The sequence below is a fragment of the Salmo salar genome, chromosome 19, assembly GCF_965601325.2.
Source record: "Salmo salar chromosome 19, fSalSal1, whole genome shotgun sequence".
NCBI classification, from domain to species: Eukaryota; Metazoa; Chordata; class Actinopteri; order Salmoniformes; family Salmonidae; genus Salmo; species Salmo salar.
In genome coordinates this window covers 76,348,378-76,492,556 of record NC_138309.1, presented here as the reverse complement: position 1 = coordinate 76,492,556, position 144,179 = coordinate 76,348,378, and the positions used below count along the sequence as shown (strand labels likewise).

At 42.3% G+C, this 144,179-nt stretch overlaps 4 protein-coding genes, 1 long non-coding RNA gene and 2 pseudogenes across 10 annotated transcripts; 3 read left to right on the top strand and 4 right to left on the bottom strand.

The window, feature by feature from the left end:
• Positions 1-28,098: 28,098 nt before the first annotated feature.
• On the top strand, positions 28,099-35,025 carry mcur1 (mitochondrial calcium uniporter regulator 1). Of its 2 annotated transcripts, none has more exons than XM_014159592.2 (9): positions 28,099-28,163; positions 29,073-29,183; positions 29,285-29,388; positions 31,939-32,040; positions 32,768-32,809; positions 33,204-33,275; positions 33,447-33,500; positions 33,687-33,801; positions 34,254-35,025. In XM_014159592.2, exons 2-9 carry the CDS (start codon positions 29,114-29,116, stop codon positions 34,307-34,309), a joined length of 615 nt encoding a protein of 204 aa, XP_014015067.1. In that variant the 5' UTR covers positions 28,099-28,163; positions 29,073-29,113; the 3' UTR covers positions 34,310-35,025. The 2 variants fall into 2 exon arrangements, with proteins under 2 accessions (XP_014015067.1, XP_014015066.1); XM_014159591.3 differs by having other exon boundaries at positions 28,105-28,475.
• A 3,803-nt stretch (positions 35,026-38,828) lies between these two features.
• On the top strand, positions 38,829-40,595 carry LOC106579573 (2-(3-amino-3-carboxypropyl)histidine synthase subunit 2 pseudogene; annotated as a pseudogene).
• Positions 40,596-42,106: 1,511 nt separating this feature from the next.
• On the bottom strand, positions 42,107-49,221 carry LOC106579561 (neutrophil cytosol factor 2). 2 transcript variants are annotated; one of them, XM_014159589.3, is made up of 15 exons: positions 48,977-49,221; positions 48,656-48,738; positions 48,164-48,272; positions 47,787-47,921; positions 47,434-47,541; positions 47,136-47,195; positions 46,944-46,987; positions 46,321-46,462; positions 46,100-46,165; positions 45,836-45,908; positions 45,676-45,722; positions 45,379-45,530; positions 45,176-45,287; positions 44,900-45,017; positions 42,107-44,227 (listed from the first exon to the last, which is right to left on the bottom strand). In XM_014159589.3, exons 1-15 carry the CDS (start codon positions 49,148-49,150, stop codon positions 44,136-44,138), a joined length of 1,515 nt encoding a protein of 504 aa, XP_014015064.1. In that variant the 5' UTR covers positions 49,151-49,221; the 3' UTR covers positions 42,107-44,135. The 2 variants fall into 2 exon arrangements, with proteins under 2 accessions (XP_014015064.1, XP_014015065.1); XM_014159590.3 differs by having other exon boundaries at positions 45,676-45,719.
• Positions 49,222-66,006: 16,785 nt separating this feature from the next.
• On the bottom strand, positions 66,007-68,886 carry LOC106579560 (uncharacterized). Its single transcript, XR_001322678.3, has 3 exons — positions 67,788-68,886; positions 67,160-67,282; positions 66,007-66,843 (listed from the first exon to the last, which is right to left on the bottom strand). It is a non-coding gene; the product is annotated as an uncharacterized LOC106579560 (long non-coding RNA).
• Positions 68,887-69,002: 116 nt separating this feature from the next.
• On the top strand, positions 69,003-79,445 carry LOC106579559 (GRB2-associated and regulator of MAPK protein 1). 4 transcript variants are annotated; one of them, XM_045702703.2, is made up of 7 exons: positions 69,003-69,373; positions 70,435-70,575; positions 71,443-71,573; positions 71,763-72,956; positions 73,248-73,408; positions 73,760-74,607; positions 78,460-79,445. In XM_045702703.2, exons 1-7 carry the CDS (start codon positions 69,253-69,255, stop codon positions 78,471-78,473), a joined length of 2,610 nt encoding a protein of 869 aa, XP_045558659.2. In that variant the 5' UTR covers positions 69,003-69,252; the 3' UTR covers positions 78,474-79,445. The 4 variants fall into 4 exon arrangements, with proteins under 4 accessions (XP_045558659.2, XP_014015061.2, XP_014015059.2 ...); XM_014159586.3 differs by having other exon boundaries at positions 73,763-79,445; XM_014159584.3 differs by having other exon boundaries at positions 73,760-79,445.
• Positions 79,446-79,484: 39 nt separating this feature from the next.
• prkdc (protein kinase, DNA-activated, catalytic subunit) lies at positions 79,485-129,695 on the bottom strand. Its single transcript, XM_014159583.3, has 86 exons — positions 129,283-129,695; positions 128,250-128,326; positions 128,026-128,130; positions 127,831-127,905; positions 127,617-127,725; positions 127,240-127,352; positions 125,569-125,668; positions 125,342-125,397; positions 125,186-125,216; positions 124,893-125,050; positions 123,728-123,874; positions 123,362-123,526; positions 122,989-123,157; positions 122,546-122,595; positions 120,071-120,214; positions 119,372-119,521; positions 119,077-119,195; positions 118,669-118,828; positions 118,216-118,281; positions 117,992-118,111; positions 117,669-117,828; positions 117,395-117,501; positions 117,215-117,305; positions 116,593-116,756; positions 116,181-116,333; positions 112,518-112,625; positions 112,066-112,292; positions 111,838-111,932; positions 111,522-111,624; positions 111,263-111,396; positions 109,520-109,750; positions 109,119-109,345; positions 108,563-108,771; positions 108,207-108,339; positions 107,853-108,011; positions 107,328-107,531; positions 106,944-107,132; positions 106,690-106,794; positions 106,165-106,332; positions 105,444-105,571; positions 105,143-105,350; positions 104,580-104,761; positions 104,216-104,384; positions 103,513-103,578; positions 103,353-103,416; positions 103,077-103,225; positions 102,619-102,759; positions 102,195-102,314; positions 101,883-102,026; positions 99,039-99,190; positions 98,778-98,912; positions 98,100-98,211; positions 97,874-98,001; positions 96,043-96,192; positions 95,683-95,856; positions 95,393-95,491; positions 95,099-95,309; positions 94,596-94,779; positions 94,209-94,403; positions 92,426-92,541; positions 91,593-91,724; positions 91,212-91,394; positions 89,117-89,328; positions 88,795-88,933; positions 88,224-88,415; positions 87,667-87,891; positions 87,378-87,486; positions 87,089-87,191; positions 86,819-86,984; positions 86,530-86,704; positions 86,115-86,308; positions 85,840-86,020; positions 85,389-85,549; positions 85,078-85,289; positions 84,651-84,738; positions 84,378-84,521; positions 83,639-83,849; positions 83,446-83,513; positions 83,020-83,240; positions 82,702-82,794; positions 82,506-82,598; positions 82,162-82,233; positions 81,536-81,737; positions 80,979-81,167; positions 80,743-80,882; positions 79,485-80,265 (listed from the first exon to the last, which is right to left on the bottom strand). The coding sequence occupies exons 1-86, from the start codon at positions 129,449-129,451 to the stop codon at positions 80,061-80,063; spliced, it is 12,387 nt and encodes a 4,128-aa protein (XP_014015058.2). The 5' UTR covers positions 129,452-129,695; the 3' UTR covers positions 79,485-80,060.
• Positions 129,696-130,776: 1,081 nt separating this feature from the next.
• On the bottom strand, positions 130,777-140,478 carry LOC106579572 (ankyrin repeat and SAM domain-containing protein 6-like; annotated as a pseudogene).
• Between the last annotated feature and the right edge of the window lie 3,701 nt (positions 140,479-144,179).

The following is a 144,179-nucleotide window of genomic DNA, read 5'->3' as shown; positions in this document are numbered from 1 at the left end:
TGGGCTGAATCCCTGGAAGCTTGATGCGTGGTGCTGGTACTGGACGTGCCAGACTAGGGGTTCGCACCTCAGGGTCAGCACGAGAAGCAGGAACAGGAAACACCGGGCCATGGAGGCGCACAGGCGGTCTTGATCGCACCTTCTGCACAACCCGTCCTGGCTGAATGGAACTAGTAGCCCTGTACGAGCGGAGTGCTGGTACAGGGCGACCTGGGCTGTGCAGGGGCCTGATGGTTGCCGTGCGTAGAGTGGGCGTAGGGTAGCCTGGTCCTAGGAGGCGCACCGGCGACCAGACGCGCTGCGCAGGCATCCTCCTATCAGGCTGGATGCCCACTCTAGCACGGCATCTGCGAGGGGCTGGGATCACTCGCACTGGACTGTGCGTGCGTATGGGCGAGATCGTGCGCACTTCTGCAAAACTCGGCGCCCTCCACTCCATACGATCCTCCATATAAGCACGGGGAGCTGGCTTAAGGCTCACCCTTGGCCCAGCCAAACTACCCGTGTGCCCCCCCAAAAACATTTCATGGGGGTGCCTCTCATGCTTCTCCCTCAGGGCGTACATAGCCTTGTACCGACGCCTCACCGCCTTAGCTGCCTCTATTTCCTCCCGTGGGCGACGGTATTCCCCAGCCTGGTGCCAAGGTCCAGCCCCGTCCAGAATTTCTTCCCATGTCCATATAGAATTCCTCTTGCTCCTTACCCCGCTGCTTGGTCCTTTTTTGGTGGGTAGTTCTGTCACGTTTGTCGTAGTGTAGGGATGACCAAGGCGCAGCGGGTTGCGTGCTCAACATCATATTTATTGAAATAATGAGAACACGGAAAAACAAGAAAACAACGAAGGACAAACCGACAGTTTTACAGGCTATATCACAGCAGTGCAAAATCAACTACCCACAAAACCCCAGGTGAAAACAAGCTCCTTATATATGACTCTCAATCAGGAACAACGAAGTACAGCTGTTCCTGATCGAGAGCCACACAGACAACAAAGAAATACACAAACCAGAAAACCCTAGAAAACCAAAAACCAGAACATACACCCAAACCCCGGAACACATAAATATAACACCCCTCTACACTACACATAACCCCTGGACCACATAAAACAAATACCCTCTGCCACGTCCTAACCAAACTACAATAACAAATACTCCCTCTACTGGTCAGGACGTGACAATAGCCTGGTTCCTCTCTAGGTTTCTTCCTAGGTTTTGGCCTTTCTAGGGAGTTTTTCCTAGCCACCGTGCTTCTACACCTGCATTGCGTGCTGTTTGGGGTTTTAAGCTGGGTTTCGGTACAGCACTTTGATATATCAGCTGATGTAAGAAGGGCTATATAAATACATTTGATTTGATTTGATTTATTTCAGCTTTTATTTATTTCATCACATTCCCAGTGGGTCAGAAGTTTACATACACTCAATTAATATTTGGTAGCATTGCCTTTAAATTGTTAAACTTGGGTCAAACGTTTCGGGTAGCCTTCCACAAGCTTCCCACAATAAGTTGGGTGAATTTTGTCCCATTCATCCTGACAGAGCTGGTGTAACTGAGTCAGGTTTGTAGGCCTCCTTGCTTGCACACGCTTTTTCAGTTCTGCCCACAAACTTCCTATGGGATTGAGGTCAGGGCTTTGTGATGGCCACTCTAATACCTTGACTTTGTTGTCCTTAAGCCATTTTGCCACAACTTTGGAAGTATGCTTGGGGTGATTGTCCATTTGAAAAACCCATTTGTGACCAAGCTTTAACTTCCTGACTGATGTCTTGAGATGTTGCTTCAATATATCCACATAATTTTCCTACCTCATGATGCAATCTATTTTGTGAAGTGCACCTGTCCCTCCTGCAACAAAGCACCCACACAACATGATGCTGCCACCCCCGTGCTTCACAGTTGGGATGGTGTTCTTCGGCTTGCAAGCCTCCCCCTTTTTCCTCCAAACATAACGATGGTCATTATGGCCAAACAGTTCTGTTTTTATTTCATCAGACCAGAGGACATTTCTCCAAAAAGTATGATCTTTGTCCCCATGTGCAGTTGCAAACCATAGTCTGGCTTTTTTATGGCGGTTTTGGAGCAGTGGCTTCTTCCTTGCTGAGCGGCTTTTCATGTTATGTCAATATAAGACTTGTTTTACTGTGGATATAGATACTTTTGTACCTGTTTCCTCCAGCATCTTCACATGGTCCTTTGCTGTTGTTCTGGGATTGATTTGCACTTTTCGCACCAAAGTACGTTCATCTTTAGGAGACAGAATGCGTCTCCTTCCTGAGCGGTATAACGGCTGTGTGGTCCCATGGTGTTTATACTTGCGTACTATTGTTTTTACAGATGAACGTGGTACCTTGAGGCGTTTGGAAATTGCTCCCAAGGATAAATCAGACTTGTGGAGGTCTACAATTTTTTTTCTGAGGTCTGGCTGATTTATTTAGATTTTTCCATGATGTCAAGCAAGGAGGCACTGAGTTTAAATGTAGGCCTTGAAATTCATCCACAGGTACACCTCCAATTGACTCAAATGATGTCAATTAGCCTATCAGAAGCTACTAAAGCCGTGACATAATTTTCTGGAATTTTCCAAGCTGTTTAAAGGCACAGTCAACTTAGTGTATGTAAACTTCTGACCCACTGGAATTGTGATACAGTGAATTATAAGTGAAATAATCTGTCTGTAAGCAATTGTTGGAAAAATTACTTGTGTCATGCACAAAGTAGATGTCCTAACCGACTTGCCAAAACTATAGTTTGTTAACAAGAAATTTGTGGAGTGGTTGAAAAACAAGTTTTAATGACTCCAGCCTAAGTGTATGTAACTTCCGACTTCAACTGTATCTACAGTAGCTTTGATTGGACTGATCATGTCAACATCATACTTTCAAAATCTTAGCTAGCAAGCTAGCAGTCATCATCATGAATCAAGTCGACAATCTACTGGCAAATCCTTTTCAAACCTTGTCATATGAAGAGAAATTAGAGATTAAACATCTTGGTGCTCATCGGCCATTGGACATAAACATTATTCAACAATGAGGGGAAGGAAGCATTTCTGCAACTCCTCTAGTTATTTTCCGTGGTCATGCCAGAGGTGTCACTCCTGCTCCCGCTCTCCCTCTCTGGCGCTCGAGGGCGCCAGGCTGCCATTCATTGTGCATATCTCTCGACATCATTACGCGTAGCTGCACAATACTGGACTCACCTGGACTCCATTACTTTGTTGATTACCCCCACTATATCTGTTTGCTCCTCAGTTTGTTCCCTGTGTCAGCATTGATGCCGTTATTTTTCCCCTGTCCAGACGATGTTCCTGTTCTGTTTCATAGCCGTGTTTCATTAAATGTTCACTCCCTGTAACTGCTTCTCGTCTCCAGCGTCAAGCCTTACAAGAGGTGGATGTTTTGTACAACATAATGCAGAAACAAACCATTGATGCAGCAGAAATCACCGGAGCAATCAACAACTTCAAGGTGAACGTTCAAAACATTTGCGAGCAAACTAATGCACTGGCCAAAGGACATGTTGATGCCACTGAACCAAGGCAGAGAACTTAACACTGCACCCGTGATAAAGGAGACATGCGATACAATTGATGCTCATGTGCAAGAAAGGTTTTATGAAAGTGACCACTTAATTGCAGCAAAGTTGCTGGACAGCTCATTTTCCCCCCAGTAGGTACATTCCTTTCCGACTGCAGAACTCCAGTGTGCTACCAAGCTATGGCCTGTGGGCAACCAGGAGAAGCTGAAAACGGAGCTGTCCACCCGCATTATGAGCTGGACACTGGAAAGACAGCACTTTCTTTATTGAAATCACTCTACGAGAACAACCTGCAGGAGGCCTTGTCTGAGACGGTCTCTCTTCTCAAAATCATCATCACCACTCCGATGACAACCGCTGAGTCCCAGAGAAACTTTTCCACCCTTAAAAGGATAAAAACCTTTACACGCAACTCCATGGGCCAGAAAATGTTAAATGCATTAGCATGCTTTCAATCCAGAATGACTCATCCAGAGAATGCCAGACTTTGATGACAAAGTAGTTGAGACATTTACCCACAAGAAGGACCGCCGCGCCAACTTCCTATTCAAGTGAGCACAACACAACAATGGTGAGTCCATAAATATGTCTGGTATGCTGCTGCATAAGTGATGCAATATGCCAGGGAGATATGTATACTGTAGCTAAGAAAGAAATACTAAGTGTATTTTGCATAGTAAGCAGTTAGTAGCCTGTCTCTCACCCTTAGAATGTGGTCCTTTCCCTCTTAGAACTTACCTTACTGTTCTGACTTGGTATTGGTATTTTTGGTATTTTATTAGGATCCCCATTAGCTGTTGCAAAAGCAGCAGCTACTTTTCCTCGGGTCCACACAAAACATGAAACATGACATAATACAGAACATTAAGAGACAAGAACAGCTCCACTTGGTGATGCATACAGTATGTAGCCTATAGCTTGCTTTAGAGAAATGTCATCATCGAATATTGCAATAGCTTTCATTGCCTGCTTACCTGCCCCCTTTGTAAGAGCTTTCGTTGTCTGCTTATGTTCCCCTGTTAATTTAGCCTACTGTTCGGCCTTGGTGTAAAGGGAGAGTACTGTAAGAACGGCCCATGTTCTGAATTATGTCGCTGTCCATTTCTAAATTGCTGAATGTGTCCAGTTTGTTTTATCCTGTAGTATTTTAGTAATTTGACTTCTAAAACAATAAATCTCAATCCATATCAGATATTTGTCAGGGAAAATATGTTTGAAAAATTAATTCTGAACCTGGTAGTGCACATGTAGCCTAAAGCCTGTTTTAGATAAATGTAATGATTGAATATTGTAAGAGCTTTCATTGTCTGCTTATGTGCCCCTGTTATTTATCTTACAGTTCTGACTTGGTGTACAGGGAGAATACTGTAAGAACGGCCCATGTTCTGAATTATGTCTCTGTCAATTTCAAAAGTGCTTAACAAATAGGCAGCATATAGGCTACATCTGTCTCAGCTCGCTCATGTCTTAATCAAAATTATGGCTTGCCTCTTAACCGCTTATCGTTATATATGCCATTGTCATAGTTTGTACATCTGCATTGTTTTATTGCTCATATAGGTCTATTTCATTATTATCTTGTTAATAATTTTAGGCAATGTTAGAATGATGCATTTATTTGTTTATTTAAGCAAGTCAGCCATAAGCTCCACTCTCAGGACAGCTTGATGTAGACCCTAAACGTGTGTGGGCACCGTTTGTCACAGTTGTAGTGTATTTAATGTCTTGTTTAGAGTTGTGTAGGGGCTTTACTGGCATGCATCTAAAAAAAATTGGTTGTTTGCCCCACCAAGATTGACGTGCTAAAATCGCCAATGGTATTATTAACTGTCATTCATTTATTTTTGTGTTTATTCATGCATCATTTATTGTTTTTCTAGCCTGCTTTATCAAACATTACTTTTGTATTTAATTGGCATACAGCGGTGTGAGGGTATTCTTTTTGCCTTATTGTAATTCTTCATCACACTTAAATTCAACTGTACGATCAGCTTCTTTTGTGGTTGTTTTCCCCAGGCCTTTTACCAACGCATTGCCATGGCATTCAAGGTTCACCGTGCATCAACTATGAATGAATGCCATTATGTGACTTTGTTGTAAAGATTGATCATATCAAATATGCAAGCATGTTCTGCTTCTGCCACTCATCCATCGTTCAGTCTTCTACTTGCTTATTAAAGAAAGCCACTATTGTGCTCAGGGATGAGTGTGTCTGTCACGTCCTGACCATAGTAAGTTGTTCTTTTCTATGGTAGAGTAGGTCAGGGCGTGACAGGGGGTGTTTGTCTGTTTTTTGTATTTCTAAGTTCAGTTTCTAGTTTTGTATTTCTAGGTGGGTTTTTGTTTGGCATGACCTCCAATTAGAGGCAGCCGGTTGTCGTTGTCTCTAATTGGAGTTCATATTTAAGTTGATGTTTGTCCCACCTTTTTTTGTGGGTGACTATATTTTGTGAGTAGTGTTTGTTCCTCCTGCGTCACGGTTTGTTGTTTTTGTCCTTCAGTTTATTTTTTGTATTGCATTTAGTTTCACAGTTTAATAAATATGTGGAACGAAACAGACGCTGCATTTTGGTCCAATCATTCAAACAGCCGTGACAGTGTCAATATAACAGTCAGTCGTTTTCATAAATAATCTCAGTGTTAAACCCTTTTTACAACAGCCCCAATACATTTCATGGACATCATTTTTCATGGCTGGTATGTTTGTGTGAATGTGATGTGACAGTAGTCACTATCCATACATTTTTTTTATTTATTAAATACCCACTGGGCATCAACTGGTTGAATCAATGTTGTTTCCACGTCATTTCAACAAAATAAATGCGATGACGTTGAATCAACATCGGGGAAAAATTATTGGATTTGCAAAAAGTCAATGTAAGGACTTTTTTTTTTTAACCAACTTTGAACCTATATCCAATGACAGGGTAACATTTTTTGTTGATTTCAAGTTTGTTGACAACTCAACCAAATTGAAATCAAAACTAAATATTGAAATGATGTCTGTGCCCAGTGGAGAAACTATCATGACCTTTTGTTCATAATATACGTTATGGTTTATGGTAGGCCTATGCTTCTATCCACATTTTTAACAACAACATTCATTGGTTTTGGTCAAGCTGGTGTGGCTTTCTGCTGTCTTTCATTTTAACTCCGTTTTTGTTAATAGCGTTTACATATTTTGGAACAGATTTCAGAAGTGTGAGAAAATGGTGAACAAAATCATGGTACAGTTAGTATTCTCTATAATAACACCTAAAAGCAAGAGATCGCTATGTGTACAGGTAAGATCAGGGATATTGTCTCTGCATATTGAAACAGGTGTCATGTGGAGCGGAACAGGTGAACCCAAGAGCAGACTCAGACGAGGAGACTGGGATGAGGTAACCAAGGTATTTATTGAAACATGGCAAAGATGAGGTGCAGGCCAGGGGAAGCTCGGGCCTGTTGCGGAGGCTGAGGCTGGAGCGAGGGGAGTTTGGACTGGGTAAGCAGGTCCGGAGAGAAATCCAAGGATGCAGTGGAGTGAGGGGGTCCAGGACAGAGTAGCAGGACTGACGAGACGTGGGACTGGAGACAGGGGCCAAAGTTAGAGCGGGCAGAACTGTAGCGGTGAGGAAAACAACATCAGGCAAGGGAAACCAGGCATAACACGAAAACAGGATCTAAGCAGGAACAAATGGCAAACAAATGCAGACTGACTGAGCAGAGGTTATGATCTGGCAGCGTGGAAGTGGCAGGGCTGAGTACTTGTAGAGGTCTTGATTATGGAAAAGGTTTCAGCTGGTGGGGATCTGCTCTGCCACCAGCACACCTGTCTCCACCCACACAATCACACACACACACAGAGGAAGAGGGAGAGAGCACTGGGGAGTGGCGGCAGGTTAGGAGACACAGGATGAGAAGTAGAGGGCGTGGCAGGAGCAAATGTAACAACAGGTCGGTATTGTGGTGAAATGGAAGAGGAAAGCCTATGTAACTATTGTGACCTCGAAGAAATAGAGAATGAAACTAATTTTATCCTTTCTACCACGATATATTCTTGTTCTTACTCCATAAAGCATACCCACACACCAACTCGTAGCATGCGCCCCAGCAGGTATATCTCACTGGTCACCCCCAAAGCCAATTCCTCCTTTGGCCGCCTTTCCTTCCAGTTATCTGCTGCCAATGACTGGAACGAACTGCAAACATTTCTGAAGCTGGAGACTCATATCTCCCTCACTAGCTTTAAGCACCAGCTGTCAGAGCAGCTCACAGATCACTGCACCTGTACATAGCCCATCTGTAAACAGCCCATCGATCTACCTCATTCCCATACTGTATTTATTCATTTATCTTGCTCCTTTGCACCCCAGTATCTCTACTGGCACATTCATCTTCTGCACATCTACCATTCCAGTGTCTAATTGCTATATTGTAATTACTTTGCCACCATGGCCTATTTATTGCCTTAACTTACCTCATTTGCACTCACTGTATATAGACTTTTTGTTTTCTTTTGTTCTACTGTATTATTGACTGTATGTTTTGTTTATTCCATGTGTAACTCTGTGTTGTTGTATGTGTCGAATTGCTACGCTTTATCTTGGCCAGGTCGCAGTTGCAAATGAGAACTTGTTCTCAACTAGCCTACCTGGTTAAATAAAGGTGAAATAAATTTTAAATAAGTTATACCCTGGCATTATGTGGTTGAGTGATGAGGAGAAAGGGGTCAATCTCTGGATTATTAGTGCTATTGCTAAGGACCAGTATCCTCCTACACCTCATTTAACTTTTCTACACCGGGGGGTTATTAGGTGGATTGGGCAAGGGGTAAGTGTGAGACATTTTTTTTGACACTGCAAAGTTCTGGAAGAAGAATTATGGTGTAGCCTGCATGGCCTGGGATTGTGCCTGTCCCGGATGCATAGTGTTGAATGAGGGGTCTGTCTGGGGAGTGAGTGCAGGGGTGACGTGCGGACTGAAGGACGGGTGAGGTTTGCACACGCCTGCTGTGACGGGGTCGGCAGCTCTCGACCAGCAGCCCTCATGCCACTCATCAACAACAAAGTGGGTGACGATGGCACTACCAGCTCAAAGAACCTGGAAAAGGGGAAGGCTCTTATCGACTCACTCATAAAGGAGAGATGCTCAGGACGGCTGATTGGATCATATTTATTACAGTCATTTATCTCAAGGAATTATTTGGTATAACATATCAAAACATCAGATTTTATAGTCTACTGTTGAGTGATTGTTTTTCTATAAAGTACCTGTGCTCAATAACTCTGTCCTTAACTCTTCCCACAAAGGGATCAGTCTACTTATCTGCTGAGTAAATGGTGATGATAGGCTATACTTATGGAAAATTAATATTCAGAAAAAACTAACGCATATAATATAAATGTTTAAGGGTTTTGTCTGTTGTGCCCATATGAAATAAGTCATAAGTCTGTGTAGCCAACTATTTACTGTTTATATTCAGTATGTAATTGCTTCATACATACATGAATATGCAGAAATCTATTCTCCTAAACTATGACCCTTATCGTTATCAATACCAATATCTTGACTATTTGAATGATGACATGATATATAAATACTTAAAGAATATATGCGTGGATATAAGTGTGTAGTTCCGGTGCCTATTTTACATCTTGTATAAAGATGTCAGGCACTTACAAACAAATGACCAACACAAAAAAAAACTGCTTTCACCCTGTGGGTCAAAAAGCACTTTCCCTGAAAATATGTTTCTTATAGTTCAGCACATTACTAGGTCTATAACAGCAGGTTTAATGCATTACTAGGTCTATAACAGCAGATTTAATGCATTACTAGGTCTATAACAGCAGCTTTAATGCATTATTAGTTCTACTATAAGAGTATCTTTAATGCATTACTAGGTCTATAACAGCAGCTTCAGTGCATTACCTGGTCTACTAAGAGCCGCTTTGTAGGGAAATGGTGCGTGGGAGGGTCAGCAACCAAGATTCCTTTCTTTATAAAATAGATCAAATGATAACATTATTGCAGAATGTTTTATTTCATTCTATTAGATCTGATAATTATTAGGCACTTTCCTTAGGTTGCTAAGACCTTTATGGATAAAGATTGTAGTTTAGCCAAGCAATACTGTATGTTAAGTTATTGTGAGAAAGGTAATATGTTGTCACAACTTCCGCCGGAGTCGGTCCCTCTCCTTGTTCGAGTGGCGCTCGGCGGTCAACGTCACGAAACCCTCTGGTTTCCCCTCATGTTTGTGTGCGTGTTTGTTCTATTGTTCAGGCTGTTACTGACAGCTGGTATTTTGTTGCCGGGTTTTGATATTACGCCCGTTTATTTCGTGGTACTGGTATTTTTCCCGCACCGTAGTATTGTGTTTATACTGGTGTTATCTTGTATTAAATGCCTTGACCACGCATCTCAGCTCTCCTGCACCTGACTCCTTTCACCAGTTACCCACAGCCTTGACATATGTCCTATAACAGTGGTTCCCAAACTCTTTATAGTCCTGTACCCCTTCAAACATTCAACTTCCAGCTGCATACCCCCTCTAGCACCAGGGTCAGCGCACTCTCAGATGTTGTTTTTTGCCATCATTGTAAGCCTGCACAACACACACTATACGATACATTTATTAAACATAAGAATGAGTGTGAGTTTTTGTCACAACCCGGCTCGTGGGAAGTGACAAAGAGCTCTTATAGGACCAGGGCACAAATAATAATATAATAATAATAAATAATTTTGCTCTTTACTTAACCATCTTGCATATAAAACCTTATTTGTTAATTGAAAATTGTGAATAACTCACCACAGGTTAATGGGAAGGGTGTGCTTGAAAGGATACACATAACTCTGCAATGTTGGGTTGTAATGGAGAGAGTCTCAGTCTTAAATAATTTTCCACACACAGTCTGTGCCTGTATTTAGTTTTCAAGCTAGTGAGGGCCGAGAATCCACTCTCACATAGGTATGTGGTTGCAAAGGGCATCAGTGTCTTAACAGCGCGATTTGCCAAGGCAGGATACTCTGAGCACAGCACAATCCAGAAATCTGGCAGTGGCTTCTGATTAAATTACATTTTCACAGAACCGCTTGTGTGTTGTCCTTGTTAATGCAGAAAGAGAAGATCTTCAACTTCTTAATCATAGCCTCAATTTTATCCCGCACATTGAATATAGTTGCAGAGAGTTCCTGTAATCCTAGATTCAGATCATTCAGGCAAGAAAAAACATCACCCAGATAGGCCAGTCGTGTGAAAAACTCGTCATCATTCAAGCGGTCCGGCAAGTGAAAATGATGGTCAGTAAAGAAAACTTTAAGCTTGTCTCTCAATTTAAAAAAAACATGTGAATACTTTGCCCCTTGATAACCAGTGTATTTCTGTATGTTGTATAAGCGTTACATTTACATTTACGTAATTTAGCAGACGCTCTTATCCAGAGCGACTTACAGTAGTGAATGCATACATTTCATTTCATTCATTTTTTTTCCCTTCTGCCCATAGCATTGCATAGCGCAGAAAATACACAAGAGTTCCCAGGCCTTGCTTTAACAAAGTTAACCCTTTTCACTGTAGTGTCCAAAATGTATTTCAAGCTGTCAGGCATTCCCTTGGCAGCAAGAGCATCTCGGTGGATGCTGCAGTGTACCCAAGTGGCATCGGGAGCAACTGCTTGCACGCGTGTTACAACTCCACAATGTCTCCCTGTCATGGCTTTTGCGCCATCAGTACAGATACCAACACATCTTGACCACCAAAGTCCATTTGATGTCACAAAGCTGTCCAGTACTTTAAAAATATCCTCTCGTGTTGTCCTGGTTTCCAGAAGAGGATGTCTTCCTTAATTGATCCCCCATAAACGTAACGGACATACCAGGAGCTGTGCCAGGCCTGCCACCTCTGTTGACTCATCCAGCTGTAACGCATAGAATTCACTGGCTTGTATGCGAAACAGTAATTGTTTCAAACATCTTCTGCCATGTCACTGATGCGTTGTGAAACTGTTGTTTGATGAAGGCATTGTCTGTATAGTTTTTTGGGCCTTTTTGGGGCCTTGCCTGTCCTAGCCACTTGGTAGCTCACCATATAAGATGCTTCTAGCCCATTCTTATTAATGGTATCTGTTGCTATTATATTATATTATCTTACTATTCAAAAGTCATCTTAATTGTCTCTCAAACTCCCGTGGCTTATTTTTCAAATTGGCATGTTTTGTTTCTAAATGTCTGCACAAGAGTGAAGGTTTCATCGAGTTGTGAGATAGTACTTTTGCACATATAACACTGTGGCTGAGGAAAGGCACTTCTCTCAATATAAGTGAACTCCAAATGAATGTAGTTCTTATCATATTTGCGCCTCTTCGATGGTCCAACGTCCCTGTCTGTTGTTCGGTGCTTTCCCGGGTAAGTTTGGGAATACCTGTCCTATACCCTATACTTTAAGGATGGAAAATCTAAAGTTTATTTGGAACTCATTATATTGACCTCAGGATGTTAAGTAATACAGGGATTGCATTAATACCTTGTTATAATGGATACAGACTAACACAAAATACTAACCCAATACACATTTGTTTGTTTACCATATGCTCATTGTTTATTTGGAACATTACAGTAAATCATTTACCATGTTCAGTCTTGCAATGAAACAGTACAAGAATGTAATTTTCACCTAAAGCAGAACATGTGTGTGTAATTGAAGAGTTACAGAGTGCCAGAAATGCACAGTGCGGTAGTAGGTTTACCTTTGCTGCACACCTGCAACTCTCCCATCCACAGCCTGTCAAATGTCCAATCCATCTCTACCTACCTGACTAGACTAGCCCCCTATACAAGGTCCTTAGGTTTATCCAAAAATTGATCTATGGCAATCAGATTATTAGCCATAGCTGTAATACATGATAATCTTCCAGGCTAAACTCCAAAGTCTTATTAATAACCACCCGTATCATGATTTGGATCAATGAAACTGCGTCATACTTTGTTACAATCTGTCTAACCTGGTGTCGGGCTTCGAGTTAGTTAGGAGATTCTGATTCTTTTCAGAGTTACATTAGGTAACTAATAATGACCTCAACGTGTAGTTGTTATTTAAAAAATGTTCAGCTTTGGTTATCGCAAATAGAGAAATTGTTGTTATTTAAAAAATGTTCAGCTTTGGTTATCGCAAATAGAGAAATTGTTGTTATTGTTATTTAAAAAATGTTCAGCTTTGGTTATCGCAAATAGAGAAATTGTTGTTATTGTTATTTAAAAAATGTTCAGCTTTGGTTATCGCAAATAGAGAAATTGTTGTTATTGTTATTTAAAAAATGTTCAGCTTTGGTTATCGCAAATAGAGAAATTGTTGTTATTGTTATTTAAAAAATGTTCAGCTTTGGTTATCGCAAATAGAGAAATTGTTGTTATTGTTATTTAAAAAATGTTCAGCTTTGGTTATCGCAAATAGAGAAATTGTTGGGGGGGGGGGGGTTAGAAGGATTACTTTATCCTATCCTAGGTATTCCTTAAAGAGGTGGGGTTTCAGGTGTCTCCGGAAGATGGTGATTGACTCCGCTGTCCTGGCATCGTGAGGGAGCTTGTTCCACCATTGGGGTGCCAGAGCAGCGAACAGTTTTGACTGGGCTGAGCGGGAACTGTGCTTCCTCAGAGGTAGGGGGGCCAGCAGGCCAGAGGTGGATGAACGCAGTGCCCTTGTTTGGGTGTAGAGCCTGCTCAGAGCCTGAAGGTATGGAGGTGCCGTTCCCTTCACAGCTCCGTAGGCAATCACCATGGTCTTGTAGCGGATGCGAGCTTCAACTGGAAGCCAGTGGAGGAGCGGAGGAGCGGGGTGACGTGAGAGAACTTGGGAAGGTTGAACACCAGACGGGCTGCGGCGTTCTGGATGAGTTGTAGGGGTTTAATGGCACAGGCAGGGAGCCCAGCCAACAGCGAGTTGCAGTAATCCAGACGGGAGATGGACCTGCGCCGCTTCCTGTGTGAGGCAGGGTCGTACTCTGCGAATGTTGTAGAGCATGAACCTACAGGATCGGGTCACCGCCTTGATGTTAGTGGAGAACGACAGGGTGTTGTCCAGGATCACGCCAAGGTTCTTAGCACTCTGGGAGGAGGACACAAGGGAGTTGTCAACCGTGATGGCGAGATCATGGAACGGGCAGTCCTTCCCCGGGAGGAAGAGCAGCTCCGTCTTGCCGAGGTTCAGCTTGAGGTGGTGATCCGTCATCCACACTGATATGTCTGACAGACATGCAGAGATGCGATTCGCCGCCTGGTTATCAGAAGGGGGAAAGGAGAAGATTAATTGTGTGTCGTCTGCATAGCAATTTTCACACGTCTGAGAGGGAGATGAATAGTTGCTGAACCAATGGTTGCTGACATAGTCCTCTAAAATATGCTAATTTACCCGGAACATTGTGTCGAGGACAACTAATGAACTATCATGTTCCAGGCATTACTACTGGCCTAAATGTGCTAGTAGAGCTCAGGGAGAAATCACAGACATGATAGCATACATTCAAATTAGATCATTTATTTAAAGTCACAGTTCAGAATTTGTGTTTGAGATGAACGGTAGCCCAGCCTCTAAAGCTGGGGGATAAGGTTGGATAAATGTGTGGGAGGGAGAGAGAGGGAGTTGGAGAAGTGAATTGTTTACCGGTATTTAATAGTAGTTTCTGGCTAAGCTTTACTGGGCTGGCTACTTTTTTGTTGTTGCAACCAGAGAAGATATACATACAGCTTGTTTCAGGTTCCAAGCTGAAACCCTCATACTTTCACACAATCCATGTTCCCACTGTCACTTGTAATCTCCCCCACACCACAAAAGGTTTGTAAATCCATACATGTAACCTAAGACCATATGCAGACCAGTGGTGTTTACAAAACATAGTTGTGTCAGCAGCAGATCTTAACAAAAACAATAATTCACCCCCATTTCCCCGCTATCTCGTACAGTCCTGGCTACAATAATGTATTGCTCTTATCATCTATTCCTATTCTCGCAAATCTAGACAATACAAAAATATTTTGTCTAATCAGTCAACCCTTTTCACACTACTGAGCCTTGCTGAGCTGTGCTGCACTCACTGGCCTGGTTGCACATCCACCATAGCTGTTGGAACAATGATAAGATGAGATGAAAATAACATAAAAAATCTGAGCCAGCACAGTGCGATTAGGGTTGGCAAAATACTATTTAAATGGTGACCTCTTCTGTAAATGTTTCATGTCCAATAGGTTGTGGCATGTTACCACCAGCTGGCCTCATGTGTGGGTGGGTGCACGGACAACTTGCATTTGCACGCTGAGCTGCGGCCAATGCGGGAGAGGGCCCTGAAGTTAGCGGTGGCCAGCCATCACCACCTCGCAGCAAGGCTACGGGATAACGCACTGCCCCAGGAGGAAAGACAGGAGATGGCTATGGGATAACGCACTGCCCCAGGAGGAAAGAGAGGAGATACTACGGGATAACGCACTGCCCCAGGAGGAAAGAGAGGAGATACTACAGGATAACGCACTGCCCCAGGAGGAAAGACAGGAAATGGCTACGGGATAACACACAGCCCCAGGAGGAAAGACAGGAGATGCTACGGGATAACGCACTGCCCCAGGAGGAAAGACAGGAGATACTACGGGATAACGCACTGCCCCAGGAGGAAAGACAGGAGATGGCTACGGGATAACGCACTGCCCCAAAAGGAGAAACAGGAGATGGCTATGGGATAACACACAGCCCCAGGAGGAGAGACAGGAGATGGCTACGGGATAACACACTGCCCCAGGAGGAGAGACAGGAGATGCTACGGGATAACGCACTGCCCCAGGAGGAGAGACAGGAGATGGCTAAGATGGCTACGGGATAACACACTGCCCCAGGAGGAGAGACAGGAGATGGCTACGGGATAACACACTGCCCCAGGAGGAGAGACAGGAGATGGCTAAGATGGCTACGGGATAACACACTGCCCCAGGAGGAGAGACAGGAGATGGCTACGGGATAAGACACTACCACAGGAGGGGAGACAGGAGATGGCTCAGATGGCTACGGGATAACACACTGCCCCAGGAGGAGAGACAGGAGATAGCTACGGGATGAGATACTACCCCGGGAGGTGAGACAGAAGAGCTACGGGATAAGACACTATCCCAGGAGGTGAGACAGGAGATGGCTAGGGAATAACACACTATCCCAGGAGGAGAGACAGGAGATGGCTATGGGATATGGAGCTTCTTTGGGTGGCCTTCACCTCCAGCCTGGAACTCCTCCATGCAGACATGTGCAAAGTCTTTACCATGGGTTCCAACTTCTCCCTGGTCAATAACAATGCCTTAGTGAAGACTGGCATACAACGTAGGGAAGTGTCACTGTCAGAGGGGCAATTTTTATATTGTTTTCCACACAGGGCCGGCTCCAGGCAGAGCGACATAAGCAGTCGCTTAGGGCCCCTGGCCGCTAGCGAGGCCTCAACTTTTGAGAGTTAGCATAGTAGAATACACATGTACAATTTCTAAATTTGGTTGTGCATCAGCAATTTTTCTCTTATATCAGTCACTGACAGTCACTCAATTAGCCATGTCAGCTAACCATTTTTAGATTGGTAAGTTAGTCTAGCCAGCTATCTAAACTTTTTAGTAATCATGACCGAATAGGCACACAAAGCACATGCACAGGGCCCCTGACCTCCATTGATTTTGTTTGTCACTCTCACTCAGATATCATTAATATGGCATATGCCATGGCAAAATGTGTAGAATTGCAGGAAATTAGCTTAAATAATGCAACAACAAAAAATCTTTGCCCCATGGCAAAATGAGTAGAATTGCATGAAACATGCTTTAAAACTGCAACATTTTCTCATCACCCCATGGCTAAATGTGTGGAATTGCAGGAAATTAACTTTAAACATGACATTTATCTCTCTGCCATCAAGAGGGGGGCCACTAAAATGTCTTGTCCTCAAGGTGGGGGAGGGGCCTCCAACCAAATCTCGCTGAGGGCCCCCAAAAGGCAAGAGCCAGCCCTGTTTCCACACTAGCCAATGCTAAGCTGCAGCTAAGTAAAGAAAAACACAGGTCGATGTTGATTGTCATGAGTCTTGCCCTGGAGGCATAGCTTAGCGGTTTATGCTAGATGGCCAGCTGCAAAGTCAAAATTCATGAAAACAGAAATTAGTTTTTTGGTCTTAATTTAAGATTAGACATTAGGGTTAGCAGTGTGGTTAAGGTTAGAGTTAAAATCAGATTTTACAACTTTGTGGTTGTGCCAGCTTGTGACCACTCTGCAGACCTGCCTGCATCTTTAGCTCTATGGGGTATTCAAACATCACCCCAAGAGGTCCAAAGTAGGCTATTGCTCGTTTTCCAGGTCCCAGGTCTAAATCAGTCCCCGACTAGAGAGGAATAAAGAAAAAATGCAGTGTAACTGGCTATGAGGTCCATACAATGCCTCCTGAAAGTTATTAGACCCCTTGACTTTTTCCACATTTTGTTAGGTTGCAGCCTTATTCTAAAATTGATTAAATTGTATTTTTTTTCCTGATCAATCTACACACAATACCCCATAATGACGAAGCAAAAATGTTGTTTTTTTTTAAATGTTTGCAAAAATATCTTTTTTAAGTGTGTATTCAGACCCTTTAGTCAGTACTTTGTTGAAGCACCTTTGGCAGCGATTTCAGCCTCGAGTCTTCTTTGGTGTGACGCTACAAGCTTGGCACACTTGTATTTGGGGAGTTTCTCCCATTCTTCTCTGCAGATCCTCTCAAGCTTTGACAGGTTGGATGGGGAGCGTTACTGCACAGCTATTTTCATGTCTCTCCAGAGATGTTAGATCGGGTTCAAGTCCGGGCTCTGGCTGGGCCACTCAAGGACATTCAGAGACTTGTCCCGAAGCCACTCCTGCGTTGTCTTGGCTGTGTGCTTAGGGTCGTTGTTTTGTTGGAAGGTGAACCTTGGCCCCTCTTTTTGGTTACTACATGATTCCATATATGTTATTTCATAGTGCTGATGTCTTTACTATACTTCTACAATGTATAAAACTGTAATAATAAAGAAAAACCTTGGAATGAGTAGGTGTGTCCAAACCTTTGAGTCAAAAACACACCTACTCATTCAAAGGTTTTTCTTTATTCATTCTACAATGTAGAAAATAGTAAAAATAAAGACAAATCCTAGAATGAGTAGGTGTGTCATTCAAGGGGTTTTCTTTACGTTTACTATTTTCTACATTGTAGAATAATAATGAAGACATCAAAACTATGAAATTATACATATGAAATCATGTAGTTACCAAAAAAGTGTTAAACAAATCAAAATATATTTTATATTTGAGATTCTTCAAAGTAGCCACCCTTTGCCTTGATGACAGCTTTGCACACTCTTGGCATTCTTTCAATCAGCTTCATGAGGTAGTCACCTGGAATGCATTTCAATTAACAGTTGTGCCTTGTTAAAAGTTAATTTGTGGACTTTCTTTCCTTCTTAATGCGTTGGAGCTAATCAGTTGTGTTGTGACAAGGTAGGGGTGGTATACAGAAGATAGCCCTAAAAGACCAAGTCCATATTATGGCAAGAACAGCTCAAATAGGCAAAGAGAAACAACAGTCCATCATTACTTTAAGACATGAAGGTCAGTCAATCCGGAACACATCAAGAACTTTGAAAGTTTCTTCAAGTGCATCAAGCGCTATGATGAAACTGGCTCTCATGAGGACCGCCACAGGAAAGGAAGACCTAGAGTTACCTCTGCTGAGTTACCTCTGCTGCAGAGGATAAGCACCCCAGATTGCAGCCCAAATAAAGGTTTCACAGAGTTCAAGTAACAGACACATTTCAACATCAGAGGAAACTGCGTGAATCAGGCCTTCATGGTCAAATTGCTGCAAAGAAACCACTACTGAAGGACACCAATAAGAAGAAGAGACTTGTTTGGACCAAGAAACATGAGCAATGGACATTAGACCGGTGGAAATCTGTCCTTTGGTCTGATGAGTCCAAATTTGAGATGTTTGGTTCCAACTGCCGTGTCTTTGTGAGATGCAGAGTAGGTGAACGGATGATCTCCGTATGTGTGGGTCCCACCATGAAGCATGGAGGAGGAGGTGTGATGATGTGTGGGTGCTTTGCTGGTGACACTGTCTGTGATTTAATTTTAATTCAAGGCACGCTTAACCAGCATGTCTACCACAGCATTCTGCAGCAATATGCCATCCAATCTGGTTTGCGCTTAGAGGGACTATCATTTGTTTTTCAACAGAACAATGACTCAACACACCTCCAGGCTGTACAAGGGCTCTTTGACCAAGAAGGAGAGTGATGGAGTGCTGAATCAGTTGACCTGGTCTCCACAATGACCCGACGTCAACCCAATTGAGATGGTTTGAGATGAGTTGGATCGCAGATTGAATGAAAAGCAGCCAACAAGTGCTCAGCATATGTGGGAACTCCTTCAAGACTGTTGGAAAAGCATTCCAGGTGAAGCTGGTTGTGAAAATGCCAAGAGTGTGCAAAGCTGTCATCAAGGGCAAAGGGTGGCTACTTTGAAGAATCTAAAATGTAAAATATATTTTGATTTGTTTAACACTTTTTTTGGTTACTACATGATTCCATGTGTGTTATTTCATTGTTTCGATGTCTTCATTATTATTCTACAATGTAGAAAATAGTAACATTTAGAAAAACCCTTGAATGAGTAGGTGTGTCCAAACTTTTGACTGGTACTTATATATATATATATATATATGTATATATATATATATATATATATATATAAACTCAGCAAAAAAAGAAACGTCCTCTCACTGTCAACTGTGTTTATTTTCAGCAAACTTAACATTTGTATGAACATAACAAGTTTCAACAACTGAGACATAAACTGAACAAGTTCCACAGACATATGACTAACAGAAATGGAATAATGTGTCCCTGAACAAATGGGGGGGGGGGGGGGGGTCAAAATTAAAAGTAACAGTCAGTATCTGGTGTGGCCACCAGCTGCATTAAGTACTGCAGTGCATCTCCTCCTCATGGACTGCACCAGATTTGCCAGTTCTTGCTGTGAGATGTTACCCCACTCTTCCACCAAGGCACCTGCAAGTTCTCAGACATTTCTGAGGGGAATGGCCCTAGCCCTCACCCTACGATCCAACAGGTCCCAGACGTGCTCAATGGGATTGAGATCCGGGCTCTTCGCTGGCCATGGCAGAACACTGACAATCCTGTCTTGCGGGAAATCACGCACAGAATGAGTAGTATGGCTAGTGGCATTGTCATGCTCGAGGGTCATGTCAGGATGAGCCTGCAGGAAAGGTACCACATGAGGGAGGAGGATGTCTTCCCTGTAACGCACAGCGTTAAGATTGCCTGCAATGACAAAAAGCTCAGTCCGATGATGCTGTGACACACCGCCCCAGACCATGACGGACTCTCCACCTCCAAATCGATCCCGCTCCAGAGTACAGGCCTCGATGTAACACTCATTCCTTCGACAATAAACGCGAATCCAACCATCACCCTTGGTGAGACAAAACCGCGACTTTTTGCCAGTCCAGTCTGTTCCAGTGGGTTTGTGCCCATAGGCGACATTGTTGCCGGTGATGTCTGGTGAGGACCTGCCTTACAACAGCCCTACAAGCCCTCAGTCCAGCCTCTCTCAGCCTATTACAGACAGTAATAGACAGCACTGATGGAGGGATTGTGCATTCCTGGTGTAACTCGGGCAGTTGTTGTTGCCATCCTGTACCTGTCCCACAGGTGTGATGTTCAGATGTACCGATCCTGTGCAGGTGTACCGATCCTGTGCAGGTGTTGTTACACGTGGTCTGCCACTGCGAGGACGATCAGCTGTCCATCCTGTCTCCCTGTAGCGCTCTCTTAGGCGTCTCACAGTACGGACATTGCAATTTATTGCCCTGGCCACATCTGCAGTCCTCATACCTTCTTGCAGCATGCCTAAGGCACGTTCACGCAGATGAGCAGGGACCCAGGGCATCTTTCTTTTGGTGTTTTTCAGAGTCAGTAGAAAGGCCTCTTTAGTGTCCAAAGTTTTCATAACTGTGACCTAAATTTCCTACGGTCTGTAAGCTGTTAGTGTCTGAACGACCGTTCCAAAGGTTCATTAATTGTTTATGGTTCATTGAACAAGCATGGGAAACAGTGTTAAAATCCTTTACAATGAAGATCTGTGAAGTTATTTGGATTTTTACGAATTATCTTTGAAAGACAGGGTCCTGAAAAAGGGACTTTTCTTTTTTTGCTGTGTTTATATATATATATATAAACTTGATCCTGTCTATTCACCCAGTCCCTGCTGCTGAAAAAAATCCCCAACAGCTTGATGCTGCCACCACCATGCTTCATCAATGGAAATGGGACGCACCTGACCTCAATTTTGTGTTTCATAGCAAAGGGTCTGAATACCTATGTAAATAAGATATTTCTGTTTTTTATTTTGAAAAACCTGTTTTGACTGTCATTATGGGGTATTGTGTGTAGATTGCTGAGGATTTTTTGTTTAAATACATTTTAGAATAAGGCTGTAATGTAACCAAATGTGGAAAAATACCAGCTGACTGCTTCTTCCCTAAATAGTTCTTGCATAGTTTGGAGCTGTGCTTTAGATCATTGTCTTGTTGTAGGAGGAAATTGGCTCCAATTAAGCGCCGTCCACAAGGTATGGCATGATGTTGCAAAATGGAGTGATAGCCTTCCTTCTTCAAGATCCCTTTTACCCTGTACAAATCTCCCACGTAACCACCACCAAAGCACCCCCAGACCATCACATTGCCTCCACCATGCTGACAGATGGCATCAAGCACTCCTCCTGCATGTTTTCATTTTTTCTGCATCTCACGAATGTTCTTCTTTGTGATCCAAACACCTCAAACTTAGATTTGTCTGCCCATAACACTCTTTTCCAATCTTCCTCTGTCCAGTGTCTGTGTTCTTTTGCCCATCGTAATCTTTTATTTTTATTGGCCAGTCTGAGATATTACTTTTTCTTTGCAACTCTGCTTAGAAGGCCAGCCTCCAGGAGTTGCCTCTTCACTGTTGATGTTGAGATTGGTGTTTTGTGGGTTGTATTTAATGAAGCTGCCAATTGAGGACTTGTGAGGCGTCTGTTTCTCAAACTAGAGACACTGATGTACTTGTCCTCTTGCTCAGTTCTGCACCGGGGTCTCCCACTCCTCTTTCTATTCTGGTTAGAGCCAGTTTGCACTGTTCTATGAAGGGAGTAGTACACAGCGTTGTACGAGATCTTCAATTTCTTGGCAATTTCTCGCATGGAATAGCCTTCATTTCTTAGAACAAGAATAGACTGACGAGTTTCAGAAGAAAGTTCTTTGTTTCTGGCCATTTTTACTATGTAATCGAACCCACAAAGGCTGATGCTCCAGATACTCAACTTTAATCTGGACAACAGTTTTCAGCTGTGCTAACATACAGTGAGGGAAAAAAGTATTTGATCCCCTGCTGATTTTGTACGTTTGCCCACTGACAAAGAAATGATCAGTCTATAATTTTAATGGTAGGTTTATTTGAACCGTGAGAGACAGAATAACAACAAAAACATAAAGAAAAACGCATGTCAAAAATGTTAAAAATTGATTTGCATTTTAATGAGGGAAATAAGTATTTGACCCCTCTGCAAAACATGACTTAGTACTTGGTGGCAAACCCCTTGTTGGCAATCACAGAGGTCAGACGTTTCTTGTAGTTGGCCACCAGGTTTGCACACATCTCAGGAGGGATTTTGTCCCACTCCTCTTTGCAGATCTTCTCCAAGTCATTAAGGTTTTGAGGCTGACGTTTGGCAACTCGAACCTTCAGCTCCCTCCACAGATTTTCTATGGGATTAAGGTCTGGAGACTGGTTAGGCCACTCCAGGACCATAATGTGCTTCTTCTTGAGCCACTCCTTTGTTGCCTTAGCCGTGTGTTTTGGGTCATTGTCATGCTGGAATACCCATCCACGACCCATTTTCAATGCCCTGGCTGAGGGAAGGAAGTTCTCACCCAAGATTTGACGGTACATGGCGCCGTCCATCGTCCCTTTGATGCGGTGAAGTTGTCCTGTCCCCTTAGCAGAAAAACACCCCCAAAGCATAATGTTTCCACCTCCACGTTTGACGGTGGAGATGGTGTTCTTGGGGTCATAGGCAGCATTCCTACTCCTCCAAACACGGCGAGTTGAGTTGATGCCAAAGAGCTCCATTTTGGTCTCATCTGACCACAACACTTTCACCCAGTTGTCCTCTGAATCATTCAGATGTTCATTGGCAAACTTCAGACGGGCATGTATATGTGCTTTCTTGAGCAGGGGGACATTGCGGGCGCTGCAGGATTTCAGTCTTTCACGGCGTAGTGTGTTACCAATTGTTTTCTTGGTGACTATGGTCCCAGCTGCCTTGAGATCATTGACAAGATCCTCCCGTGTAGTTCTGGGCTGATTCCTCACCATTCTCATGATCATTGCAACTCCACTAGATGAGATCTTGCATGGAGCCCCAGGCCGAGGGAGATTGACAGTTCTTTTGTGTTTCTTCCATTTGCGAATAATCGCACAAACTGTTGTCACATTCTCACCAAGCTGCTTGGCGATGGTCTTGTAGCCCATTCCAGCCTTGTGTAGGTCAACAATCTTGTCCCTGACATCCTTGGAGAGCTCTTTGGTCTTGGCCATGGTGGAGAGTTTGGAATCTGATTGATTGATTGCTTCTGTGGACAGGTGTCTTTTATACAGGTAACAAGCTGAGATTAGGAGCACTCCCTTTAAGAGTGTGCTCCTAATCTCAGCTCGTTACCTGTATAAAAGACACCTGTGAGCCAGAAATCTTTCAAATACTTTTTTCCCTCACTGTAATTGCAAAAGAGTTTTCTAATGATCAATTAGCCTTTTAAAATGAAAACTTGGGTTAGCTAACACAATGTGCCATTGGAATACAGGAGTGATGGTTGCTGATAATTGGCCTCTGTACACATATGTAGATATTCCATAAAAAATCTGCCGTTTCCAGCCACAATAGTCATTTACAACATTAACAATGTCTACACGGTATTTCTGATCAATTTGATGTTATTTAAATGGACAGAAAATGTGCTTTTCTTTCAAAAACAAGAACATTTCTAAGTGATCCCAAACTTTTGAACGGTAGTGTATATATAATTTGATGCTCTCATTTTTGTTAGAAAATCAATATCAAATACAGATTGAAAAATAGCTAGAGGCTTTGTGCAATATAGTTTAGCTAATGTTATTACTATGTATTGTAGTGGAATGAAATTGAACCACGTATGTTTTTATTCTGATGCATGCTGACTGTATGTGATAGTAAGGTAAAAAAATGTTTTTATTGAAATGCGTTGCACATAATCTGTCTGTCCCAATTGACAGTGGTAAATGGACAATTGGCCCAGTGTCACCCGGGTTAGGGGAGGGATTGGCATGAGGGGTAGGCCGTCATTGTAAATAAGAATTTGTTCTTAACGGCATGCCTAGTTAAATAAAGGTGAAATAAAAAAAAACGAATAAAAAAAATGCACACTTGTCACATTGACGTCATTCTTGTATTTGACACTGAAGGTGCTTCTCCCACCTGATAACAATGAAGATCTTTGCACAATTAATGTGTGGGAGCATATCAGTTTGCTCACCTCTCATGAATATTACATTCTTATCAAGAATTTCCTGTGAATATTCTCACTATTGTGGTATTTACATTTACATTTAAGTCATTTAGCAGACGCTCTTATCCAGAGCGACTTACAAATTGGTGCATTCACCTTATAATATCCAGTGGAACGACCACTTTACAATAGGGCATCTAAATCTTTTAAGGGGGGGGTTAGAAGGATTACTTTATCCTATCCCAGGTATTCCTTGAAGAGGTGGGGTTTGAGGTGTCTCCGGAAGGTGGTGATTGACTCCGCTGTCCTGGCGTCGTGAGGGAGCTTGTTCCACCATTGGGGTGCCAGAGCAGCGAACAGTTTTGACTGGGCTGAGCGGGAACTGTGCTTCCTCAGAGGTAGGGGGGCGAGCAGGCCAGAGGTGGATGAACGGAGTGCCCTTGTTTGGGTGTAGGGCCTGATCAGAGCCTGAAGGTACGGAGGTGCCGTTCCCCTCACAGCTCCGTAAGCAAGCACCATGGTCTTGTAGCGGATGCGAGCTTCGACTGGAAGCCAGTGGAGAGAGCGGAGGAGCGGGGTGACATGAGAGAACTTGGGAAGGTTGAACACCAGACGGGCTGCGGCGTTCTGGATGAGTTGTAGGGGTTTAATGGCACAGGCAGGGAGCCCAGCCAACAACGAGTTGCAATAATCCAGACGGGAGATGACAAGTGCCTGGATTAGGACCTGTGCCGCTTCCTGTGTGAGGCAGGGTCGTACTCTGCGAATGTTGTAGAGCATGAACCTACAGGATCGGGTCACCGCCTTGATGTTGGTGGAGAACGACAGGGTGTTGTCCAGGGTCACGCCAAGGCTCTTAGCACTCTGGGAAGAGGACACAAGGGAGTTGTCAACCGTGATGGCGAGATCATGGAACGGGCAGTCCTTCCCCGGGAGGAAGAGTAGCTCCGTCTTGCCGAGGTTCAGCTTGAGGTGGTGATCCGTCATCCACACTGATATGTCTGCCAGACATGCAGAGATGCGATTCGCCACCTGGTTGTCAGAAGGGGGAAAGGAGAAGATTAATTGTGTGTCATCTGCATAGCAATGATATGAGAGACCATGTGAGGATATGACAGAGCCAAGTGACTTGGTGTATAGCGAGAATAGGAGTGGGCCAAGAACAGAGCCCTGGGGGACACCAGTGGTGAGAGCACGTGGTGCGGAGACAGATTCTCGCCACGCCACCTGGTTGGAGCGACCTGTCAGGTAGGACGCAATCCAAGCGTGGGCGGCGCCGGAGATGCCCAGCTCGGAGAGGGTGGAGAGGAGGATCTGATGGTTCACGGTATCAAAGGCAGCAGATAGGTCTAGAAGGATGAGAGCAGAGGAGAGAGAGTTAGCTTTAGCAGTGCGGAGAGCCTCCGTGACACAGAGAAGAGCAGTCTCAGTTGAATGCCCAGTCTTGAAACCTGACTGATTAGGATCAAGAAGGTCATTCTGAGAGAGATAGCAAGAGAGCTGGCCAAGGACGGCACGTTCAAGAGTTTTGGAGAGAAAGGAAAGAAGGGATACTGGTCTGTAGTTGTTGACATCGGAGGGATCGAGTGTAGGTTTTTTCAGAAGGGGTGCAACTCTCGCTCTCTTGAAGACGGAAGGGACGTAGCCAGCGGTCAAGGATGAGTTGATGAGCGAGGTGAGGTAGGGGAGAAGGTCTCCGGAAATGGTCTGGAGAAGAGAGGAGGGGATAGGGTCAAGTGGGCAGGTTGTTGGGCGGCCGGCCGTCACAAGACGCGAGATTTCATCTGGAGAGAGAGGGGAGAAAGAGGTCAAAGCACAGGGTAGGGCAGTGTGAGCAGGACCAGCAGTGTCGTTTGACTTAGCAAACGAGGATCGGATGTCGTCAACCTTCTTTTCAAAATGGTTGACGAAGTCATCTGCAGAGAGGGAGGAGGGGGGGGGGGGGGAGGGGGAGGAGGATTCAGGAGGGAGGAGAAGGTAGCAAAGAGCTTCCTAGGGTTAGAGGCAGATGCTTGGAGTTTAGAGTGGTAGAAAGTGGCTTTAGCAGCAGAGACAGAAGAGGAAAATGTAGAGAGGAGCGAGTGAAAGGATGCCAGGTCCGCAGGGAGGCGAGTTTTCCTCCATTTCCGCTCGGCTGCCCGGAGCCCTGTTCTGTGAGCTCGCAGTGAGTCGTCGAGCCACGGAGCAGGAGGGGAGGACCGAGCCGGCCTGGAGGATAGGGGACAGAGGAAATCAAAGGATGCAGAGAGGGAGGAGAGGAGGGTTGAGGAGGCAGAATCAGGAGATAGGTTGGAGAAGGTTTGAGCAGAGGGAAGAGATGATAGGATGGAAGAGGAGAGAGTAGCGGGAGAGAGAGAGCGAAGGTTGGGACGGCGCAATACCATCCGAGTAGGGGCAGAGTGAGAAGTGTTGGATGAGAGCGAGAGGGAAAAGGATACAAGGTAGTGGTCGGAGACTTGGAGGGGAGTTGCAATGAGATTAGTGGAAGAACAGCATCTAGTAAAGATGAGGTCAAGCGTATTGCCTGCCTTGTGAGTAGGGGGGGAAGGTGAGAGGGTGAGGTCGAAAGAGGAGAGGAGTGGAAAGAAGGAGGCAGAGAGGAATGAGTCGAAGGTAGACGTGGGGAGGTTAAAGTCACCCAGAACTGTGAGAGGTGAGCCATCCTCAGGAAAGGAACTTATCAAGGCGTCAAGCTCATTGATGAACTCTCCAAGGGAACCTGGAGGGCGATAAATGATAAGGATGTTAAGCTTGAAAGGGCTGGTAACTGTGACAGCATGGAATTCAAATGAGGAGATAGACAGATGGGTCAGGGGAGAAAGAGAGAATGTCCACTTGGGAGAGATGAGGATTCCAGTGCCACCACCCCGCTGGCTCGATGCTCTAGGGGTATGCGAGAACACGTAGTCAGACGAGGAGAGAGCAGTAGGAGTAGCAGTGTTATCTGTGGTAATCCATGTTTCCGTCAGCGCCAGGAAGTCTAGGGACTGGAGGGTAGCATAGGCTGAGATGAACTCAGCCTTGTTGGCCGCAGACCGGCAGTTCCAGAGGCTGCCAGAGACCTGGAACTCCACGTGGGTCGTGCGTGCTGGGACCACCAGGTTAGAGTGGCAGCGGCCACGCGGTGTGAAGCGTTTGTATGGCCTGTGGAGTTCCAGGTATCCATGTCACTTCATCCAATAGGCTAGCCTACTGTCACGGATATTGTGTCCAGGCTTTCACAATACAGTCATTTTTGAAAAATATGTATTCTATCATTTGTGTAGTATTCTGTTTATCTTCTGTCGTCAGAGTCCTCCCTAACCCGAATACCTGAGATGGTACGGAGGGTACGGAACTGGTTCTACATTAAATCAAATGGAACAAGTGTAGTCTCCATGTTGCTGTCCGCAGCTTTATAGTCAGGATAGCAGTTGTGCCAGCAATTTAAGCAAAGCGGGAGACTTCCACTAAGGCATATGACAAATACAAACATTGCAAATGATGTAGATGAGAATATGTTGCCCAAACATAGTGGACGGCCTGTGCACAATTTCAGGGAGTTGGGGCGTGCTCTGCTGTCTGAGGAGCTGCCTGCCAATCTTGTATCCAGTCCTGATGTAAATTAAACATCACTTTTAAGGCTTAAAGAGCATTCATAAACCCAATATTATGCCTGTAGATCATTTAGAAATCATGCATAAGGCACCGCTCATCCTTGTCAGTCCCACACCCCAAAAGGATGCTTTTGATACAGTAAAATAAGAATGTGTAACATCCATATGCAAGAACACACAATGCATATTTTACAAGAATACACAATGCATATTTTATAAGAATACACAATGCATATTTTTTACATATCAATTTGAACAAATACAGTAAAAATTGACAAGTGCATCTGGACTAGATCAGTGTAGTAAGAAAATATAGTAAACTGTTGCTTTAAAACCAAACCCTCCTAGTTACGTCAACGTGGTGACATGCTTTTATGGGAACTCCCGCAGGAAAGTACAGTGAAAGTGAACTAAAGGTTTGACAATGTCATTGAAACAAAGAATCGCATTTCACTCGCGGTTGAACAAATGTACTTTAAACTCGGAGTCTTGGTATAGTAAGCAAGAAAATAGGACACGCGGGGACAGAGCAAGTTTCACTACAGTTGCGCTCCAACCTAATATTTCCTCTCTGAACACAATTTTGACGAGCAGCATCCATTCGCGCTGTAAACAATGTAACACCGATTCTGGCTCTTGCAACCTTGACAAACGAACATGGAGAAGGAGACTATTTACGGGCGTGAGCGCAACTAAGGTTTTTAAACGGAGCTTTTTATTTGTCAGAGGTATGTATGTACACTGTCTGAGCCAAGAAGACAACAATAACCTACACACTGTCAAAAATAAATTTGCTCGCTCGGGTTCAGATTGCAACGGTCGTCACTAGTTACCACAGCCACAACGTCATAAATCCCGCCCATTTCTACAATTTCTCTTCTTAAAGTGTGATTTAAACCTAACCCTATATTTAACCCTACATCTAACCTTATGCCTAACCATAACCTTAAATTAAGACCAAAAAGCATATTTTTGTTTTAATGACATGTTTACAATATAGCACTTTTTTACTTTGTGGCTGTGGTAACTAGTAGAAATCGATTGCACCCGGGGTTTGAGTGACCTCGTGAGGTTGGAGGATTATTTCGGAGCAGATTTTTCAACAACAAATAAAAGTCCCAGTGTTAATGCGTTGAACACCAGGACAGATAAGCCACTACAATACATTAAATACGTGAAATGTATCTCGTCATATCACCCTCAGAGTGCTATACATTTGCATAATATTTTCTTAATTTGATGCAGGATCCTATGGTGGTTATAAATAATTTTTCATGTTCTGATCTGTATGCTACATCTAACTTTTCCTTTTATATGGATATCAGAGCTGAGCACCTCTATACTTCAGTATGAATTGAAAACAGATATGACAAAGTCTGGAAACCGGAGACTGTATTTTGATACCCATGCATTGGTTCGACTCCTCGAAGACAATGGTTAGAAAATGGTTTTTATTTGTGTAATTTGAAGTAACCCCCATACATATTTAATTCAGTGGTTGGTTTGAACCCAGTTAGTGTTTTGTTTTCATCAACAGGCTTCACCACTCAGCAAGCTGAGGTAATTGTCAGGATGATGGTCAGGACAACAAACTCCAACATGGATCTAATCTATAATGACATGGTAACCAAAGTGCAGCAGGTGAGGCTTGACTTTTTCATATCAACATACAGTATGTGGACACCTGCTCATTGAACATCTAATTTCAAAGTCATGGGCATTAACATGGAGTTGGTCCCCCCGTTGCTGCTATAAACCTATTCCCCCTCAAACTGAAAAGAGACTGAAAAGATATTGCATGGGTCCTTAGATCCTCAAAAGATTCTACAGCTGGACCATTGAGAGCATCCTGACTGGTTGCATCACTGCCTGGTATGGCAACTGCTCTGCCTCTGACCGCAAGGCACTACAGAGGGTAGTGCGTACGGCCCTGTACATCACTGGGGCCAAGCTTCCTGCCATCCAGGACCTCTTTACCAGGTGGTGTCAGAGGAAGGCCCCAAAAATTGTGAAAGACTTCAGCCACCCTAGTCATAGACTATTCTCTCTGCTACCGCACGGCAAGCGGTACCGGAGCACCAAGTCTAGGTCCAAGAGGCTTCTAAACAGCTTCTACCCCCAAGCCATGAGACTACTGAACATCTAATCAAATGGCTACTAGTTGCATTGCCCCCCCCCCCCCCCCCCCCCCCTTTACGCTGCTGCTACTCTCTGTTATCTATCTATCTATCTAGCTATCTATCTATCTTTAATAACTCTACCCACATGTACACTACCATTCAAAAGTTTGGGGTCACTTAGAAATGTCCTTGTTTTTCATGAAAACATACATGAAATGAGTAGCAAAATGAATAGAAAATATAGTCAAGATGTTGGCAAGGTTATAAATAATGATTTTTTTTTATTTAAATAATAATTGTGTCCTTCAAACTTTGCTTTCGTCAATGAATCCTCAATTTGCAGCAATTACAGCATTGCAGACCTTTGACATTGTAGTATTTGGCTAAGGTGTATGTAAATTTCCGACTTCAACTGTAGATATTCCATTAAAAATCAGCCGTTTCCAGCTACAATAGTCATTTACAACATTAACAATGTCTACACTGTATTTCTGATCAATTTGATGTTATTTTAATGGACACAAAACAAGGACATTTCTTAGTCACCCCAAACTTTTGAACGGTAGTATATATATTGCCTCAATTACCTTAACTAACCGGTGCCCCCGCACATTGACTCTGTACCGGTACCCCCTGTACATTATTTTACTTTTATGTGGCTTCACCACATATTTTACTGCTGCTCTTTAATTATTTGTTACTTTATTTATTTATTTTTTGGGGTATTTTTCTTAAAACTGCATTGTTGAGTAAGGGCTTGTGAGTAAGCATTTAACTGTAAGGTCTACACCTGTTGTATTCAGCACATGTGACAAATACAATTTGATTTGATTTATAACAGCCTCCACTCTTCTGGGAAGGCTTTCCACTAGATGTTGGAACATTGCTGCTGGGACTTGCTTCCATTCAGCCACAACAGCATTAGTGAGGTCGGCCACTGATGTTGGGTGATTTGGCCTGGCTCGCAGTTGGAGTTCCAATTCATCCAAAGGTGTTCGGTGGGGTGGAGGTCAAGGCTCTGTGCAGGCCAGTCAAGTTCTTCCACACCGATCTCGACAAACCATTTCTGTATGGACCTCGCTTTGTGCACAGGGGCATTGTCATGCTGAAACAGGAAAGGCCTTCCCCAAACTGTTGCTACAGTTGCCAAGTTGCCAAGTTGGAAGCACAAGTTGGAACTGTTGCCAAGTTGGAAGCACAAAATCGTCTAGAATCTCATTGTATGCTGTAGCGTTAAGATCTCCCTTCACTGGAAGTAAGGGGCCTAGCCCGAACCATGAAAATCAGCCCCAGACCATTATTCCTCCTCCACCAAACTTTACAGTTGGCACTCTGCATTCGAGCAGGTAGCGTTCTCCTGGCATCTGCCAAACCCAGATTCGTCCACCGGACTGACAGATGGTGGAGCGTGATTCATCACTCCAGAGAAAGTGTTTCCACTGTTTCACAGTCCAATGGCGGCGAAGCTTTACACCACTCCAGCCGACGCTTGGCATTGTGTATGTTGATCTTAGGCTTGTGTGTGGTTGCTTGTCCATGGAAACCCATTTCATGAAACTCCCGACGAACAGTTATTGTTTCCAGAGGCAGTTTGGAACTCGGTAGTAAGTGTTGCAACCGAGGACAGACGATTGTTATGTGCTTCAGCACTCGCCGGTTCTGTTCTGTGAGCTTGTGTGGCCTACCACTTCGCGGCTGAGCCGTTGTTGCACCTAGACGTTTCCACTTCACAATAACAGCACTTACCGAGGCAGCTCTATCAGGGCAGAAACTTTATGAACTGACTTGTTGGAAAGGTCGCATCCTATGACGGTGCCACGCTGAAAGTCAGTGAGCTCTTCAGTAAGGCCATTCTACTGCCAATGTTTGTCTATGGAAATTGCATGACTGTGTGTGCTCGATTTTATATACTTGTCAGCCAAATCCACTAATTTGAAGGGGTGTCCCACATACTTTTGTGTGTGTGTATGTATGTATGTATGTATGTATGTATGTATGTATGTAGTCAAATATTGATAATACATGTAAATAACAACTAATGAGTCTGACTCGCTGTGGCAATGAATTGCAGGAGATCATGTTGCAGAGGGTCTTTTCCCAAATTGCATCGGTGAAAAAGGACATGATTATCCTTGAAAAGAGTGAGTTCTCTACTTTGCTGGCAGAGAATGAGGTGAGTATTAATTTGTAGGAGTTCTCTAATCCACAGGAGGCTGCTGAGGGGAGGACGGCTCGTAATAATTGCCGGAATGGTGCAAATGGAATGGCATCAAACACCTGGAACCATGTATTTGATACCATTCCACTGACTCCGTTCCAGCCATTACCACGAGCCCGTCCTCCCCAATTAAGGTGTCACCAACCTCCTGTGCTCTAATCCTATCATCACTTGAAGCACATCAGGGAGCCTTTTATGTCTACTCCTTTACAGATGTCATTTCAACGTCTATTCAATGCTGGTTCAACATAATTTCATTGAATTGATGAGGAAACAACATTGATTCAACCAGTGTGTGCCCAGTGGGAAGAGAGGGTCCCGTGATGTGACACATGAGGGTTAGGATTACCTTATGTTACTTATTTTCCAGTGGTAGTCAGTGTTCTTCCTTGTCATTTGAACAGTGACGGTGTGTGGACTCTGGCCAATCACTGACATCAAGTACATCCTATGGCGAGTCCACACATGTGGTGTCCCAAGTCATACTGGTTGCATGTCAATAGTTTAAAGTTGTCTCTTCACCTTGCATCTTCTCTTTCACTTACTCTGAACTGAAAACATAGGATTGCTCCCTCTGTGGTCACATGACTGATACAGTGGATGGAATTTTTTTGGGGGCCATGTCATTTCCTTAGTCAGGCATTTGAAGTATATCAATGAATTAATTCATCTTTTCTTACAGAAAGTCAAGGTAGAGCTGCTGCAACTGAAGGTGCAACTGGCTGTAAGTTGTTTTAAGGTGGTTTAATTTCTGTGTTGAATAAAAATCATGAGCTGGGGCTGACTAACGGCAAATGAACTATAACCCTGAAGAAGGCACAGTGATGCCGAAATGATTTACCAAATAAATTACTGGGAATTTATATATAGTGTGCAACTCTTTATTTTTATAGCTTATGGTTTAATTTCTGTGAAAATATGTCTCCACATCACCCACATGTTGCTGTTCACCTGTTTGTGATGATTTTGCGTGTAAACCGTGTGAAGTTTTCTATATCTATAAAGTATGACTCTTTGTGAAACAGAGCCATGATCAGTTTGGATTGCAGCCTTTAACAGCACTTCAGAGCCATTGAGAGAGTTTGAATGACTGAATACCTCCTTTTTCTCTGTCGCAGGATGTGATGAATAAAGTGCGCTTTGACAATATCTTGGATATGAATTCGGAAAAGAGCAGCATGAAAGAAATGGTAAATGTCTTAGTATTACAATGTATATGCTGATGGTTTTTACATTAGTATTCCTAGGAGGAAGGTGTGAAGCTTTGCTTACTACATACAGTAAGTATATCTTGCTCTTATCAATATTTAATGCAAATTTGACAGCACAGTTTCGACTCTGATAGACTATTTGACTTTCAGAAATCAGAGCATGAGAAGAGACTCATGGAAAGTCGGACCGAGATAATGGAAATGGTCTGTATACTGTACATTATGATTAAACAATTCTACTTTAGAGCTCTTAACGGGTTACTTCATTCACCATGCATGTGTAACACCCATCTCAATTATGTCTTTTCACCATGTATTTGTTATTTAGTTGTTATGATGATAATATTATCTGTGGTTTATGTGAATAATAGCCAAATCTGTCTGTTGTAGAATGCTGAGCAAAATCGTCATTTGACTCGGTCCAATATGAAAATCGACACTGAAGTGGCAGGATTGAAAACCATGTTGGAAGCTCACAAACTTGATACTATCAAATACCTTGCAGGTAAGAAGTGTCATTCATGTATCCATGCATTATAGTCTTATTTGTTTAATATTTAAAAGGCACTCGCACATCTGAGCTATCTTTGTTGCAGGTGAATGGTAAGATGAATAAGATGAGAAAAAAAGAAGAAACCCACACACTGCTCTTGATAGTATCACTGCTCTTGATAGTATCACTGCTCTTGATAGTATCACTGCTCTTTATTAAGCTTTGTATTGGCCTCAAGGCCTTCGTCAGAGCTTTTTCTGACTGAGGAAATCTCTGACGAATGCCTTGAGGCCAATACGTAAAGATTATTTGCTCAATAAAAATACACTATAAATGATGAATAACATTATGTCCCTCGAATGAAATAGATACTAATTGTGTATCTCTGGTTTTGGTCAACTAAACGTCACTTTTGTCCATAAGCCATAAACAAGTTCTGACTGACGGACTCCTATGTCTTTCAGGTTCAGTCTTCACTTGTCTCACTGTGGTTCTCGGATTCTATCGCATCTGGATGTGACTCCGGGGAGTACAGGAAGAGCTGGTCATCTGGACCACTGTAGCTCAAAAAGAACCCATTTGAACTGCCACCATTTTGTGTTTGATAAATAGTCAATCGCTATAGGAACAAACAACCACTGGTTGATGGCATGAAGACAGATAAAATGCTTTGATGTTGATTGACATTGATATTTCTGAGGACCAATGACTTAAGATTTAGAAGATGAATCCAGGATGAACCCAGCAAACCATGAAATGCGAAAGGCTGCACTTGTAAAGCACTATCCAACATTTTTGATAGTATTATTAATTGGTTGTGTTTTCATATTACAGTACCCTACAAAATAAATGAAATGTTATTTAAGATAGAATCCTGACAACAAATATGTATTGCAATGTATATGAATCCATTTTTTTGGTACATGCACTGTTAAGCAAGAAACCTGCATATGTTGTTTGAGAAGTATGTTGTAAAAATGCATCGATTATATACTGTAATTGCCATGCGGTCCAAAGTGCATTTCCGGCTATGTAGCCAGTAGGATGCAGCTCCGTATATTTTTTAAAGTGTTGTAGACACTAGGGGATCCGTGAGTCATTGGAACACACATTCCATCAGTCCAATGGACAATTTTGTATGACCATAGTAGATATTGTAAAACTGTATAAAAGGAAAGCAGCACTTATGTATGACTAAACACAAATCAATAATAAAGGATAATTTTTGGGCCATAACATACGTGTTTTATATTATTTACCAGACCCTAATAACATTTGCATAGGATACCTTTATTGTGAAGGAAACAACTCAGAAGTTATTTCCCATGGTCGTCCTACACGTGTTTACATTTGTAAATTTTGCCTGTTAGAAATAATGCAATTTATCATATTTTGCTTTCTAAATGTTTGAATTATTTATACTGGTGGTCGTGTTTTGATGAGAAACTTGCGTTTGATACTATCTATGCCTGGGTCACCTCTAAATTATTTGATTTGACATCAAGTTGGGTCGTCATTTACGAGCTAGCTATCTAGCTGTACAGTAGCCTATATTGACATGATAAATTGCAGATACCCAGCAGAAACTCCATGTTCTGTAGGAGCAGAATTTATCATAGGCGAGGAATTGCATTCAGCAGCAACAGAATGTTCACTCTGGGAATCTCGAGGAGCTCTATCAGATCATTGAGACATGCCACTTACTTTTATTTATTTAACCAGGTAAGCTAGTTGAGAACAAGTTCTCATTTACAACTGCGACCTGGCCAAGATAAAGCAAAGCGACACAAACAACACAGAGTTACACATGGAATAAACAAGCATACAGTCAATAACACAATAGGGGGGGGAAAGAGTCTATAAACAGTGTGTGCAAATGGCATGAGGAGGTAGGCAATAAATAGGCCATAATAGCGAAGTAATTACAGTTTAGCAAATCAACACGAGTGATAGATGAGCAGATGATGATGATGTGCAAGTAGAAATACTGGTATGCAAAAGAGCAGAAAAGTAAATAAAAAACAATACGGGGATGAGGTAGGTAGATTGTGTGGGATATTTACAGATGGGCTATGTACAGCTGCAGCGATCGGTTAGCTGCTCAGATAGCTGATGTTTTTGCAATTCGTTCCAGTCATTGGCAGCAGAGAACTGTAAGGAAAGGCGGCCAAAGTAGGTGTTGGCTTCGGGGGTGACCAGTGAAATATACCTGCTGGAGCGTATGCTACGGGTGAGTGTTGTTATCATGACCAGTGAACTGAGATAAGGTGGAGCTTTACCTAGCATAGACTTATAGATAACCTGGAGCCAGTGGGTCTGGCGACGAATATGTAGCGAGGGCCAGCCGACTAGAGCATACAGGTCGCAGTGGTGGGTGGTATAAGGAGCTTTGGTGCCGAAACGGATGGCACTGTGATAGACCGCATCCAGTTTGCTGAGTAGAGTATTGTAAGCTATTTTGTAAATGATGTCGCCGAAGTCGAGGTTCGGTAGGATAGTCATTTTTACAAGGGTATGTTTGGCGGCATGAGTGAAGGAGGCTTTGTTGCGAAATAGGAAGCCAATTCTAGATTTAATTTTGGATTGGAGATGTTTAATATGAGTCTGGAAGAAGAGTTTACAGTCTAGCCAGACACCTAGGTATTTGCAGTTGTCCACATATTCTAAGTCAGAACCGTCCAGAGTAGTGATGCTAGTCGGGTGGGCGGGTGCGGGCAGCGAGCGGTTGAAAAGCATGCATTTGGTTTTACAAGCGTTTAAGAGCAGTTGGAGGCCACAGAAGGAGTGTTGTACGGCATTGAAGCTCGTTTGGAACCTCTTCAGCGTCTCATCCCGTCAGCGGGATCAAAATCCAGCGAAAAATCATATCGCCGATTAGCATAAAAAAAAAATCATAATTTAAAAAAAATATATATATTTTTTTTATTTTTTTTATAGATACACCTCTCCTGAATCGACCCACGTCGTCCGATTTCAAAAAGGTTTTACAGGAAAAGCAAATCATTAGATTATGTTAGATGAGTCCATCGTAAAAAGCAGCTTCATAGCCATTTTCCGACCAACCACTTGCATCACATATAATCAAAAAACAGCTAAATGCAGCACTAACCTTTTACAAACTTCATCAGATGGCACCCCTAGGACATCATGTTATACAATGCATGCATTCTTTTGTTCAATAAAGGTCATATTTATATATAAAAACAGCATTTTACATCTCTGTCTGACGTTGACTAAATAATTTCCCCTCAAATGCGTCCCGGTAAACAATGCTACATTTCCCTACATTACTATCCTATAACGATTTTTTTAATTTATATTGTCAATCTAACATTTATAGATGAATATCTCTTGAGAACACCTGTCATACCAGATTTTAAATTAACTTTACTGGGTAATCACACTTTGCGATAAAAGGAGATGCGATACTCAGAAAATGAGCTAATATACAGAGCTCGGCGCCATCTTGGAAACAATCGCATGTCACATCTCATCTTGTATAATATTGTCAATAATCGCCTACCTTTAGTTGTCTTCATCAGAAAGCATCCCAGGTCCACAACAGATGTATTTTCGGTCAAAAAGTCCATACTTCACGTTCCATTAGCCTGCTGTTGGTAGCGCGTCCTATGGCTCTCTCCAAGCGCAGGGCTGAAGTTCCGGATAAAATGAGATTCTCCCGCCTGTAGGTTCGTTCAAACATGTCAAACGTTGTAAAACATTAATCTTCAGGGCCTGTAACACCAAGAGAGCCAATAAGATTCGAGGGGGATGATTTCATGGCCTTTAAAACCGTTTCCAAAGGTGGGGGTAGACATGGCCGCCGGCGTCATAATGGTGATGGCCCATCCCCTGTGACCAATTTCCAACTCGTCTCATTCACTGAGTTTCGACTCTATAAGGCTCAAACCACTGTGAAAAGACTGGCGACATCTAGTGGAAGCAATAGGAAGTGCTCACTGAACCATGGTTAACGGTGTTATTTATAGGGAAAGATGAGAAGTCGAGTCCACAATTCAGAATTCCACTTCCTGTTTCAATCGGTCTCGGGGTTTTGACTGCCATTTGAGTTCTGTTATACTCACAGACACCATTCAAACAGTTTTAGAAACTTTAGAGTGTTTTCTATCCATATATAATAAGTATATGCATGCCCTAGCTTCTGAGTTTGATTAGTAGGCCGTTGAAAATGGGAACGATTTTTTTTCAAAATGCGCTGTGACGCCCCCTATCCTAGGGTATCCTCAAGAGGTGCCCAAAGAAGGGCCAGATGTATACAGAATGGTGTCATATGCGTAGAGGTGGATCAGGGAATCACCCGCAGCAAGAGCAACATCGTTGATATATACAGAGAAAAGAGTCGGCCCGAGAATTGAACCCTGTGGTACCCCCATAGAGACTGCCAGAGGTCCGGACAACAGGCCCTCCGATTTGACACACTGAACTCTGTCTGAGAAGTAGTTGGTGAACCAGGCGAGGCAGTCATTTGAGAAACCAAAGCTGTTGAGTCTGCCGATAAGAATACGATGATTGACAGAGTTGAATGCCTTGGCCAGGTCGATGAAGACGGCTGCACAGTACTGTCTTTTATCGATGGCGGTTATGATATCGTTTAGTACCTTGAGCGTGGCTGCGGTGCACCCACTTCATCAATGATCATCAGTTCAAAAATGTATAAGGATTGTTATCCCTTAAAGCACTTGCTAACAAGCTAGCTACACAAATTGTCACTTGAATAACAGTTTGTGTGAGTGTAGGCTAATTATAATTTCAGTATTTGTTATTGAATGAGACTAGTGAATTTATAAGCATTAGTTTACCATTTTAAAGGTCCAAAGCCCTTTTCATCTCGATATCAAATCATTTCTGAGTAACAATGAAGTACCCTAGCCTTCCCTGTAGCTCAGTTGGTAGAGCATGGTGTTTGCAATGCCAGGGGTTGTGGGTTCGATTCCCACGGGGGGCCAGCACAGGAAAATAATTCTATGAAATGTATGCATTCACTAATGTAAGTCGCTCTGGATAAGAGCGTCTGCTAAATGACTAAAATGTAAAATGTACACCCTACTGTGATTCTTTTTTGGACCATTTTAAATTGACAACAAACCCAAAAACCTTTTTTAGCATGAATTTCGCTACAACTGTCTGGGAGTGGTCTTGACTCTTTGTAATTGGTCTATTAACTGTGTCACCGGGCAGACCAAAACTCCATCCTACCAACACAGGCTGAAATGTCAAACAGCTCTTACACTAAAAGGGCATTATAATAATTTTCACAATTATTATTAACAGAATTATTCCAACCTCAGTGTGAAAATATATATAAAATACAGGAAAATCTAGTTTGACTGCACTGGGCCTGTAATAATTTGAAGAGATTTATCACTATAACCTTATTGTCAATATTCATGATATTTCCAGTTGTTGTGTAGATGAAGTTGCAGCGGAGCATGTAGGAGCGGACTGCATCATGCACTACGGGAGGGCTTGCCTCAGCCCGTCCAGAAGACTCCCTCTGATGTACGTGTTTGAGAGGAGACGTGTGCCTCCTCCTTCAGAAAGCTGTACCGACAGACAGAGTCACATCATCCTCCTGTACAATGTCAACTATGCTCACATTATTGGTAATGTTTCACACAGACTTATTTCCTCTGAGTATCCGAACATTGCCGCCTCAACCCTTCATGTGGACGGAGAACTTTCCTGGTCACAGACAGACACACAGACAAACACAATGACAGCAGTTCTCCTTGTCAAAACGGTGATCAAGCCGTTTATCGGTTTGGTAGGCAGTTTGATTTGAAATGTGGACAGACCATTGAGGACTACAGTGTGTTCTATATCGGTCACGAAGGTGCAACCACGACAAACTTCATGATGACTTGGAACCGCTGCTCTTTCTGCTATTTTGACCCAGTGACAATGACAGGGTCGATCAGTATCAACAAAGCTTTGATGAAGCAATATAACGCAATAGAGCGGACAAAGGATGCCAGTGTGGTGGGCACACTAGGTGTGGCAAACTACCTTACCATCATCAAGCAGCTGAACTAAACCAATCACAGAGCAGGGAAAAAGAGCAACATGTTTGCCATGAGGAAACTGAATCTGGCCAAACTGGCTAACTTTCATGAGATTGACATTTATGTACTGATCGCATGTCCTGAGAACTCTGTTGGACTCCAGTCAGTTCTACAAACTGGTCGTGACCCCCTTTGAAATGGTGGTGGCCTGCAATAAGAACAGGGAATGGTTGGGAGAGTACGTCACAGACTTCAGGGATCTCCTTCCAGGTAGGATCGGATTGACATTGATTTTCTGCTGAATTAAACTTTTGGCCAATAATATTGTGAACAAGAATAGGCCTAGCTAGTGCTTTACTGTGCATATCATAGCCTGGTCCCAGATCTGTTTGACGAGTTGGCAAGACAGCACAAACAGATCTGAGACCAGGCTATATAGGTAATATGACTGATAGTAAAAACCTGTTGTAGGTGGATGCAAGCATGTGGCCTTGGCGAATCCTGACGACCTCGAGGATGGTGATGAGACTGATGTCTCCCTCATCACCGGAGTTCTACGAACGACCCGCTTCTTACAATAAAGATGTTGTTGAGTGGTCTCTTCTTCAGTTACAATTTTAATAAGTCTCTCTTCTGTTTGTTTCAACCACGTTCCTGGTGGGCCGTAGCTGGCAGGGACTGGAGCAGAAACTTGGTGAAACACTGGTGATGAAAGCATTAGAGGGAAGGAAAGGCATTGCCTACGAAGAGGAGCTGACGACTGACCGGAACCATTTATCATGAAGGAACTCATCACATCCAGATAATCAGTGCATTGCAACATTTTTATGAAAAATATCTAATTATTCACAATATACACTGTATTATGTTGCGTCATAGCTCAACAGATTCCAATTCAAGCAATCAATCTTCTGACACATTTAAGGCCAGTATTATTGAATAACTAAGCTAACTGACAAAATAAAGGAAACACTAACATAAGCTGCCATAACAGCTTCAATGTGCCTTGGCATAGATTCTACAAGTGTCTGGAACGCTATTGGATGGATGCAACACCATTTTTCCATGAGAAATTCCATAATTTGGTGTTTTGTTGGTGGAAAATGCTGTCTCATGCGTGTTCAATTGGGTTGAGATCTGGTGACTGATGCTCTTTTGGGACCCCTCAAAGTCATTGAAAACTCTTCTTGCCATGGTAGCCAAAATAATGGTCAACTGGGCATTTTTATACATTACTCTAAGCATGATGGGATGTTAATTGCTTAATTAAAGACATGCTCCGGAGCTTTGGCGACCAGTAAGTATTTTTTAAACCTCCCGATTTGGGCTTGATGTGACAATGTGTAGTTCATACATACATAATCTATGAGCAGAATAACGGTTTTACCTCAATTAGCCATGAAATCCCAAGTTTTAAAAGCGACTGTTTACAGCCCATCGCCATTTTAGTGACAGCTAGCAACATGCACACACAGCAGAGTGCGAGAGAGAGAGACGTGAACGAGAATGACGCGGTGCACATATGTGACGTAGGATGACATTTTTGGGGAACACTTTTGGCTCGTGAGCGCTACTTTCAGAACTACTGGCTAAAAAGTAAACAAAAGTACCAGAGAATGTCTTTAACTCAGGAACCACACCTGTGTGGAAGCACCTGCTTTCAATATACTTTGTATCACACATTTACTCAAGTGTTTCCTTTATTCTGGCAGTTACCTGTATATCAACTGGTTTATATTTGCGTGATGCTTATGTTAATTTGTTTTTGCTACACTGAAGCGTTTCGTGGAGGCAAAACGGAAAAGTGCAAGCCTTTTTATGTAATATTTAGGCTTTAAATGCACATCTCTTTGTAAGAAGCGTACATATATAAAGATTTATACCGTTTTTTACACATTTTGTTATGTTACAAAAGGGGTCTGAATACTTTCCAAATGCACTGTATATGAGTCTTAAAAAAGAACAAAACCAAAACTGTTAAAATGTAACAGATGAAACCACATACTTGAACTTAAAGGAAAATTCCACCCAAAAGTTTTCACGGTCTCATACCTTTCAAAATACAGAAATATGCATCATACCGGCTGTATTTCTGTATATTAAAAGTTAAAAATCTTTAAAACTTGATTGCTGACATTTTGGGACCATATCAACAATGGATTAATGAAACATATAACAAATAATTATTTTGTGGGTGGAGTTTTCCTTTAAATGCACTCATCACTGTTGTTATTATTTAATCATCAACAGTTTGCTCCATGTACTGTAAATCACAATTGAGATATGAAAAAGAGTTGTATGATTTTGTCGGTTTTATTTTGTCATTCAAAATCTTTAATATAGGCTGTTGGATCAGTCATAGTTGCAGACGTCAAATGTGCTATGAAAGCTATTTTCATATACACACATACCAAAGGTCCTGAAACTGCAATTCAGAATAGTCTGTGTCCATGCTATACCCAATGTTTAATTTGTTTAACAATGACATAAAAATAACTTAGGTATAGCAGATTGTTCCTGAGGGAACCATTTGTGGTGTCAGATACATACAAGCACATACAGTTGAAGTCGGAAGTTTACATACACCTTAGCCAAATACATTTAAACTTAGTTTTTCACAATTCCTGACATTAATCCTAGTACAAATTCCCTGTTTTAGGTCAGTTAGGATCAGCACTTTATTTTAAGAATGTGAAATGTCAGAATAATAGTAGAGAGAAGGATTTATTTCAGCTTTTATTTCTTTCATCACATTCCCAGTGGGTCAGAAGTTTACATACACTCAATTAGTATTTGGTAGCATTGCCTTTAAATTGTTTAACTTGGGTCAAACGTTTCGGGTAGCCTTCCAATAAGTTGGTTGAATTTTGGCCCATTCCTCCTGACAGAGCTGGCGTAACTGAGTCAGGTTTGTAGGCCTCCTTGCTCGCACACGCTTTTTCAGTTCTGCCCACAAATTTTCTATAGGATTGAAGTCAGGTCTTTGTGATGGCCACTCCAATACCTTGACTTTGTTGTCCTTAAGCCATTTTGCCACAACTTTGTAAATATCCTTGGGGTCATTGTCCATTTGGAAGACCCATTTGCGACCAAGCTTTAACTTCCTGACTGATGTCTTGATGTTTCTTCAATATCATTTTCGTACCTCATGATGCCATCTATTTTGTGAAGTGCACCAGTCCATCCTGCAGCAAAGCACACACATAACATGATGCTGCCACCCCCGTGCTTCACGGTTGGGATGGTGTTCTTCGGCTTGCAAGACTCCCCCCTTTTTGCTCCAAACATAACAATGGTCATTATGGCTAAACAGTTCTATTTTTGTTTCATCAGACCAGACTAGGACATCAGTTTGTACAGATAAACTTGGTACCTTCAGGCGTTTGGAAATTGCTCCCAATGATGAACCAAACTTGTGGAGGTCTACAATTTTTTTTTCTGAGGTCTTGGCTGATTTCTTTAGATCTTCCCATAATGTCAAGCAAAGAGGCACTGAGTTTGAAGGTAGGCCTTGAAATACATCCAGAGGTACACCTCCAATTGACTCAAATGATGTCAATTAGCCTATCAGAAGCTTCTAAAGCCATGACATCATTTTCTGGAATTTTCCAAGCTGTTTAAAGGCACAGTCAATTTAGTTTATGTAAACTTCTGACCAACTGGAATTGTGATACAGTGAATTATAAGTGAAATAATCTGTCTGTAAACAATTGTTGGGAAAATTACTTGTACATGCACAAAGTAAATGTCCTAACCGACTTGCCAAATCTATAGTTTGTTAACAAGAAATTTGTGGAATGGTTGAAAAACTAGTTTTAATGACTCCAACCTAAGTGTATGTAAACTTCCGAATTAAACTGTAAAAAGAATGTAAAACAAAAAAATGCATTTCTATTCAAATATGTAGAAAACCTGGGCATGCTATATTTGTGCCGGGCCAAAAAGGTTATTAAAACTTATAACATACTTAAACAATAACATGACATAAATTGGTAAATATCAGCCCAATGAAGAAAGGTCCTTGCTTAGGTAATGACGTTTCAGACCTAAATGCCTTCCGTCAACATAAATATTGAAATCTGACTGTGTTTTTCTTTGATGATGTTTGGTTGGTGGTTTCCAGATTAGAAGACAAAAGCCAGTCAGCCGACATATGCGGTGTGGACCGTAAATGTGGTTTCCACGAAGGTGGGAACATTGCCTGGTGCATAGCTGCCAAAGCGTTATCGGATAGAATCCTGGACCTCATGCTCAAAGTAGAAATATCAAATCCCACAATCTCTATGAAGTCATTGTTCCTTATCCTGACATTGCGCTTTTACATTATTTATCTTTCATAGGAACTTCTTCCACAAAGGATGCCGGGAATATGCCAATCTTTCCGTTGCACTGTCCCTCAAACCAGTCTTCATTGACTGAAAAGAAAGTAATGAAAATGGGAAATTACTTTTGCTTCTGTATTTTAACAGGAAAAAATCCACTCCAAAACTGTTGTTTTTTTTCTCACTGTTTTACAGTCCCAACAATATTTTGCATGTCAGCAGTCAAGTTTTCAAGATATCATTTGCCACATCATCATGATGATGATGCCAAATGCATCATGGGATTAAAAGCGCATCATTGTGATGTGACAAGTGACACTTTGCTTCTTGAAAATACTATAATCTTCAAAACTTGACTGCTGACATGCAAAACATTTTGGGACTATATCAACAGAGAACAAATTAAATAAATACCAAAATATAGTTGTTTTTTTTAGGGGATTTTAAGAAAACATTAGTTCTAGGCTTTTTCAAATAGCAATAAGTCAATGTACGCCTCTACAGCTATTAGAGAAAATACAATAAGTCTCTTGACACAAATTATTTTCCCAATGTCGAAATGGGGCCCCACATGAGAAAGTAATGAAAATGGGAATGTACTATTGCTTCTGTATTCTGTAACCCTAATTCTGTGTTCTGTAAGACAACAGCAGGTTTCCAGCTCTTCTAGGATATCATATAACAACAGGATAATAAAAAACACTGACACAACTGATTTCTGCATTGTGGAAATGGTGCCCCGCATGAGAGAAATGGGTAGCTCACCTTTGGAGAGAAGTAAGATGGTATCTCCTTGATGGAACTCAAGATCCTCTGGAGTTGAAGACTCATAGGAATGAAGCGCCATCAGGTGAGTCTGGCTTTGCAGCTGCTCACTCATGCCCTGTAGTGTAGATTACATGAAATAAGGGACATTAGTACCCACATGATGACATCTGCCAGAACAAAGTTTTGTTGACTATTACATTTGTAAATTAAAAGTCCACATAGCAAAAAGCTATTATGACATCAAATACTGTATAAAGTACATGACCACATTACCTCTTTGAGATCACACCACAGTGTTAAACGACCATTGTGGACACAGCTCCAAACATCTTCCATCCTTGTGTTCTCATCAATCACTTTTTTACCAGAATCTATTTGGGCATAGCTTGAGAAAAATCACAAAAATCCTGAGCTTAGTTTTGTAATAGTAATGATTGTTGAAATAAATTGACACTAATGTTTAACCAGTGCCATACCTCAAGGTGATTGCTGTGGCAGGGAGGCCCAGTTTGTTACTGATTTTCTCCAGAGTTGTTGTGTAGGGAAGTCCAGGCACCATGCAGATTGCTATGGTGTATGTGAAGTGCACTTTCACTACACAGAGTGAATGGTCACTAAACTCTTCACTCTGGCAAGACAGGAGAATGAAATAAACGTAAAATGATATTTAAAATGTGTAAGCGTAGAGTACTGATAAACAATTGATATTTGCTTTGGATATTGCATGCTGTGAAACATGTCTTGAACTCGATTTATTATTATTATTCTCATACCTCTGTTTTTGTGTCCCCGCTGCTCTGATTTTCAGTAGCAGAAGCTGCTGCAATAATACCCCCAAAAGTTACATAATTTGTAATAGGTGATGTTGCATTGCCAATAATTAAAATGTTAACTATACAACTTCCATTCCATTTTTACATAAAATATCTTTACCAGAATTTCTCTGAGGTCTGTTCGGTGGTTCTCGTCTAGGTGGCGCTGGGATGTCATCCTTGTCTGTCCCATCCTACAAGAAAGCAAATCAACCCACGTAGGGGGATCAATTAACATAACAATTGAGGGGTAAGCTATATTTACCAGTATTTTGGGGATTCAACCTTTAAAGGTGTCCAATTTGTTATAGCTCAGCATTGACACGTTAGAGTCAATGCCATCTTGTCATGAGGAATAAACACTATATTGACAGTAGAAATGTACCTGATCTTGCTTAGATGATAAGGTTATTTCCAAACGCTCCAGGAAATTATAAGGAACAAGTCCCCTCTAAAAATTTAAAGTTTAAATTAATTCACTGCACACAAATCATTTTTTTAATAATGACGCTCATAATCAACCAAGTATGTTTGAGCATAATGAGTACAATAGATCCACATTTTTCATGCATAAAGCATTTTTCAGTGTAATGTTTGTACTCATACTCGCTCATTGAAGATGACAGAGGCCCAGTTGTCAGATCCTTTGTTCAGCACAAAGACAATGTTGCCAGGCACCACAGCTAACTCATCACTTGTCTCAGGGACAAACTCAAAGAGGACAGTGTGAGGCTCTCCCTCCAGAGCCCTGCGGGGGGGCGACAGAGATATCCTACTTTAACTCATACCCAAATAATGCTGTTGACTCGTTCTATGCTAGTATGTGGCCAAAGCATATATTGTAGGAAAAAAAAACACTTAAAAAAACCCCACCTCAAACTTATATCTCAAATAGACAGTTTAAAAAATGCTTGCTATTTCCTCATAGAACATGATGTCATGTTGGCACACTGGCTGAGCTGGCCAATCAGTGGTCTACTTGTGTGAATTAATATTTGTAATGACTGGTATAAGCCCACACCATTCTGTTTTGGGGGTACACCCAAACCACTCAAAAAGAGAAAAGCTTATAATTTTCCTTCCAAAATATCTAAAAAAATATATAACTTATATTGTAATTAAATATAGGTCATATTTCATAGAAATCTGGAAACACTGGACAGTTACTTTAAGTGTCAAACCACCCCCAGTGTCCCCTACAATTAACATCGAGATCACATTAACTTTACCTCAGAACTTCAGGCGCTTTTGGTCTGGTAGGAACATCTTCAACCTATTCTTACCGTCAAAAAAAATGGCACATCACATTACACTGAATATTCCTCCTCAATCAATTTCTTATTTTAATTGTTCATCGTTTTTATTTTAATTGTTGACTGTTTTTAAAGGCACTATTAAAACATCAAATCATGACACTTCACCTGTGGCTGTAACGGAGCAAAGCCAGAGAACTCATCCTGGAAGACGATGGAAGAAACAACCTGACGATAGAGAATAAAATTGGTTCAACATGAAACAATACTTTATGACATGCCTACTACTAATAACGTGCCAAATAGCTATCCTAAAGAAAGACCCAAGGCTATTCACAACTAATTTAAATTGCACATCTCAAACAAAGTAAGTACTTGACATGCATGTTGTATACACATTTACAAAGTCGCAACATTTTGGCTGGTTAATATATATGTTATATTTTTAGAGAGATGATAGGGATACCTTAGCCTTGCCCAGGTAGTCCTTCTTCTCCAGTTCAGCCACGTAGTTCTTGTTTGGCTTGAACAGCACTTTCGCCGGGACCTTAACTGGCTCAAACAGCTTCTGCTTCTATAAGGATTAACAGAGGATTTACATCTCCAACTTTGTTGAACAGTCAGACGCTGTGAAAATGCATAATAAATACATATTAAAACACTTTTCACACTACTGAGATGAGCCGCCTGGCCTGGTTACTCATTCACTATAGCTGCTGGAACAAACAATGTAAAAAAAAGTACATATCTAAGCCAGCACAGTATAGTTGGGGTCAACATGATAGTGTGAAAAAGGCTTAAGAGAGAAGGGCCACTGACCAGGATGCACTCCAGACCTCTGTCGATGTGGCTGAGTTTGGCCTCGGTCCTGAGATTCAGAGCAGTCAGGAGGTTCTCCTTGGCTTTCTCCCACTGACCCAGCTGAGCATGGGCCAGCGCCATGTTGTGCAGTACCTGTGGGAGTGATACCACTCAGACATTTGTTGTTGTTGTTGTAAAATTACAGCTATACAGCACTTCCCGCCCAGGTCTCAAAGTGCTTTACGTAGTAGCATCCACTTTTTTGCTATGTGTATACATACTGTGATGTTTGTTGGGATAGGTTGCTGTGCAGACACTAAAATCCACGTAACATATTCAACATCCAATCATTGTTACAAAGGCAAGACTTCCATCATATCTATACCTGGACTCACCTCACAAGCATATAATTTGTATCTCAGACCAAGAGGTTTGTAGTCAATCAGCTGGTTCCCCCTCAACTCCTTGAAGGCATGTTGGAAATCAGCAAAAGACTCCTCAAACCTGCAGGCAAAGTAAGGAGGTATCCAAGTAATTCACTATCCTGCTATAGGTAAAACACATATACAGCTGAATAATGTAGAATAAATAATATGCTACGTTTAATTGTACAAAATGATTATCCATTTTAAGAGACATTTCACAATTTAAACTTCACACCAGATGATGTCATAAATGTTTCCAGATGAAGTCATCGGAAACACTTATCCTCTATAAAATCATAGAAACTCACTATTTTCACATGTTGATGTTGGGGTGGTCCTGATGATGAATTTGAACAATTGTGAAATGTCCCTTTAACACACCATTCAAAAGTATGGGATTCTTTTTTAAAGCAATTATAATGCATCTAATCACCTATCCCTAATATGATAGATTTGTCTTGCCTTTCTTTTTTGTAGAATGTCAACCCCCTTTGAAAGAATGCAACAGCCAAGTGTTCATCCTTTCCGATACAACTGTCCAAAGCCTGTGTGATATTCAAAAAAACTCAGTGACTTCCTTCCAATCAAATGGTACCACAAGCATTGTGTACTCAAACTAAAACTTCCCCTTTTTCTGTGACTTGCATTTTTGAAATGTAAAATAACATTTAATTACAATGTGATAGCAACTTTAACCCTTAGATGTATTGATTTCTTTGGTAAAACAGGGAAAAAGATAATTGTCTTTTAATTAATGATGAAATTTGGTAAAAACTGCCATACCTTTTCAGCTGCATCTAGGTTCTTATTGATCAAATGTAGGCAGCCAATGTTGAAAAAGATTTTGGAGTTCTTTTCCTGGATGTCCAGAAATGTTCCAAGGGCAGCTGCGGAATCCCCGCGTTCGAAACAGGCCACTGCCTCATCCCACTGTTTGAGAGTGTTCACAAATGTCATGGTTCCAAATAGAGTCGATGCGCTGAGCTACAGTGATATGACGAGAGAAAAGTGAAACCACTCTTCTTAAACTGACACATTTCCCCCACAGAGGTAGGAAGGAAGTGTAATGATTACACAGAATCGCAGTTCCTTTTTTTTCTCCAGTCCATTTAGTGTTGTAACAGTACGCCAGGGTTGAGGGTTCGATTCCCACGATGGACCAGTATGAAAAATTACAAAAAAATTGATCTGGATAAGACTGTCTGTTAAAATATAAAATGTGAAATGTGTTGGCTGCAACAGTGCAGATAAAGAGGCGAAACATAGTGCTTGAAATAAACATGCATTTGCAGGGTTGACAAGTTTTGAAGAAAGCTTAGAGTGAAATTTTGCCTAAATGGTGGTCTGCATCTGTTTTAAAGCTAATTTCCAGCAATTCTATGTATTTTTACATGGCTTAGGCCTATGACCAGGGTGGGCGGAAAATACAGGTCAGGTGTATTTAGAATGCTTTGAACATTAAATGAACACTCAAAATTCTAAGACTTTGTTACTTTGAGACTTGTGCGGGATGACATTTAAAGTATGCTCATATTTTTTTAAACATATTTTTTAGATGGTCTGACACTTTATTCAGACAGTAATGAAATTAGATGGGGAGACAGGCAAATGTGAGGAACAGTGGGAAGGTCAGTGGGAATGCTCTGCACAGGAATACTCATATTAATGGTTGATGGCAGTGGGTAACCAAATCATAGATTGCAGTCTCCTTGTCCGTAGACTGCTTTCAAGGTAAGGACAAAAACATTTTGTATTTTATAATTTTGGTGAACTCTTTAAAATAGGGCTGGAAGAAAATCCTGCTTGCTCTCCAGGAGGGTTGGCCACCCATTATCTATGTTTCCCAAGTGCTAGGTGTTTGAAAATGCTCTTGTTTTAACAATACATTTCTCAACCACCAAACCTTCAAAAAAATACCAATATTCAGGGAGTTTATGCCTACTACTTGAAGATCCTTGCCATCATCTTACTCCACATAGACAAGATATATGATGTGTGTTTAGGAGTTGTGAGTCCCCCTCTACTATCTCTGCCTTTATTGTGCACTATACTAAAATGGCCTGAAGTATTTCATTTCCATCCAATACGTATTTGTAGGACTTTTCAAAACTGTCCATGAATGGCTTGCAAAAAGATATAGCCTCAAATAATTAATTTTCAAAGACACAAGTAGGCATATGACACTGGCAATATTGCGAAGTGGAATAATAAATTACTGTAAGTGTGTGGAATAACAGTGGTGTTGTTGCTGGCAAGCACACTAATTCACTTTTATTTTAGCCCTTTGTTAAGAATGACAATTGCTCAACTGATCAGACTAAATAAAAAGTACATTGGTAATAACATTTCCTGAAGACTACCCTAACCAAATAATTTTTATATTTATTGTCCCCCCTCTAGAATCAAAGTTAAACTTTTGGGTTCACAATCTGTTTGACCAAATTATTTTTATAGTTACAAATCAGATCACCCTACCAAACGTCCCTGCTATAACAGACTGTATGTCTGTCTATCTGCTGTCTTTTCGATGTCACAGACTAAATGCCAATCACCAAACGAGGGGAATAAATCGACTTTAGTACCAGCTGTTAAACGGCTGCATTCTGCAAAAGGCGCGGGAGTAGGAGCAACCTCATTTTGTTGACAACATTGTACATATAAGAGTAGGATGGTAGCGCTGTTTTAACAGCTGTATAAACTCTGTGGAGAACGTTCTCTCTCTCCATTCACCTCCATTCTAATCCTGAGGGGCGTTTCTTTAAAACGCACATCCAATCCCCTTCAGTCCTTACATAACTACACCAATCATATCCTTCAATGTGCAGCGGTTCACAGTCCTGTGGCAAGACGTTCCGCGCGTGATGTTAAATTGCAGTTTCCGATTTCAAAACTATTTGAAGCAAGGTTGAAAAGTTAACGCACTATACAATGGATTTAGAAAAATAAAAGCAGTACTTTTCAATGCGTGAGATATAAGACGTAAGGAGTGTGAGCGTGAGAAGAGGGTCAAATCAAATTGTATTTGTCACATGCTCGGAATACAACCTTACAGTGAAATGCTTACTTACAAGCCCTTAACCAAAAATGCAGTAAAAAAATACCCCCCAAAAAACTAATAGATAAGAAAAACGAATAATTAAAAAGCAGCAGTAAATAACAATAGCGGGGCTATATAAAAGGGGTACCAGTATGGGGGTGCAAATACTCTGGGTAGCCATTTGATTAGCTGTTCAAGAGTCTTATTGCTTGGGGGTAGAAGCTGGTTTGAAGCCTCTTTGACCTAGACTTGGCACATGGCAAGCGGTACCAGTCTATGACTAGAGTGGCTGGAGTCTTGACAATTTTTAGGGCCTTCCTCTGACACCGCCTGGTATAGAGGTTCTGGATGGCAGGAAGCTTGACCCCGGTGATGTACTGGACAGTACGCACTACCCTTTGTAGTGCCTTGCGGTCGGAGGCCGAGCAGTTGCCATACCAGGCAGTGATGCAACCGATCAGGATGCTCTTGATGACGCAACTGTAAAACCTTGAGGATCTGAGGACCCATGCCAAATCGTTTCAGTCTCCTGAGGGGGAATAGGTTTTGTCATGCCCTCTTCACAACTGTCTTGGTGTGCTTGGACCATACGTGTCTCACGGCCAATGCGTGAGAGTTGGCAGCTCTTAAGTTTGATGTCCATGTAAAACTCCTTTGGGCCCTAAACAAATCTATCCTGGGTTTAGCTAATTTCTTTATTAGCAACTATTTCAGCTTCTTTTTTTTTTATATTTTTTTGCTGCTCTTGAATGATTCAAGCAGTCCTTTGTCCTTTTGCATAGCCAGAGAGAAGTCCTTACATGACAAGTCAAAGTTCACAGATATCAAGAGTTCATTTTTGATCAGCTCTGTCACAGAGCCTCTGTGCTGCATCTGTTTCTTGAGTCTGACCATTTAGTGGTCGTCAGAGAAAATCCTCTCTACAAAGGCATTTGAGCCTGGAACACTGAGGACAAATGAGACAATCCTGAACATGTTGATCAAGTTGGCTTTCCCTAGGTTTTGGAAAACTGCCACCCACTTCTCACTGGTGGATTTTGTGGTATCCTGTCTGGCTTTTGTGTATTTCCTCCCGGCTAGTACAAAACTCTTAATTTTGAGGGCAACCACCACCTGCTCCAGGTCAGTGAAGGAGAGCTCCTCATAGAAGCCGGTCCGTTTCAGTTTCACCATTACATTTTCTGGTGAGAAATCAAACCACTTGTCAATGTATGTAAGGACAGTGTCATAGAACTTCAAAGACCTGTTGCTGCTTGGACCTTTGTGCTGACAATTGTTTGTCCATCAGTTGCTTGGTCTGGTATCCAAAAAAAGCTGTCCTGTTTCTGCTGAAGCATGTTCATTGTACATTTTTGGACTTCCTCGTAAACATCGTGATGCGGAGCATTGTTTCCTCCAGCTTTTTTACGAGTTTGTCAAAAACACACCCCACATTGTGGAAAAAAAGACAAATCTCAGCACCTTCCGTTTTTCTTCATACTCAAAAATACTCTTCAATGCCACAGGACAGGTCTACCCAAGGGACCTGAAGTATGAAGTAAGAGCTGGCCAGCTTTGCAGGAGACGATCGACAGCTGGATGAAGGGAGAGCCATCGTGTGCAAACATGTCGCAGAATTTCACACCACAAGGCAAAAAATACTCACAGTTGCTCTCTTCGGGAAGCAGATACTGAGACGTGGCTGTAGATCTTTAAAACAATTGTCTCAATAGCCAATGACAGCTGATCGCAGGCGTGCTTGCAGGCATTATGAGCACCGAGGTAAAGACAGTTTCAGGTTGGATATTTGACGGATATTCGCCTGTAGTTTTCCTTACATCCACTAACAGCAGTTAGGGACCGTCAACATAGTGACAAATCAAATTTTTCAAATTTCAATAGCTCTTTAACCATTACTCCTAAAACTTTCAAAACTGGTTGTAGCTAAGCCGATGGCATAGACACACATTGCACACTTTGTTTTTGTCGATTTACATCTCGCACTATTTTAAATTAATTCACATTTTTGAATTTCAATAGCTCCTTGGTCATGTGACCTACTGACTTCAAACCAGGTTCAGAATGTCCACTCAGTGGGCCTACGCATTGCACACCCTTTAGTTTGTCAATTTTCATCTCACACATTTTTACATTAATTTTTCAGAAATTAAAAATGTCAATAGCTCCTTGGTCATGTGACCTACTGACCTCAAACAAGGTTCAGAATGTCCACTGACTATGCCTATCACACACTCTGATGTATGTCTACTTTAATCTCATGCTATTAGACTTCAAATGTGTAAGCCTGAGACCCAGTAGGTGTGGACATTGCTGTACAGTGGACACCCACACACAGAAGTCATTTGGAGAAAAAGAGAGTATCTGACTGATAGAGTAGTTAACAGTGATTACTATTATCTGTCTGACCCCCTTGTACCCTCAAACCCTTCCAGGACATTACAATCTCACAACGCAGGATATTCGATGGTCCCTAGACTCCTTTCTAACAGTCCTCAAGCTTCAATAGGATAGTCAAAGACTGTGTCACTGTTGAAATTCAGAGTCAATGTTATCATTTTAGTAAGTCTTATGGTCGGGCATAAAATGTCTCCAGTTTCTTGCTTTCTCAGGTCCTGCTGAGTGAACAGTATTGATGCCTTTCAGTCTAGCTCCAGTCAGGTGTCATTATGTTATAAGCACCACGCCACCCCACTCCCATTTCGTAACACCCTCTCACTTTCTACCATTTGTCTACACTCCAAGAACCATGAGAGCCCTCTAGCTGTAGACGCCCCCAAATCCATGACAACTGAGATTACCATATCTATAGCCTTCTTAGCTTGTAGGTCTAAAAGCATTATTGTCCTTACTATGTTGAAAAATCAAAGACTAAGCTTTTTGTGTGACTCTGGTAAGTCATTTCAAGTCAAAGCCTTGTTTTCCCTGGTACATAAACCCATACTACTAACTAGTTCTGTTTATTTTGACTTTGCAGCATAAAAATCTTGTTGGGAGCTGTAAAAACACTTCCACAGCTGTATGTTAATAAAGAAATACTACAGCTCAGTGCCATGGTAAATGTTACATCAGCTGTGGGATATGGACAGTAGAGGGGGATGCTGTTGTACTGACAGTAGAGTCATCACTATTTTCAGGACTTTTCTTTTGATGAGGGTCACAGCACTTGAGAATAACCTGGTTCTGGTCCAGATGTACCGGACTCATTTGCCTGAGGGTGGCCTCTAAAATAGTAAATAAAGTTATGTTTGCTTGTACACTGGTCATCCTTATGCACTCCATGCAATACTTGCCATTGTTTGTAATAGTTATTGTCATGTTTTTGTCCACATTTTTTGGGAAATACGTGTAACTGTCCTTTGTCATACAGCTGCATGGTACTGTGACATTAGTTGTCATGTTGTCCACTAAGCTGGTTGTTCTTAGTCTAAAGCATACTTTTACAAGTTTGTTTAATATTTGCATTTGTCCCCCAGCTCTTTGCCACAAGAGTCCAGTCTGCTTTTCACAGCCCTTTTGCAACGACAACATTGTAAAATCCTTTTTCCAAAATTGATTGAGGTACATTTTTGCGAAGAGGTATGAGGGTTGTGATATGGGTCACTTAATAGTAAAATCATTTAAGGGATCAATACATTTCTGTATTGCATCCCCAGTATTTGCATGAACCATCAGGCCAAGTGTTTTTGGTTGACCCTGCTGGACAGAAAGAGGAATCGGGAACACGCTGCATTCAAATTCAGGTCTTAGTTGTACTGGATCTAATACATATTAGCATTTTACATACATTCATAAGTGTAATAATTGTTTATGACATACTGTGAAAAACTCCTGGCTGCTGGCTCTGTCACTTTCAGACATGTGCAGAGAACCACAGAGGTTCTCTGTAACGAGAGAGTAATCCAAAAGGCACATACACACCCCTTGACTTTCAATTGGTAGCCTTGACGTGTGTATTCTCTCCTGATTGGCTCTGTGGTGCTTAGTCAATGGGAACTCCGTTGCCGGCCCCATCATAAAGTTTTTACACAGTCTGGCAGTCTGACTAAAGTGCCAGAGGTATAAGGAGTGACATCCTCCTTTGTATTTATGGGAACAAATATTTAACAATTTGGATCCTATTCTTGGACAGTTAGAAGACAATGCATCAATGCAAAAAAAAATTAAAAAAACGTACAAATTACTGTCCATGAGTAACCTCAGCCTTGTGGGTCTGTGGGTGTTTGGGCCAATAAAGTGGCAACTCAATTCTACCACTGACTAGTCTCTCATGCCCCTATGAACGGGGACACAGGGAAATCGTTTTGAATCTAAACCAGCCCTTTTTTACTGGAGTACACTAACCCCTAATTGGGGCTCTTTTCTTGACACACAGTAGCAGTTTACCAGATAAGAAGTCAAGAAGATCAAAAAGTAGATTGTTGTAAGGGTGTATTACGTCCTGTGCTGGCCACATTGTCATATCCATTCTGGATTCTGAGTGGTAAAATCATAGAGGCATTTTTCAGCTATGTATGTGTATACTGTATGTGGGAATGTCTTATTCCATGTACCAACACTACATGTAGGATGGACATATTCCTCAACTGCATATATCATAAATTGCTAATAGTAGTATTATGTTCAACAACTGACATTTTCAGATATTATTTTGACAAACACACTTTGGTGCTTACAATTCATTCTCTATTGTCATAGATTTGGTGGGCACTGTCATCTGTCATATGACTTTCTTTAAGCACGTACTGATGAAACTGCCAATATTTAAATAAACACTACATTTATTCACTCTGATAGGGTTGGATCCTATATGCTACTTTTATTATTGTCCTGTAAATGGTTCAGTGCCTATAATTTAGGCTGTGTGTATGTAGAATGGGGCATAAAGGAAATTACCTCTACTAGATTATAGTGATAAGGAAAACAGCAAACAAATTTGGCCTGTGTATTAATTTGCCTATAACTAATCAGAATTCCATTAGGTTTACATAAAAAAGAGACAATACTTCACAATGAGAAGATCCTGCCATGGAAAAGACCTCTGGGTGGACATAAAGTGGAAAGGAGGGGAAATAACACCATGCAGCAGGACACCTTCGGGGTCTTTGTAATGCAGGTTTGATAGTTATATTTTCAATAATGAATGGTTAGCTGTTATGTGACAATTAGGTCAAAAACTCTATTTTATTTTTTGGTGTAGATGGCCAAGGAAGTTGCACAGAACTTCCAACATCCCGTCCCAAATTGATATAGAACCTTCACAAAAATATACGGAGCAACTGCGAAAACAAATGGCTGGTATGTAATGACATTTAATTCAAAGTAAATGTAATTCTTTATTTTTATGTAGTTGTGTGGGACAGCCATATGTTCAGTTCATGCCTATGATTTCAGAGTTCAACAAAGCCAAAAACTGCTTCATGTGTGCCACTGAGAAATAACCTGAATGTGTCCCAAAGACTGACTGGGTTAGTAACTTTATTTAACATGTTTATAATCTTCTGACAACAGTGACGGCATATAAGACAATTTATGATATAACACAATGGATGGCTAATGTGTCATACTGCATTGATATTATTTATAACGTCTTATGTTTTGTTTTAGATTGAATGTTTTTCATGCCAACGGTGGTTCCATGTGCTGTGCCTAGGAATGAAGTCAAGAGTTCAACAGGGTAAAGAACAGAAACTGCTGCCTATTGTTGAAAATGTCTGCTATACCCCATCCACACTGAAGAGGCTCTGAAATGTACATCAACCAGGGATAAAGAGAAAGTTAACACTGAAATGTTTCGTACTTATTTGAAGTAAAGTTCTGTTGACATGTTGGAAAAGATTAAAGGTCTAAAATTTGTTTAATTTGTCAATATTACATTTTTATTCATTGATTTACTGGCCACCATTACTGTGGTTACATGTTCAGTATATGTATTGACCAGCAAACCCACTGCAGCCTACCTTACTAGCTCACTCGCCATCCCTGCTTTGGACAATTAATAACTTGACTCTTGTACTTTACTCTTTATTGTTGATATTAACGATGAAAGGAGATATCTGTCTCCTATTGTGTACCGCTGTTAAATACTGTGGTAAAATAAAAATAAAAAACAGGGAAAATAAGTACTTAGAACTACCAATTATTATAGATAAATATGAAAGAAAAAGGGTAAACGCTGGACTGAAACCCATAATTGTGAAACTAATATTAATGTACAACAATATAGAAGATACAGGACTTGAGGTTATGCAATATGGGTGTATATCCACTGCACGCTTCTTAGGTGTGTAATTGACATGACAAAGGACCTATTGAAATTTAAAACTATGAAAAATGTACATTACACCACATGATTTTTCCAGTACACAAACAAGAGTGTGCAATATAGAAGGGAAGCCAGTGTACATTCTGCACCTTGTTTGAAGAGCTATTGAAATTTCACATTTGGAAAAATACATGTAAAATCGAGTGAGATGAAAATGGACAAACTAAAAGGTGTGCAATGTGTAGGCCCACTGAGTGGACATTCTGAACCTTGTTTGAAGTCAGTAGGTCACATGACCAAGGAGCTATTGAAATTAGAATGTTTGAATAAAAGTTGACATTGGCATTATCTGCTGCATAGGCTGTGACGTGTCTAATATCCAGTTCATCAGAGCTTGATGTATGCCATTTGCAGTTTCATCACTGTCTTCATAAAAGTCAAGTAACTTGCACTACACTTCATCATACACAGAGAAATATCTCACGCACACTCTTAACAAGACAGTCGGTGCTGTTGTAGGTCCGTCTTTAACCGTATGGTACACATATGGAACGCCGTTTGGGTCTTAAAGCACGTGGTCAAAACGCGATCTTTTTAATGCTACGCGTGTAAAGTAAACAGGTGCCGGCGCTAAATTAACGTGCTAAATTAACGCCTACCCGCGTCAAATAAGTGCGTGCAAGTGTTATTGCAGGCGGTTCAACAAGTGCTAAATAAACGGCTGCAAGAGGTCCTGCACACTTCAAGTTAAGCCTACAGCTGCTAAATATACACCTACACACGCTAACTTAACCGTTCCTTAATATGCTAATTTTACTAGCTCCTCCTTTCTACCAGGTTTCAATAATCAGTGTACAGTCAGTTTGATGCAACAACACCACAATTGAAGATGGCGAGAAGAAACTTCCTTATCTGCTGCAAACAGACCCTAAATGACTGCACTCGATAATCCTGGACTTGATGCCCTTGAGTCCACGTTAACAAGGTTGATTATTTTTAAATACTTTTATTAATCATAAAGTTGATCCACATACCCCGGCCATCGCCGCAGTGAACGGCACAGTCTTGTAACATTTTTACAGCCCTGCTAGCTACATAAAGGTGATTTATTGTCGAGGAATACTGACGTGAAACATGTTTTTGTATTTTCTGGTATTTTTAGGCTTGCTAACTATAATTGCAATGCCACCTACCCTTAGCCGCGCTAGCTCGCGATTAGTATGAAAACATTTACAAAACTCACATAAAGCTCATTTGACCTAAGACAACCCTGTAAAAACTTTGCTAATATTTACAACATACCAGCTTTCAAACAGCACAGATATTACTTTTGAATACCCTTTGAAATGTTTATATTTAATCTAAACCTATGATGCAGAAATGAACAACTTCAGAACCAGGAACGTTAACGTTAGTACTATGGCACTGTTTTAACAGGAATCGCAGTCCTATGGTCTCTATTTTCACAAAACTGTCGTCTTGCAGAATGGAAACCATGCAGAGGAGCCTTGCCTGGGCTAGGAGGAGGCTGATAAATGTTGCTTCAGCAGATGATCTAATTGATCAAGTATCTCAGTTCATCATGGAGATTCGTTCCTCTGGCTGGCATGCACAACAAGGTAAGCAGCATTGTAGTGGGTTTGGTTGGGTTTACTGTTGCTTTTTTCACTCTTCCTTCTGCTGCCCATTGTATTCGTTCTTGGTCAACATTCCTATTTATGTCTTGGCTTTAAAATCCAATATTATAAAAACATTACTTGGCCACAATTTGTGACAGTTACTATAATTTAAAAGTGTTTTTGGAATGAGGGGGGCGGCGGTGTGGCAATACATTAAGTATCCTAAACGCAGTGTGTTATTGTTACAGCCAGTTCCAGTTACCGGGCTCCTCGGACTTGGAGAGGAGCTAGAGGTGCACCTTGTTATGCCATCACTCAAGAGCAACTGAGGTTTCTGATGTCCTGTGCTTTCAGTGTGTCTCAGATGGCAGATATTCTACATGTGTCCCGATCAACACTCAAATGTCGTCTAAGGTCAGTTGTTCTTGGGCGTAATGCTATAAACTACAGACTTTAGATGCATGGTTTCCAGTTTCTTACCAATCAAACAATTTTAGAATGACTACAATCAAGACAGGACTTTAAAATGACTGATGATATACATTACCTCATCCCTGTCCATTGTTACACATTTTTTTCCCAGACACTTCAATCTGTCACATGCACCGTTATATTCTGACATGTCAGACTTGGCTCTGGATGAAAAGATGAAGGACTTGGTGGCTGGGAACGACGACCTTGGAACGGAGGCTGTTCGAACACAATTAAGGGCATTGGGAATCCGGGTGCAGAGACGCAGAGTGAGGGACAGCCTGATTCGTGTTAACCCGAGGGCGGCTGCCCTCAGAACCATGTCGCAGAGGCTACATAGAAGGTCATACCGTGTTGCTGGACCAAACTCGCTATGGCACCTTGATGGAAACCACAAACTGATAAGGTAGATGTATCTTTGTGATGGACACAATTATCTATATCACTGGTGAGATGTTGTACATTGCAACACCTCAAATTGTTCATCAACTTGTTCATCAACAACTAACAGTTCAGTTTAGCAAGCAATGGCCCAATATGTCAATCATGTGGATAATAATTGTTTTGTGTTTCTGCTACTTCTGTGATCGATAGAATATCTGCATCATGAAATTAACAAACATGATTATATTGAGGACATACTGAGGCAAAAACAGTTGGAACAAAGTATTTGGCCTAAGTGTGAACAACAGGAGAGTCTGTCCTCTTGACTCATTAACTTGCTTCATTAACATTGTTCCACATTTTGGATGTTCATTTAATATCTGGTCCGCTGCTTTATGTACTGCAGGAACCTGATGCAGCATCTAAGTGGTAAAGGAGGATGGTGATGTTTGTATATTTCATGTGTTCAGCTTTTGTGTCAACCAGTGCTGTGTTTTCTGATTTAGGTGGAGGATAGTCATACATGGTGGCATTGATGGGTGCAGCCAGCCGCCTCATTGTGTTTCTCCGTGCTTCCAGCAACAATCGCAGCAGTACTGTAATGGATTGCTTCATGAATGCTGTCTCCAGATATGGCGTTCCCTCCAGAGATAGGACAGACCATGGAGGAGAAAACAACACTGTCTGCTTGTTGAATGTAATACATATTGAAAATATTATTTAAAAAAATAGAGCGACATGCATCCTTAAAGGTCTTCTTGACCTACACATTGATTACATTCTATAGTGAGTGATGCATGCGGCTACATTTTTTTTCTGTAAATCATATTCAGAACGCAATCACATTATGTCTGACAGCTTTATTGCTTTCTCCATGTTTTTGAAATGTATAAGCCTTCAAATGACCTTTTACAGACTACTACAAACGAGGCTACACTTGTGGCAGCACCTATTCCTGTGGCACCCCATCTTCTGCACCACTTCTTGTGGCCCCCCTCCACCTATACCACTTCCTGTGGCCTCCCTTCCTGTGGCCTCCCCTCCACCATTCCCTGAGGCTAATCGTCCACCTTCACCACACTCTTCTGTTGATGTTGGTGATGACAATGAGAAAGTCATCCCTGTAAATAATGAAATGTCTTATTACAGATGAATTGTGGGAAGTATCTGAGCTTTGTTATTCTGAATGTCTCTTTTAGTGTTGACCTCCAACACTGCTGAAGTTAATGAGATGCCAACCAAATTAACGTGATGAGGGTTATGGTTGTGCAATGAGAGTTTTTAAGAGAGCCCGCTTTAATCCGGAGGCAAAAATAGACATGGTTTTTAGAGATGCTGACGGAAAAGGGGCAGCTGATGAGGGTGGTCCCTCAAGAGATTTTCTCCGGCTGCTTATGAATGCCATCCATTCCTCTGCAATATTTGAGGGACCTGATTGACAAAAATGCCTTTCTTGCAACGCTCAAGGTGAGTTACACTTTTACACCAACAGACACATTTGTTTATGGCAATATATATGACTATATAAGACATTAGATTGTTGTATGTAATGTGTCCTTTATTTACTGTTTGTCTTCTGTGTGACAGCACTCTATGATGGCGTATACAAGCACGTGGGCCGCATGATTGCTGTCTGTCTGGTACATGGGGGTGTAGAGCCACATTTCTTCAGAGAGGCTATACAGGCAAGTGTGTGGCCTTCAACCTCCTGTGCCAGAACTGAAAGAAATTGCGGAATATGACTTGAGAGAGAAGTTGGAGAAGGTAAGTACTTTATACTGTGATGGATGTTATGTTACTGTTAATTTGCACAAAGTTTGAAAAAATGTTGGGTTGTAGTTCATGAGAACTTTTCCACATGGATTTGGTTTATTTTTGTTGGCAGTCAATCTTTAAGGGTAGTGATAATCAGTTTATTGTTTTGCTAATTTGTCCCAAAACACAGTTCAATAAACAATATAAGACCAGTTAGCACAAACTGTTGATAAGGCACAGGAAGTGGTCATGTTGGGTCCAGTGCGATACATTCGTACATTGGAGGGATGCCTTTGTGGAGTCAGCCACAAAGTTCTACTTAGAAAGCAGGATACGGGATGCTCTTGAGTAGTGAGTTTCCATATATTTAAGGAATCTCAAGTTTAGTTAAATTCTTCAGGGCAAATTCATAGACTTTTTTTTTACTTTATAGATTCACAGAGGGTCTGGAGTGTCTAGGTCTCCTGCCTTACATGAATAGACACTCAAGCCTCTTCAGAGAGGTTTTCATCTATGCTGAGAAACCTCTTTTGGCCAAAGACATAGCTTCTCTCCAAAGCAGAGCGCTCCCCACCTGGTACTAATCAAAGAGCAATAGAGAGAGGAGTTATATGTTTCTGGAGGGACTGACTTCTGGAGGTGGAAGGTTAGATGCAAAACCATGATCATTGAAGTAACACAGCCCACATCAGTAAAACATCACCTAATCACTCTCACAACTGTGGGACAGCATCCTAACCCCTTAATTATGCAAAACTTTTTGGACGACTGTAATCTTCCTGCCCTGAACCAGGAAGACTCTAACTTCCTGAATAAGGAAATATCTCTTGAAGAAATAAGAGAAACAATAAAATCTCTAAAGAGTGGCAAGACCCCGGGCCCAGATGGATACCCTGGTGAATTCTACAAAACAGTCAGCAACATGCTCTCTCCCTACCTACACAAAATGTTGGTTCTGGCCAACGAGGATGGAGCGCTCCCATCCACTTTGGATGAGGCGTTTATTACAGTTATACATAAGAAGGGTAAGGATCCGGAAGAGGTAGGGTCATACAGACCAATATCCCTCCTTAATACAGACCAAAAGATTTTAGCAAAAACTTTGGCTAACAGGCTCAGCACTTTAATTGGCAAATTGGTCCATTCGGACCAGACCGGCTTTATCCCTAACAGAAACTCATTCTTCAATCTCAGGCGCCTATTCAACATTATGTATTCTCAGAGGTTACCTAACGTGGACCTTGCCGTTATATCTCTTGACGCCGAAAAGGCCTTTGACCAAGTTGAGTGGCCCTATCTATTCAAGGTCCTACAGAAATGTAATATTGGAGATGGGTTCATAAAGTGGATCCAGCTTTTATATAGGAACCCCTGTGATAGAATACTCACTAACCAATCATTGTCGCCCCGATTTAACCTTTACAGAGGGACAAGGCAGGGTTGTGCGCTGTCGCCTATGCTCTTCGCCCTAATTATTGAACCTCTCGCTCAAGCGATCAGATCTCATGCAGCAATACACGGCTATAATACTAAAGATACTCTAAATAAGATTTCCCTATACGCAGATGACATTCTCCTCTATGTAACAGAACCCCAAGATAGTATTCCAGCTATTCTGGAGGTGATTAATTTGTTTGGTACCTTCTCGGGATACAGAATAAATTGGAACAAGAGTGAATTAATGCCCATACGGTTGCAAAACACCTGGCTAGAACATCTTCCAGTTAATTTACCTACCTTGGAATTGTAGTTACCAAACAATACTCCTTACTATTTAAAGAGAATTTCCCCTCTCTGATGCAAAAACTTAAGGCAAACATACAATTTTGGAGAACTCTCCCAATTTCTCTGCTCGGAAGAATTAATGCCATTAAAATGGTCTTCCTCACACAACTGCTCTACCTATACAAGAACATCCCAATATTCATACCTAAATCATTTTATAAACAACTGGACTCTTACCAATCCTTTCATCTGGGATTATAAAACACACAGGATAGGTAAAAAAACACCTCTGTAAATCCAAGATGGAAGGAGGATTGTCTCTCCCAAACTTTATATTTTACTACTGGGCCGCCAACCTCCACGCTGTTACGTTTTTGCTGGATGATGCACACCCAGCTGGCTTAGTATGGAGCGAGAGGAGTGCCACCCCTTCTCTATTGGTGCTGTGATTTTGTCACTTTACCGCAACAATCCTATTATACAAAGCACAGTCCGAATCTGGAAGCAAATTAAAGTCCACTTTGAGCTTAGACCAATATCATTCATGCTTCCTGTTGCCAGGAATCCCTCCTTTGTCCCCTCTAACCTTGATAACACCTTTGAGCGATGGGGAGAGTTGGGGATAAGTACCATAGGGGAATTATATATAGGGGGACCTTTGCTTCCTTTGAATCGCTGAGGGAAACCTATAAACCTATAATCTTCCCAGAAGTAACTTTTTCGGATACCTACAGATTAGAGACTATGTTAGAAAACACCTCCCATCATTTGGGAATGCTAAGCCTTCCATGTTTGACGGATGCATAAAAATATGCCCCACCTCAGACAAACTGATATCTCGTATATATGACGCTTTTCAATCTGTTAGCGCACCGTCTACTGATGCCATTAAGGCAAAATGGGAGGAAGAACTAGGGACTGATATTTCGGTGGCAGACTGGGAGGACAGCTTGGAGTATATCCACACCTGCTCCATTAACTCCAGACATCGTCTCATACAATTCAAGGTATTACACAGATTACACTACTCCAAAACCAAACTGCATAGGATATTTCCTGGTACATCCCCTATGTGTGATAAATGTCAGGCTGAGCAGGGTACACTACTCCACTGCTTTGCCCTATGCTCTAACTTTTATGGGTATTGGTGTGGAATTTTTGGGGTCCTCTCTGAAGTTCTGGAGACTTCAATAGACCCAGACCCGCTTCTGATAATCCTGGGAGTGTCCGATTCCCTAAACGGATTAACCAACTCCCAAAAACAACTCATCTCTTACAGTCTCATTTCGGCAAAAAAAATCATCTTGTTGTTTTGGAAAAAGAGGGAAGCGCCCTCTACCAAATTATGGCTCAGCGAATTGGCAAACACTGTACACTTAGAAAGAATTAGATATATTCTGAACAATAAATTATCAACATTTGATCAAATCTGGCAGCCTTTCCTCTCTTACTTGGACCAGGCGGCGCTGTGAATTTGCACTTTTTAACGCACTCTCAATTGTCATATGGTAATCTACCTTTGGGCAGCATGTGCTGGCCCCGCCACCCGAGCAGTTGGGAGGGGAATAAGGGGGGATAAAGGGGGGTATAATTGGGGGGGTTACATCGACCCTTTTTCTTTATACCTGTCCTTGTTTTGTATGTCTTTTTTTGTAATATTTGTTTTGTGCCCAGAACTCTGGGTCTTTTGGTTAATGTCTGTTCTCTTATGTTTATATAAGATCTGTAAACTTGTCTTTTATACCTATACACCACTCTTGTGTATGTGTTCAATAAAAAATATTTGAACAACTGTGGGACAGCATTTTGTAGCCTTATTCTTCCATGGGCCCCTAAGAATGTAATAGATCAATTAAATCCCAAACTACTTTCACTTAAGAGTATTGTGTTCAACAAGTGTTACTTATGGACTTTAATGTCCCCCCTTTCCTTTTTTCAGGGGGGAACACATACCCTTTAACCATGGAGGTTTTCTTTTTCACTTTGGGGGCTTCAGCATTCCTAGGCTGGGATTGCCAGTGGAGCCACCGCATGGCAAGCGGTACCGGAGCGCCAAGTCTAGGTCCAAGAGGCTTCTAAACAGATTCTACCCCCAAGCCATAAGACTACTGAACATCTAATCAAATGGCTACCCAGACTATTTGCTGCTACTCTATGCATAGTCACTTTAATATCTCTACCTACATGTATGTATTAACTCCACTAACCAGTGCCCCCGCACATTCCCTGTAAATAGGCCAGCTATTGTTATTTTACAGATGCTCTTTATTTACTTTTCTTTTTTGTAACGGCATTGTTGGTTAAGGGCTTGTAAGTAAGCATTTCACTGTAAAGTCTACACCTGTTGTATTTGGAGCATGTGACAAATACAATTTGATTTCAATAATTCATTTAAGGAGAATTATCCAAAACGTTTATTGCATGACCACCTAGTGAGTTCAGAATACTGCAGCCAATGTTAATTGATGTGTCCCAAAATAATTGATATTTTGAAAGTTTCCGACAGGATTGTCCATCAGCAAAAACATTACAACCAACCAGAATCAATTGGACACAGTAATACATAATGCAGCTTTAATATTTAAATGTATGATTTCTTAGTGGGTAAACTGAGCATTATGCAAAGTAGTTAAGTCATGTATGTCAAGGGACTATGTTACAATATGTGCAATGTTACCATAAATCTTACAGTAAATATGGACATTTCATTTACATGTGTTATGGCAATAAGACACCGTAGTTGGTACATAGGTCATGGTGCAGTAAGTTTGAGGGTAGTGGAAGCACAAGTGAGACTTTGAGTGGAGTAACTGAGGGCAGAAAAGGATATCAGGGTGCCCAGGAACTTGAAGCTGCTGATCATCTCCATGTCAATGTACAGTAGATGGGAGAATGGTCAAGTATCACCATCTACTTTGTTTTTCTTATGCTGAGACTTGTCAGGTCCCACAGCTCCTTCATGTACTCATGTGTGCCATGGTAGTGTTGGGTCCATTCTGGGATACACATTCTTATAATGTAAAAAAATCAAATTAGTTATTACAGGATTTACAACCAGAGCCTGCTAACCAGTTTGTGGGTAAGGATGGCGGTGAAAGCAGAGCTATGAAAGAAAATGCACTGATGTATAATTTACATTTGTTGGGACAATAGGCAAACTGGAGTTGTACATAGTGTAGCACAATCTATTGTTCCAGTTTTTTAATTTTTTTAAAATCTATATCGACTGGGCTGCAGTGGAGACGGTAAGAAGCTTCAATATCATGGGGCCCTAACTTCTAACGTCCTTTCCTGGTACACCCACAGACACTGCAGTCAAATGCCAACCAGCGGGTCTCCGTCCTACGGTGGCTGAAGACGTTTTGCCTGATGTCAAACAAGAGTCAGATTGAAGTGTCTGGAAAAAATGTAAACAGAACCATAAGAGCAATTTACTTTGTCATCTTTACTGGCAGTTTTAAAATGTCTAATCGATTCATTGACTCCAAGAACCATAGATTGTTTGTAGTTCATAACATTAACACAACTGACAAATGTTGCTTGACTGTAAATTGGGATACATGTTTTAATAACATTGGATATTTGATTGGGCTTAATGTTGCATACAAATCAAATTTATTTATAAAGCCCTTACATCTGCTGATATCTCAAAGTGTTGTACAGAATCCCCGCCTAAAACCCCAAACAGCAAGCAATGCAAGTGTAGAAGATACCTTGTGCATGCAGCATGCCAACCAGGTGAGAATCACCAAAATGAATTGATACTTGGTGAATCAGGTCTTCTCTGCTGCTTTATCAGTACTAGCCGATAAGTCACATTTAGGTAGCTTGTCTTCCTTAAGTCAATGATAAAGCTAAATAAAGACAATAGTCCAAAAATTGAGAACTACCAGGATTTTGAGCATCTCCGTTGTCTAATCTATGCATGCCTGGCCCTGCATGCAAGCAACAATCTCGCTAGTATGTAAGTTAATTTACCTTGATAATATTAATTAACACAGTCCAATGCGTTTCTGTGGCTGTTACAGTTTATATGATTTTTCAGCAGGGCTTTTAATAAAACACAAGACGGTGCCGTTCATTACGTCTAGCAGTATGACCGGGCAAAGTTTGAGGCTAACTATATGATATAATATGGCCGGGGTTCGAGGCTACTGACGTTAGCTAATTTAGCTAGCAAAATATCTGATTTAGCTTATGCTAAGTACACTGCTGATCCTGGTGCTAGATTAATGTTAGCTGAATTTTATAGCCAGTGATGATAAACAGATCCTTCCACTTTAAACTAGTTGATAAACTTTACGATTAAGTAACAACAAATTTCAAAGACAAAACCGTTACCTTGTAAAGGTTCAAACTCTGCTTGCAGTGGAAAAGGAAGTTCCTTCAAACTGAAATCTGGTAGAAAGGAGGAGCTAGGGAAATTGGCTAGTAAAATTAGCACATTAAGGAACGCGTTAAATTAGTGTAGGTGTTAACTTGAAGTGTGCAGAACCGCTTGCAGCCGTTTATTTAGTGCATGTTGAACCGCCTGCAAGCACATTTGCACGCGCTTATTTGACGCGTGTAGGCATCAATTTAGCGCGTGAAGACATTAATTTAACATGTGCACGCGTTAATTTAGCGCCTGCACCGGTTTACTTTACACACGTAGCATAAAAAAGATCGCGTTTTGACCACGTGCTTTAAGACCCAAACGGCGTTCCATAGTCTTCTTGATCTATTTTACGTGTCAGAGTATTGATCTGAGAAAAAGCTGTTCATGTTCCTTTCAAAGAGGCAACATATGGCTTTGCTAAGACTTATCTCTGACTTGGACCAAGAGAAAGGCTATCCACAAGATCAAGTACGCCACCTATATGCTCATAGCTTGATAGAAATAAAGTACTGTATCTCTAGATACAGAAGGGCAGTGTGGAAAACGACAGGGTCTGTGTGACCTGCTCTAAGAAAACAAGCATGGTTGAATAACATTGACCAACAGGTCACATTATCCTACAAGTATAGCATTACAAATGTATGCATGAATGGTGCTGGAGTAGCCTAGGCATATAAGGTTGAAAGTGGACTTTCAAGAAGAAAATTGGGTGTTTTGATCCCCCACCCTGCAGGCACCGATCTTATTTAGTTCCCACTAAGTAATTTAACTAGTTTCTTTCTCGTGTGGATAAATAATATGCATAACATTAAAAGCACAATATATGCGTTTATATATGTTATATGCATAACATATATTTGTTAGCCTGATAGTTGTTCGAGTAGGACACAAAGTAAAATAAAGACTTGAATTAACTCATGATATTCTCCCATGGATTCCCTTGTTTGTGTTGAGTCTCAAGCTTGGCCTTGCGGTGAATTCAACAGCTGACTGGCAGGCCACAGTAAAAACCGGCTATATCGTACAAATTAATGAAAACAAAGATATGCTTTTTTGTCTTTAAGTTTAGGGTTAGGCATAAGGTTAGCAGTGTAACATTTTAGAAATAGGCGGGGTTTGTGGCTGTGGTAACTAGTGACGACTCAGACAAGGGAATAGTTTGAGAAGTAGGCGTCTGGCATGTGCAGATATCTGTGGTTTCAATACACAGCATTTCCTGTCAATTTAGGTGCAACTAGCATACTAGCTAGTACGGAGCTAACATGGCTGTGCGACAATTTAGGAAACAAATAGCTAGCTAACCTCAAAATAAACAAAACCGAACCAAAAGGAAGGTGTAGGTTACATGCCTGAAAACAATGCAAAGCTAGCAGCAACGCCGGGAAGTGGTGCGTTCATGCTACGCATGTCGTGTGTTTACAAGCTAACATGGACCTTGGATCAATGCTGTACAACAATTTGAAAGATGTATCATGGAGCACGACGTCTTTACCCCTAGACCGACTTGTCAGTGTTTATAGATTGCCGCAAATTGTGAAGTTGGACAGTGGTAGGTAAACTTTGAGCAATTTATTGTTTTTAGTAAGGGTTAACGAGTTAATACGCTGCTTAAAATGGCAATAAGCCAATTAAAGTTAGCAAGCCTCCAACCTAACTATATAGGTTAGCTAGCTAAGTTGCCTAGCCATCTAATGTTAGTTAAATTTGCTAGCAACCATTAACTAGCTAACAGTTAGCTACTGAAAAAAACAAAAAAAAAACAGTTAGCTACTCTGTCATTCTTGACAACGTAGCTAACGTTAGTCAACAAAGTTGCAAAAGCTTACCTAGCCTGTTAATAAAATTTGACAAAATAGAAGAAATGCATAAAAGATGGTAGCTAACTAGATTCATTGCTTGATTGTTATCAAGTTCCCGAGTGGCGCAGCGGTCTAAGGCATCTCTAAGGCATCTCAGTCATACTGACCCTGGTTCGATTCCAGGCTGTATCACAACCGGCCGGGATTGGGAGTCCCATAGGGCAGAGCACAATTGGCCCAGTGTCGTTAGGGTTTAGCCGGGATAGGCCGTCATTGTACATAATAATTTGTTCTTAACTGACTTGCCTGGTTAAATAAATAAACATAACGTTACATTTGTAATTGAAATGCATTGCAAGAGTCTTTTCTGTAGCGGGCATGCATACAGAACAAATATCCTCACTGTAAAATGCAGTCCAAGAGTGGGCTACCAACAAAAACGTAGCTAAACAATAGAGCAAATGCAGAGATTTTTCACATGCAAATGTAATTTGGTTTAGGCCATGATGATAGCCATATCTACACAGTTCTATTTAAAGCTTTAGCTACATAGCCATTTAAAAACATAATTTTTACATTTTAGCCCACAGTTATAAAAGTCTAGATTAATGCTTAAAGTCTACATTAAAACATGAGGTGATACGTTAATCATGTAAAATATACTATTCACAAGGGACTGATAACTAGTTATACATTTAAATGATTGATATTACTGTATTCAAATCCATCTGTGAAAAATTGTGCCTCATTTTTTTATGACAGTGATGTTTTCTACTTGTGTAATTTGAATGAAAGTGTCTCTCTTCTCCAGGTGAGTTGGTGGACGGCTTACGAGACAATGACTACCTCTTGATTCATTCCTGTCGTCAATGGACTACAATCACTGCACACAGTCTGGAAGAAGGCCATTATGTCATTGGGCCCAAAATAGAGATCCCGGTACATTATGAAGGTTAGTCAATCACTGTTCCATTTCTAAAACTACTTTGTCAGTGGTTCACATGGCAATGTTTATTCAGATGTATTTGAATGCCTTAGAGTAATATTAATCAGTAAACTAAACCCACTCAACTTTTACAACATTGACTATGACTCTCCCTTGCCACAGTCTAGCATATAATTTCAGCAACCTATTTTACATCACACTTCACGTGGACTGATTAGACAGATCTTTGCTAAAAGCTTATTTTATTGTTAACAAGCTTTTCAATGCCTTTCTAAAGCCATTGAAGTTAATGAAGGAAAAATACATTGATTTGTACAACCAGTACATTTTAATTCCTGTACTAGAATCAAATACGCAACATGCAAACACGCACATTGTACTGTTTACTCAGGGTTTAGAACAGGCACAGTGCCGTTTCACTAATCTTAAAAGCCTCTCAGGCTTGAATCAATGATTACACAGACGATACCCTTTTTACATTACTGACTCTCTGCTGCGCCTGTGCCAATCCAACTGATCTGGCTGATGGGACCTCAGACTGACATATGATCAATGCTCTCGCCTCACAGCATATGGGAAGTGTACTTAGTCAGACTGTAAAACTGATTCACGGAAACACTGTACATAACACTGGAACATTGAGGTTGCAATGAAAGCTTGGCCTGGTGCAGGCTGAGGCTACTGCTGGGAACCAGGGTTATTCAGATAGCAATGTTCCCAGAGGGTCTTTGTTGTGTGTTCACTGAAATATTTCAGAGATGTTTCCTTTTGAAGCACAGACTAAACTAAAAGGGCCTATCCTATCCAGTAACATAAACAAAGGTAACATGTAGCCAGGCTATCCTGTCTGATTCTCTCCACCCCTTCCTGTAGGTCAGTTTAAGCTGCTGGAGCAGGACAGAGATGTCAAGGAGCCGGTGCAGTACTTCAACAGTGTGGAGGAGGTGGCCAAAGCATTTCCCGAACAGGTGTATGTCATGGAGGAAATTACGTTCAATGTGAAGGTCAGTTGCTATTGGTTGATAGTTAATCAAAAGTTGATTTTGGCCTTAAAGTGACTTGTAAGTTATGTACATTTCCAAAATCTTCAGAGGTGACATTGTCATAGGAGGTCAATTGGAGTGTTTTTAGGCCTTATAGTTATGTGATCTTTAGGCTATGAGACTACAATCCAACACGTCCTTGTCTCACAGATGGCTTCGGGCGAATGCAACGAGGACACGGAGGTGTACAACATCACACTAAGCACCGGTGATGAGCTCACCCTCATGGGCCAGGCAGAGATCCTGTACGCCAAGGCGTCCAAGGAGAAGTCGCGCTTCAACACCATCTTCAAGAAAATTGGCAAGCTGAACTCCATCAGCAAGATCGCAAGCCGTGGCAAGATGCCCTGCCTCATCTGCATGAACCACCGGACCAACGAGAGTGTCAGCCTGCCCTTCCAGTGTAAGGGTCGCTTCAGCACCTGCAGCCCCCTAGAGCTTCAGATGCAGGAGGGGGAGCACACCATCCGCAACATCGTGGAGAAGACCCGGCTGCCGGTCAACGTCAGCGTGCCTGGCAGCCCGCCGCGCAACCAGCATGACGTCCACCTGATCCGCGAGAGTCACCGCTACAAGTTGGTCAACATCCAGACCAAGACGGTGGTGGTGGGCTGCGTGCTGCGCAGTAACAAGATCACCCCCATCCACTTCCCACTCCACTTGGCCTCCATGCCCAAGTTCATCATCCCTGAAGGGTTGCTTCAGAACGAGCTGTGGCTGGACACCATGGTGCACCGCTGGTTCACCTACTGCCAAGAGCAGTTTGACATTGACGACTATTCCCGTGCTGTGCGTGATGTCAGGACCGATTGGAACGACGTTGATGGGAGGAGCCCCAAGAAGAGTAGTGGTAGTGGTGGTAGCAGCAACAGCAGCAGCAATGGCTGCCCCTCCCACATGCACATGCCCAGCTCTCTCACGTACGCCCGCGACGAGCTTACCCAGTCATTCCACCGGCTCTCGGTGTGTGTCTATGGCAACAACCTGCACGGCAACAGCGAGGTCAACCTGCAGGGCTGCATGACGCTGTGCGGAGACTGGGTGCTCCTGCCATCCGAGGGCTTGCTGGCTGATTCGGTTGACACAGAGTACCTCTTCCCTGAGCTGCTGGAGGACATGAGCCAGTCGGCTGTTCCCTATGAGGAGCTGTGGCTGGACAACTTGAGATCAAGTCGGGGAGGAGGAGGGCACAGTGTAGGCGGCGAGGATCCAAGAGGCACCAGCAACACCATCGCCACCTCCATGGCTGTCATATCATACCCCGTCTCCTCCTGTCATGTGGGTCCAATGGTCAGCTCTGAAATCTGTCTAGCTCCGCCCCCAGTCCCACCAAAGTCTGAAGCTGTGAGTACACATGAATTCTATCACCATGGCTACATTAAACAACTAATATTCCAGTATTACTACCAAGCAAATTGAGAAAATGATGTCGATATAATTGGCATATGATCAGATGTAGGCCCAGTGTTTGAGACATTACATTGTAACAATTTAATATTCTTTACTGGTGTAAACATCCTCACAGCTAAAAACAAACCATTTCTCAAATTAGCAAGCAGTTGTTCATTGCTTGTTTTCACTGGCTGTTTTGGGATGGTTTGAGGCTTTCTGATTTACCTTCACCTTCCTCTCCAGGTGAAGGTAGAATGCCGTCATTTGAACGCCCCTCCCATTCCCCCCCGAAGTTCCAAGCAGATGATGTCCACCCCAACGCCGGCTGTAGCTAAGGCTCGGCAGACGGAAACGCGCTCTCCAAGCCCTACTCTCTCCTATTATTCCTCAGGCCTACACAGCATGTAAAATCCCAATGTGTAGCCTCATCATTTGTGCATAACTTTTGACTTCAATGCATGTTTCACACACGCCACTCAAGTTAGGATTTGGTCCTGCACGGTCTATAGATTTTATTCTGATCCTAGATGATACATTGAAATGACCATTAAAAAAATATAAAAAAAAAAAAACTTATGTACACACTTCCTTACACATTGCTGACTAGTCAATAGCCCTTGTTTCCCTCCCAATGGTCTGGAGTGTTGGGCTACATTTATCCCTATGTGACATTATTTCAGAATAGTTTAGCAGTGTTTAGACTCAATTTGTACCTAGTTCTTTCACTAACTTTGGTATTTGTGTTTTGCTCGCAGCAGTGGAGGAGAGAATGAAGTGACTGAGGCAGATGAGCAGAACCACGTGTGTTACCCCTGTAACTGGGTCAAGGGCAACGAGGAGTGCCTGACAGCATCCCATTTGAGCCCACCTCACGACGGCGTACTCTCCTGCCCTTCTAGACTATCGTGGCCCAACTACTTCTGTGGAGGGGATTCTCAAAGCATGGAGGAGTTCCTGCCCATCCCCTGTCGAAGTTACTACAGCTATCCCAGAAAAAGACCCTCTGGCACGCCCAAGTCACCATGTACTTCCAGCCTTTTTGACTTTGATAGAAAAGAGCAGAAGGGCGGTAGCGCCATCCCCTTGAAATCCCACAAAGCCTCATACACTAATCGGTTTTGCCCCAAGTCGTCGAGCTACACCCTGGAAATGTACAGAGACAATATGATAGACGAATGTAACACTAAACAAAGCCTGTCGTGCCCCATCTTGCCACCGAGGACGCCCAAATCAAACGAGACATGTAAAGATTCTGTCGAAGATACGGCGCAGGACACTCTAAAGTGCCTGGTCAGCCAACAACACAATCAGGTCACGACGACAGAAATATTCTCCATCTCCTATCCCCCCCTACCGCCACTGTCCTCCCCTTCCCTACCAGCCCCCGGAGGACAATGGCAACCACCCACCAACCTCTCTGGACTTTCCATCGAAGAGGTGTCCAAATCGTTACAATTCATCGGCATTTCCGGTGACATTGTGTCTTCGTTCATGACAGAGAAAATCGACGGGAATCTACTTCTGCAGCTTACGGAGGAGATTCTGACAGAGGACTTCAAGTTAAGCAAACTCCAAGTGAAGAAACTCATGCAGTTTATAAAAGGTTGGAGGCCTAAAATATAGCCTAACCCTGTACCAAAAACAGTTTTGTACTCAAACGCTATGCACATCCAGAAATTATTCTGGGGTTATTTCATATAGTAGGAGTTGGCCAGATGATTTTCTGAAACAACTCTGCACATTCTAGTTCTTTGAGAAAGATAACACATGAATTGGGCATAGTATATAAATTACTAGATGCCCTCTCTCAATAACCCACACTCAACGTTAAGCTTTCTTGTTAAACCAGAAAACCAAGGCAGTCTCGAAGGTGGCTGCCTAACTTGTCAATCCAGCTCTCCGAAGTCCAACCCTGGTAATCATTACAGTTGTCTATGTAACAGGGATGTTTTTGTTAACTCGTCATTATATCTGTTTAGATTTTCTGTTTGTCCTCTTTAGGGACATTCTCTCACAACTCCGTTACTATTTGCTTTAACCCGAAGCCTTTCCACGAACGTTTGCGATCCAAGCGATGGCATTTAACTAATTTATACGCGTATGCTTCTTGTAATGCTGAATTAATATGCAAGTAATAACCACCAATACAATGTAACTTCATATTCCGCATAATGAAATGCACTTGAGTAAAACCGCCTTTGCCAGTACAAATAGACTGTGACAATCAACTCATGACAACACTGTACAGTCGTGGCCAAAAGTTTTGAGAATGACACATACATTTTCAAAGTCTGCTGCCTCAGTGTCTTTAGATATTTTTGTCAGATGTTACTATTAGAGGTCGACCGATTTATGATTTTTCAATACTGATTATTGGAGGACCCAAAAAAAAGGCCGATGCCGATTTAAAAAATAAATAAAAATAAATAAATTATAAAAAAATTACAAAAAAAACTATTTAATTCTTTTTTTATTTGTAATAATGACAATTACAACAATACTGAATGAACACTTATTTTAACTTAACATAATACATCAATAAAATCAATTTAGCCTCAAATAAATAATGAAACGTTCAATTTGGTTTAAATAATGCAAAAACAAAGTGTTGGAGAAGAAAGTAAAAGTGCAATATGTGCCATGTAAGAAAGATAACGTTTAAGTGCCTTGCTCAGAACATGAGAACATATGAAAGCTGGTGGTTCCTTTTAACATGAGTCTTCAATATTCCCAGGTAAGAAGTTTTAGGTTGTAGTTATTATAGGAATTATAGGACTATTTCTCTCTATACGATTTGTATTTCATATACCTTTGCCTATTGGATGGTCTTATAGGCACTTTAGTATTGCCAGTGTAACAGTATAGCTTCCGTCCCTCTCCTCGCTCCTACCTGGCTCGAACCAGGAACACATCGACAATAGCCACCCTCGAAGCAGTGTTACCCATGTAGAGCAAGGGAAACAACTACTCCAAGTCTCAGAGCGAGTGACGTTTGAAACGCTATTAGCGTGCACCCGGCTAACTAGCTAGCCATTTCACATCGGTTACACCAGCCTAATCTTGGGAGTTGATAGGCTTGAAGTCATAAACAGCGCAATGCATTGCGAAGGGCTGCTGGCAAACGCACGAAAGTGCTGTTTCAATCAATGCTTACGAGCCTGCTGGTGCCTACCATCGCTCAGTCAGACTGCTCTATCAAATCATAGACTTAATTATAACATAATAACACACAGAAATACGAGCCTTAGGTCATTAATATGGTCGAATCCGGAAACTATCATCTCGAAAACAAAACGTTTTTCCTGTCAGTGAAATACGGAACTGTTCCGCATTTTATCTAACGGGTGGCATCCCTAAGTCTAAATATTCCTGTTACATTGCACAACCTTCAATGTTATGTCATAATTACGTAAAATTCTGGCAAATTAGTTTGCAACGAGCCAGGCGGCCCAAACTGTGGCATATACCCTGACTCTGCGTGCAATGAACACAAAATGACACAATTTCACCTGGTTAATATTGCCTGCTAACCTGGATTTCTTTTAGCTAAATATGCAGGTTTAAAAATATATACTTCTGTGTATTGATTTTATTAAAGGCATTGATGTTTATGGTTAGGTACAGTCGTGCAACGATTGTGCTTTTTTCGCAAATGCGCTTTTGTTAAATCATCCCCGTTTGGCGAAGTCGGCTGTCTAGGAAGAAATAGTCTTCACAGTTCGCAACGAGCCAGGCGGCCCAAACTGCTGCATATACCCTGACTCTGTTTGCAAGAGAAGTGACACATTTTCCCTAGTTAAAAGAAATTCATGTTAGCAGGCAATATTAACTAAATATGCAGGTTTAAAAATATATACTTGTGTATTGATTTTAAGGCATTGATGTTTATGGTTGGAGCAATGTGTACCTAAGCGATTATATGCAACGCAGGACAGGCTAGATAAACTAGTAATATCATCAACCATGTGTAGTTAACTAGTGATTATGATTGATTGATTGTTTTTTTATAAGATAAGTTTAATGCTAGCTAGCAACTTATCTTGGCTTCTTACTGCATTCGCGTAACAGGCAGGCTCCTCGTGGAGTGCAATGTAAAGCAGGTGGTTAAAGCGTTGGACTAGTTAACCATAAGGTTGCAAGATTGAATCCCCGAGCTGACAAGGTAAAAATCTGTCGTTCTGCCCCTGAACAAGGCAGTTAACCCACCGTTCCTAGGCCGTCATTGAAAATAAGAATGTGTTCTTAACTGACTTGCCTAGTTAAATAAAGGTAAAAAAAATCGGCCAAATCGGTGTCCAAAAATACCGATTTGTGATTGTTATGAAAACTTGAAATCGGCCCTCATTAACCGGTCGACCTCTAGTTACTATGGAATACTGAAGTATAATTACAAGCATTTCATAAGTGTCAAAGGCTTTTATTGACAATTACATGAAGTTTATGCAAAGAGTCAATATTTGCAGTGTTGACCCTTCTTTTTCAAGACCTCTGCAATCCGTCTGGCATGCTGTCAATTAACTTCTAGGCCACATGCTGACTGATGGCAGCCCATTCTTGCATAATCAATGCTTGGAGTTTGTCAGAATTTGTGGGTTTTTGTTTTTCCACCCGCCTCTTGAGGATTGACCACAAGTTCTCAATGAGATTAAGGTCTAGGGATTTTCTTGGCCATGGACCCAAAATATTGATGTTTTGTTCCCCGTGCCACTTAGTTATAACTTTTGCCTTATGGCAAGGTGCTCCATCATGCTGAAAAAGGCATTGTTTGTCACCAAACTGTTCCTGGATGGTTGGGAGAAGTTGCCCTCGGAGGATGTGTTGGTACCATTCTTTATTCATGGCTGTGTTCTTAGGCAAAATTGTGAGAGAGCCCACTCCCTTGGCTGAGAAGCAACCCCACACATGAATGGTCTCAGGATGCTTTACTGTTGGCATGACACAGGACTGATGGTAGCGCTCACCTTGTCTTCTCCGGACAAGCTTTTTTCCGGATGCCCCAAACAATCGGAAAGGGGATTCATCAGAGAAAATGACTTTACCCCAGTCCTCAGCAGTCCAATCCCTGTGCATTTTGCAGAATATCAGTCTATCCCTGATGTTTTTCCTGGAGAGAAGTGGGTTCTTTGCTGCCCTTCTTGACACCAGGCCATCCTCCAAAAGTCTTTGCCTCACTGTGTGTGCAGATGCACTCACACCTGTCTGCTGCCATTTCTGAGCAAGCTCTGTACTGGTGGTGCCCCGATCCCGCAGCTGAATCAACTTTAGGAGATGGTCCTGGCGCTTGCTGGACTTTCTTGGGCGCCCTGAAGCCTTCCCAACAATTGAACCGCTCTCCTTGAAGTTCTTGATGATCCGATAAATGGTTGATTTAGGTGCAATCGTACTGGCAGCAATATCCTTTCCTGTGAAGCCCTTTTTGTGCAAAGCAATGATGACGGCACGTGTTTCCTTGCAGGTAACCATGGCTGACAGAGGAAGAACAATGATTCCAAGCACCACCCTCCTTTTGAAACTTCGTCTGTTATTCGAACTCTATCAGCATGACAGTGATCTCCAGCCTTGTCCTCGTCAACACTCACACCTGTGTTAATGAGAGAATCACTGACATGTCAGCTGGTCCTTTTGTGGTAGGGCTGAAATGCAGTGTCAATGTTTTTTGGGGATTCAGTTCATTTGCATGGCAAAGAGGGACTTTGCAATTAATTGCCATTCATCTGATCACTCTTCATAACATTATGGAGTATGCAAATTGCAGCAGACTTTGTGAAAATTGTCATTCTCAAAACTTTTGGCCACAACTATTTGAAAATCTATATTTCATTTTTTTTAACCAACGTTGATTTTATGTAATGGTTAAAGAAGCATTGGGGTTCATGAAACAACTACCGGGATTTACCATTGCTAAAGGACAATGGTTTGACAAATTAAACGGAGAACTTGCTATTTAAACTATGGATATGTTACATGGCTTTAAGAGTATTTAATAACTACTAGCCCTTGATTCATTTGATATAAACTGGGATAACAATATCTTCCCTTATTGTGCACATTCACAAATACTGACCAGACTAATCTGCCTTAATTTAACCCACCATAGACCATTAACTACACTACATTTAGCTGGGGTTCAAGGTGGTGAAGCATAAAACGTTCAGATAGATATGCTTTGTATAGCACAGTTATGATTCATGTATAGAAACGTGAAATCATGTTAATACTATAGCTATCTGCACCATTCTGAACATTTCACCTTACTGAATACAGCTTGTGTAATTTTTCTGGTGTTTGTCAAATTACTGTAAATGATCAATAGCACAGGACCATGAACTGGAAAATGCATCTAAAAACTGTCATGGGAAAATGTACTAACTTATGAACCCCCATTATATTTTGACCTAACTCTTTCTATGGTTGTGTATGATCAATAAAAATGGACACATCTTTTGGCTGAGCTACAATGACGACAACCTTGCACAAATGCACATCGAAGGAATGCCGTTTTATTCAATGATTCGCCATGCAGTGCCTTCCAAACAAACAAAAGCCAGTTAAACAATGAAGTGTCTAATTTGAGTGTGTTAGAATTCATTTACTTTATTAAACAATCATAAAAAGACTGAAGACAAGGCTTCATGTACTAACTTCATAATCTATAAGGAACAACATCAGCACAATATCGTGGGCAACAGTCCATTGGCCCTGTTTGAATACTATAGGAATGCATGCTTCCTTGCTCCCTTGAAAAAAAATCTCTGATCCTTAAAGGAAAATTCCACCCTAAAACTATAATTTGGTATTTGTTTCATTAGTCCATTGTTGATGTAGTCCCAAAATGTATGTCAGCAATCACGTTTTCAAGATACAGCAGTACTTTGCTTCGTATGACACAAAAGGCGTCATACCGGATGTATTTAGAAAGTGATATTAAACTTGATAGCTGACATGCAAAACATTTTTGTTGAATCAGTGATTACTTCAAGGGAGGGTGTGTTTTTAAAGTATTCAAATATAGTTAAGTTGTCTCGGAGGGGCCTCATTGGGAGAAGTGTGTGCATTTCAGATCCAGGGCTCCCAGCCCACCCAGACCCTCCCCAGAATGTTGGGGTCCATGGCCTGGTCCAAAAGACAGTCCACCTGGCTCTCTACCGACAGGCCGTCGGGGCCCAGCCGGGCACGCACATTATGCTCCTCACTTCCCAATGCCACAGACTGCATGCCCTTGAAGGCAGAGTCCTTCTCAAAACCCAGCTTCAGCTCCTCACTAAAAACAAACGAGAGATTAAGGGTCAGATTCAGCCATCCTACCATAGAAATGTTTAGTAAGGCCTGGATTCAAACAAGCGCTAATAAATTACTAGTGCACTGCGATTAACTGATCAGTGATTTCTGCTTTAGCCAACATCAGTGGAGTTTACAGCAAATTGATCTCCGCAAATGTCGGGGAAATTGCCTTTTAAAAGAAAATAATTGTGCACAGGTCGTTAATCTGCGTTAGACTGAATCCCGGGCAAAGTTCTCATTTATTTTGCACTACTACTGCCTATGCACTCTTCTTATTATGCTGATCTCGTCACCATGGTCAAAACAGAGATACTGCAATGCGGGTTTGATTGAATCGAGCTCTTAAGGCATGTACACAAGTAAACCCCCTGACTTTGTGAAAACCCAATTCAAAACTCCCTGGACACAAAAATCAATGAAAGTTATCCACTGTTTTCCTTGAGGAAATTTTGCCTACCTGGTTATGGTGGCAGGGTTTGCTCCTTCTAGTTTTCTTCTGGCAAAGTTGACTTTCTGTAGAGGGTACCAGTTAATTTCTTTGGTGTTGACGCTCTCGGTCCAGGTGCCTCCCTTCTTCAGCTGTTTCAGCTCAAAGTTCTGAGGGTTAGTGAAAACCAGTTAGTAACATTGTCATCATAATGTACATCGTATTAAAGTATTCTTAGATGCTGGGCCCTAGACCTCGTGCATTACCTTCCAGTCCAGAGACGGCTCCTTGACAAACACGTCCATGGTGTTGAGCAGCAGCTCTGGGTTGGCCCTGTAGGCTCTCAACGAATGCACCATCACACTCTGGATCAGGCCTGACTGTTTCATAGGCTGCATCAGATTCACAAACTGCCTCGTCAAGCGGAATGGCATCAGCTCTGGTACGGGGAGGAACTGTGCAAGAAAAACATTTGTCCAGATTTTCTTAGGGGTAAAGATGTAAACTTGTACAAATATCATTCAAAAAGAAACTACGCTTAACTACATACTCAATGTAATAAACAGCTGCTTGCACATTCAACTCACGAGGCCGCACTATCCACTACACCAGTTAGTCTTAATCCTGGTCCTGGAAGCCCAAAGGGGTGAAAATATATATTTTGCCCTACCACTGTACAGTTGATTCAAATGATCAACTCATAAATTGCTTTGATGGTTTAAATCATGTGTGTAGTACAAAGACACAAATGTGCCATAATTAATAAACACTGCTCTACACTATCCCTGCCCTCAAAACCAGACAAAACGTAAGGGGGGCCCACCTGTGTGGCAGAACCAAAGGCGTGGCCAAAGTCGATTCCAATCATACCACCGGTCTCCATGTTGATCATGAAGTTGGAGAGATGACGGTCGCCGATGCCCAGGAGCCATTGGCTGATACAAAGCAAAGCATGGGAGCTGGTGAAGTGGGAGCGCAGAGACAGGAAGGCTTCGGGGGTGGTGCTCATCCGGACAAACGCTCTCCTGGAAAAAAGATTGACAACGACCCTTTTTGAATTTGCGGAAGAATCTATGGCCGGCACACACTGGATTAATCTATTACATGTTCACTAACTTTTCATGACATTGATTGTCCCTTGGTATTGGACTGAAGACTGCTCCACTTCAGTGTGCTCTAATGATAATCGATAGGATCAAACCCTTGGGCCCTGTTAATAAACATCCTTCATCCCTCCCTTTCTTGCAGTAAGCACTGATCAAAAACAAATTGATAGGTGTAAACCGTTCTATTACAAACAGTAACTTTCACCAATCCGGCCATGTCAGATCAGGGATTTCTTCAAGAAAATGAGGAAGGAAGGACTTTAGGTTTGTTTACTAAATGTTACAGCTTGATAGCTGCATCTATACACAATGGTGTGGGTCATTATATAAATTAGAAACCAACCTCAGCAGATCGCCCGGTACAAGCTGTTCCATCTTCATGAAGTTATTGACTGTTTCATTGCGCTTTGCCATCCTGTGATAGATGGCATAAATACATTTAAATGGAAAATTATCTGGAACGGTTATAAAAAATAAAAAAAAAGGCAAAAATGGGATTTATTACAACACAAAACCCAGGATACATATTTACTAGATAAATGCATAATAACAGGGTCAGTGAGTTAACTATGTTTAAGTACAACACACAGTTCAGTTGACTTCACACTATTGGTTAGAGCCTGTAAGTAAGCATTTCACTGAAAGGTGTTGTATTCGGCGCACGTGACAAACTTTGATTTGACTTACTTGTAAGACTCAGCATAGCGTCCGATACCTTGTATTTGACGAGCGTCTGACTTGGTGACTTTGGTGAGCCAGTTATCATAGACTTCATTCGGTCTACAGTGAACAAAGACAAAAGGATACATTTTTTGGGTCTAGATCGCCAGTGAGATCAGTTGTAGATTCTTCTATGTTTTTGGCATATCTGGTACTACTGTACCTCGTTACAGTCTGCTGCTCCTCCTCAGTCCTGGTGCGGAGCAGCAGGTCTTTTAGTGTACAGGTATTCTCCATCCACTCAATCAGTCCAATTCTGTAGGGATACATCAAAAACATACTGAAAAGTACAGGCGCTGTCTGCTTGGTAAACAGAAAATAACTTCATGACCTCCTGCCACTGCAATACCAGTTGTTAATTTTAAACTGCCACATTTACACAATGATGATTAGTAGTTGAATCACGTGTCGTAGTGATGGATAAAGTATGTTGCCCCTGAGGACTGGGTCGAAAAACACTTTAAATAAAATGAAAAGCTACCTGGTGGTTATGGGCACCACCTGGTATGTTCGGAGCTGCATTCTGCTGTGGGCGCAGGTGGTGTTCTGGGCCAGGAGGATGTTCATGACGGTGAAGAGCTGTTCGATGCGCTGGTCCTGACGGAGGTCCTCTCCGCCCTTCACCAAAAATGGGTACTCCCGCTCGTCATCCCCGCGCACGATCAGACGCTTGGGCCGCCGGATGGAGTTCATCACCTTTACCTGGGGACGGATGAATGCAGACACACACAAGTTAAATGAAGTGCTACTACTATTTCCCCTATATTATATCCATGCCTAGATATAAAAAGGCCCCCGAAGTAACATTCAGGGTTGCAAACAGCAACACATTCAATTGAAATAAAGGCTAAAGTGAGGGTCAAGAGAACAACAGGAAGTGGAAATAACAGCTGTGGATCATACATACCCTTTCATCAAATCCTGTAATTTTTGCATGATACTCAGGCAAAGGTTTGGATCTGCTGTCATACTGCCCTAAAAGACAAGAGATAAATCACATAGTATTGAGGATCATATATTTTACATAAAGTGACAGCTGAAAAGCAAAATGGCATCACATGCGTAGAACTTGACTTGAGAAATGTTGCATCCCTACTGACCTGGGACTTCCAGCTCGTTCCGGAGTGAGTCGGCTTTGAAGCCGCTCAGCCAGGGGGAGTATTCCTTCAGGTTCCCTGGCTCTTTCCGGAACTTGCACATGGAGCTGATCAGGTCTGTCTCCACCTGCCTCAGGAAGGCCTTGTCTCTCCGCTTCTCAAAAAGCTTGGCACCACCACGACCCAACCACTTCTCCACTTCCTTGGCAAATTTCTAGAGTGCACCGAAATGAGAGTGATTTCAGTGGAATACAATAACATATATCATATACGCTGAGTATACAAAACATTAGGAACACCTTCCTAATATTGAGTTGCACCCCCTTTTGTGCTCAGAACAGCCAAAAATTCATCAGGGCATGGACTATACAAGGTGTCGAAAGTGTTCGACAGGGATGCTGGCCCATGTTGACTCCAATGCTTCCCACAGTTGTGAAGCATCTCAAGGATGATCAATGGAAACAGGATGCACCTGAGCTCAATTTTGAGTCTCATAGCAAAGGGTCTGAATACTGATGTAAATAAGGCATCTGTTTTTTTATTTTTAATACATTTTGAAACATTTCTATGGGGTATTGTGTGTAGGTTGATGAGAATAAAAACTGTGAATAATTAGAATAAGGCTGTAACATAACAAAATGTGGAAACAGTAAAGGGGTCTGAATTCTATCTGAATGCACTGTATATGACAAGTATACCTGTAGCTGTGTTTTTTTTTTTAATGATATGTGAAGATGCCAACCTGTATAAACTTCTGGCGGAATGCGCCAAGACCTTGTGACTTCTGATCGCAGAGGGAAGAATACATTTCTTCATACATGTTTCTCATCCTCTTCTTATCGAAACTCGTTTTCTCACATTCAGTTTTTACATCGTCCCACCAATCCTGTGACAGTCACATGACAATGTTAACAGAATCTACACCTCAAAATGAACTGAGAAGAATCAACAACCACTGATGACCGCAGTAAGAAAATGGTTCACTTGTTGTTTCAATGTTGTAATCATCAACCACCTTGAAAAGCATCTCAGGGTTTGTTAGCTGCTGGAGGGCATCAACAAAGTCCCGCACAGCACCCCCTTTATCCAATAGGGACTTGAGCCTGTCCAACACACACATCACCCGTAGCAGTTATTATACAGTTAGTATGAAATACCAATTATTCCTAGTGGTGCTTGTTACAATGAATCCCAAAGGTATAGGCTAGGTTATGAGCAGATGTCATTTTTGAATAAACTCCATGTAGGCAAATAGCGGACTGTAACATAAAGCGTAATAAAATACACTGTAGTGAACACTGAACTGTTCCGCATTGCTTGATACTGGATCCATCTCTAGTAACACAATTTGTTACTATGTGATGCTATGATTCAACATTCAGTGTCCATGGTCTTTTGGCGAGCTGAGTAGACTGTTTGCCAGGGTGGAAGCAGTACAGTACCTGTCGACAAACTCCTGGTGTTTGTGTCCACTGGCCGAGTCCTCAAAGTGGTAGCTCTCACTGCTGATCATGTAGGGGTAGACCAGCGCCTGGGGGTAGCACTCTGCAATCTGACCAATCATATGCTGCACCGCTACCGCCTCGGGCTTGTCCAACAAGGCCATCATCTGACTGATCCAGCCAATCAACAGCCAGCAGGGCACCGTCACCATCTGTCAACCACAACATGGGAACCTTGAGCTGCTAAACAAAGCTATAGTATTTTGAGGAAAAGCTTTCTTATGGAAATCGGATCCTGGTTGGCTCCCTACCTCTTTGGCCATGAGGTCCAGAGTCTCTGCAGGGTAGAGCTCGATGATCTGCAGGAGACGGGGGAACTTGAGCCGGGCCTCTTCTGAGTTCAGCTTCAGGGCTTTGAGCATGCTCTCTACCACGTGAACAGGCAGGGTGGCCAGCTCAGGGAACTCACTAACTACAAGACAACATCCAGATAGACACGTTAGTAGTGATTAGACGATTAGTCACTGCCTAAACAGCAATAAGGGTACATTACTGTGTCTAATAGTTGGTTTCCCTAACTAAATGTCAGTCCCATTTCAGCTGGAATCTACTAAGACATTATACAATGACAACTGGTACTGTCTGGTGCTTAACAAAACTCAGCGTAACAATTACATCTACCCAGGAACCAAATCGTACATAGTGATACACTCATCTTTCCAGGAAACTAGGGCTAAAGTCAGAGGTGCTGGAGGGACTCACTGTTACTGCTTTGCTCCTCTTCACGCAATCTTTGGTCACAGAAGTTTGCCAGAGCCATGTAGGCCTCGACGATGCCGCTGGTGTCTAAACACTCCTGAGTGTAGGACTGGACTTCCTCATCCGCCCTCCTCACGGCACCACTGAACAACTCCAGAGCTCGCATCTGCAGCCCTACCACTGCCTGCACAAAGGGTTAGAAATGTTCTGATGTGGCACGGAATTCATCTTTTTGAAAACATACAGCAGGTTACAAACGATGCCCCATAATTGTATACCTTCTGCTGACTAGCTGTTGAGGAAGACCCAGCTAGCTGCAGAACTCGGTCTGCCTTCTCTCTCCCGATGCTCTCCAGAACCGAGGGGCTCCTGCTCACAGCCGAGGCCATGATGTGGTAGGACGTTCCCAACAGGATCCTCTGGTCTCTGAAAACATGGCCGCTGGCACTCTGGCACTCGGCCTGAAGGTCATCTATAAAGGACAAGACTGAACGTAAGGGCTGCACCACATCACGTTGAGGCAACATGCACCCATTTTTCTTAACTTGCTCAATGAATAAAATGAAGATTTATGTAGCCCTTTTTACAACACTTGAGGAGCTCAATCAAACTCAGGCAAATGATTTGGACAATATTGATCCCAGGTCAGTCCATAACCGGCCATAACGGACCTCCAAGTGTCCATGATCTTACCCAGCAGTGGGATAGCTTTCAGCATGGTGGTGATCTGCTCCACGGGCCCCTGAGCCAGGCTGCGTTTGTGGCTGAAGCGGCTGAAGCTGTGGACCCAGCGTAGCAGCCAGCCTCTCTGAGTCTTGGCCTCTCGGTGGAGCTCCTTCAGCAGCTTGGTGGCTACATCGAAGTTGCTCTGGAATGACAAAGCATTTTAAAAAGGTGCAATGTGTCACTTCCTGTGTGGCCACGGGAGGACATCCACAACGGACAATGATCAAACAAAAACACAGACAGACTAAGATCTTACCTGATTCCAAGCGCTGTCAGCCATGCATAGCTTCATGCTAAACTTGCAGTCCTTGACGATAGTGTCGAGGTCCTGGGCTTGGTCCTGCTCTGCCCCGTCCACCTCCATGGTGTCACTAGGGGCCTGGTTGCTGAGCTTCTCGCATATCTTGTCCAGGAAGAAACATCTGGACCACGGGCAGATAGAAGGGGATATTTTGACAGTACAAAGAAACCACACACACCCTGAATTATAGACACATTTTCTTCAACAAAACAAAAAAACTCTTACCGAGACGTAATGATATCATCCCATACATTCATTGGATCCATTTTGGCGTCAGGGTAGCGGTCAATCCATCGTCTAATGAGGTTTTGTAGGGAGTTAATGGAAACTACGACAAAAAGAGATAAATAGAACATATATTTTGTCACCTATGCAGGATATTATGGTGAATCAAAATAGCGAGATAGCTCAGTGGACTAACACCGGTGACCCTTGTTCGAACCACAGTTGCTCACGAAATAGCAAGATGATATGGTGCCTAAGATCAAAATTAGCGCGATTGGAGGAAACTCACCCTCTCCAGTGATGAACTGGAGGAAGTCCTGGATCTCTGTCAACGCCTGCACTGACTGCAGAATGGTCAGCCGGCTGCGGTTCAGCAGAGTGTCCACACTAGAGTAATTCTTCACAGAGACATGAGAGAGGAAATGTACAAGTGAGTGATTGAGTGTGAGCAGGCTCCTTCATATTTAAATGAGAACTGACTTTGTCTGCACTACTCCATCAACATTAACCATGTTTCCTACAATCCTTCCCCCCTCACACACTAGCAGTAACTAGCAGTAACGTGTGGTGCCACTGACCTGCATGAAGACCTGCAAGCAGTTGTTGGCGTAATACTTGGCGCGGTCGTAGTCCTCCTGCAGGATGTAGAGTAGGCTGAGTTCCTGGCTGTAGTGGTTCTCCAGCAGGGCCTTGCGCTCTTCCACCTTCATGGCGCTGTCCACGAAGCTGAGCAGAGCCTGGTCCCTCTCCCCCAGCTGCAGCTGCTTCAACATACTGCGCATCATATACTGCAGGTATGTTTCCTGTCAAAAGCCAACACACACATTCATGAATACAATCCATCGTGCAAAACAAAAGCCAACACGCACATTAATGACTACAATCCATCGTGCAAAACAAAAGCCAACTGCTACTGTTGGTAGCTTTGATATAGTACATACAGACTATAAATAGACTAAATAAAAGCAAATACATAATATTGTTGCTTGTCATTTATTCTGTGATCCCTCCTTACCCCATAGGAAGTCCCACCCAGTTGACTACTTTAAAAATGGAGAAAGGCTTCAATGGCACAACTCATGCTAAAACAGGCTTTTTGGCAAGCCCTCTATCCAACTCTGTGGGATGGGATTACCTGATAGAAGGGTTCTGCCCACATCTTGTCCAGGTTGACTGGCTGTTCCTGTTCCTGGTCGATGTTGACGATAGAGCAGTACTGCAGAGACTTCCACTCTGTCAGATGGCTGTATGCCTCCAGGGCCGCCATTTCCCAGAAGTCCTTCTCTGTGTCCGTGGGCTCGCCGTCACTCCACTCCGTGTTGAGCGCCTGCCACGTTGAGGAACATCAATGTGAGCATCAATGTTAAAAGGAGTTACATTTGGTAACACTTTTTATATACCACCTGTGTGTAATGCAATATGACTGCATGTATAGCCTTTAATGCAGTTACGATTACTGTTGTAAGGAGCGGTGAGATGTTATGGACGCTGTTATGAATGCTTATAAGTCTTATAATACACTATGGGGTCATAGAGTAACAGGAGTACCATCTACTCCAGGACCAGCAAACTTAAAAACATTGATTTGTTGGATGTTGGATCTGTATTCCTTTTATACACATGTACTTGCACAAATAATCACATCTCAATGAGGCAATTTAATTAAAATCAGCTGGACTTGATCAACATTCTTCTCAATGCATTACCTCGTTGTAGAGCCTCACTGCCTCAGCATAGTTGCTGCTGGCTTCCGCTTGCAGAGCAGTGCATGTGATGGACTTGGTCCCAATCTTGCCGCCAAAGATCCCCCGAACGACATCGTAGTCTCCTAGAGATCTGTAGAGTCTGGAGGAGAAAAAAAAGGAAAAACAATACCACATCAAATTCAAATGTATAGTACTGTATTAGATGAGGTGTGTGTGTGTACAGCTAAAGCATTTTTAGCACTTCAAAAAGGGCTCTGCAGAAATAAATCCAACCTATAATTATGATTCCCTTTTATTAGATGCTCAAACTACCGTTACATACTTTGCCAGATGAATCCATTTCTCTGTGTCTGGAGGGACCTCTTTGCGTCCGCCGCGGGCCCGTTTGGCAGGGGGCTCTTCGGGGCTGCAGTCCTGGACCAAGCCCTCCTCCAGCAACAGGATGCCAGTGGGCTGCTGGAGGCTGGCAAGGCAGCTGGAGCTCACTGCTGCAGGCTGCATCTGGAGCAGATCCTTGTGCTGGTAGCTCATGTCCTGCAAACACACAAACACACCAGTCATCTTGCAAATAATCTTGTTCACTGGGTATTTCTGTGAATGCATCACATTTCTTCTTACTGTATGCAATGAATAATACATGCACGCCCACAACATACAGTTGAAGTCGGAAGTTTACATACACCTTAGCCAAATACATTTAAACTCAGATTTTCACGATTCCAGACATTTAATCCTAGTATAAATTCCCTGTCTTAGGTCAGTTAGGATCACCACTTTATTTTAAGAATGTGAAATGTCAGAATAATAGTAGAGAGAATGATTTATTTCAGCTTTTATTTCTTTCATCACATTCCCAGTGGGTCATATGTTTACATACACTCAATTAGTATTTGGTAGCATTGCCTTTAAATTGTTTAACTTGGGTCAAACGTTTCGGGTAGCCTTCCACATGCTTTCCTCAATAAGTTGGGTGAACTTTGGCCCATTCCTCCTGACAGCTGGTGTAACTGAGTCAGGTTTGTAGGCCTCCTTGCTCGCACACGCCTTTTCAGTTCTGCCCTCACATTTTCTATAGGATTAAGGTCAGGGCTTTGTGGTGGCCACTCCAATACCTTGACTTTGTTGTCCTTAAGCCATTTTGCCACATCTTTGGAGGTGTGCTTGGGGTCATTGTTCATTTAAAAGACCCATTTGCGACCAAGCTTTAACTTCCTGACTGATGTCTTGTGATGTTGCTTCAATATATCCACATCATTTTCCTTCCTCATGGTGCTATCCATATTGTGAAGTGCACCAGTCCCTCCTGCAGCAAAGCACCACCACAACATGATGCTGCCACCCCCGTGCTTCACGGTTGGGATGGTGTTCCCTCAGCTTGCAAGCCTCCCCCTTTTTCCTCCAAACATAACGATGGTCATTATGGCCAAACAGTTCTATTTTTATTTCATCAGACCAGAGGACATTTCTCCAAAGAGTACGATCTTTGTCCCCATGTGCAGTTGCAAACCGTAGTCTGGCTTTTTTATGGCGAGTTTGGAGCAGTGGCTTCTTCCTTGCTGAGCGGCCTTTCAGGTTGTGTTGATATTAGACTCGTTTTACTGTGGATACAGATATTTTGTACCGGTTTCCTCCAGCATCTTCACAAGGTCGTTTGCTGTTGTTCTGGGATTGATTTGCACTTTTCACACCAAAGTACGTTCATCTCTAGGAGACAGAATGCGTCTCCTTCCTGAGCGGTATGACAGCTACGTGGTCCCATGGTGTTATACTTGCGTGCTATTGTTTGTACAGATGAATGTGGTACCTTCAGGAGTTTGGAAATTGCTCCCAAAGATGAACCAGAGTTGTGGAGGTCTGCAATTGTTTTTCTGTGGTTTTGGCTGATTTCTTTTGATTTTCCCATGATGTCAAGCAAAGAGGTACTGAGTTTGAAGGTAGGCCTTGAAATACATCCACAGGTACACCTCCAATTGACTGAAATAATGTCAATTAGCCTATCAGAAGCTTCTAAAGCCATGACATCATTTTCTGTAATTTTCTAAGTTGGTTAAAGGCACAGTCAACTTTGTGTATGTTAACTTCTGACCCACTAGAATTGTGATTGTGAATTATAAGTGAAATAATCTGTCTGTAAACAATTGTTGGAAAAATGACTTGTGTCATGCACAAAGTAGATGTCCTAACCGACTTGCCAAAACTATAGTTTGTTAACAAGAAATGTATGTTGTGGTTGAAAAACGAGTTTTAATGACTCCAACCTAAGTGTATGTAAACTTCCTACTTCAACTGTAGCAGAGATGGCAAAGATTCAAGTGTTACAAATGCAGATGCCAACATATGAGAAACATTCCACAATAATACTAAAATAACTGAACCATCCTCTACACACAGTGAAAAAAACGTGAGAAGTCTCGAACCTGCACACATGCAACAAAAGGAGGAAAGTAAAGGGTACTCTTGCTTAGGAACCCGTTCATATCCCTCAGTAGCTCCTCCTTGATCCTCTTCTTCTCCTCATTAGACTTCTCCAAGCCGTCCATTTCTTGCAGGACACCAGCAAACAGAGAGCTGAACAGCTGCTTGGCCAGAGTGGGATCTCTCTGGGGAAAGACATTTAGAATAAAATGAAGTAGATGAGAACTTGAGTCCAGTTCTGATGAGATGGAAATGTGTGTTCTGCTCTCCCACAACACAGAGCACTACTTTTTACCCAAAGTGAAATGTTAACCAAAAGTAAAGTGAGTACAGTAAATGAAAGTGACGTAACAGTGGGTTGGCCATCCAGAGGTGGGACAGACCTGTGCCAGAGCCTGCAGGGGAGCGATGAGGCTACTGTGCTGGATCTGGATATCAGGCAAGTCTCCTGATCTGTAGCTGCGGTACAGAGTGACCTGGGCCTCCTTTCTTAGCCTCTGGTCGGCCATCTTGTCCTAAATTAACACATAACCCGGCCAGTTTCAGGTGCGTGGAAGACAAAATGGCAGCATAAAACTCAAGCAAAAAAAGATCGAAATGCAGATAACTACAAATACAGAACAAATATGGATTTGATATACACTGTGTACTAAACATTAGGAACACCTGCTCTTTCAGGCTGACCAGATGAAACCAGGTAATAGCTATGATCACTTATTGAGGTCACCTGTTAAATCCACTTCAAAATCAGTGTAGATGAAGAGAAGTTAAAGACAGTTAAGATAGGTTAAAGAAGGATTTTTACCCTCGAGATACGGATTGTGTGCCATTCAGAGGGTGAATGGCAAGACAAAATATTTAAGTGCCTTTGAACAGGGTATGGTAGTAGGTGCCAGGCGCACTGGTTTGAGTGTATCAAAAACTGCAACGCTACGGAGTTTCTCACGCTCAACAGTTTCCCCGTGTGTATCAAGAATGGTCCATCACCCAAAACACATCCAGCCAACTTGACACAACTGTGGGAAGCATTCGAGTCAACATGGGCCAGCATCCCTGTGGAATGTTTTTGACACCTTGTAGAGTCCATTCCCTGACGAATTGAGGCTGTTCTGAGGGTAAAGGGGGGGCGCAACTCAATATTAGGAAGGTGTTCCTAGTGTTTTGTACACTCTTTGTATAACCCCTTCACTTAAAAAGGGTCTTTCTTGACGCTTGCCTTCTCCTGTCTCTGGTGGCGTATTTCCTTCTTGGCGAAGCCCAAGCTGACTTTTTCTTGGTCCTTGAGGAAGCGTCTCCTCAGCCTCAGGATGTCGGCGCGTTGCTCACTCTGAGCTGTTGAAGAGAAGCAGACAAACAGGACATTGACAGCTGATAGACATACAGTATCCATAAGTGCACACAATGGAAAACATTTGGAGAAAAAGGTTTTCTTTGCAATGAAACAAAAAATTATGTCCTGGTCCATGTTCATTCTGAGACTATTGTGTTGTCCTTGTTAACCTGTTAGGGCTAGGGGGCAGTATTGACACGGCTGGATAAAAAACGTACCCGATTTAATCTGGTTACTACTCCTGCCCAGTAACTAGAATATGCATATAATTATTGGCTTTGGATAGAAAACACCCTAAAGTTTCTAAAACTGTTTGAATGGTGTCTGTGAGTATAACAGAACTCATATGGCAGGCCAAAACCTGAGAAGATTTCAAGCAGGAAGTGGCCTGTCTGAGAAGTAGTGTTTCATCTTGGCTCTTTTTATTGAAGACTCAGGATCTGTGCAATAACGTGACACTTCCTACGGCTTCCATAGGGTCTCAGAGCCCGGGAAAAAGCTGAACGATATCGAGGCAGGCTCTGGCCGAAACACTTTATCGCTTTTGGCAAGTGGCCACTCAGAGTACTATGGGCTTAGGCGCGTGCCCGCTTCGACCGAATGCTTTCTTTTCCTTTGTCTGTTTAGCTAAAAGCAGATTCCCGGTCGGAATATTATCGCATTTTTATGACAAAAACGGCATAAAAATTGATTTTAAACAGCGGTTGACATGCTTCGAAGTACGGTAATGGAATATTTATAATTTTTTTGTCACGAATTGCGCCTTGCTCGCCACCCTTATTTACCCTTTAGGATAGTGTCTAGAACGCACGAACAAAACGCCGCTGTTTGGATATAACGATGGATTATTTTGGACCAAACCAACATTTGTTATTGAAGTAGAAGTCCTGGGAGTGCATTCTGACGAAGACAACAAAGGTAATAACATTTTTCTTATAGTAAATCTGACTTTGATGAGTGCTAAACTTGCTGGGTGTCTAAATAGCTAGCCCTGTGATGCCGGGCTATCTAGTGAGAATATTGCAAAATGTGCTTTCACCGAAAAGCTATTTTAAAATCGGACATATCGAGTGCATAGAGGAGTTCTGTATCTATAATTCTTAAAATAATTGTTATGCTTTTTGTGAACGTTTATCGTGAGTAATTTAGTAAATTCACCGGCAGTGTTCGGTGGGAATGCTAGTCACATGCTAGTCACATGCTAATGTAAAAAGCTGGTTTTTGATATAAATATGAACTTGATTGAATAAAACATGCATGTATTGTATAACATAATGTCCTAGGGTTGTCATCTGATGAAGATCATCAAAGGTTAGTGCTACATTTAGCTGTGGTTTGGGTTTATGTGACATATGCTAGCTTGAAAAATGGGTGTCTGATTATTTCTGGCTGGGTACTCTGCTGACATAATCTAATGTTTTGCTTTCGTTGTAAAGCCTTTTTGAAATCGGACAGTGTGGTTAGATTAACGAGAGTCTTATCTTTAAAATGGTGTAAAATAGTCATATTTTTGAAAAATTGAAGTAATAGCATATCTAAGGTATTTGAATAACGCGCCACAGGATTCAACTGGCTGTTGAGTAGGTGGGACGCAAGCGTCCCACCTAGCCCATAGAGGTTAAAGAAAAGGAATAACATCAAATGGTAGTATGAAACTTGAGAGACTAGCCTTTGCTGCGGCTGTCACCCTCGTCAGAAGGCGAGGCGAGGCGCCTGGTGCCAAAGCCTTCCCCGGTGGGCCTCCAAGCAGCCGGCTTCTTCTTGTCGAACACGAGTAGGGCGGAAAGGGACTCAGAGGACAGCGAGTACTCAGCCAGGGTGTCCACGCTGCTGCCGGTCAACCAGTTATAGGCGGAGCGCCGGCCTGAAATACAGGGAAACAAAACAATATAAAACGCACGTAACCACACAAAAATGCTAAACACTAGTTAACTCAAATGTATAGCTAACAATTAGTTAGTTACAGCTGGTTAGTCATAGCTAACTCACACCCATACCCCAACCAACTGAATACCTCAGTTTCAAAGGCTTTTTGAAGGAAAGGGGACGTACATACCTGGAGCTTGAGTCTGGCTGAACTCCAATGAGCCTTGTGTTGCTCGGAGCTGGTTCCTCACGGTCCCTGGTTGAGACGTGGAGCTCTCCGGGCCCTGCGTGGCTCCCTGTGTGGCTTGAGTTTCCACAAACATCGGGGTTAGGATGGTGCTCCTGAGACGCCAGTTCGAATCAATCACGTAGTCCTTTAAGAGAGAGAAAACGTCATCAAAACACTTTGCTCTACAATCTTATTGCAGATTTCCCCACAGTAGTAGATGTTTGTGTCTTTTGTGATCATGTGTGGAATTCACATTTAAATCTAATAAACCTGAAAATATACATTTGAATGTACTTTTCTGTCACATTGTTTTGTTAAAGTACATCTATCAAAATGTGCATTCTTTGCAGGCTGAAGCCTATATTAGTCACTTCATAGAAATAGAATGTTCTCAAAATAACAATCCAGAAAGAATGATCTAGAAATAAGTTCTTTGATTTCAACGGTGGTCACAGTCTCCTGACCTGGAACTTGCACTCGGACAGCGGGTACTCAAACATGTTGCGTGTGTAGTCTGGACTCTGGCTAGTCATCTCCAGGAGCAGGTTAGTGGCCAGACTGAGGAAGTGTTCCTCGATGCGACTAGAGTATAGAGAGTGCAGCAACGCCAGCATGCGCTCTAGCGTGGCTTTGGGCAGGCGCTTCTCGTGGCTCCAGAAGTTACGCACGTACAGCCTGCAGATTGAGGGGAGGCAGAATGCTACAGACACTACTTATTGATCAATGACTTTTATGCCACATGTAAGATAAGTACTTACTGCAGCCCTTGGTTTCCATCGGTAAGTCCCTGAAGCAGGGTTTCCTTTGCCTCGTTGAACACTTCCACCGAAACACTGTCAGACTGACTCTCTACATCACTGAAAACAAATGACTTCGTTATCCTTTCACAATCATTTCATCCGTAATTTCCCGAGCATCAACATTAGAGCAATTATAGGGGCATAGTGGTGGGGCCCAAATAGGAACTAAAACGTTGTTATGTGTGAATGTGAGGCATGGCGATTGAATCAATGCGGTGAGGCTGTCCTAAAATGAGCACTGTACCAACCTGTAGTTATCCTGAATCCACATGAGGATGTGGTACATCCTCTCTCTGCAGGCCGGGGAGGGGTGGGAGATGAATGCTGTGACGGCTCCCAGGACCTCCTGGAGCTCCGCTGGCTTCAGCTTGGCCAGGATCTTGTGGATGATGTCCAGACACACTCTCTGTCTCGCCTCATCCCTAGGAGAACGGCAACAACGTCATGTGGTTTCTACCAGAGTTTATGTGTGTCACTGATTAAGGCTGGTCCTGGACTAAAAAGCAATTACACTGGAGATTCTCCAATTAACCATGCTTTTTAGTCCAGGCCTCGTGTGTGTGTGTGTGTGTGTGTGTGTGTGTGTGTGTGTGTGTGAGGGGGAAAACCTGTGGGCCATGATCTGGGTGAATCCCTTGGTCTTCAGCAGCAGGTAGATGTCTGGGATGACGTCGGCCCGGCTGAAAACACACTCCAGACAGTGGGTCTTCAACATGCCGTGCAGCTTCGGCAGCAGGTAGGACACTACGTTGACAAACCTAATATAGACACACAAGTGTGCACACACACACACACACACACACACACACACACACACACACTTATTGTAAGTCAAATCAAAATCAACTTTATTTGTCACGTGAACAGGATACAACAGGTGTAAACAGTACAGCGAAATGTTTACAAACTCTCATACAGTGAGGGAAAAAAGTATTTGATCCCCTGCTGATTTTGTATGTTTGCCCACTGACAAAGAAATGATAAGTCTATAATTTTAATGGTAGGTTTATTTGAACAGTGAGAGACGGAATAACAACAAAAATATCCAGAAAAAACGCATGTCAAAAATGTTACAATTATTTGCATTTTAATGAGGGAAATAAGTATTTGACCCCTCTGCAAAACATGACTTAGTACTTGGTGGCAAAACCCTTGTTGGCAATCACAGAGGTGAGACGTTTCTTGTAGTTGGCCACCAGGTTTGCACACATCTCAGGAGGGATTTTGTCCCACTCCTCTTTGCAGATTTTCTCCAAGTCATTAAGGTTTCGAGGCTGACGTTTGGCAACTCGAACCTTCAGCTCCCTCCACAGATTTTCTATGGGATTAAGGTCTGGAGACTGGCTAGGCCACTCCAGGACCTTAATGTGCTTCTTCTTGAGCCACTCCTTTGTTGCCTTGGCTGTGTGTTTTGGGTCATTGTCATGCTGGAATACCCATCCACGACCCATTTTCAATGCCCTGGCTGAGGGAAGGAGATTCTCACCCAAGATTTGACGGTAGGTACATGGCCCCGTCCATCGTCCCTTTGATGCGGTGAAGTTGTCCTGTCCCCTTAGCAGAAAAACACCCCCAAAGCAACTGTTGTCACCTTCTCACCAAGCTGCTTGGCGATGGTCTTGTAGCCCATTCCAGCCTTGTGTAGGTCTACAATCTTGTCCCTGTCATCCTTGGAGAGCTCTTTGGTCTTGGCCATGGTGGAGAGTTTGGAATCTGATTGATTGATTGCTTCTGTGACAGGTGACTTTTATACAGGTAACAAACTGAGATTAGGAGCACTCCCTTTAAGAGTGTGCTCCTAATCTCAGCTCGTTACCCGTATAAAAGACACCTGGGAGCCAGAAATCTTTCTGATTGAAAGGGGGTCAAATACTTATTTCCCTCATTAAAATGCAAATCAATTTATAAAATTTTTGACATGCGTTTTTTTCTGGATTTTTTTGTTGTTATTCTGTCTCTCACTGTTCAAATAAACCTACCATTAAAATTATAGACTGATCATTTCTTTGTCAGTGGGCAAACGTACAAAATCAGCAGGGGATCAAATACTTTTTTCCCTCACTGTAAAGCTGCTTTGTGTATTTAGAAAGTAGCTTTGTGTATTAAAATAACTGGGTAAATTGCCCAGATTTGATTAGAGCAAACCAGCCAGGAAGTCTTCCTCCAGAATCCATTCTAATTGAGGTGACCCGATGTTTATCTACAAATATTTGTAATCTTTGCCATTTCCTAACAAAAGGAGCATTATCAAAGTAAGTTGGAAATGTATGACAGTGAAGGAGTGCAGCTTCACTTTTAACTCAGTTAATTTTGTAACTAGTGAATTGGCTAAATTATTTACTTCAGTTTTGGCGCCTAAGGCACTGATGGACTTGGGCTGAACTAGCTTACTAGATCATGGTGTTTCAGGAAGTTACAAGATAAAAACACTACTCTTACCGGTCCATAAAGGGAGGAAAGTGCTTGGAAACTTTGCTCAAGCAGATAATGAATTTGTCATCCAGGTCTTTTTTCTTCAGATCTGTTAATTTATTTACAGTGAGACTGAGCAGCGATGCATCAGGTTGCTGAAAGAAACAAAGAACACGTTGAATCATGTTCAAATAAAAAGTAAATGAAGTCCATCATTTGGGTTTAGGACTATCAAGACGACAAGTTTACATACACTGTCCTTTTCAGTCATGTTCTTCAAGATAAGACCGATGATCTCAGCAGCTGCAGAGTAGACCTCCTTATATCTGGTGAAGGCCAGGTTGTTGGTCAGGGATTGGATATACCTGCAACACATTTCACATAGTCAGGCCTTATTCACTGAAACACTCAGTACCCTCATTCAATGCAACACTCACAATGGAGGAATGGGTTCTCAATCACGTTTACCAGGTAAAATAAGGTCAACAATAGTAAGGTAAATCATGCCATAATACTACTACTAATAATACTAATAGTCATCATCATCATCATCATCATCACGACAATCATCATCATCACCACCACCATCATAATAATCTTCTTCATCATAACCACAATCATCATCACCACCATCATAATAATCTTCATCATAACCACAATCATCATCATCATCATCACCACCACCATAATAATCTTCATCACCACCACAATCCCCATCATCATAACCACAATCATGCTCATCATCATCATCATCATAGCCACAATCATGCTCATCATCATAACCACAATCATCATCATCACCACCATCATCATAATAATCTTCTTCATCATCATCATAACCACAATCATGCTCATCAATCTCATCATCTTCCATCTAATCAGCTGATGCATTCGTTTACTTTCTCGACAGGCACACAGGTTGCCCATTTACCTGTCGTACTCGATATCACACTTCCTGGCATCGTAGGCAGGGAGGCTGTTGGCCAGAACGATGCCCAGCAGCTGGAGTCCTACTGAGTTATCTTTACTGTTTGGGTCTGTGCCGCAGAAACGCTCGTAGATCAGACTGAGCAACAAAGAGGACGCATGTTGATATTAAAAGGATAGTTAACTTTTTTTTGAGAAGGTTTTCAAAAGCTTGGGGAAATCAGTGGGAAAGGAAATTAAATGCTTGTACTAGGGTCATTCTCACTTGTAGGGCACGTCCAGACAGTCCTTCCAGCACTCCACCACAGTGCGAATGATCTCCAGGTTGTGTCTGAAGACGGGCCTCTTGGGGTGGAAGCTGTTCCTCATCAGGAACTCCAGCAGACGATTGGCCAGGACTTCATCTCTGGTGTTGCCCTGGGATAACAAAAAAAAGACTGTATTGCAATATTTCCCCTATGGGGGGGGGGGGCAAAATCATAGTAGGGGAAACAATGCTGTATTGGAAGTACACGACATGACCAAAAGTATGTGGACGACTGCTCATCGGACATCTCATTCCAATGTCATGGGCATTAATATGGAGTTGGTAATTCTTTGGCTGCTATAACAGCCTCCACTCTTCTGGGAAGGCTTTCCACTAGATGTTGGAACATTGCTGCGGGGACTTGCTTCCATTCAGCCACAAGAGCATTACTGAGGTCGGGGCACTGATGTTAGGCGATTAAGCCTGGCTCGCATTCCAATTCATCCCAAAGGTGTTCGATGGGGTTGAGGTCAATGTTCCCTCTTAGCTGAGCGCGGGCGTGCAGTAGCCCAAGACTGCCGCGCTGGGAACACCGCACAGAGCTCAGAAGAAATATCAGCCCACGTAGAGAAGCACAAGATTGAAGTTCATTCAACTTTCTAGAGTTTTCCCTGTTAGTTAACACCATCAACGTTTCCCTTTACTATGGCAATTGTGATCGAATCAACACCATATTAGCCATTTACTATGCAACATACTGAAACAAAACAAACTATGCAAGAGATTTTGTCTTAGGTAGAACGCGTCAAAGTAAGGTGCAGCATAACCATTCAGAGCTGCAGAATGCCTATATGCAAATAGACCATTGCCATATGGATCTGTGTCATTTAATTTGAGCTGGACTGTGTTTACAGCTGTAGTCGTGAGTAGATGTGCTTGTTTTGAGATCAAAGCAAGAGCTGCATGTAGCCAGTGAGTTAATAGCCTAGTTATAGATCATTTGTAGACAGCAATAGGAGAGTGATTGCTTCCTACAAGAGCACAAAACATGTACATTTCTCTTTGAAAAGGGTGTCAGGCAAAAAGTTTTTTTTTGTCTTAAAGGGGCAGTGTTGTATTTTGAGACAGGCTTGAATAAGCTAAATAGCCAACAGGCAGAAGGTAGCATAATTTATCTGATTCTCTGTAATAATGGTATGGGCATAATAATGCATTTTATTTTGTAAAGTGGTTTCTAGCATCAAACACAACAACATTTTCAGTCACCTCCTTGTCTGAAGGACGAGTGGATAAACAGGTTAAGCCCTGTACTGTATGTTTTTTTTCAAAAGTCTCATGGAATGTAGGCCTACATTGAACAGCACACATTGGCTGCTACTGTCGGCTGAATGATAGAACAGCTATTTCCATGTTAAAATGTTATGGGATGCATTTTCTCCATTGTTTTTTTTTTAAATTGTAGGCCACTCTGGTGGGCCTACATTATGATCAAAACAGAAAAAATGCCTACTTGGCCACTGTTAAAACTGTAACTTAAAGCTGGTACAGCCTCAGTGTTCACAGTAAATGCGTGCTGAGATGAGATTGGAGATGTTGGTTAGAGCTGCCTGGCCTTATAAAAAACACTCACAAAGTGTGAGTTTGCTATTCACAAGAAGCATTGCCTGATGTGAACCATTCCTCGACCAAAAGAGATCTCAGAAGACCTAAGATTAGGAATTCTTGACTTGTGTAAAGCTGGAAAGGGTTACAAAAGTATCTCTAAAAGGCCACGGTAACACAAATTGTCTATAAATGGAGAAAGTTCAGCGCTGTTGCTACTCTCCCTAGGAGTGACCGTCCTGCAAAGATGACTGCAAGAGCACAGCGCAGAATGCTCAATGAGGTTAAGAAGAATGCTAGAATTTCAGCTAAAAACGTACAGAAACCTCTGGAACATGCTAACATCTCTGTTGACGAGTCTTCGATACGTAAAACACTAAACAAGAATGGTGTTCATAGGACACCACGGAAGAAGCCACTGCTGTCCAAAAAAAAAACATTGCTGCACGTCTGATGTTTGTAAAAGTGCACCTGGATGTTCCACAGCGCTACTGGCAAAATATCCTCTGGACAGATGAAACTACAGTTGAGTTGTTTGGAAGGAACACACAACACTGTGTGTGGAGAAAAAAAAGGCACAGCACACCAACATCAAAACCTCATCCCAACTGTAAAGTATGGTGGAGGGAGCGTCATGGTTTGGGGTTGCTTTGCTGCCTCAGGGCCTGGACAGCTGGCTATCATCGACGGGAAAATGAATTCCCAAGTTTGTTGACATTTTGCAGGAGAATGTTAGGCTATCTGTCCACCAATTGAAGCTCAACAGAAGTTGGGTGATGCAACAGGACAACGACCCAAAACACAGAAGTAAATCAACAACAGAATGGCTTCAACAGAAGAAATATTGCTAAACTGAAACAGTTTTGTAAAGAGGAATGGTCCAAAATTACAGAAAACATTTGGTTGAGGTTATTGCTGCCAAAGGAGGGTGAACCAGTTATTAAATCCAAGGGTTCACATACTTTTCCCACCCTGCACTGTGAATGTTTACACGGTGTGTTCAATAAAGATATGAAAATGTATAATTGTTTGTGTGTTAATAGTTTAAGCAAACTGTGTTTGTCTATTGTTGTTACTTAGATGAAGATCAGATCAAATTTGATGACCAATTTATGCAGAAATCCAGGTATCCCAAAGCGTTAACATACTTTTTCTTGCCACTGTAGCAGAATCCACTCATTTGAAGGGGTGTCCACATACGTTTGTATATATAATGTAGCTCAATGAGAAAAGGGGTGAAAAGAAGACATGGGTAAGAACCTTGGGGGTGGCCAGGCCAATCCAGGAGAGCACTGTGACCACTATGTCCACCACCATGAAGTGGATCCCTTCACCCCCGTTGTTCCCAGAGACCACCAGCTGTAGGAGCGGCCCCAGCCACAGCCTGGCGTATGGACGGAAAACCTGCAGAACAACAGCGTCAAGACCATCAGAAACAGTATGTTGGAACCATACCTGCCAATCTTGATTTGAAATACAAATGGGAAAAACAGGAATGAGGAAGGGTAAACTCAGGGGGAAAATAAATTGTTGGCAGATATTGTTAGAGGATGGATGGATGGGTGGCCTCACCTCCTCTGTGTTGATTATCAGCTTTGCGATGAAAAGTCGGATATTTAGCGGTGTGGCTGGATTTGCCAACTTTCCTTGCAGGAACTTCATCCAGGGTGGGAGTTCACTGGGTACGCTTCCCTAGACCACACAGAAGACAAGACAACATGTTGGAATGGGTCCAAATCCTAAAAATATACTATCAACCTTTCTCCAACTGCAGTAGACAGATTTGTGCAGAATTCCAAATCCACCCCCAGCCCCTACTCCCTGTAGATCTGATGAGGACTGGATATGTGGAATCGATATTGCAAAAAGTCGACCAGAGGGCAAGATTAAGCCATAATAATGCTTATATCTATCAAATCTTCTCAGATCTACAAGAGTGCCTGGGGTTTAGGGGCTAAGTGGTCAGTGTGGAATGAAGCAGTGGAATGGAGCAGACCTGTTCAACTCTGGGAGTGATGTTGTTCCTCTGCATGTGGCCCACCAGAGACGTCATGGCCGCCATGCACTCGTGTTGGTTCAGTTCATCCATCTCCAGGTCCGCCGTCTCCTCCTGAGCCGAAATGGTCTCTGCTCGCTCCTAAGGTAATTCCAAAAACAGTCAAACATACCAAATAAAAAGATACAACAGTGCAAATGAGTTTGTACGCTCTTTGTGTATATTTATATCCAAAGAGACACACAGCTGTTCCTTCTGCTAAAGGTGCTTCCACTAAGTATTAACTCAGTATATCTTTAGGATATCTTAAATATTGTATATGTACTTATAAAATGTGTATAATAAAGGTAAGGGGCCTGTTTGGGGATGGGACAAGAGTCTATCCCATGGATACACTCAAACCCTAACCCATGTAAAAGCAACCCTGGTGCATGGAGAGAGACAGCGGTCGGACTGACCCTCTTCCTGACTGTGCAACTTTGCCCCGCAGGATTCTGGGAATTGTAGGAGAAGCTCTGGACTCCGGTTGAGAAGTCAAACTGACTCATCTCCTCACTCAGACTGCTGTCAGCCATGTAGGACTGAGAGGAGAGGTATACTGGCTCCTCTGATGGGCAGAGACAACACGGATAGAAAGGTTAAATATAGAGACAACTGTTACTTCCAACAATGTAACGTGAAGTATACTAAGGAACCTCAACTGAATATCAGGTGGAGATGCAGATTCATCCTACCTCCGTTCTCCGCGCTCACTTCTTTCCGAATCATGACGTATTTCTTCTTCCTCTCCATAGGAACCTATAGGGAGAATGAGAAGGCTATGCTCAGATTACTGACACCACTCCGATTACTCACTGATGTCATCTCATCAGTGGGAAAAAGAAAACAATATACCTCGATTTCAATAGGGAATCTGTACGTCCTTTGGGTATCAATGAGATTCTCGAATATGAATTGATTCTGGGGGAAAGAACAGAAGAACATACATTATTGATTTGTATTGTAGAATTGATAATGTGAGATGAGCCTGGTACTTCTATACCCATACCATTTAGAAATGTTATTTCATCACAGGACAAAAGTACATCGTTTATAGGTTTTTATAAACTGAGTGTATATATTATAATGCACACTCTAGAATACCCTTCAAGCCAATCAGAAACAAGTATTCAACAATGCCATGGTATAACTTGTATTATAAACTGGGTGGTTCGAGCCCTGAATGCTGATTATATCTGTGGTATATCAGACCGTATACCACTGGTATGACAAAACATTTATTTTTACTGCTCTAATTACATTGGTAACCAGTTTATAATAGCAATAAGGCACCTCGTGGGTTTGTGATTTATGGCCAATATACCACGGCTAAGGGCTGTGTCCAGGCACTCCACGTTGCGTCGTGCTGACAAACAGCCCTTAGCCGTGGTTTATTGGCCATAAACCACACCCCCTCGGGAATTACTGCTTAAATATACAACTGGATAAAATCTGCAACGCAGTTTGGTTGAATTAACCCTTTAGTATGGCATGACAATGACTATAGGAATTGGCTATACAGCACAAACAGATCTGGGACCAGGCTACTTTGTATCACCTTCTCAGGTTTCTCTGTGAAGAGGAAGCCTTGGTAGAACTTGGTCTCGTTGAAGCTACAGCTGATGACTGCGATGGCACAGTTATACGCAGCACAATGGTACTGCCTCCTGATCTCCAAGAGCTGAGTTTCTCCTGTCATGTTCTCCGTGAAGGCTTCGAAGCATGACCTAAAGGGAAATTACAACTGGATTTAGCAACACAAACAGATTAAACTAGACGACTGGAGAAATTCATTGAGTACCATTTTTATTTATTTTGTACCCCTTGACAAGTTAGGGGTGAATATATATTTAATGGATGGCTATATTGGAACATTTTATGGATAGCACCTTTAAAAAGATACAACTTGTCGGTGGACTTACTTGATGAGAGTCTTTGACAGCTCGTTGCCCTCTGTTCTGACTGTGGTTCCACAGTAGGCCTGGTTGATCTGAGAGTCTTTGGAGTAAACCTCCTCTTTAGGCAGACGAGAGTAGAGCAACTCCATCAGTTTGTAGCAGCCATTCTTCTTAATCAACTGGGCCTCATAAGCCGCTTCGTTGGACTGAAAAAAAAAATGTCCGTTTTTTTTTTTTTAAACGGTTAAAATGTTTTTCAACTCTACGAGAACATCAGAAAAAGCTCCGTTAGGATTAAGTTTATCTGCAAAAAGAAAATACATTTTCTAATTAGGCTAACTCAAATAACATTTCAAGCCTTACACGTGACAACAGATCTACACCAAAACACTAAGTTCTCTATGTTATTTAAAAATGTTTCCAGACTTTTTCAGTAAAGCACACATGTCCGGCCATATAGCAGATTAAAGCAATGAGCCTTGTAGATTCCACAAAAGCCAAAGCTCTCTACACTTAACATTAAAGTTCCACCACGGTAAAACACTGCAGAATATTAAATACAGATAACAAGAAAGCAACCAACAGACCTTGGTGAAGCGAGCGAGCAGCGCCGCCAAGATGTCAGAGACGTTAGCGCTGAAGAATTCAGCCAGGGCTTTAGGGCTGCAGTAAGAGGCTAACGGTAGCAGCACTCTCTCCAGCATGGCTTGGAGCATGGAGGGGACAGGCACGTCACCCTGCTGGATGGTCTTGTACACGGCGCATAGCAGCTGCACCAGCCGCTCATCGCTGGACCTGCTCACACACAAAACAGTTTTCAATCCACCTTACACTTGGAGAAACCAACACTGATCTAAACACGGTGGGGGAAATAAGTGCCTCACTCACCGTCTAGCAATTCTTTGGAAACACGTTTGGAACAATTCCTCCATAATGTGCTTTGTATCACGGCACAGAACTCCGGCCATTAATTTCAGCAGAAGAGAACTTTGAGAGAGTTCTAGGGCATCCAAAAACTGAAAAGGAGTGACATTCATGATAAATGTACAAGAATAATTCAAGATATCATTAAATATATGTGGCGGGAATCAAACCCAGAACTATGAGCCCACCAACTGAGCCATTAAAACACTACTGGTATACCGAAGTGTCCACTTCTCCACCCCCTTATGGATTTAAAGTGGACTGGTGTAAGAACAATGTTGGAGAGAATTGGACTTAACCATTAAAGTTGATGGCAGACCAGAGTTCAAATATAGGTGTATTTGAGTATTTGTTTTTTAAATTATATATTTTTTGTGTAGTGAGTATGTTCAAATAATGTGTCCCGAATCAACTACTTCTATTGGAAATATTTGAAAGTATTTTTGTAGTATGTTAGTATGTTAAATACTATCTATAAATACCTAGGTTAAATGCATGGGAATGTATTTCAGTCAGTGTATTTGAGTATTTTCAAATACTTTCCAAGTGTATTACAAATACATTCCAATATTCAACTACTTGTATTTTCAAATAAATAATATTGAAATACTTACTTCCAAATGTCTTTGAAAGTAATTGAAATACCCTAAATACTATTTTTGAACCCAGGTCTGGTTGACCTTACCTTTCGAAGACAGTCCATGTAGTTGTTGCGGTGTAGGGAGCCGCAGGTGAACTCGTCTGACTGCATCGGGAAATGGGATGCCACCAGGGCCTCCAGGGACGTCTGCAGCTGGGTCAGGGGCTCCTCCGGCAGGGTGGTGAAGAATGGCAGCATGATCAGTGCCTGGCTCTGAAGAGTGGTGGGGTTAAAGGGATAGTTCACTCAAAACAGTGATTAACATTTTTCCTCTTCCCTTGACTAAAGGTAAGCCAGTTTTCCATGACTATGAGTCAATCCCATAGCACTTGTTGACAAGATTAAGGACTTAGTATTGTAGTGTGGCTTATGTTCCCAACCTGGCCATCCATGTTACCACAGCCAGTTAATTATCCACAGCTACCAAATGACCCTTCTCCCATCCCCAGCAACTCGGTTTTCAGTGAACATACCTTGTAAAACAGGGCTTTAAAAAAATATAAATAATTTTAGATACCAAGAAACAAAATTAGGAAGATTCAATTGATTAAAACGACCTTAATGCTTTACCTTGAGATTCAACGGCAGGGCCATGTCAACGATGAGAGTAGTGAACGTGGAGAACACCATTTGGAATCCTCGGTGGCCGGCATTGGAGCACACAGACGAATCAATCTGCACAGAATTAGATATACATATAGTTAGAATGAACAGTTTAGACAAACTCATATAGGTTAAACACGAGCTAAAACCTGGGTCCAAAAATACAATGAAAACATGTTTAAAAAGATGAAAATAAGCCTATATCTCTGGCTATGCTGCACCTGTAGAACCTTGGAGAGCAATGTGAGGGTGGCGGTTTTACTTTCTGACGTGGAGGCGTTGCTGCCCCACCACGGCCTCAGCAGCTCCCATCTCTGCAGTACCCGCTCCACCAGCCGACTGCCCTGGCTCTTCCTCATCGAGCGCTCCCGGAAACTGTGGTCCAGCATGCCGTTCAGCAGCACGCTAACCTGTAGCAAGGACACCAAAGAAATGTACAAATGTATTCCACAACACTTTTTGGTCATCTTGCTTAGAGAGAGATATACTTTGTCCATTTTCTTGGTAGGTCATGGAAATGTGTCTTTTGCTTTCAACCCAACCCCTGACATTTGAACGAAGGTTTGATTCTAAATAATTTATTAGAGGAGACCACTACTACTCACCATGCTAGGGTTTTGGGTGGCGGCTTTCATGAGCAGCGTTACGGTGGTATCCAGGTTACTGAGCAGCTCTGCATTGAGCGTCATCTGGAAGAGGCTGTAGAAGTACTCTCCATGAGAGAAGCTGAGGAAGTTCTGCTTGCGGCTGCCCGCCAGAGGCACAGACAGCATGATTGTGTTCAAAAGCAGCTCTACCAGCTGCTCACTCTGCCAGAATGACGACAGAACACAAACAGGTAAGCGCAGCAGAGACAGAGTTTGATGAAGTACTTGAGTCAAACCGCAATCTGTGACCACTCTCAAATTCATAGCTGGAGCTATGAATACAATCATTGACTATCTACGAGATTAAAGTTTTAAACATATTTGGAAGCTATACATTGTTTGTTTACAAAAAGATGAAAAAGAAACAAGCCTGCCATGTAAGCAGCAAACTGCCAGAGGGCATGGATGTTGCTCTGTTGGCCTTAGTACCAAGCCTGCAAAACAATCTAGGGGAAAGACTGGATTAGGCTAGGTGGTTCCAACCTGTCCACCCAGGGAGAAGGCCAGCTGCACCAGTCCGTCGGCTAGCCTCCTGCTGCTCACGTCCATGGAAGGGAGGGCCTTCCTCTCCTCTCCGGGGGCAATGCCTTTGTATACCGCGAGGAGGAGTTTGGATCCCAGGGACTGTGAGTAACTGAGATCCTTTAACATACAGCAGAGAGAACAGTCACATATTGAAGAGATTTCAACAAGAGGGAAGGTGTGTCAAATTTACTATTTGTGCACTACAAGACAACAATTGAACTCTGGCCTTAGTAAAGCTGGGCCTAAATGTTTCAGCAGCATCAGGTAGATCAGTAAGACAGGGGTAAGGAGAGAAAGAGAAAGAAAGAGTACCTGGCTGTGCAGAAGGGAGCTGAGGAAGCCTGCTTTGTGAATCTGTTTGCAGGCAGAGAGAAGCATCTCCATATTGGCATGGCTGGTACGAGTGTCTGGATGGTAAAGGTCCACGCGACACAAGTCCTCCACTCTGAAGACAACACAAACCCATTATTAATCATCATTCCTACACTATGATTTGCTCTTTGGTCTGATGATTTCCTGAAGAAAATTAATGATAGAACGCCTATAAAGCCCATAGTTGTCTACCTAACATGTTTAAAGGGCTACTTAGAAACGACAATGGTCTAGGGGTTGGTTTGGGACTGAACTGATCTTAACCTAAACAGAGGACTAAGCAACACCATACAGACCTTTGCTGGGATATCCTCTTCCTGAGGCTGTCCTCCAGATCCTCTCTGTAGGGTGAGACCAGCAGGGCCTTCAGCAGGGGAACACACACCTCTGGCAGGCGCTTCATCACCTCCAGGTCAGCCATGTTGAAGCCGATAGACGAGGGCTCACAGACAGTCAGAGCCACCAGCTCCAAAAAGGCAGAGTCAAACAGATCCTTCTCCAGTAGCTAGGGACAGGGTTAAAACAGGTATTTATCAGTTTATTTCTACAAGTAAATTATCTTGCAAGTTTCTAGAAGGCAGCAAACGAAGACCCATGATACAATACGTAATCAACAATACAGCGAGACAGTGGGCATTAAAATGATAAAGGGATACATTTGACACTTTTCTGACACTTTATCCTCCCCCAAGAATACATGTAGCTTGTGATTGCATGGGGGAATTGTCAGCAATTTAGAGGTTATGTACATACATTTTCCAGGAAGAGTTTTGTCTTGTTGGACACTAGCACAGAAACAAGGTGCCCATAAATGTCTACAAATCCAAAAATATACATAAAGTAAGCCTTCACCTTCCAAAAGTCCTGTTGGCATTTGACCAGTACCACCGTGGCAAACTCCATGAGTCGTACGATGATGGTGCACTTGCTGTAGTTGTACTGGTCTCTCTCTCTGGGACTGAAAAGGGAGATTCTCTGGCCTGCTCTGAAACAGCCCTCTGCTGCCTCCAGCTCCTTGGTGGCCAGTTCAGCAAGGAAGAACCCCAAGGCATTCAAAAAGCTGGATTTCTCATCAGAGCCTAAGAATAAAGAAAAAACTTGTGACCGAAATGCAAGTGTGACCATACTGGATTCAAACCCAGGTCTCCTGTGTGTCACGCTACTTTGTTAGCCCTCTGAGCTAAAAGCGAGTACTCATGTCTCAGGCAAGGTCCCTCATCATACGAGTGTGGCTCACCAGTGAGTTTACTCACCTAGTATCTGCTGGGGCTTGATGATATGTAGGCCAATGAATGTGTTGTAGCAGTCGAGGGCGGCCAGCAGCAGGTCCATCCACTGCAGCGCGGCCCTGACGGTGAAGGGGCCGGCCAGGTACCTGAGGGTGGGCTGGGAGAGCAGCCCTCCACCCTCCAGCCTGGAGATGAGGAAGCCCACACCATGCTGCTGCAACAGCTCCTGCAGCCATTGGGATGGAGACCTCTCTCCTACAGACAAGAAGAGACTCATTAAGATCTTTGTGGGCTATACTAAGCCTTGTCTCAGGGTTGTAAGTTGGTGGTCTGTTGATATCCCTCTAGTCGTGTGGGGGCTGTGCTTTGGCAAAGTGGGTGGGGTTATATCCTGCCTGGTTGGCCCTGTCCGGGGGTATCGTCAGACGGGGTCACAGTCAGTGGTGGAAAAAGTACCCAGTTGTCATACTTGAGTAAAAGTAAAGATACCTTAATAGAAAATGACTTAAGTAAAAGTGAAAGTCACCCAGTAAAATACTATCTGAGCAAAAGTCTAAAAGTATTTGGTTTTAAATATACTTAAGTATCAAAAGTAAATGGAATTGCTAAAAGTACTTGTATCAAAAGTAAAAATCATTTCCACTTCCTTATATTAAGCAAACCAAACAGCAACATTTTCTTGTTTTTATTTTATTTACGGATAGCCAGGGGCACGGTTCAACACTAATTTACAAACAAAGCATTCGTGTTTAGTGAGTCCGCCAGATCAGAGGCAGTAGGGATGACCTGGGATGTTCTCTTTAGAAGTGTGTGAATTGAACCATTTCCTGTTAAAATGTAATGAGTACTTTTGGGTGTCAGGGAAAATGTATGGAGTAGAAAGTACACTACATTCCTAAAGAAAATAATGAAGTAAAAGTAGCCAAAACTATAAATAGTAAAGTACAGATACCCCCAAAAACTACTTAAGTAGTACTTTAAAGTGTTTTTACTTAAGTACTTTACACCACTGGTCACAGTGTCACCCAACCCCCCGTCTCAGCCTCCAGTATCTATGCTGCAAGAGTCTATGTCCTGGGGGGCTAGGCTCAGTCTGTTATATCTGGTGTAACTCTCCTGTCTTAACTGGTGTCCTGTGTGAATGTAAGTATGCCCCCCCCCCCCCCCCCTAGCCCTAGTACCATGCCTCAGGACTACTTGACCTGATGACTCCTGGCTGTCCCCAGACCCTGCTGGTCATCTATGAACATTTGAACATCTTGAAGAACAATCTGGCTTTAATGGCCATGTTCTGTTATAATCTCCACCCGGCACAGCCAGAAGAGGACTGGCCACCCCTCAGAGCCTAGTTCATCTCTAGGTTTCTTCCTAGGTTCCTGCCTTTCTAGGGAGTTTTTCCTAGCCACCATGCTTCTACATCTATATTGCTTGCTGTTTTATTTTAAACTTCTATTTATTAAGACACATTTAAATTGAAAGGTAAAATATTTAAATGTGCAATGTGGTGTGGTGCCAGGGCTTTATAAGTCAATTTGATTGATTGACTGATTGAATAATATTGCCGTAAATAAACAACTTTTCAGGTCAATTGTGTTTGCCCTTTGTCTCGAAGCCATTGAATTGCACATTTAAATATTTTACCTTTTTTATTTAAATGTGTCTTAATAAATAGAAGTTTAAAATAAAATGTTTAAACATACTATAGTTAGAATGTGTTATTGTCACATTTGTCTTTTTACAGAAGAACAGATACAAAGGACAGTTCACCTGGTAGCAGGGCCACAAGCTCGTAGAAGAGCTCCATGCACTTGTGACGGCACTCAGTTTGAGGTCGCCCACACTGCTCCAGAAGCCACATAACAACATCGGACAAACACACATTTTCATCAGGGGGAAAGCCCCTAGTGGAAAAGAGAGAAGATTTAGTAAATGATACAATTCAAAAATGCTTTAAAACGGAGTTGCGTGTACTTGAAGTCGAAAATGCAACCATCCCAAAAGAGAGCCAGCCTAGTACATTGCTAACCTTGGAATCCGCCTCTTGGTGTTCTGCTGGTTGAGGTTGGAAGCCTTGTATTTGATGATCCTCTTCAGGTGGTCAATAGCACTTCCACACTGATGCAAGGTTCCTAAGGAAGTAGAAGGATTGTATTCATCTTTATGGCGATATGGATTTGCGTGATGATGCATATTGTTGAATTTCAGCACCTCAAGACCTTAACTGTATACTATGACCTCTCTGGACACAGGTAAAACCTAATTATTTTGTGGACTTTTGTTCATATTGAACATCATCATTAACTGAATGACAGCACCAACAGGAATTTAGTGACAATCCTTACCCAAGGATCTCTCGTCTGAATGGGCCAGTGCCAGGCTTTCAACGAATACCACCAGTGCTTCAAAGACAAACTGCTCCACCAGGGAATTCTCTTCTCTGCACAGACAAAGCAAACAAAAACAAATTGCAGTCTGTAGTGTAGGCAATCTAGCCACATTTCCTTTATTTCCTAGTATGACTGTCCCATTTACTGCACTAACACGCTTCACAGAATCAAATAAGACCTTACCTGAATAGTCGGTAGATACTGTTGAAAGCCAGCGCAGCACCCAGCCTCTTAAAACCATTAGGATGCAGGGCCAGGCTGTAGATGCGCTTGAACAGAGACTTGATGTTGGCTGGGCTCTTCTCTTGTTGCTTGGGGGTGGTCTGTTTAATGGACCACTTGATGAACTCGTGAATGCAGCAGCCACAGAAGTCTCGGAGTGTGCTATCCACAGGGTCTATCACGCCATCCTGAAGAAAAACTATATCGTCAGCAACCTTTCATAACAACTGTTGTAGAATAAGTACATTTCAGTTTTACACATTCACTCCTGGTTGAAATACATTTGTGACAAATTGTGGCAACATGGGACCAAAAGCCTTGAAGAACATTGCAGTTGCAACTACTTTTGCTATCAGTTTCACATATTCTATTAAAAATAAAGAGTATTTGAAATTCAGTAGGGGGAGAATTACCATAATAGCCTCCAAAACAGCAACTGTGTCCTGACTTTCAAATTTCTTGTTGTTGGTGAACCAGTGGATGAGCTGCATCACCAGTGGTTCGAAGAGCTGCCTTGTTACCTGAAAAGAAAAAGGTTCAAATACATGATTTCTGTAGCATCTACAGTGCATTCGGAAAGTATTCAGACCTTTGACTTTTTCCACATTTTGTTACATTACAGACTTATTCTAAAATGGATTAAAAAGAAAAGATACGCAATCTAACCACAATACCCATAATGACAAAGCAAAATTCAGTTTAATTCTTTAGCAAATAAAAAAATACTGAAATATAACATTTATATAAGTATTTAGACCCTTTACTCAGTACTTTGTTAAAGCACCTTTGGTGGCGATTACAGCCTTGAGTCTTTTTGGCTATGACGCTACAAGCGTCATGTATTTGGAGAGTTTCTACCATTCTTCTTCGCAGATCCTCTCAAGCTCTGTCAGGTTGGATGGGGAGGGTCGCTGCACAGCTATTTTCAGGTCTCTCCAGAGATGTTTGATCGGGTTCAAGTCTGGGCTCTGGCTAATCCACTCAAGGACATTCAGAGACTTGTCCCGAAGCCACTCCTGCGTTGTCTTGGCTGTGTGCTTAGGGTCGTTGTCCTATTGGAAGGAGAACCTTTGCCCCAGGCTGAGGTCCTGAGGGCTTTGGAGCAGGTTTTCATCAAGGATCTCTCGGTACTTTGCTCCATTCATCTTCCCTCAATCCTGAATAGTCTCCCAGTTCCTGCTGCTGAAAAACATCCCCAAAGCATGATGCTGCCATCAACATGCTTCACTGTAGGGATGGTGCCAGGTTTCCTCCAGACGTGACGCTTGGCATTCAGGCCAAAGTGTTCCATGATGGTTTCAATTGACCAGAGAATCTTGTTTCTCATGGTCTGAGAGTCCTTAATGTGCCTTTTGGCAAAGTCCGAGTGGGCTGCCATGTGCCTTTTACTGAGGACTGGCTGATTGTCGTCCTTCTGGAAGGTTTGCTGGACATCTGTCAGAGTGACCATCGGGTTCTTGGTCACCTCCCTGACCAAAGTCCTTCTCCCCTGATTGCTTAGTTTGGCCAGGCAGGCCAGCCCTAGGAAGAGTCTTGGTGGTTCCAAACTTTTTCCATTTAAGAATGATGGAGGCCACTGTGTTCTTGGGGACCTTGAATGCTGCAGAAATGTTGTGTGCCTCAACACAATTCTGTCTCGGAGCGCTACGGACAACTCCTTCAACCTCATGGCATGGTTTTTTTCTCTGACATGCACTGTCAACTGTGGGCCCTTACAGTTGAAGTCGGAAGTTTATATACACTTAGGTTGGAGTCATTAAAACTCGTTTTTCAACCACTCCACATATTTCTTGTTAACAAACTATAGTTTTGGCAAGTCGGTTAGGACATCTACTTTGTGCATGACAAGTAATTTTCCCAACAATTGTTTACAGACAGATTATTTCACTGTATCACAATTCCAGTGGGTCAGAGATTTACATACACTACGTTGACTGTGCCTTTACACAGCTTGGAAAATTCCAGAAAAATATGTCATGGCTTTAGAAGCTTCTGATAGGCTAATTGACATAATTTGAGTCAATTGGAGGTGTACCTGTGGATGAATTTCAAGGCCTGCCTTCAAACTCTGCCTCTATGCTTGACATCCTGGGAAAATCAAAGGAAATCAGCCAAGACCTCAGAAAAAAAATTGTAGACCTCCACAAGTCTGGTTCATCCTTGGGAGCAATTTCCAAACGCCGGAAGGTACCACGTTCATTTGTACAAACAATAGTACACAAGTATAAACACCATGGGACCACACAGCCGTCACACCGCTCAGGAAAGAGACACGTTCTGTCTCCTAGAGATGAACGTACTTTGGTGCGAAAAGTGCAAATCAATCCCAGAACAACAGCAAACGACCTGGTGAAGATGGAGGAAATGGGTACAAAAGTATATATATCCACAGTAAAAGGAGTCCTATATCAACATAACCTGAAAGGCCACTCAGCAAGGAAGAAGCCACTGCTCCAAAACCGCCATAAAAAAAGCCAGAATACGGTTTGCAACTGCACATGCGGACAAAGATCGTACTCTTTGGAGAAATGTACTCTGGTCTGATGAAACAAAAATAGAACTGTTTGGCCATAATGACCATCGTTGTGTTTGGAGGAAAAAGGGGGAGGCTTGCAAGCCGAAGAACACCATCCCAACCGTGAAGCACGGGGGTGGCAGCATCATGTTGTGGGGGTGCTTTGCTGCAGGAGGGACACTTCACAAAATAGATGGCATGATGAGGATGGAAAATTATGTGGATATAGTGAAGCAACATCTCAAGACATCAGTCAGGAAGTTAAAGCTTGGTCGCAAGTGGGTCTTCGAAATGGACAATGACCCCAAGCATACTGGCTTAAGGACAACAAAATCAAGGTATTGGAGTGGCCATCACAAAGCCCTGACCTCAATCCTATAAACAAAATTTGGGCAGAACTGAAAAAGTGTGTGCGAGCAAGGAGGCCTACAAACCTGACTCAGTTACACCTGCTCTGTCAGGAGGAATGGGCCAAAGTTCACCCAACTTATTGTGGGAAGCTTGTGGAAGGTTACCCGAAACGTTTGGCCCAAGTTAAACAATTTAAAGGCAATGCTACCAAATACTAATTGAGTGTATGAAAACTTCTGACCCACTGGGAATGTGATGAAAGAAATAAAAGCTGAAAGAAATAATTCTCTACTATTATTCTGACATTTCACATTCTTAAAATAAAGTGGTGATCCTAACTGACCTAAGGGAATTGTTACTAGGATTAAATGTCAGGAATTGTGAAAAACTGAGTTTAAATGTATTTGGCTAAGGTGTATGTAAACTTCTGACTTCAACTGTATGTAGACAGGTGTGTGCCTTTCCAAATCATGTCCAATCAATTGAATTTAACACAGGTAGAATCCAATCAAGTTGTAGAAACATCTCAAGAATGATCAATGGAAACAGGATGCACCTGGGCTCAATTTCGAGTCTCATCGCAGTCTGAATACTTAGGTAAATAAAGTATCTGTTTTTTATTTTGTATAAATTTCCAAACATTTAAAAAAAAAATTTTTTGCGCTTTCTCATTATGGGGTATTGTGTGTAGATTGCTGAGGATTTATTTATTTAATCCATTTTAGAATAAGGCTGAAACGTAACAAAATGTGGAAAAAGAGAAGGACTCTGAATACCTTCCAAATGCGCTGTATATATAGGCCTTACAAAGTGGTCATGAACGCTACATCAAGCCTAGCGGTTAAGAGCATTAGGCCAGTAACCGAAAGGTTGTTGGTTCGAATCCCTGAGCTGATAGGTGAAAAATCCTTGAGCAAGGCACTTCACTCTGATTGCTCCTGTAAGTTGCTCTGGATAAGAGCGTCTGCTAAATGACTGAAATATAAAAATCAAGGCTACATTAAGCCTTAAGCTGATGTTTTGTCTGAAGTTCATCAGGCACAGCTAGAGCCTGTTTTCTTTCTAGGTTTCTGCCTTTCTAGGGAGTTTTTCCTAGACACTTTTGGGGGTTTTAGGCTGGGTTTCTGTATAGCACTTTGTGACAACTGCTAATGTAACAAGGGCTTTATTAAAATAAATGTAATTGATTGAGTTAGACTTATGGACTAACCTGGTCCACGTCACAGGCGAGCCGGAGCAGCACAGGGAACAGGCGTTTGTGCAGGTTGTACATAGGAAGGCTGCCCTCCTTCCCTTCCACCATCTGAGAACCCTTACCCACCATGTACACCACCAAGCTATGGAGCAACTCACAGGCTGCCACCTGAACACAGTACATACACAACACACAGTAACAAGTTTAATAACAACTCTTGAGAAGTGCACATTGGATAAGTGTTGGATCTATTCAACTCAATGCCATGTATAGAGCTATATTGTTTTGACTTATTTCAGGGATCTGCACACATTCACAACAGTCCCAAACTATTAGGTCTATCAGATATATACTTAAATCAGATCATTTTTGCTATCTAGATTCCTTGTAAAATATATGTTTGTTTACAAGGTTTGAGGGGCCATACTTTGGTTTGCCTGTCACTTGTGGACAGCGCCAGCTCTGTGATGCGAGGTAGAAAGGGGTCGAGGTAGATGACGGGCTTCATGTCAGCGAAAGGCACAGCGAAGCTCAGTCTTTTCTCAGAGTCCCAGGCCACAAACTTCTTCATCATCTCCTCGGCTGAGGTCGCTGGTGAGAGAATAAGATCCTATATAAACTACAGAAACATACCAAAGGTGATATATAAAGATATGAGGGTATAGCCGACATACAATTAGCTGATATGCAGACGTTCAAACATATCACAGGGGGTTGGTGACACCTTAATTGGGGAGGGTGGGCTCGTGGTAACGGCTGGAGCGGAATGGTATCAAATAGATCAAACACATGTGGTTGATACCATTCACTCTGTTCTAGCCATTATTATGACTCATTCTCCCCTCAGCAGCCTCTTGTGAAACACATATTAGGTATACATACAGTACACACACACACACACACACACACACACACACACACACACACACACACACACCACACACACACACACACACACACACACACACACACACACACACACACACCCCCCCCCCCCCCCCCTCGTGTTTAATCAAAGTGGTAGTTGCAAAATACATCTAGATCCTCACCGGTCACAAGATTCCTGTTCAGCTGCCCTCCCAGGTGTCCTAGCAACCGCACCACCCTCTTCCTCACCATGGCAATGGGAGAAGCTTCCTCCTGACAAACAAAACATCCTGTAATTAATATCTGAGAAACTTATGCTTCGGTTACTTATAGCCTGGAAAATGACTCCTACTACTTATTACCATGGCAACCTTCTTGGATCTCTTCAGGAGCTTAGCCATCACTTTGCTGTATCCTTTTTCTTTTCCCGTGGATAGAGATGTCACCTCCCAGGGGCTCTCATCTTTGTCTGCAATCAAGACAAAAAGGGGAACAGAATTATAGCATACCGTACAAACAAGTATGTTAGATTCCCTGAGGGAAGTACAGCCAAATAGAACGAAGATATTCTTTGTAATTTCCTTTCTAGACTGAGATAAAGCAAGAATGGATGGATGGAGAGCGAGGTGAAATCACCGTCAGCGGCGGCTGTTTTCAGGTATCCGTCGAGGTGGGGCAGGATCTCCCTATAGTATGGCTGCATGGTGTCTCGGGGAATACGTGACGACCACACCTCCAGAGCATCCAGCGCTGCATTGGCCAGTGGGGCGTGGCTCAGGCCCAGCTTCAGAGCCACCTGGGGTACACCAATCACAGAGAGCGGTTAAGTCATCAATTGGGATGAATTGAAAACAGCACCTATACATGTACATGACTTAGTACCAGGTAGGTAGGTATATGTTGAGTTGAAATGTTTTAGGTAAACCAGTAATAAACCCTCATGAGAGGGAGCTACCCACCTGAAGTGGGGGGATGTATGCCTTGATGTCCAGAGCAACTATGTCATGATGAAGGGAGAGAACAAAGGTCAAGCAGGAGGCCAGGAGCTCATCTTTATACTGCTTCATTCTCACAGCCACCTAAGGAGACAGCGACCATCCAGTACATCACTCTGACCAAACAACATGGCCTTTAACACCGCTCTTCTCGTTTAGAGTGGATTTAAAAAGTAGTCGTGCTGTACCTCTTTTCCAAACTTTGAGAAGAGTGCAAAGCAGGCGCTGCTTTGAGCGCTTTTGGGTCCGACACCCTGTTAAAAAAAGTATAGTGTACATCAGCCATCATGTACATCACATCACATGTACATCAGCCATGATGTACATCACATCACATCAGCCATCATGTACATCACATCACATGTACATCAGCCATCATGTACATCAGCCATCATGTACATCACATATGTACATCACATGTACATCAGCCATCAAGTTGTAGAACATACAGCTGTATCTACGTGGCATATATAACCTTTAGTTCTAAACTTTTATCCAGTGCAGTGACTGAATAGATAGTGCATATGACCCAAGAGGGAATCAAACCCACGACGCTGGATTTGCTAGTGCATACAGCGCAAATTATATCAAACATATTTTCAAAGCATAATAATGGGATGGAATTGAAGAACACGGTTTACCTGGAAGTACTTGATTCTCTTGGCTACTTCCATGGAGACAGAGAGTAGCTTGTAGAAGCCACTGACAAGCGGGGCTCTTATGGACTGAAGGATCAGCTCGTGGCTCAAAGGGTACACCCACTGCCCAAAATACTCCAGACGCTTCTTCAGGAGCAACTCACTACAAGGACAAACAGATAGAGGCCTCATAATGTAACTAGAGGTACAGACTCAGGTGCCAAACGGGCATACAAATACTCGGCTTGAAAGCACTGGATGATTTAGGCTGCATTGAGGATTCCCCCCCTTCACTGAATAAAAAACGAAGTCACAGATCTGTGCTGTATAGCCGCTTTCTATGGTTGTTGTTACGCCAGACAGCACACAGAGATCTGGGACCAGGCTAGTGGATGGGGACTGGTATTGTACCTGCAGAAATCAACCAGGTTGATGAAGGCAGTGAAGTCCTTGGGTTTGTTGGGCAGGAGGTGGGCTGTTGGGTCAGAGGACGGCAGAACCATACTGCTGCTGATCTGGTCATCCTGACCCTAAGACCAGACAAACCATGTATTGATCAATGAGAGATCCTCATATGTTTACAATATCAATTATTTTCACACATGGCACACCTTTATTAAATCGGCTAAAGCCGGGACACATCAGTGGTGACCGTTTAAAAAATGATTCACCACAAATCAAAAGTTATTATCAGAAGAGGTCTCACCTCCTTCTCTGTGTTGACTTTCTGAACTGAGAGGTCCAGCTTCTCTACGATCCTCAGGATGGATTTCACCAGTTCATCATAAAGCAGGCGGCTCAAAGACCTCAGGGTAGCATTCTGGGTTTCAAACCCACTGTCGAGAAACCCAGTGTCCTACAGCAGAGGAAATTTTGAGTCATTGATAGCAAGGAACACTTCATCAACCAACACTGTATGTGGAGGACTAATCTCTCATGGACAGACTACGTAAGCATAAATGGTAGCATCTAACCAAATGATGCACAACTTAAGTTCTGGGTTGACCGAGATTAGTGGAGGACTAACTAGGCTAAGAGAACCAAACTGAGCAAGGAAGATTAAAAACATCTTTCCCCTTAGAACCAGACCTGGGTTCAAATAGTATTTGTTATCTTTGATAGAGCCTGCCTGCAGAGCTAAATGGGCGGCGTACACTTTTAGGACCATTCTACTGGGCCAGGCCAAGCTTAATAAAGTGCAGTTAAAGTATCTGAAAGAGAATAATACTATTTTAACCAGGATCTGCTTAGAACAGCGTCCTAACTGGTTACCACACACACACACACACACACACACACACACACACACACACACACACACACACACACACACACACACACACACACACACACACACACACACACACACACACACACACACACACACACACACACACACACACACCTTTAGATGATCACAGTCCAAGAGACCCCTGAATAGATCCAGGTAGTCGCGACAAGAGGGAACCCTCCATTTCCCAGTCTGCATTTGAGAGGCCTCTGCAGACTCCCCACCAGTCCCGGTGCCACTCTGAGCGTTCTCCCCCTCCTAACAGAACAGTTACCACCATTAACAAGTTCCCACTGACAACAACTGATCCTGACAACTAGAGGTCGACCGATTAAGGAATGGCCAATTAAGTAGGACCGATTTCAAGTTTTCATAACAATCGGAATCGGTATTTTTGGACGCCGATTTGGCCGATAAAAAAAATAAAAAATAAGACCTTTATTTAACTAGGCAAGTCAGTTAAGAACACATTCTTATTTTCAATGACGGCCTAGGAACGGTGGGTTAACTGCCTTGTTCAGGGGCAGAATGACAGATTTTTACCTTGTCAGCTCGGGGATTCAATCTTGCAACCTTACGGTTAACTAGTCCAACGCTCTAACCACCTGCTTTACATTGCACTCCACGAGGAGCCTGCCTGTTACGCGAATGCAGTAAGAAGCCAAGGTAAGTTGCTAGCTAGCATTAAACTTATCTTATAAAAAACAATCAATTAATCATAATCACTAGTTAACTACACATGGTTGATGATATTACTAGTTTATCTAGCCTGTCCTGCGTTGCATATAATTGCTTAGGTACACATTGCTCCAACCATAAACATCAATGCCTTTCTTAAAATCAATACACAAGTAAATATTTTTAAACCTGCATATTTAGTTAATATTGCCTGCTAACATGAATTTCTTTTAACTAGGGAAAATGTGTCACTTCTCTTGCAAACAGAGTCAGGGTATATGCAGCAGTTTGGGCCGCCTGGCTCGTTGCGAACTGTGAAGACTATTTCTTCGCCAAAAGGGGGATGATTTAACAAAAGCGCATTTGCGAAAAAAGCACAATCGTTGCACAACTGTAACCATAAACATCAATGTCTTTATTAAAATCAATACACAGAAGTATATATTTTTAAACCTGCATATTTAGCTAAAAGAAATCCAGGTTAGCAGGCAATATTAACCAGGTGAAATTGTGTCATTTTGCGTTCATTGCACGCAGAGTCAGGGTATATGCCACAGTTTGGGCCGCCTGGCTCGTTGCGAACTAATTTGCCAGAATTTTACGTAATTATGTCATAACATTGAAGGTTGTGCAATGTAACAGGAATATTTAGACTTAGGGATGCCACCCGTTAGATAAAATACGGAACGGTTCCGTATTTCACTGACAGGAAAAACGTTTTGTTTTCGAGATGATAGTTTCTGGATTCGACCATATTAATGACCTAAGGCTCGTATTTCTGTGTGTTATTATGTTATAATTAAGTCTATGATTTGATAGAGCAGTCTGACTGAGCGATGGTAGGCACCAGCAGGCTCGTAAGCATTGATTGAAACAGCACTTTCGTGCGTTTGCCAGCAGCCATTCGCAATGCATTGCGCTGTTTATGACTTCAAGCCTATCAACTCCCAAGATTAGGCTGGTGTAACCGATGTGAAATGGCTAGCTAGTTAGCCGGGTGCACGCTAATAGCGTTTCAAACGTCACTCGCTCTGAGACTTGGAGTAGTTTTTCCCCTTCCTCTACATGGGTAACGCTGCTTCGAGGGTGGCTATTGTCGATGTGTTCCTGGTTCGAGCCCAGGTAGGAGCGAGGAGAGGGACGGAAGCTATACTGTACACTGGCAGTACTAAAGTGCCTATAAGAACATCCAATAGTCAAAGGTATATGAAATACAAATCGTATAGAGAAATAGTCCTATAATTCCTATAATAAACTACAACCTAAAACTTCTTACCTGGGAATATTGAAGACTCATGTTAAAAGGAACCACCAGCTTTCATATGTTCTCATGTTCTGAGCAAGGCACTTAAACGTTAGCTTTCTTACATGGCACATATTGCACTTTTACTTTCTTCTCCAACACTTTGTTTTTGCATTATTTAAACCAAATTGAACATGTTTCATTATTTATTTGAGGCTAAATTGATTTTATTGATGTATTATATTAAGTTAAAATATGTGTTCATTCAGTATTGTTGTAATTGTCATTATTACAAATAAATAAAAAAAATACAAAAATTGGCCAATTAATCGGCATCGGGGTTTTTTGGTCCGCCAATAATCGGTATCGGCGTTGAAAAATCATAATTGGTCGACCTCTACTGACAACTGACAATCCCCGATCCCGCCAACTGACAATATCCCATCCTCCCAACTGACTGACAATACACTATCCTGCCAACTTTCAATCATGGTTAAAGAAAATATACCTTTAAAGTATAGCTTTAAATAACAAAACTATGCAACTAAGAAGAGTTGATGAAAACAAGGTCAACAACGCATAGATCACAGTCCATGTAAGGAATGTATGATATTCTCATATTAGAGCATTAAAACAGTGGCAATAATGTAGGGCCAAAATGACCTTACCTCAGGAAGGACAACAGGCTTCGAACAGACACGAATCAAGCCCTGGTGCACTGAATGGAGATAAATAAAACAATTCTGGCATAGTGATGCATCAGAAGTTACTGTAACAGCAACTTTGACGGCTTAATGAGGCCTTCATAAACCCTTTATAAGGTCGATCTAGATTTTATTAATACTATACACGTACAACAAAGGCTTTAGAAAAATGTCCTTACATCTGGCACTTTGACGATTCTGTCAAAACCCTTTGCAGCCTCTACCTAGCATGGCATTTGTTATTAACAGCCTAAATGATTGTAGCTTAAATGGTTTGTGAAGCAACTATGATGGCTTTATAAAGGGTTTTTGAAGGCCTTCAGAAATGGCATATATTATAGGCTAGAGTCTGTGGTGTAAAAACGCTGAACGCGAACACATTGTTTGACTCGGTTTCTTCAACTCACCCACAGAACTTATGAAGCTCCAGAATACTGGACCCTTGGATGCCATGGCGACAAGCACCTTGACGATGGCACGAGTACAGGTGGGCTGCATTCTCATGCTGTACTGAGGGAAGCTGTCGATCTGTACCACCAGGAGGCGCTCTAGCACAGGTGTGTAGACCTCAGGGACCTGTGGGTGCACGACAAACAGTGATATGGTAATGCTAGTCTCTACACCATCCGTAACTAAAGTTACATCGGTCGGAACATAGGAACAATTATTGCAGGGCGCTAGATTTAGCATCACTGATTATTTGGACAAATCACGATTTCGCGGGGGTAGGCATTTTTCAAATTTCCGAAGGGGTTAATTTGGACTGGGTTCTGGGGTTACCTTATCTAGGTGGATGATGACACTGGCGATGGAGTCCAAGAAGCTGGGGAGCTGGTAAACTTTATCCTCCTCTCCGTCGGACTCCGTGAGGTACATCTGTTTGCAGCGTTGGATCAGCTCTGTGTACATCAGGTCCACGTCTTGAGGGCAAACCACTTTACATGGCTGCAACAGCAACAATTACACAAGAAACGGTTCAGTAATGCAAAATAAACAGTGCACAGGATAAATTGAATATACCACAATTCCAAATGCATGTACATATCAGTGACTAACTGTAGTATACTACAACATAACAACAAACCAGTCAGTGGCTTTTCCAGCAGGAGAAGCCCAAAGGGATGAGGGGAGAAAATAGAAACGTACCGCTGCAAAGAATCCATAGCCACGGATAGCAATGGAGAGCTCCTTGTGAGTGGAGTCCATGGTCTTGATTATGGCACAGAACTTCTGCATGAAGAACTTGAGCTTGCCTTTGTGCTCCTCAACATTCTCTGCCACCTGGAGAGCAACCTAAAGTGACAATCCACCAAACAGTTATATTTCTCAGGGCAAAAAGGAAACACACTCCTTGCAAAACAAAGGAATAGAAATACGGTTATTCACAAAAATACTGTATATCTTATGAAACAATAAGTATAGGGGAGAAATGAACTGACGCCCCTCTGTGCAGCGTGACTGCAAAAAAAAACGGCACCATTAATTTGTCTGACGGCAGTTCCACGGTAACAGAATGATGCTCACTTTCAAATGTAGGTCAAACAAAAACCAAGGATTTCAAAGTTAAACCAACCATACAACTCTATGTACAAGGAATACTTTTAATAATTTCCATAGAAAACTATACAAAAACACATTTACTTGAAAAACCTTCTCAGCTACAGCCCAAAAAATTGTCAAAGACTACAGCAGCCCTAGTCATAGACTGTGCACTCTGCTACCGCATGGCAAGCAATACCGGAGCGCCAAATCTAGGACTAAAAACTTTACCTCTACCTACATGTACAAATGACCTCGACTAACCTGTACCCCCGGACATTGACTCAATACCACTAACCCCTGTATATAGCCTCGTTATTGTTATTTTATTGTGTTACTTTTTATTTAATTTTTTACTTCAGTTTATTTAGTAAATATTTTCTTAACTTTATTTCTTGAACTGCATTGTTGGTTAAGGGCTTGTAAGTAAGCATTTCACAGCAAGGTCTACACCTGTTGTATTCGGTACATGCAACAAATAAAATTTGATTTGAGATGCAAAGTTTGGTAACAGAATTACGGTTTGTTCTGTCATTCTGTTACCAAACGTTGCATCTGCACTGTTCTTCAAGTAAATGTGTTTTTGTTAAATGTTCAGTAGACATTGTTAAAAGCAGTCATTGTGCATAGTGTGCTATGGTTTTTTAAACTCTGCAATCATTTGTTTGTTTTAAATACATTTTAAAGTGAAAAATTGGAGTATCAGCACCATTCTGTTACCATGGAATTGCCCCTAACTACATACTGGCTTTCAGGGACGTGGTAAGCCCACCTGTTTGAGGAAGGACTCCAAGGCATAGTAACTGGTCTTCTTCATCTCCTGGTTGATGTGTCCACACAGCTTGGACATGACATCAAACAAGGCTCTGTAGTGGTCCATCAGCAAGTGGCTGAATTGAGCTGCATGCTTTGCTAACAATCTCAGTCCAGCTACAAAGCATAGAAACATTGCTTAATGTTAAGCTCAAACAATGCTGCCTTTGATTGAGATTTACTGGTGCAATGGAAACAAAATAGTAGTCATGAAAGTGCAAATGATTTAGCACTCAATGCAGTAAATCTTACCAAATGTGACAGCATAACGGCACATCTCCACCTGTTCAAAAGAAAGGACGTGAAATGAACAGAAGGATGAATGAACAGTCCAATTGCTCACATTAGACAACCTGTACGCTACCACATAGGATATTGAAAGCACTAATTGTATAACATTTTACCAACCTGAGGACTAATTGTCTTCAAGGCATACTCAAATATTTCCTTTGAGGTTCCTGGGTCTGCAGAAAAAATATTAAAAATGAATATGGAAAATACAGGACGACCTGAAGACAAAGTCACCTTATTGGTGCTGAGAAAGTCAATCAGAAGATTTACGACTGAAAAAAAGCTTTCCATACAGGAGCAACACATTCAGTTAAATAAAGGCAATAAACACAAAACACACACACCGTCTTCCACTGACTTGGTGAAATTAACCATTAGTGCCGTGATCCCTCTCAAACATCCAGCCACAACAGTAAGCTTTGGCTCCTTTGTCGATGAAGTAATCTAAAAAGGGTTTCAACATTGCAACCAAAAGAAAATGAAATTCAATGCACACAACAAAATCTATTGTAATTCAACTGTAGGCCTAAATATTGCGCAATGAACACAGCTCAAATACCACACAGTCTACTGCAGGGATAGGCAACTAGATTTAGCCGAGGGACGATTTTTGTCGGACCGGATGTTTACGGCGGGACGGAACAGAATTATAATAATTTGTACACTGCAAATTGACCAACTTGTTACTTGAAAATAACAATCATTTAATATCTTGATTACATTGAGACACGATCACATACAGTTGTGGCCAAATAGATAGACACCCTTGCACATTTCTTAAATAATTCCCAATTTAAATCTCTGAAGCTGGAGACTCATATCTCCCTCACTAGCTTTAAGCACCAGCTGTCAGAGCAGCTCACAGATCACTGCACCTGTACATAGCCCATCTGTAAACAGCCCATCTATCTACCTACCTCATCCGCATACTGTATTTATTTATCTTGCTCTTTTGCACCCCAGTATCTCTACTTGCACATTCATCTTCTGCACATCTACCATTCCTGTGTTTAATTGCTATATTGTAATTACTTTGCCACCATGGCTTATTTATTACCTTAACTTACCTAATTTGCACTCACTGTATATAGACTTTTTGTTTTCTTTTGTTCTACTGTATTATTGACTGTATGTTTTGTTTATTCCATGTGTAACTCTGTGTTGTTGTATGTGTCGAATTGCTATGCTTTATCTTGGCCAGGTCGCAGTTTCAAATGAGAACTTGTTCTCAACTAGTCTACCTGGTTAAATAAAGGTGAAATTAAAATGTATTTAAAAAAAAAAGTTGAAATTGAAAAAAACTGTCTCCACAACCTGTTATGGATTTTCAACAATGCAGAACCAATTTTATTTTTGTAAACTTTAGTTTAAAATTGTAATTTAGAAAATAAAGACACATTTGACATGGACAAAATTCAAAAATATATATTACTTTTCCCCCACCTTTTTTCTCCAATTTTAATCGTCTTATCGCTGCAACTCCCTAAAGGGCTCGGGACAGGCGATGATTGAGTCATGCGTCCTCCGAAACATGACCCGCCAAACAGGGCTTCTTAACTCCCGCACGCTTAACCCGGAAGCTAGCTGCAACAATGTGTCGGAGGAAACACCATTCAACTGATGACCGAGGTCAGCCTGCGGGCATCCGGCCTGCCACCAGGAGTCGCTAGAGCGCGATGAACCAAGTAAAGCCCCAACGGCCAAACCCTCCCCTAACCCGGACGACGCTGGGCCAATTGTGCGCCGCCCTATGGGACTCCTGGTCACGGCCGGTTGTGACACACCCTGGGATTGATCCCGGGTCTGTAGTGACGCCTTTGACCGCTGTGCCTTATATATTTATTTGAGAAGAAATAGTGAAATATTTAAGAAAAGGGTGTCTTTATATTTGGCCACGACTTTCTCTTTTTTTATTCATGGAAATACTTGGGAACAGATTTACTAAATAAAACTCATTTTTAGCTGAATTCCTGGTGAATTTACAGTTGTTTTGAGGGGACGGTTTTGGGATGTACCTGAAGTTTCAGCTCTCCTAAATAGGCTCTGTAGAGTTTATCTGAGTGGTTGACCATTTCGCTGGGATGGACTTCACCCAAAACTCCTAAGAGCTCATAGATTTTACTGAGAACTATTGAAAAAACAAGACAAATCAGAAACACAAATCAGTGTCAATAGGACTTGCAGGTAAACTAATGTTATAGTATACTGCATTATAGAGAGAGCAGACAGAGTGATTCCTATGCCACTGGAAACATCGGAATTACAAGGTAGTCAGTAAACATGGTTGAATATGTGGGGCCCTATTGAATGCTATTCTGCGACACCTACTTGAAGGTGCCTGCTTTTTCACACTGTCAATATGACCCCCATCAAGAAGGAAATTAACACTCACCTGTATCTGCGATTTTGTTCTTGTAGGAGAGCTCAAAATAGAATTTGTCGAATATTTTACCAACTTTTAAGTCCTGAGCAATGCTGGAGTCCTTAGTTAAATAGAGAACCTATAAAAGTTAGGAAATGGAAAACTGACATTTAGTAAAAAGATGTTGTCATTTAACCAGTTTTCAATAAAAACATTATCACATGAATGCATGTTAATCATTAACCTTGATCAGGAGATCTAATGTTGGTGCCTTGCATTTTGCAGCTTTGTCCTTTGTATACACAACCAAGCATATGTCCTACGACCAGAGGAAGGATGGAGTTAATACTGAGGAGTCCAAGTTGTCAAATAAAAATCACTTCAAAATGTATAAATAAAATTTTAAAAAATACATCAAATGTAACAGTTAATAACATACCTTGATATCAATGGCATAAGTCTTCTCCCAACCCTTGACGCTTGTAGATATCCTCTGCAAGAACTTGTCCAGTAGACTGATGGTCTCAACTCTTGTATCTCGGAGCTACATTTAAATATGAACCAGTCAGTCATCATGGCAACAACAACAAAATAGAACTGGACTGTCCTTCTACATTTCAATTGGGGAACAGATTTTCATTGACCTCATTCATTTGCACTAACCTCTTCACATGCCAGTGATTTTCGAAGAAAATTGAGCAACCCATCTTCCTTTGAGAACAACAAGGATGCATGTAAAGCTTCAAGAGAAAACAAATCAATCAATTACTTGATGTCACTCACTCACCACTTAAAAAAAAAAACAGGTAATTCTATATTTTACAAAAACACTATGTCGTATAGTCCCTACAGAATTAGAATAGCATCCTAGATCAGCGTGGACTTGCCCTCCTGACCCCAACGGATTGTTGAAAGCTAGGGAAGATCTCAATTGCATACTACTCTCCTTTTGCCTCCTTCTCAAAACCCATTGGAGGGGGAGATCAGAAATGAGAGACTTCTGACCCTCATCCAATGGGTTTTGAGAAGGAGACTAGGAGAGGACGTGAGAATGCAACAGATCTTCCCATAGTGTGGACAAGCCTGCAAAGCTGCTGACCAGAGCCTCAGATGTAGCAGGCCTGATAGTCAAGAGCTACAAAAAAAGTAAGGACCCCTTTAGTCCTTAGAATGAAATAACATTGCGAAACACGCTAATTTAAGGTCTTAATCACTATTACCTACATAGTTAATCTCAAATGCCATATGAATGGGGACGTTTGGTATTATTCAAGATGCAATGCGCATGCGTAACTGTGATTATTAGCATCTCAAAAAATGGCTCTGGCCATTGCCTCAAACAGGTGCCCAGTCTGTGCCTCTTGATCCGAGCCAGTATTCGTTCATTAGGAAGGTATGTAATCATTAGCCCAATTCTGTAGCAAAACGTTTTGCAACAGAAATCGTTTCCTCCAAACGAAAACGAGAGTTTATATTAGACAAATTCAGATAGGTCCCTTCCCGTTTAAGAAACGTTTTGCAACAGAATAGGCTAAATGAATACCCCCCCAGCATTAGCAAGCCAAAGAGTAAGGCGCAAATCTAGACTTGCTAGCTAAGTTGCTATGCTATCTACACAGCTAGTTATGCTGTTTGGTCTGTTTACAATTGAAGTTAATATATTGCACACTTTATATAGACCTACAGTGAACCTTACCCAGCTCGTTCTCGCTGTTCGTTAGCATGCATTCTTGCCCCAAGTCCCCGATAATGTCATGACATCTTAGCGCTGCATCTCTTGTGTCGCCATCTGAGAGAGCTGCATGAAGTTTCAGAAGATGCCCTTGAATCCCTCCAACAACCTTAACTTTGTCGTCGGAGGACATTTTAAACAAATCTAGCTACTGCTAGCTATCCTTGGAACACATCAACAACATTCATACGCGCGCGACTAGAAATACATCTAAAAGTTTAAACACTCCCATCAAAGGTATATTCACGACCAAGCATGATGTTCAAAAACGTTACCAACCCGGAAATCAGATGTCAACTGTTTAAAATGTAGCAATCTCAATCAAACTCTAATTTATATTGCAATTTAATTTAATTATAGCATGGATTAGCCTTTCAACAGGCAGCGATTGTGTCACAAGTCTAGTAAGTAACCTTAAATGTATCGTCGTTTTCAAATGCTCAATCAACGCTGAAAAGATCCTGAATATACCCCTGTAGTCGTCAACTCTAAACGCGTTCAACTGTAAACAGCGTAATCTACTGGCATGGAGTGTCGATTCTATTCCTATGGGGAAATATTGTTAATTTTTTTTATTTTGGAAGCCAAAAACCATGATACAGAAAGTTGAGTTGGTGGCAATGTGTAGATTGGCAGTAATCTGAATACTAACAAAATAAGAACACTGTCCATCTTTTCATGAGGTTTAATAATGGCAGTTCATCATCAGAATAAAACCTACTTTGTTTACACACACAAATCACTAGACTTAGTACAAGTAACAACACTTACAGTAGTGAATGTAGAAAAAGAGAAAATCAGACATAAAACCAAAAATGAGGACAATCTTCCCTCTGGAGGAATTCTGGTTTGCCAGAATGATGAATCACTTACATCATCAGTGTGCGACAATCTTAATTCCAGCCTTTTAAACCTTTATCTCCCACATTCATTAAGACATTACAGGCCAGTTTCCCAGACACAGATTAAGACTAGTCCTGGATTCAGAAGCATATTTAATAGAGATTCTCAATTGGATGTACTTTTTAGTCCATGACTAGACGTAATCTGTGTCTAGGAAACTGGGCCTGAAGGTCCGTTCTCACTTAGTACTCACTCTCTCGTACATCATCAGCGCTTGTCGCAACTGTCTCAATCTCAGCCTAAAGGCTTTCATCTCCCACATCCATTCAAATCAAATCAAATGTATTTATATAGCCCTTCTTACATCAGCTGATATCTCAAAGTGCTGTACAGAAACCCAGCCTAAAACCCCAAACAGCAAGCAATGCAGGTGTAGAAGCACTTATTAATGCAAGACTAGCCATTAAGGCAAGACTAGGCATTTTCTTTCCTAGTACCCGCTCACTCACTCTACTGTATCTCCCCTATGACAGCCCTGTTGCCATGGCAATAAAGGATGGCTGCACATTACTTTGTGCTATGTCGGTAAGCAGCAGGTCGCCTCCCAGTCGTGACCCCAACCCTGGATCCTATACAGTTGGTCTTCAATCGGAGTGTCATGCCTGTTACCTCTTGTTAGAGGTGCACACCTGGTGTCGGACCCAGCCTGTAGGAACTACAGAACAGAATGATTATCATATATGCCTACTAATTACAGTCAGGCTGTGAATGCAACTTAAGGAAGTGATGGAGACATAGGTTTATAGATGGGATTTTAACATGTGTAATATTGGATTCAGAAACCATGTGTCCTGCATCCTGGTTAGGGGTTTGTGACGTCATAACACTCACAGCATGGATGTCCTGGTGGTCTGGGGTTACTGGCACTGCTGTCAAAGGAGGACTGAAAGTTGTGGATGGTCTACTGCAAAATCTGCCTCTCTCTCCCCTGCAGCAACAATTCAGGTGAATAATAATAATTTATCTATTTTCATTGGATGTATCAAGGTGTGAACCCTCTTTGGTAACTAAACACGATAGAAATAAAACAAATAGATAGGCAGGGAACACAGAAAGGGGGTTTAGTAAAGATTGAAAACGACCAGCATTGAGTTCAGAAATTGCTGCCAGTATTTGATACCTCAGCCCATCTGTCTTAATCCCCAATTCCTTTAAATCTCCATCTGTCAGAGTAAAGAAAGCCTCCATATCCACCTGTAGTGGATACACATTGACTGACTGAGTGACTGAGTGGATGAAATCAGGGTTGGGGTCAATTCCATTCAATTCAAAAAGTAAACCAAATTCCAATTCCACATTTTCCTCATTAAGGTAAATAGGATTTTCAGTATACTTCCTAAATTGGCTGGAATTTAAATGGATTTGACCCCAACCCTGAATGAAATTACATGTAAGCCATAGCTATGAACATTTTATAATAAGTAGCAAATACAACTTGGCTTATGATATAGTGTGAATGACACATAGCTCTTGCTCTTCGAATATGGGCTGGATAGTCCATCTGTTCATCAGGATACTGGATAGATAATCTGTTTGTAGTAAGAGATCAGCAGAGGAAGGGTGTGTTTTTAAAGTATTCATACCAACCACAGATGCCCAGGCTCACCCTCGTCGGTGATGGTGCCACTACTGGAGCCGCCACTGCTCTTGGAGTGTGGGTGGGAGGAGGCGGAGGACAGGGAGTCCCCCAGGGCAGGCTTGAGGATGGCGATGGGGTCAGGGTGGGAGAGGTGCTCTTGGAGGTGGAGGAGTTCCCAGACTGAGGTCTCTTCTTCAGGTCTGTCTTCTGCACAGAAAATAGATGTGTGTGTGTGTATATCACTTCATCTTTTGCTAGTAATACTGACATTTTGTAAGCATGCATGAGCCTTTATAATGTCTTATAATAAGGCTGGAATATTTTATGTCTGACCTGTCTGGAGTGGACATCTCTGGCCACCAGGCTGGGGCTGCTGTGGATGTCTGGGAGGCTGATGTCAGGCACAGTGGAGGCAGGAGCAGGCACAGGGGTGGGGCTTGGCACCCCGATCCTCCAAAATCATGATCGATCTATCAGTGGTTTTCAATTTCATACAGTGAAAATAGTTTTTTCCGAAAATCTTCGACAACATGTGACTCAGAGTTGCCATTGCTGTTGAGGTTGGCTTTGCCGGGCCTCTGTGGCATGGGCAGCCGCGGGGTTTCACTCTTGCCCTCTTTGATGACTCGCAAGCAGTCTGAGTTCCACGGTTCAAAGTTCGACGGAGGCAGGAAGGGTGGAATCACTGCCTTCAGCTTGTCGTTGGCAGATGGTCAGGGATGCTCCGTTTCTCAGCTGGAATTTTTGTATAAGTTTTAATCAATTAAATCACACCAGCGTTGCAGTATATATGCAGTAGCATGCACAGTGGATAGGCTATGGTCCCCAGTCCGGACGGGGGCATATCAGTGTTCAGTTTTCTCTCAATAATATCCACAATGTGTAACAGTTTGCCACAGGACTCTACAATGTTATTCAGCCAGCTTGAAACCTTTTAATGTATGCCAAAGTGTGAAACTGAAGTTTCAATGAAATGTAGCCACTGGGCTTAAGGTCAAGGAATTTAAACTCAAAACCACTTCAAATATAAATAATCCTACCATTGTGGTTATTAAAAAGTCCTTCTCCGTGCCCATTCTGCCAAGACCTATGAAACAGATAAATATTCACTTTCAAATAAATAAATAGCTAGTCTAGTACCAGTGGCGGATTTAGGTATAGGCGACATGGGCAGCCGCCCTTGGCGGCATCTTGCCGGGGGTGGCACGTCACATCAATGATATCATGTCACCGTGTGAGACTGTGGATCAATTAACCTTGTCGGAGTGGGCACCCTGATTGTAGTTTGTGAGCTAGGCAGGCTACTGCCTGGGAAGGTCTCCCACTCAGAAGTATGGGATGGGGAGGGGGGTGGTGGTAGGTTGACCTCAGGTCTCGCCACAGGAAGCCCGAGGTAGGGTGTGCGGGGGAATCTCTCAAATAGCGCACCTCTAACTTCATACAGTACTAATGCAATTAGTTGTGCAATTTAGTTTGTGTGTTTCTTGTTTGCAATAATGTAATAATCAGGTTCTCTTCCAAATAAGTGTGTTATTGTATTTGTGTGATATAGGATTTGTGCAATTTAGTTTTATTTGTGTGTTTTTTGTTAGCAATAGGGTAATAGTGTAATAATTCCATTCTCTTTTTATTTGTATTTATATACTACAATTTGTTTCTATTTGTCTTTGTTACTTCTTTTTGATATTTATAAGTCTTATTTTTGTGTATATTTTTATATTCATATAGTTTTAAATGTTATGATAATTTATTTGTGTTGTTCCAAATATCAAAATAAAAATGACTCAACCAGGAGCTGCACCACATCCAGCTGCCTGCTGACAGCTGCGATCATCAGGGTGACACCCAGTCCGGGTTGGCCATGTTCACCTGGGACGGGTCCTCCTCCAAGATCTCCTTCACCAGTTCGGAGTTGCCTGGGATACACAGTACACACACACACACACACACACACACACACACACACACACACGGGTTACCACAGACCACCCAATTTCAGCTACAGACAATCTTACTGAAACAAAGGTCTCTGGTCTCCACCAAAAGTTTCAAATGTTTTCAGCCCTTGCAGACCCCACACAATTGTGAATGTGATGTTTTCAGACCCCACACAATCTTCCCTCCCAGGGTTTAGCACTTACGCCAGACTGCATTGAGCAACCATGTAAGACTGCCCAGTGCACATGCCATGTTAGATTCTCATAAAATCACAGAGACCCCATTTTGGGGATGTTTGAGAATTATTTCTTGGCTTACCTACATTCATGGTTGGTTTACATATTGAACACACATGGTAGTATTATGCCAACTCTTGCAGACATAGCTCAATATGACAGCTTTTCCCTTACAATGCAATACGTCCTCTCACAAGGCAAACCTCTGTTTAACATATGTCTGCGTCTTCTAAACCCACCTAACTTCAAGGCACTGAAGACATCTTGTCTCCTCTTCTTGTCATCTATGAGGGGGTTAAAAGAACAGAAGATAAATGTACAAAGGACCTTTCGGTGGGGTGAAGCAACAATCAGACATGGTCATTAACTATGCTACCCACCACACACTACCCCACTGCTGAACCCAGTCACATTGGGTAACACGATAAGGCAGGGAACCCTCAGTGGAGAAATACTGGAGAGATGTACAGGCTAAAGTTAAAGAGATTCTCTGGTACTTTTGTATACTTTTTAGTCCGTAGTTCTGAAAGTAGCACTTACAAGCCAAAAATGGTCCCCAAAAATTGCGTACTATGTCACATATGTGCAGATATGTGCACCACGTCATCGATCTCTCTCGCTTTCTCTGCTGTGTCCATTGAGCTGGCCTGGCCTCTTGCTAGCTGTCACTCAAATATGAGGGGCTTGAACTTGAATTGCTAGGGGGATGGCCCACGTGGGGGTAAATGTAGGGAAAATGGTCGTTGCACAGCTTCAAACTAGGGATTCTATGGCTAATTGAGGTAAGATAGTCATTCTGCTCATAGATTATGCATGTATGAACTACACATTGAAACATCCAGCCCTCCCAAAAAATACTTTCTTAGTCGCCAAAGTACCGGAACATGTCTTTAACAAGTCCAAAACCATCAGGAGAGTGTACCACAATCACATGACTGCTAGCCAGGGAGAGGGATGAGGGAACTCAAAACACAAGTGACTGGTCCTAATTTTGTCCTGAATTGTAGTTAAGGTTATTGTGCTTAGATGTACATTATATCACACCAATAATGTATGCATTAAGAATGCAGGAGTGATATGGACACTACGTGAGCAGTGACTTTTGAGATTTCTGATGCATCAATTGAACTGCACAACAATTGTGAAAATGTATGCAGAAAATATTTTTTACAATTGTTTAGGTTAGGACCAATGATATGTATTAACCCTAAATGACTGACCGGGGTCGTTGTTTTGAAGCCACCGCACAGCCATTTTGGTACTCCTCCTCCTGTGTAAAAAAAGAGTTTGGAAGATATAGAAATACATTTATTAATGTCTACGTTTGTTTTTAACAAGTATATTCTATTACAGACTACTTTAATGCATACTTTTACATATTAAGTGAACTGAACATTAACATTTCAATTAAAAAATATATATAAAAACACATTTCTTAAAGGATTGCATGCAGTGCTTTATATACACTGCTCAAAAAAATAAAGGGAACACTTAAACAACACATCCTAGATCTGAATGAAAGAAATAATCTTATTAAATACTTTTTTCTTTACATAGTTGAATGTGCTGACAACAAAATCACACAAAAATAATCAATGGAAATCCAATTTATCAACCCATGGAGGTCTGGATTTGGAGTCACACTCAAAATTAAAGTGGAAAACCACACTACAGGCTGATCCAACTTTGATGTAATGTCCTTAAAACAAGTCAAAATGAGGCTCAGTAGTGTGTGTGGCCTCCACGTGCCTGTATGACCGCCCTACAACGCCTGGGCATGCTCCTGATGAGGTGGCGGATAGTCTCCTGAGGGATCTCCTCCCAGACCTGGACTAAAGCATCCACCAACTCCTGGACAGTCTGTGGTGCAACGTGGCGTTGGTGGATGGAGTGAGACATGATGTCCCAGATGTGCTCAATTGGATTCAGGTCTGGGAAACGGGCGGGACAGTCCATAGCATCAATGCCTTCCTCTTGCAGGAACTGCTGACACACTCCAGCCACATGAGGTCTAGCATTGTCTTGCATTAGGAGGAACCCAGGGCCAACCGCACCAGCATATGGTCTCACAAGGGGTCTGAGGATCTCATCTCGGTACCTAATGGCAGTCAGGCTACCTCTGGCGAGCACATGGAGGGCTGTGCGGCCCCCCAAAGAAATGCCACCCCACCATGACTGACCCACCGCCAAACCGGTCATGCTGGAGGATGTTGCAGGCAGCTGAACGTACTCCACGGCGTCTCCAGACTCTGTCATGTCTGTCACGTGCTCAGTGTGAACCTGCTTTCATCTGTGAAGAGCACCGGGCGCCAGTGTTGAATTTGCCAATCTTGGTGTTCTCTGGCAAATGCAAAACGTCCTGCACGGTGTTGGGCTGTAAGCACAACCCCCACCTGTGGACGTCGGGCCCTCATACCACCCTCATGGAGTCTGTTTCTGACCGTTTTAGCAGACACATGCACATTTGTGGCCTGCTGGAGGTCATTTTGCAGGGCTCTGGCAGTGCTCCTCCTGCTCCTCCTTGCACAAAGGCGGAGGTAGCGGTCCTGCTGCTGGGTTGTTGCCCTCCTACGGCCTCCTCCATGTCTCCTGATGTACTGGCCTGTCTCCTGGTAGCGCCTCCATGCTCTGGACACTACGCTGACAGACACAGCAAACCTTCTTGCCACAGCTCGCATTGATGTGCCATCCTGGATGAGCTGCACTACCTGAGCCACTTGTGTGGGTTGTAGACTCCGTTTCATGCTACCACTAGAGTGAAAGCACCGCCAGCATTCAAAAGTGACCAAAACATCAGCCAGGAAGCATAGGAACTGAGAAGTGGTCTGTGGTCACCACCTGCTGAACCACTCCTTTATTGGGGGTGTCTTGCTTATTGCCTATAATTTCCACCTGTTGTCTATTCCATTTGCACAACAGCATGTGAAATTTATTGTCAATCAGTGTTGCTTCCTAAGTAGACAGCTTGATTTCACAGAAGTGTGATTGACTTGGAGTTACATTGTGTTGTTTAAGTGTTCCCTTTATTTTTTTGAGCAGTATATAATTCCACACTATGATGTTAGAATAATACTGTGATATTTCAGCCTGTTTTGGTGGGGTGGAATTTTGGCCTGCCTGGTGACATCACCATTAGTTACACCAATAAGAAATAGAGTTCCAAACCTCTCTGCCAATAACAGCTCATTTTCAGCTGCATTGGACCTTCATTTCTGTAGAGTACTAATGTTAATGTTCCCACTACAACAAATAAATGCATGTAATTTTGACCTTGAAACATTTTATTGAAATACTGTAGAATTCCATTCTTTCCTATAAAGGACTGCTCCTTCCGGGGAGTGCCAATATGGCGCCGGTGGCTCCAAAGCCTCTCATTGGCCATTACATAGAATCAGCAAACCAGGGTTTACTTTATACACATCATTGGTTCAGCCCTTATGCACTCGAAGAAGGCAAGATTCATTGTACACAATCTGCACCACACCAAAGACATAAGTTGTCTTTCCAGCTATACAGGAATTGCAGATAAAGCCTAACCCATAGTATCATGACTGAGTCGTCGTGATCATTAGAATAGGTAACTGACTGAACAAATTCTAGGAAGCGTACTTCTTGTGTACTACTTCTTGTCCAAACACAAGAGGCACATCAAAGAGAACAGATGTCTAAAGGGGGAATTCTGTAACGATGACTGTTTCTTTTAGACACACAAGGTGTGATCACTGACTACATTTCAAGATTATTACAGTTTTTTCTCCTGAATGTTTCTTCAGCAGGACACAGAACCCTGAATCAGCATCAAGCCCTGCCAACAATAACATTTCCTAAACAAATTGATACCTAGCCTAAAGGTTTTATACAGGGCGTCTGGTCCGTTCTATTCCAAGTAAGCTTAATGATAGAACAAATATTGGAGAACTCATTTCAGACAGTGTGTGACTGACCAGGGTTCGAGTCCGGGTCCACAATGTGTTAGAAGACTTTTAGCCCGCCGTCTAGACGTTAGCTTGGGAAGCTAACAAAAGTGTTCAGGTCTCAGGCAGGGTTAGTCATTACATGAGCGTGCTTCACCGAATCACCTGTGTTAGACCTGGACAGAGAAGTGAACTCGTGGCTGGTCCATACCTGGCTGTGGGCGCAGGGTGATGATGGAGTCCAGGATGGCCTTGACATCCCTCTGCTTGAGCTGCTGTGACAGCTCAAAGGCCGTCTTGGCCAGTACCTTGACCTGGTCCGGGTCTGCCCCCTGCTCTACCAGCTTCTGGGCCACACCCACCTTCCCGCTCAGCATGGCCAGCATGAGGGCGCCCCAGTCAGTTGTCTTCTGGAAAACGTTCACCTCTGCCCCCCACTCCAGGTGCAAGCGAATGGCCACCTTGTGGCGAGCACCTTGATGTCCATGAACTCTCTTTTGTCCCTGCCAAAGCTGCCAATGCTATTGTTGTTGTTGCCGTTGGCGATGCCCTTGGCAAGCGCCAGGTGGTCGTAGTCGTCGACAAAGGCGCCACTCTCCAGGAGGAGCTTGGCCACGTGGGTGTGGCCGCCCCTGGCTGCCATGGTCAAAACGTTGGCCCCCATCCGGTTCCCACCGTTCACCTCTGCCCCGTTCTCCAGCAGGATGTGGGCCACATTTAGATGGCCAAACCTGTTGGGTGACAAGACAATGTCATGATCCTCTGTAGCTCAGTTGGTAGAGCATGGCGCTTGCACCACCAGGGTTGTGGGTCCGATTCCCAGGGGCCACCCATATGTAAAAATGTATGCATTGTCATGACATTGCCCTCTTTGAGTACGGCGAGCACATTTGACCCCCTCCCTTTCTACCATCCCCCTTCTTCTGCACCATCTCCCTCTGTCTCCTACACCCAGGCTGCTGTGGTCAGAAGGCGGTTGTAAATTCCAAAGGGAATGTCCTGCCTCATGGCCCCAATTTTGAGACAGAGTGAGGTTTCATAGAGAGACAAAGGAATTCTTCCACCTCACAGGACGGGGGAACCGAACGACATTTATGTTCTGGAGAAGGTATAAAAGATCGGTGAAGAATCCAGCTACGAACTGGTCCGTTTGGTACAATTTTATGAAACTCATGAGAGACAATATTGCCATATTACCATAATAATGTTTATATAATAAACTTTCAGACTATCGATACCGACAGAATAATAACAAGTCTTTGATATTAATTACTAGTCTGCAGCTAGAAATTTGGTATCATTGAACGCGAAGACCGACGAAACATCCATCGTATAGCGACAGTAATGAATGTCACTTTGAAAGATTCATTCAAACCAAGAGAGAGAGAGGACGAAACTCTCCAACAAAGATCACGACGACACACTGAGCGTAAATATATATATTGATTGCAATTGTTTCCGAATGAGTGAGCGTTCATGTGCAAAGGATTAGCATATCAATTGTTAATATTTATCAACTCTATAGTGTCTTCTCCGCTGCCCCCACCCCCCTTGTTTGTTTAACAAGCCGCCATGCCGGTTTAGCCCACTAGGGCACATTCCTCTACCATTGCTTTGTAACGATACCTACTGTTTTGTATGCTTTCTGTGAATTACTTAGTTTAGTAAATAAATGATTTTACGACAATTGATGTATGGATGACTTAGTGAAGACTGGGTTCGTGCAGATAACAACAATTTACGACGTTTGGAATGAGACTGACGCGAGGTAAAAATAAGTCAGAAGACTCATAGGTCAGATATTATGATATCTGGAAAGTTATATTAGGAAAATTATAACTTTGTAATCTAATAATAATTACAGAGAGTTATTTGATAAAAATAAGTCTTTGGTTTTAATGATGCCCAAAGACACGACAGCATGCATGACTAAGTCACTTTGGATAAAATTGTCTGCTAAATGGCATATATTAGAATGGAACTGTCAAGAGATTTCCAAAAACATACTGTACTAAGATGTAGGGAATGGACGAACAATGATCTTAATGCTTCATGTTTTGTAGAGCAGGGGAACTCTCACATTGTGTCATTGGTCACATAGTACACAGGTGACCTGGAAGTGTTAGCACATGTGAGAGCAGAGAAGCTATAAGGATACCTTATTTTAACCAATAATGAAATTAAATATCGGTTTGCAGGTCAGTAGTGTCCATATAGCTTTTTCCAGGAGAGCATAATGGTTCTTACCGTTAAAGATTACCTTTATGTTTTTGTGAAACGCACCCCTGCTAGTAAGGATTGTTTTATTTTGTTGTGCATATTATAATATTATAATTATAACGTTTTAATCGGTGACACCCATTTAACATCTGTATAAATTATTGACCAATGAGCACATAAATTGGTAGCGACCACATGAGAGGCGTCCAGCCATAGTTGTTACGGCTGTCCATCGAAGCCCCCTTTCGCAGTAGAAATCAGACCAGATTCTCATGTCCACTATCTCAAGAATCCCTCGAGCAGTTTCATAGTCGCCTTAATCACAAGCACAAAACGACAACCGTGCGTTTCCCAGAACACCTACATTCATTTCTAATGTTAGTTTGAGTTCCAGTTGTGATGTTCTAAAACTTTTCTCCAATGTCTATCGGTGGCCCATCTTTGAAAAGCATGACACACTAACAAGTGTAAAGTTCACTCCTCGAGTAATACGCAGGTTTGGTTTGTACTATCATAAAAATAAAACGCTTTTTTATTTTCTACTGTAAATCATATAGCAACCGGTGTTACCATCCCGTCTCAACCTCTGGAAATCATTGCTCCCTGTTGACATTCTGCGCCTGCGCAAAATGAATAAAACATACTAGCGGTCTTTTCGGACCACACAGCCCAGCACAAGTACAATGAAATGCTTAACTCACAAGCTCTAACCAACAGTGCAGTAATTAAAATCATTCATCACATTCATTTGTAGTATAGCAACTTAATATTCATATTTTAATGGTCAACTTTAATATTCATTAGGCATGACATTGGATTTTGGATATAGGCCTACTGTTCTCTAAGCTTCTAAATTAGAGATCACTGGACAATTTTGTTGTTGTAGGAAATGTGAAACATATTAACGGTTCTTTACGCCACTATTCTTTTATATTGCTTTTTATGAATTGGACTTGTAGTTGTTAATGGAATTGACAATTGTCTTTTATAAATGCAGTCCAGTGGAGGCTGCTAAGGGGAGGACGGCAGAGAGAATACAGTAGACGGCACACGTCAAACGTGGGATTTATGACCCTACTTGATGGGTCATGTGTGTATGCCCATATATGGGCATCCTGCAGGACATCCTGCTTTCCGTTCTCACGATAGGGGGAGGGTGTTTATTTAACCAGATAGTGCATCTGTTCCTTTGAAGCTGTCATGATGATTGATGTGTAGGGACCTCGTTGAACTGGGGGATGTGTTTGAACATTTCAAAGAGTATGGCCCCCACCCTGTTGTAGTGACCTTAGGGCTGTTGTCTATGAAACAGGAATGTCCGGGGTTCTTGGGGGGCAGACGTATTATAAATAAACCCCAGAACACTAAACAAGAAATTAAAATAAACCCAGAACACTAAACAACAAATTAAACATGTCTCCTAGGCCAATTGCAGGTGTACTTTGTGCCTCGTGTCAAGAACACAATGACAAAAACATCGAGGACATTCTGTGTGAGGCCCCTGAACGTTTTAAAGGCGTGCTGGATATGAATGATGGACATATGGGTTACATATTCCAACCGGAGGATTCAACTGTGAAGTACAGTGGGGGAAAAAAGTATTTGATCCCCTGCTGGTTTTGTACATTTGCCCACTTACAAAGAAATGATCAGTCTATAATTTTAATGGTATTTTAATATAAACAGTGAGAGACAGAATAGCAACAAAAAAATCCAGAAAAACGCATGTCAAAAATGTTATAAAATGGGAAAAAAGTATTTGGCCCCTCTGCAAAACATGACTTAGTACTTGGTGGCAAAACCCTTGTTGGCAATCACAGAGGTGAGACGTTTCTTGTAGTTGGCCACCAGGTTTGCACACATCTCAGGAGGGATTTTGTCCCACTCCTCTTTGCAGATCTTCTCCAAGTCATTAAGGTTTTGAGGCTGACGTTTGGCAACTCGAACCTTCAGCTCCCTCCACAGATTGTCTATGGGATTAAGGTCTGGAGACTGGCTAGGCCACTCCAGGACCTTAATGTGCTTCTTCTTGAGCCACTCCTTTGTTGCGTTGGCCGTGTGTTTTGGGTCATTGTCATGCTGGAATACCCATCCACGACCCATTTTCAATGCCCTGGCTGAGGGAAGGAGGTTCTCACCCAAGATTTGACAGTACATTGGCCCCGTCAAATGATGCGGTGAAGTTGTCCTGTCCCCTTAGCAGAAAAACACCCCCAACGCATAATGTTTCCACCTCCATGTTTGACGGTGGAGATGGTGTTCTTGGGGTCATAGGCAGCATTCCTCCTCCTCCAAACACGGCGAGTTGAGTTGATGCCTAAGAGCTCCATTTTGGTCTCATCTGACCACAACACTTTCACCAGTTGTCCTCTGAATCATTCAGATGTTCATTGGCAAACTTCAGACGGGCATGTATATGTATTCTTGAGCAGGGGGACCTTGCGGGCGCTGCAGGATTTCAGTCCTTCACGGCGTAGTGTGTTACCAATTGTTTTCTTGGTGACTATGGTCCCAGCTGCCTTGAGATCATTGACAAGATCCTCCCGTGTAGTTCTGGGCTGATTCCTCACCGTTCTCATGATCATTGCAACCCCACGAGGTGAGATCTTGCATGGAGCCCCAGGCCGAGGGATATTAACAGTTCTTTTGTGTTTCTTCCATTTGCGAATAATCGCACCAATCGCACCTTTAAGAGTGTGCTCCTAATCTCAGCTCGTTACCTGTATAAAAGACACCAGGGAGCCAGAAATCTTTCTGATTGAGAGGGGGTCAAATACTTATTTCCCTCATTAAAATGCAAATCAATTTATAACATTTTTGACATGTGTTTTTCTGGATATTTTTGTTGTTATTCTGTCTCTCACTGTTCAAATAAACCTACCATTAAAATTATAGACTGATCCTTTCTTTATCAGTGGGCAAACATACAAAATCAGCAGGGGATCAAATACTTTTCCCCCCCACTGTATTTGATACAATCCCACCTATAGCCCTCCAGTCATTACCACGAGCCCGTTCTCCCCAATTAAGGTGCCACCAACCTCCTGTGAAATGCACACATACTGGCTGCAGTCAGATTCTCTACCCTTCTCCCCTAGTGTGTACTCGTTCAATTAAAACCACTGTATGGGTTAGACACCCCAAGCATGGGTTACAGGTAGTCTCCACCATATTTATCTAACACCAATCCATTCCTTTTAAATCTATGGGGGGTATGGAGTGGAATGAAATAGTTACACTTTGGGGAGATGAATTTAGGACCCTAATACTTTGATCAGGATTCCATACTTCATTGATTCTGTTGTGCTGCAACCTCTGTATAGCAGTGTATTCGGAAACTATTCAGACCCCTTCACTTTTTCCACATTTTGTTACGTTACAGCCTTATTCTAAAATTGATTAAATAAAACAATTTCCTCATCAATCTACACACAATACCCAATAATGACAAAGTGAAAACAAGTTTTTAGACATTTTAGAGAAAATCCCTCAAAATCCCTTATTTATGGAAGTATTCAAACCCCTTGCTATGAATTTAAATTGAGCTCCTGTTTCCATTGAATATCCTTGAGATGTTTCGACAACTTGATTGGAGTCCACCTGTGGTAAATTCAATTGATTTGACATGATTTGGAAAAGCACACACCTGTCTATATAAGGTCCCACAGTTGACAGTGGATGTCAGAGAAAAAACCAAGCCATAAGGTCGAAGGAATTGTCTGTAGAGCTCCAAGACAGGATCGTGTTGAGGCACAGATCTGGGGAAGGGTACCAAAACATTTCTGCAGCATTGAAGGTCCCCAAGAACACAATGGCCTCCATCATTCTTAAATGGAAGAAGTTTCCAACCACCAACACTCTTCCTAGAGCTGGCCGCCCGGCTGAGCCAAATCGGGGGAGAAGGGCCTTGGTCAGGGAGGTGACGTAGCGTAATACCCAAGAAGACGAGGCTGTAATTGCTGCCAAAAGTGCTTCAACAAAGTACTGAGTAAAGGGTCTGAATACTTATGCAAATGTCATATTTCCATGTCATTATGGGGTATTGTGTGTAGATTGATGAGGAAAAGTAAC

Coding starts and splice junctions, on each gene's coding strand:
- LOC106579559 (XM_014159584.3), top strand. CDS start 69,253: ATGGACCTTGGATCAATGCTGTACAACAATTTGAAAGATGTATCATGG. Junction 70,576..71,442: donor GATCCCGGTACATTATGAAG/GTTAGTCAATCA, acceptor CCCTTCCTGTAG/GTCAGTTTAAGCTGCTGGAG. Junction 72,957..73,247: donor TCCCACCAAAGTCTGAAGCT/GTGAGTACACAT, acceptor CTTCCTCTCCAG/GTGAAGGTAGAATGCCGTCA.
- mcur1 (XM_014159591.3), top strand. CDS start 28,172: ATGTCATTGAAACAAAGAATCGCATTTCACTCGCGGTTGAACAAATGT. Junction 32,041..32,767: donor CTTTGCTGGCAGAGAATGAG/GTGAGTATTAAT, acceptor CTTTTCTTACAG/AAAGTCAAGGTAGAGCTGCT. Junction 33,501..33,686: donor GGACCGAGATAATGGAAATG/GTCTGTATACTG, acceptor TGTCTGTTGTAG/AATGCTGAGCAAAATCGTCA.
- LOC106579561 (XM_014159589.3), bottom strand. CDS start 49,150: ATGACATTTGTGAACACTCTCAAACAGTGGGATGAGGCAGTGGCCTGT. Junction 47,196..47,433: donor ACTACCTGGGCAAGGCTAAG/GTATCCCTATCA, acceptor CTCTATCGTCAG/GTTGTTTCTTCCATCGTCTT. Junction 45,288..45,378: donor GCCACAGCAATCACCTTGAG/GTATGGCACTGG, acceptor ATTTTTCTCAAG/CTATGCCCAAATAGATTCTG.
- prkdc (XM_014159583.3), bottom strand. CDS start 129,451: ATGTCCTCCGACGACAAAGTTAAGGTTGTTGGAGGGATTCAAGGGCAT. Junction 105,572..106,164: donor ACATGGACTGTCTTCGAAAG/GTAAGGTCAACC, acceptor ACTCCTTTTCAG/TTTTTGGATGCCCTAGAACT. Junction 82,599..82,701: donor GAGCAGCAGACTGTAACGAG/GTACAGTAGTAC, acceptor TGTTCACTGTAG/ACCGAATGAAGTCTATGATA.